Source organism: Mirounga angustirostris, unplaced genomic scaffold (assembly GCF_029215605.1).
Source record: "Mirounga angustirostris isolate CCGP_5_RB_7025 unplaced genomic scaffold, mMirAng1.0.hap1 SCAF_12, whole genome shotgun sequence".
Classification (NCBI taxonomy): Eukaryota; Metazoa; Chordata; class Mammalia; order Carnivora; family Phocidae; genus Mirounga; species Mirounga angustirostris.
Window position 1 is genome coordinate 26330368 of NW_026991720.1, and position 144179 is coordinate 26474546.

Consider the following 144179-nt stretch of genomic DNA (forward strand, 5'->3'; position numbering starts at 1 on the left):
CAGACGCTTAACGACTGAGCCACCCAGGCGCCCCTCCTTTCTCTATTTTCAAAGCCAGCAAACTAGCATCTTGGAATCTCTCTCTGACTCTGACCTCTGTTCTTTTGTTTTGTTTTGTTTTGTTTTAATCATATCTCCTCCTTTCAATCTGATATTCCTAATTCCCACTGTGTTTACACTGGGTCCACCAAATAATCTCTACTCATTGCAAAGTCCCCTCTGCCATGTAGAGTAACATATTCACAGGATTCTGGGATTATAATATGGATATCTCTGGGGGGAATTCTACCACAGATGGGTTCTCCAGAAGCAGATGCTGATACAGAGTTTTAGATGGAAGATGTTTTTCAGGATTTAATGTGAAAGGGAAGGGAAAAACAGGTTTGGGTGGAGGAAGAAATCAAACTTTGTCAGGTCTGAAAAATCTCAGCCAACCTAAGGAGGAGCTCTAGCGCAAGTCTTACCTTTCAGAGTGGTTTATGTCAGGTCCAGATTGTTGAATCCTACCCCAACCTGCATCAAGTGCTGGGAGTGGGCTGCCCAGGAAGAGAGTGAGGTCAGGCAACGCAGCTCCCTGAAGGTGAGGCTGATCCAGAAGGAACTGACAGCCAGAAGCTGTCTGCCAACCACAGCCCTGTGGCTGAACAAGAAATCTATCCTTGAAGGGGGAGGGGGGTTCTGCGGGGCATGTCCCCATGTCCCCTACATAATGTATTTAAGACATTATCTATGGATTACTCTTTTATAACTTAGTTTTTCATTTAATGTATTTTGAACATTTCCCAATGACCTGCATATTTCTTAATGTCTAACACTCATGATATCTACAACAGATATTTCATAGTTGAACATTTGGGTTATGCTCACTGTTTTCATTCTTATGAATAATTATGCCATGAACCATGAACATTAGAAATATTTAGTAATATTCACCTTAGACTTGCTCTTTCCTACCTGCCCAAACTACTAATCACACTTTTTTTTCCATTTCCCCTAACAATGAGAGCATATTGGAATGGGACATGGTAAATCATTCAAAGCCAAAACTCTGCAATTATCTTTCAAAAGTTATATTTTAGGACAGGATGCTGTACTTTTTGTGATATTAAGATCTAAAGTGTTCCTTATGAATGTACTTTCACCCTAATGAATACTAAGATATAGGAAATCTTGTCAAAATTTATAAAAGTTAAACATTAATTCTAAAAATACAAATCTATAGCAAATCTGAAATTCCTCCTTTATGGTCAACCTGCCTCTTTATCTTAGATGCCCTAGTCCTCCTCATCTCCCATTGACGCTGTCCTGCCAATCCCATTGTCCTGGAGTTTACCTTTATTCCCAGGGAGACACAAAGGACTGCTCTCCCAGTCCTTGAAATTTAAGCCTAGACCAGAGATAACTTGAAATCATGCAGACTAGGGAGATTTACACATTCCCCTTACATTAAGCCAATCCTGAGTGCATGTTTATGTCTACCAAGGAGAGCCAAGAATCGTCCACACAGAGAAAAAGTGGTTGGGAGATGAACAAACCTCATTCCTCTCTGGAGCAAAAAGTTAGTCATCTTAGGAGTCATGTCTGCTTATCTTCTTGGCAAATGTCTTTGTCCAGATGCACTGAGAGAATTAGGACACATTTGGGAACAAATTTGTACCAAATAGGGAAAAATTTGATAATGTTTTCAAATATGAATCTCTTTTCACATAGACAAATACATAAATAATTCTGCCAGCACTCGGAAGTGAAAAATAACTTCTTGCATCCTTAAAAACATCCTACTCATAATTGCTCAGTATAGAATGTTTATTTTGTGCCTGTTTCTTTCACTTCTAAAAGAAGACCAACTTTCAAAACTTAATTGGCTACTAAACTGTCATGTCACAGATAATACAGCCACATGTAATTTTTAAGTATCTTACAAAGAAATAGGGCAAATATTTATAACACTAAATGCTTAGTGAACATGTATTAAAAATAATTTTAGGTTTGTATTTAAAAAATGTCATGTGCTGGGCGCCTGGGTGGCTCAGTTGGTTAAGCGACTGCCTTCGGCTCAGGTCATGATCCTGGAGTCCTGGGATCGAGTCCCAGGATCGAGTCCCGCAAGCGGGGAGTTCTGCTTCTCCCTCTGACTCTCCCCCCCTCTCATGCTCTATCACTATCTCTCTCAATAAATAAATAAAAATCTTTAAAAAAAAATCAGCATCTTTAAAAAAAAAAAGTCATGTGCCTATACTGTCCTCCCTTCACTTAGAAAATTAAAATGAAATATCCCTGAAGACACATACAAAGTTATATAACAAAAACTCCTTGTTTATAAAATAGCTCATTAGCAAAGTGTGTGCATTTTTTTCTTGCTAGAATTTATCAGCAAACTCGTATTTATATGTCCATGTATGTGCACAGAATTTTTTATCTTCCAAGATAAGGGATATTACACCTGAATATAGAGCAGTCACTGTGACAAATTATTGATGAAAACAAACAATACGCTATTGTTCACTTTTATGGAAAAGCTTTGGGTGGAAATGAAATTAACTGAAGTAAATATGATCTGACAGTTGGATGATAGTGCTGAACTAATTAGTGTAACACTAAATGAAAAGAAGGAATATTTGGGTGCCAAACCAAGATATCTCATTTTAAACAGACTCTTCTGCTTTCTTTTAAGTATGTGAAGGAAATGACAATCTCCGAATGAATTTCTCACCTACCTTATAAGTTAAGGCATTAGCAATGAAAATAGTAAAAAAAGGATCACAAGCATCAGTGAGACTGTGGATCATTTAGCGTTTCTATTTAAGTTGCTATGTTTTTTTCTGATTGTAAGGCCATTTTAAAAAACTGTTAAGACAGTAATACCTTGAAACATAATAATTGTGTAGTTATTGTTATAACCTGCTACAGTCTTCCATCAAAGCAACTGTTATCACTGGAATTTGCTCAACATAGGGCCAAAGTAGACACAAGCAGAGTAGAGGTAAAAGATGATCATTTTCTTCAGATCTCGGTTCTAAAGTAGACATTAATGGCAGGAGGAATATAAGTCCCCATATACTGTGTACTCTAACTCCCCATTTTTTAGTTGTTGGAACAGATCATAAATGTCTTCAGGGACAGAGGGCTGATTAGCAAGGAAGCACAGACCTACAGTGAGAGAACATTTCTAGTGGTAAACGTTGCTTTGGCTCATCAGTCCTACAGTTCATTAGATAGCCAGGAATTGGTCCCCAAGTTCGTAACAGTATCAGTTGGTGCCAAAAGGTTGGCAGGTTTCTAAAAACTCTGGACTTTCATCTGAGTCTGACTCACTCCCATGTTTGTATCTAATAAGGTAGAATTTTAGTTCTTTCAACCCTGTTGATGGCAAAATATCCGGACCTTCTCTTCTTGCTCTTTTCTTCTTTCTACATTACTCCACTCCTCTGAGGTCTATTCTTAATTTTATTTGGCTCTTCCTGCTCCTACATGTATTGCCCTGGAAGTTACAGAAGATAATGGCTTTCTGGCTTGGTATTCATCTCCTGTTCTCCAACTCCCTTTACTTCTGGCCATGCCAGGGAAAGAATAGGAATCAGAATCATGGAAAGTTTGCAAGCAAGAAAAGGGTGTTAAATGACAGTCTGGCAAGACAATAAAGAGAGAAAAAAGATGTGAAGTCAAGAGTGAAAGATTAAAGACAAATTAGAATGTGGTAGATGTAACGTTAGGATTTATTTTTTAAGACAGTTACCAAGAAAAAGCAAGGATGTTGGTGACCACTTATGTGAAATGCCAACTTCATGTTGTAGAAAGGAGCCAGACAGCTTAAAAGGACCTGTCCCTTGAAATGCCCTTGTTTACCCCCATCCCATCTGCCCATCCCTCAGCTTCCTCCAGTGGCCTCTCCCATATCACCTGCTTATTCCTTTGATAACATTTGCTGCCATCCAAAATTAATGTATTTTATTTATTTGTGAAGATGTTTATTGTCTCTCCTTCCTAATAGAGTGTATGCTATGTGATGTTAGGAGCCTCTCTATCTTGTTTACAAATATAGCCAGAACTCATTAAGGAGGGCACGTGTTGTGATGAGCACTGGGTGTTATATGTAAGTGACAAAACCCTAAATTTGGGGTGCCGGAGTGGCTTAGTCTGTTAAGCACCTGCCTTCGGTTCAGGTCATGATCTCAGGGTCCTGGGATCGAGTCCTACATTGGGCTCCCTGCTCAGCAGGGAGTCTGCTTCTCCCTCTCACTCTCCCTCTATGCTCTCCCTCTCTCAAATAAATAAATAAAATCTTAAAAAAAAAATCACTAAATTCTACTCCTGAAACCAATACTACACTATATGTTAACTAACTTGAATTTAAATAAAATCTTGGAAGAAAAACAAACCAACAAACAATGATAGCCAGCACTAAGCACAGTGCCTGGCACAGAACTGATGCTTAATAATTTTGATAAATGCATGCACAAATGGATGAATGAATGAATTCAAGATCCAGTTCAAGCATCATATCCTTTGTGAATTTTTTGCTACACACCTTAGTAATTTCTTTCTTGTTATAATGATGGCACCTCCTATATACAGTTTTATTCTACTTTAATAAACTCATTTGTTTACTTTTGATATCTAATAAAATATGAGTCCCCTAAAGATTAGGGGGAACTTCCAGTTCCTATTCCTATTAGAACTCCTGACCTATTGGAACTCCCTACCAGTTAGTATATAGTTTTGTAAACGGATGAACATTTTTGAGAAAATATTATTAGGTTTCCAGAGCCATAATGACCACATGAGAAAATTTAAATTCGTAAGTTATCAGATGTGGAAAATATGGTTTTTTTAATAATTCAGATAGTAGAGAGGTTTATATTATTTGCTTATGGAAATGTATCATAATCTAACTATACTTTTTCTCCTTGCCTGTAAATTCTGGTCAATTTTATCCACTTCCTTGGCAAAAAAAAAAAAAAAAAACTATTCAATATAGGTGAATGCAAGGCTAAGAAACATTTCTGATGCATTCTTTTTAAGAATAGGTTACTAGCCTTATACTTCCTTCACCGTCTTCAACTTATTAGATGCTATGGCGCTTGAAAATAATTGTGAGTTTCTCGAGCATACTTAATAAAAATTCCAGGAATACCAGAGACTTCTTGACGACAGATGTTAGTTTAAAGGAAAAGCCATTTCCACTGCTTTGCAAACTTTGCACTTAATAAGATGCCCTACATTTAATCAAATTAAAGAGACAGGCTACAAAAATGTGGACTTTTTTTTAACAACAGAAATAGAGGACTCAGATTAAGGAAAACTGTTAATATTTTTCTCCATTATGGATATTAACTTTTGGTCTTTTTGCCTGAACATTTAGATGAATTTTCAATAAAAGATATAAGATGTATGTGCTTTGGCTTTCTTAAAAGACAAGTGATATTACTGAGCAAACAAGTATCCCAGGTGCCCAAAGAATTTCCTGGGATACAGGACTTTCAGGGCTAAAATCAGGCAAACCAGGATGGTTGTTCACTCTAGACTGATACAACACTTTTTTTCTTTTTTTAACTTAAATAATATACTTGAGTTTCTAGAATTTTACAAGAATGCATCTCTAAGGTATAGTTAAAGAGAGAAAGGTAACTCTTTTGTTTGAAAGGTTGACACTTTTATGTTTCATTTTTATCCCAAGATGATGATGATTATTTATTTATAATAGTTGTAAGGGTACATGGCACTTACAAACACATAAAAGACAAAGCTCCTATGAGGTTTCCCACCTAACTCGATATACAAAATGCCATGTAAGAGCAAAAGGGGAGACAGAAAAAGGTTGGAAAAAAATCAGTACTAGAAGGCTTAGTGAAAAAAATGTGTTCTAAGCTTTCAAGGAGAGATGTCAAGGAATAAAAGGAAGTTTGTTCAAGTAGGACTAATCTAGTTTTAAACCTTTTGAGAATTATACATGCATAAGTAATAGGAAAATGGATTTTTCTTTTTTTCTTATTACATCGTCTTAGTGAAGTTTTTTTAAAGTTATCATTTTACAGTGACCCTCTTTAACTTTACTACTGTTTTCTGCCTTAAACTGTTTTCCCTGGGAGTTGTACAGCTACACCTGCTTCTTATGGTTAATATTTGTCGGGTATATAATTTTTATTCCTCTTACTTTTAAATTTACCATGTTACTATGTTTGAGATGTACCTTTTAAAATAGCATATAGCTGGGGTGCCTGGGTGGCTCAGTTGGTTAAGTGTCCGAATCTTGGTTTCAGTTCAGGGTTGTGAGATCAAGCCCCATGTCAGGTTCAATGCTAGGTGTGGAGCCTGCTTGAGTCTCTCTTCCTCTGCCTTTGCCCACCCCCCCAAAAATAGCATATAGCTGGAAATTTGGAATCCAGTCATCAAATTTTCACCTTTTAATTGTCAAGTTTATTACATTTTCCTTTATTGTGTTTCTTAGTATTTTATTTCTGCCAACTTACTTTGTATTTTGATGTTCTTTTTTCTTTATTATCTCCAGTTGCACTGACCAACTGTCTTTATTCCATCTTTTCCCCTCTAAACTATTGGAAGTTATACATTATTTTTCTGTTATTTTAGTGGTTCCCCTTAAGTTTCTAATATGTGTAACCTAACCTGACAAAGTCTAACATTAATCAATATCCTTATACTCCCCACCCATGATATAAGTAACTTCTAATTCCTTCCCTGTAATTTATGTCTAATATTTTCATTGTCTTCTTTTTTTTTAAGATTTTATTTATTTATTCAACAGAGAGAGCGAAAGAGTACAAGCAGGGGGAACACTAGAGGGAGAGGGAGAAGCAGGCTTCCTGCTGAGCAGAGAGACTGATGTGGGGCTTGATCCCAGGACCCTGAGATCATGACCTGAGCCGAAGCAGATGCTTAACCATCTGAGCCACCCAGGCACCCCTTGTCTGATTTTTAAACCACACATGATTAGTCATTATTTTTACAATAATTTTCATTTAGGTTTACCTCATATTTATCAATATCCATTCTTATCATCCATTTATGAATCCTGCTCCTACCTTCTGGGTTCAATTTTCTTCCCACAGTAAATTATTAAGTGGTACTTTAAGTGATGGAAGGTCTCTAGTGACTAAAAACAAAAATCCAGCAAATGAAAAGTCCTCTATCTGAAAATATCTCCACCCTCCACCAACTCTTGAAGAACTATTTAGTGGGGTATAGAACTCTAAACTGGTAGTTATTTCCTCTAAGCACTGTGAGACTATTATCTATTCTTTATTTTCTAAGCTTTCTTATTGTTTTTGAGGTATCTGCTGCGGTCCAAATGTTATTTCTGTGTAGTTAATCTCTTCCTCTTCCTCACATTTTCTTTCCTGGTAATCTTCTTTCTCCTGATTGTTTTTATTTTTTTGTTGCCTCTGGTGTCCAGCAGTTTCAACTGGATATTACTGGTATAACTTTATTTGTATTTATCCTGGTTAGAAATCATTTTGCTTCTGGATTGTAAGGAATCTTATTTTTCCTCAACTTGGAAAAACTTTTAACCATTATCATTTCAAATATTGCCCCTCTTTTATTCTACTTCTTTAACTTATATTGACATATATGTTGGATTTTCTATTCTGTCTTCTACGTGTCTTAGTCTCTCTTTCATTTGCTTAATCTTTTATCTCTCTGGGCTACATCCTGAGAAATTTTACCAGCCAATCATTCAACATTTTCTCTTCACCTTTATTTCATCTACTGTTTGACCTGCTCATTGTTCATCTTTATTTCAAGAATACTTAAAATTGTTTAATTTTTAGAAGGTTTAAGCGATGATTTTTCAAATCAGTCTGCCTTTTTTTCCTAGTGTCTAATTCTTTTCGTATGGTTTCCACTCATATATGGCTTTATATTAAATAAAATTTTATTTTCTATCTCAAACTGTTTTATTATTCTTTTATATATTTCAAATCTATTTCTTATATTTGCTGGTTCTCAGGTAAATCATTTCCTTGTGATTTTTAAAATATTTGATTGTGATCTTATCTTGCAAATCAACTATTTACTCCATAGGCATTTTGTGCAGCATAGATTATAAAAAATATCTCTTCAAAGTAGTTTTACATTTACTTTTTCCAAGTGTGTCAGGAGAAATGCTTACCCAGGAATCATTTTTTAAGCATCTTTATTGAGATATAGTTCACATACCATAAAATTCATGAGTTTAAAGCACACAATTCAATGGCTTCAGTATATTCACAGAATTCTGCAACCATCATCACAATCTAAGTTTAGAAAAAGTTATCACCCCCAAAAGAAAGAATGTACCCATTAGAAGTTGCTCATCTCTTCCCCTTCCCCAAGCAACTGCTAATATACTGTCTGTCCTAAGGATTTGCCTATTCTGGAATTTTTTTATATAAATAGAATCATGTAACATGTGGTGTTTTGACCTCCTTCATTGAGCATAATATTTTCAAAGTACATCTATGTTGTATCATGTACCAATACTTTTTTCCTTTTTACTGACAAATAGTATCCCATAGTATAGCTATACTGCATGTTGCTTATTCTTTCATTAGTTGATGGACATCTGGGTGGTTTTCACTTTTTGATTATTATAAATAATGCTTTTATGAATATTCATGTATAAGTTTTAGCACGGATGTATATTTTCATTTTTCTTTGAGTATAAACCCAGGAGTGGAATTACTACACCATATGGTAACTCTATGTTTAGCATGTTAAGGAATTGCCAAACTGTTTTCTGTCATGTTTATAGCATTATACGTGCCCACCAGCAGTGTTTGAGGGTTCTGATTTCTCCACATCCTCATAAACATTTGTTATGATCTATTGTTTTTATTATAAGCCATCTAGTGAGTATGAAGTGGTATCTCATTATAATTTTGAGTTGCATTTCCCTAATGGGCTAATGATGTTGAACATCTTTTTATGTGCCTATTGGAATTTTGTATATATTTTCTGGAGATGTGTCTATTCAGATTATTTTTCCCATTTTTTTGAATGTGTTCTCTTTTTATTATTGAGTTATAAGTGTTTGTATATTCTGGATACTAGTCCCTTATCAGATAAATGATTTGCAAATGTTTTCTCCCATTCAGTAGGTTGTCCTTTCACTTTCTTGATGGTTTTACTTTCAGCAAAATCAATTGAATTGTGATGTAGTCCAATGTAGTCTAATTTTTTTCCTTTTTGTCCATATTGCTTTTGGTGTCAAATCTAATAAACTATTGCTTAATCCAAGTTCATGAAGATTTACGTCTTTACTCTGATGTTTTCATCTAGGAATTTTAGAGTTTTAACTCTTACTTTTAAGTCTATGGTCCACTTTGAGTTTATTTTTGTGTATGGCTTAAGGAAGGGGTCCAATTTCATTCTTTTGCCTGTGGATATTTGGGGTTTTTTACACTATTTGGTGAAAAGACAATCTTTGCTCTAGACTTGTCTTGGCACCTATAACGGCAAATTTTACATGTCCACTTGGCTAGACCACAGTAGAAAGATATTTGGTCAAACATTTTGAATTTTTCTGTGAAGGAGTTTTTTAAAAATGAGATTAACATTTAAACTGGTAGACTTTGAGTAAAGCAGATTACTCTCCACAATGTAGTTTAACCTCACCCAATCAGTTGAAGGCCTTAATAGAACCAAGATGTCCCCCTAGCAAGAAGGGGACTCTAGCAGGCTGCCTTTGGACTCAAACTGCAACTTTTCCCTGGGTCTACAGTCTGCAAGCCTACCTTAAAGATTTTGGACTTGCCAAGCCTCCACAACTGTGAAGGTGAATTCCTTAAAATCTATCCTATCCATCTGTGTATCTATCTATACACACACACACACACACACACACACACAGACCTATCTTATTTGGCCTGTTTCTCTGGAGAACCCCGACAACCCTGATTAATACAGCACCATTGTCAAAAATCAACTGGCTTCAATCGTAAGGGTTTATTTCTGGACTTTCAATTTTCTTCCTTCTATTCCATTTATCTATAGATCTATCCTTATAACCTGAACTACCAATCTTAATACTTATGTTTCTATTTCAGGATTTACACATATAGGATTCAGGCATATAAACAGTAGTTTAGGATCAGAGTTCAAACCCATGCATAGCAAACACTTGGTTTTGAATTCTTGTGAGATATTTCTGTTTACTACCCAGAGAACTGAACATACACATGATAACTTGATTCATATTAGGTCACTGGAAACATTTTGTTACCCCTTTATTACCACAGATTAAAAAAAAAATCAGAGAACCTCAGATTTGTGCAAGTCCCTTCATTCCAACTTCATGTCTTAATTGCCCCCCAAAGTCTCACCTTTTGTTTCTGCATGGCCATTAAAGTCAAGACTTTGGGCATTGTAACTCATCTCTGAATTTGATAATCACCTCCTAGATGTACAGCAACTTCTGTTCTTAATTGAGCTTTATTTTTAACACTTCAAGATTTGCATTCATTCATTGCAAACATACATATAGATATATGTTTATATATTTATATCTGTATCTATCACTTTGAGTTACAATTTATTATGTCTTCTAAGTATTCATGGGAGCAGAGATATTTTGGTCAAAATCTTTGCTGGAAGCAGAATTCAAATATATTGATTATTTTTGTTTGACAACTTCAAAGGTCCACATTGAAAATTCAAATACCATTGAAAAAGCTCAAATATGGATTATATTCTCCTATGGAAACAAAAAATAAGTATTCTAAAGTCTATTAACATGAATACTCTAAAACCATTTGTATATTGAATACACAAAGCTATTATCAGGATTAAATGAGATAATTTGAGCCAAGCCAACATACTAATAATTAGAGTAAGTCAGTTGCCACTCAATAAATGGAATTATTACATTAATTTTGTTATTATTCTTTAGTTATACATTGAGTTACATGTATGCCTGATTTACCTTGGGAGTTAATTAATATTATAATATTTTTTCTTCTAGGAAAACATGCATTCTGAGTTTCAAATAACTAATTTACAAATGGATTTTTTTAAAAAAAGATTTTATTTATTTATTTGACAGAGAGAGAGACAGTGAGAGAGGGAACACAAGTAGGGGGAGTGGGAGAAGGAGAAGCAGGCTTCCCACTGAGCCCGGAGCCTGATGTGGGGCTCGATCCCAGGACCTGAGCCGAAGGCAGACGCTTAACGACTGAGCCACCCAGGTGCCCCTACATATGGATTTTGAAATAAAAAGAAATTGGTGTCTGTCATTCTATATATAATACAGAATGTACTTACTTGAAGTGGAAACCATTTAGTCAAATATAAAGGCAGGTGGTATTGTAATGAAGCACAGAATTTCTAAATGTTGTTTTTCCCTCACTGCAATGAAACATTCATGAAGATACATGATTTGAATAATTGATTTTTAAGGTCTCAGAACAAAGGTTCCAGAGAAAATTTTAACTATTTTAATGAAAAAAAAAAATTAGCTATGGGACACTTTCTAACTTCAATTATTAATGCACAGAAATGATTCAACAAACCACAATAATCTTGAGAACATTTACTTGTAATTCTTGAGATGGACTATCCATCTTTCATTTCTACTAAAGGGGTAATAAAATAAATATTTATTTCTAATATTTTTTCTTTAAAGCTCGGATTTTATTCGTATTGATGATGTTATTCTAAAAGTTCATCTATGAAATATATTTTAAACTAAAATTTTAAACATTTAAGTTTTTTTCTTGTCAAAATGCCTTTGTTTCTGGAAAGCTATTCCTGTGTTGTATGCCGTCAAACACATTTTGAGAAGCAATAAATCAGCATTTTACCAACACTTGTTTTTTCCTAATAAATATTTTAACAAAACATTAATTACAAATCAGAGGTTTTCTTACAAAACACAAGTGATTTCACATAGCCCCCAAAATATTTTCTAGTCATACAACTTTGACTACTTCTATCTTAGAGAGCTAACAAGTTCAATATCTGTATTAAATTTCTATTAGCTTATTCAGGAAAGACAAGCAAAAACAAAAATATAAAATGTGCTTGTTATGTATAAATTTACTGATATGGCTTACTCCATCAATTAAAACAATTGCTAAGCTATACACCTCATAACTATATGTACTACATTGTATAACCGTAATTTTTCTTAGCTTCAACACAAAGATTTTACAGGAGCAGATGGATAGGTCTACAGAATGTAAAACTGTTTGATTTTATATAACATGCTGAAATTATTTCATATATTTTTGAACTTGTGATTTGGATGAAAATCTAATTTAAGCACACTTCCAATTTATTAAAATGGGTATTTGGCTTTGCATAATTCTATACATTTGATGTAGAATGAAGCTTTAAACATGCTTTCTCAACATGATTAACAGCTGATATAGTCTGCCTTAGCTATCTGAACCTACTTCATAAAAAATTGTTTTGCTCAGTTAATTTCCCAATTGATGTCAATCTCATTTTCTCATAATTTAATCTTTTAAAATCTTTAGAAGTGCTGTTTTTATTATTATATTAATTAATTTCTAAAGAATATTTTTTCCCCTGCAGAAATAATCTACTCATTTTCACTTTCAGGTGAAAGTATAAAACTTTATTTTCAGCATATCTGTTTTTGTAGCTTATTTGCTTTTATATCATTCATTATTTAAAAGTTTCCCCTGAGGGGCACCTGTGTGGCTCAGTTGGTTAAGCAACCGCCTTTTGATCTTGGTTCAGGTCATGATCTCAGGGTTGAGATCGAGCCCCACATTGGGCTCTGCGTTCGGCACAGAGTCTGCTTGAGATTCTCTCTCTCCCTCTCCATCTGCCCCTCCCCCTGCTCATGTTCTCTCTCTCTAAAAGAAATAAGTAAAATCTTTAAAAATAAATAAACACAAGTTTCCCTTGAGTTCTATGATGTCAAATAGCAATAGTGCCATAAAATAAATATAAAGGGCTTTTTCTAAAATATATAGAAGATCTAATTGTCTCTCAATTAGTTATTGATAAATAAAAACTGCATTCTCCCCAAAATGCAAGGAAGAAAAGTCTCACTATATTTATCTCAGAACTTTTCCTGTTAAGATGAAGGGAAAAGGTATGACTGCCTGCATTACTCATATTTAATAGATAAAAATTCACAATAAAAAGTGAAATTTCTGGCCCATTCCAATACAGATTTTGAAAATGATGACTTCATTTCCTAGACATTAAAAATTAAAAATTAGTCCTAAAATAATTCTTAAATATTTCAAACAAATTAAAGCTGCAAGAATAATGTCAGGTACAAATATAATGTATAAGTTTTTGTCATTTGTTATATATACATTTTCTATATTCTCTTTGGTGTTATAGTTCATTTAGCAGTTTTCCTGATATATGTGTTCAGAGAAAGATTTTGAAGATCAGTATAAGATAATGGCTAACCATAAGAATTAAGAGTAAATATGACTCTGTTTTCATTTTAAAATATCTTTATTTTTCAGATTATTTACTTTAAGTTTGACATGAGCTCTGTATATGAAAAACAGATTGTGAGGGCTTACTCTTCTCACTATAGATTTTGCTGTGTTTTCACAATCTAAGATTCCAGTTACCAAATAATAAAACAGCTAGCCTCTCTGACTGCAGAGATAGGCTTCACGCTATAAATCAATGCACTAGCTTCTTGTAAACTGCTATGAAGCCAGACAGCCTGGAACAATTTAACACCAAGAGGTGTGAATTTCCTCTATTTATCTTAAAAAGTGTTAACTTCAGAGTATTTCAGTGCTTTAAGTTATATTTCAAGATAAAAATGCTCAGATCCAGTTATGGAAACCTAATTAAATAACTTCATTTCATAGTGTCTTTCTTAGCTTCTGCTACTTAACTACTACTATTTCAAAAAGGGTTCTTAGAACTAATGAAAATAATTGGTAAAATAAATTTCTGAGCATAAACACAAAAAGCATTTTACAATACTGCCAAAGATTTTATCAATAATAAAAATAACACTGAATTCATCTATCATGTGATAAAACTGTAATGTTACTACAAAGTAATACATTGGCATAGAACAGGAATTGAGCGTGGTTTTAAAACAATGAGTCTGGGGTGAGATTTTCTGGTTTAAGATATTGGCTCTACTATTTACTATATAAGGCTTTTTTGGGTAAGTTATATAACCACTCTGTACCTCAGTTTAGTCATCTGTAAATGGAATGATAATGGTACTACCTCATGGAGCTGTGATAAAGGTTAACTGGGTTCATATTTCTATTTGGAACAGTACCTGGCATATATAAACATTATAGATGAGTTCAAGACATACTCAATCTAATAATGTATTATTATATCATGTGTTGAATGACATACATTTTCAATTCTGTGCTTTCTATTATCTCTCTGGATATTAGATTGCTCCAGAGAATAACTAATGCTAGTCAATTTCTCACCTAGAGGAAAAATAAAAGATACACTTACCAAATCTGTTACTAACCCAGAACTGAAATCATAGCTAACACTTTGGAGAACACTTTGACATTCAAAAAGCCCTGCTAGAAAAAAATATATATGAGCTGATTATAGCCAGATAAAACTGAATAAAAAAGGGGCACCTGCGTGGCTCAGTTGGTTAAGCGTCTGCCTTCGGCTCAGGTCTTAATCCCAGGGTGCTGGGATTGAGCCCCACACCAGGCTCCCTGCTCCGGGGGAAGCCTGCTTCTCCCTCTCCCATTCCCCCTGCTTGTGTTCCCTCTCTCACTCTCTCTCTCTCTGTCAAATAAATAAATAAAATCTTAAAAAAAAAACTGAATAAAAAAATATATATAGTTCTATGTTTAGATTTTTTTAATTAAATGCCAAATCTAGAACAGAGGAATTTAGTTTACCAAGAAAGAGAACTTGACAGAGCTATTTGCCACCACACATAGTTCATTCTAAATTTACCTGGTAATTGACGTGACCATCTGTGTTAGTTAATTGGCTTTATCCAAAGGAAAGACGAACTTCTCACATCTTTATGATAGGAGGCAGTTTTGTAACTTGGAGAAAGGCAGCCACTTAAATGAAGCTACAGAAATGGGGAGAGATCAGGATGCTATCTCTCTTGATAATTATATTTCAAAGAGATGCTTATAGGTCCTTGAAAGAGATATGCTTGGATCATAAGCTAGTAAGAGGTCTATTTTTCTTCTAAAAAGATTTACATACATTTCAAGGAGACAGAGGAAGAACTTACAAATTTTCTAAAGTTCTCTAAGAAAATGGGTGAGGCGGAGTCTCTTATTTTCAACATGGAGAATTAAGTCTCTTATTTTTAATTTATATTTGCCCTTGCAGAAGAGGGAAATTGGAAATGAAGAGAAAAAGCAAAGAGAGAATTTCTGCCATATATCAACAATTTAAGATGCAGAAAATACAAGTGGCTAAAGAGAGAAATCAAGGATATCTGTTTTTTAACTACTTATAAAAAAAATGAGTGATATCCCAGGCAGATGGTTTTCATTAAGAAAGGAAATATATATCATAGTGTAATTTAAAATTATTCAAAACATTTACCATTTATATCTAATATAAGTTCAGCCCAATAAAATTATGCTTATAAATGTGGGGGGGGGGGAAGAAAACTTTCCTCATTTGTGTCCATGCACCATTACTTATTTTCCCAGAAAGATAACTGACAAGCTAAAAAGAATTGCGTTGGAAAGACTTGTACAACATTACCACAAACCCACTTATGGGAATGTGCTCTGAGAAAAGAATGCATAGAGTAAGAACAAAGTAGGAGAAACATTTCTTTTACCTTCCTGTGTTAGAAGTTCACAAGACATATTTCCTTATTAAAGTTTCTATGAAGCTTTTAAGAAGTCCTTTTTAAATCTGGTAGAAATTACATAGGTTACCCAAATGAAAGCAAATGGCCTATATTTTCAGAGCTGGCTATACCAAGGGAGTCAGCCGCTATCACTTGTCTGTTGCCGTTATAGATAAACCAAAATTTTTACAAAATATTTGAGTCACACTTCCTCTACTTGAGGATTTCCTAGAATTGCTTTACCTTGTTCTCACATTGAAAAATGCTGTAGAGAAGGTTCAAACCAATCTTAAGTGAGTTTTTTTTTAATTTTACTTAGTTTTGGTGGTTTATGTGCCATAGAAATCTTTCTTTAATTTTAAGTCCAGGAAATTTATGTGAAAATGTCACAGTGTTAATAAGTCTGAGTCCATTTTAATTAGAATACGATGTCCACCTTCAATTTGTTGAGTCAAGTTTTCTTAATTACAGGATTTTTTTTCTTGATTTATATTTTTAAGTCTACTTTCTGTTTTAATTGTTCTTTTCTTTTTTATGTGTACCCTGGGTACGTGTATAATAGATTTATTTTTGGCAAGTTTTCACATATCTTTCTTCTTAATTATTTAAATGCTTTTTTTTCTATTACATAATTCAATATATTGAAATTTGTCCTTCATTTAATTAGATTTGTTTTCAATGGTGTGGACGCTTCAACTGTTGCATCACACATATGGTTTTATCTTTGTTCCCACTTATTTTGTTGTGTTATTATTTCTTCTCTGAGTTCCTGTATTTCTGTCTTAACATCTTCATGCATGGAGAATTTTTTCTTTAATCAAGCTACTTGATTCCATACAAAAATACTTCACCAAAGTTTTTATCTTCTCCATGTTAAAATATTTTTTGGCTTTGTTTTTAGCTTTTAATTTTTTTATGACTTTTTGCCTTTTATGTTCCTTCTATAATGCTGCATTGTGAATGTGAGAAGTCCTTTCTGGCCTCAGTTATTTACAGAATTTGATGTGGGAAGAGACCGGATGAGTACTTTGGGCTAACATGAAGAGTGTGGTAAACTGCTTTGTTGCAAAAATGGAATATATGTAGGTTTTTTTTCCTTCAACTCTCCCTTGCCACTCCATGAGGACAAAGGATTAGGAAGGCTTTTTCAGCCCACGCACTTGAGCCTGATGTCTAACACAAGAGTTAATTTTCCACTGGATGGCACCAACCACTTTGGAAATGTGCTGCTCTGACAGATTTGCTCATCATCTAAAATGGTCAGTGATCTCTTAGCCTTCTCTCTCAGAATGGTCCCCTATTCAATACACATGGTATACTTTATTAAAATATTTTAAAGTTTGGGATTATCTGTGCTAATATCATTTAATATAAAATTTCTACTTCCATTTGTCATTTTCTTTGTTAGAAGTGGACAGAGATTTTGTTTCTTCTCCAGCTTAAAAGTGAAATGTCTTAATCATGTATTTTTTAAGAGTGGATCTTTTAACATTTTATCTATAATTGCTCATTAATTCAGTTTCTATCACTCTAGAGCGAATCTGGGTAATTTATATTCCCCAAATTTTATCCATTTCATTTAGCCTTTAAATTTTATTGGTGTAGATTTTTACAATTAATGTTATTTATTTGAACTTTTTTTTCTCTGTACAAGCATTTATAGCATAAATTTCACTCTAATATCTGTTTTTGCTGCATCCCATAAGTTTTGGAATATTGTGTTTTCTTTTTCTTTTGTTTTGAGACATACTTTTTTTTGAGACATATTTTGATTTGCCATTTGATTTCTTATTTGTCCCATTGCTTGTGCAGTAATGTGTTGTTCAATATTTACATATTACATATTTCATACTTACAAAAAAACTGTTACACCAATTATTTTAATTCATTTAATATCCTACATCTATAATAGGTCCCTTTATTATTTCTGATATTTTTTTAATATCTTGACTCACTTTGAATAAGTTAATTACATTCCTTTTAAAGTCTACTGTCTGCTTTCTACAATCTTTAGATTAATTTCTTGTCAAATTGGGTTTGGTAACTTATGTTAGTAAAGCACATTTTCCTCAAAATTTTGGTGATATTTTTGTTTGATAATTTGTTTTTGCCTAGCTGTGGATGTACATTCTGACATAAGAGCTGGCCTTAGGAGACTGTGGGAGCAAAATGCTGGTAGACTATGCCAGAAATTTCTGTCTGATTATGTCTGGCTTCAATGATGCCTGCACTCACCCTTGCCACTTTGCTCCAAGGGCAAATGTAGCTGATGCCCAGGGGAGGAGAGGACTCTGTCCAGCTATTCCACATGCATTCACCCAAATAATCCCTTCTCTGGGGGCCTCCCCAACTGTTTGAATGTGTTACTCTGAGCTTGAAGCATCCTTTGGTACCATTTCACATCTGTGCTCAATCCTCTTCTGTAAGCCTCTTTTCTCTTTTTTCTGTATTTAATGGGTTCCTCAAATGACATGACTAATTGATAAAAGATATTCTAGTTTTCCATAACCACTTTAGATTTATTATTTTGTAATATATATGGCTATTTAAAGGTGATTTGGGTTGGAGAGAGTTTTTATATTTTGTCAGCTGTCTCATCCAATGTCCTTGTTCAACACTTCTGTGATTACTGATTTGAAACCTGTTTTTTTCTGTGGCCTGGGTTAAACATTTCTAAGAAGATAATGTAGTATCTTGTAGACTTATCTTTTCTAGAAATTTGGAGGTTTGTTTTAGTGGTATTTTTTGTGAGGGAATTTGTCACTTGCAGAATGTTTTTTCCATGTGTTATGTAGAAGATGAGATGGCTTATAAAAGCCATAATGGTAGAAGAGTGGCCTGATTATACCTTATGCATAAGTCAGATTTGAAGAATATATAGTAGATATTATCTAATATCTAATCGTCCTAATTGAAAGGGGCCTTTTTAAACTTTTGATTTAGGTTATTGGGGGCTTTTACATATTTGGTAATGCCCATGTTTTTCCTCTCTGTGGTAGTCATCACCACAGAATGAAAATATCAAGGTGCAGACATAGTACAGATGGTTCTATGAAAAATGTGGATATTTGCACTCTAACTTAAATGGCTATTATTGTTATGTTTGTGTTGAGGAGGAAAAATTTTCCTCTACCATTCAAGATTCTTTTGGCTGGACTAAGAATTAAATTGACAAGAGACAGATTAATGGGAGAAAATTAAATTTAATTATGTATGTATGGGGAATGCACATAAACATGAGAGATTCCAAAGACAGTAAGGCTAAGTGAGGTATATAGGTCTTTCTAAACTAAGAACAAGGGCATAGAGGTTTGGGACTTCAAAGGGAAGGAAAACAATTCACAGGAAGATGAAAAAGAGTCACTGTTTAGTAATCAAATGTTTGCTGGGCCATTCTGAAAACAATGGAACACACAGAGGAATTTTAACAGATTTTGCTAAATTCCTCTCTATCACACCTAGTTCATATTATACTGTGGTTATTTATGGTAATAGTTCACTTCTTGGAACAGGTCCTCTATCTGAATTCTTTTAGGCAGTTAGGGAGAAGGTGAAAGGTTTTTCCTGAGCCTTCTGTTTCTTAAAAATAATCAGCCTATAATAATCCACATGCCAAACAGATACATTTGGAAGGGGGGCAAATATAGCTCCCCTATATTTTCTTGCCTTAAAAAATGGGGGATATGCCAAAGATAACTTGGAAAATCATATTAAAACTTGGAGCTATCTGAATATAATCAAACTATGCAGTTATAAGTAGAAAATGCTTAAACCATCAATCTACAAATGTGACTCTAGCTGTAATATGTATTTTACTATTTGATTCTGGGGAAAGCTAGAAAATTATGAAGTTTATATAGGTTTATAGAAATTATCCCATGTAAAATTTCAGGGAAGAGTCTGATAATTTTAATATTTCATCCTTACGTTAATATTTTATGACTTATTTTAGCAGGCCTTCCAGGATTTACAATAGTACTAAACTACAGTAATAGATAACTGTATTTACCAAAGGGTCCTATGAAACTGGAATTAAATTAACAATTTATCACAAATCCCAGTCATGTCCTGAAAAATGTCTTTGTTCCTGTCTCCTTCCAGATTGCTTATATATCCTCAAAAACAAATAGTTTGAGTTAGGTTTGCTTTGCCTTGAGGCACTCACTGTCTGGACTTGTTCTTTTTTATTCAATAATTCCTATGGGGTAAGTGATTTACCTCCTAATCCATATCCTGAAAATAGATAGTTGTAAATTAGTCTTCAAAAAGTGGAATAAAAATTCTTAGAAGGACATGCCATATAGCCTCTCTTTGCCTTCCAGACCTTCTTGTCATTCTTCTTTGACCTGCTCTCTGCTTGAGAAGGCTGACATGTACAGACATCGTTACTATCTCATACCCTCTGGCTTCAGCCAATGGTAGCCCTGATAGTAGACCTTAGGGAGTATGGATCTGTGGAGTGGCCCAAAGCCAGCTACCCTACAAGGCAGTCTCTGGTTAGCAGAGAGATTAGGGAGGATATTTGAATACAGAGGTGAACGTGGTGGAAGGCAGATTATTTTTTTCTGGGTGTGATTTAAAAAAAAATTAAAAAGGGGGCATCTGGGTGGCTCAGTCAGTGAAGCACCTAACTTTGGCTCAAGTCTGATCTCAGAGTCCTGGGATGGAGCTCCATGGGTTCCATGCTCAGCGGGGAGTCTGCTTGTCCCTTTCCCTTTCCCTCTGTCCTTCCCTCCTCTTGTGTGCTCTCTCTCTTAAATAAATAAAATCTTAAAAAAAATATTGCATAGAGGAGTGTCATTTTCCAATTATATTTTAAAAGAATCACTCTGGATCCTATGAAGAGAATCAGATATAAGAAAATAAGAATGGGAGTTTGGAAACCATTTTAGGAGTCTGTGCTTTGAAATAGTGAGAGATAATTAGCTTGATGGAGTTGGTAAGAAGTACTGGATCCAGGATGGGATATGTTCTGAAGATAGAGACAACAGGACTTGCTTCCAGATTGGTTATGGGCTTTTATAAGAAGAATTAAGGGTATCTTCAAGGTGGTTTAGCTTGAGTGATTAATTACATGAAGGTGGTGGTGTTCACTGAGTTAGGGGAAATACTAAAGTATTAAAGAGGAGCAATTTGAGGGTTTATAAAATCAAGAGTTCTCTTTTAGGCTTGATATGGTTTGAAAGTTGGAGATATCGTCTAGACATCTGAGTGGAGATATCTAGTATGCAGCTGAAAATATAAGTCTGGAATTCATAGGAAATATAAATTTTGGAAATATGTCTAGAGCTAAAGACATAAATGGGAAATCATGAACATATAACTGCTTTGAGAGTGGGAAAGGAGTGATTCACCAATAGAATGTCAAGGTGTTGTAGGAAAATGGATGGACAAGAAGTTAAAATCTGAATTCTTGGGGCACCTGGGTGGCTCAGTCGGTTAAGCGGCTGCCTTCTCCCGCTTCTCCCTCTCCCTCTGCTGCTCTCCCTGCTTCTGCTCTCTCACTCATGTTCTCTCTCTCAAATTAATAAATAAAGCCTTTAAAAAATAAATTAATTAATTAAATAAAATCTGAATTCTTAGATTTGTCACCATAGACTGGCTTCATCTTAAATTTGGTTCCTTTTTGGTCATGGAATGGATGCCCAGAGTCATCCATGGACTGGATGCCAGGTCTACAGATTTCCTCACTTGGTACCAGTAAAAGGGGAGGTTATGTGTCATGTTATCTCTACAGAGAGACAGAAAAAAAATCTCCCCCGGTAGTCTCCAGCAAATATCTCTTCATCTCTCCTTGGACTGCATTGGGTTACATGCTCCTTCCTGAATTTGTAACTGTGGCAAAGAGGATAGGAGTTTTTTGACGCGGGAATAGACGACTTGATATAAAGAAAATCAGGCATAAATGGAAAAAAAAGAGGTATTTCTGAGATAAGGAAAAATTAGGGATGAGATTGATCGATATTATTAGCATTTGGAAGTCTAATATGGATAGAATTAGCAGATTACTTGGCGTATACAAAAAATCTTAATGGTCAGGTAAAAACACAAAACAAAATAGAATGTATTTCTTTTTTATCTTTTTAAAAAAATTCTAATACACTTACAAGACTGTTAAACATGCCTCTAGACCTTGGACCCATTTACACCATCTTAATATGAAAATAAGTAGGAATGGCAGAGTATTTGTTTTTCTCCATCTGTTCTATTCCTTTGGATGTGCCAGACTCTGACACTGCACTCTGGGTTGAATATGCCCTAATTAAACTGAAGTTTTTCAAATGTGATTATATGGTAATCATTCTATTCTGCTCTAATCATAGGAAAGAGGTCTTGGACTAATTTTTTACTATTGAGAACTAGATAAAAGTAGGGCCAACACAAATGATATTTTATCCTCTAATTAATACAGTAGGCTACAACCCTATCATTCTAACAATGCATAATCTTTGATGGGCAAGTTGTGGGAAGAAAAGATACACTGTCATTTAGCCACAGAAAGTCTCACTGTTATTGTATACAGGTGAAAAACGAATAAAATACCTTCAGTGTTCATCAAGGGAACTCTGTGATGTTGACTTTTCCATTCCTGAAAAAAATGTATGAATGTAATGAATAAATGCAGATTCTATTTAATAGAAGATCTTACAACGTTAGGAAATGTCTTTTTGTGTCAAAAATGCATTTTGAACCTAAAGCAAATGGTTCTCAATTATTCCAAATAACCATCATGAATTTAAAAAACATGCAACCTCCTAATCAATTTTCCATTACTTAAAATCTTTCATTATAAAGGTTTTAAAAGTGTACCTATTTTGGGTCACTCAAAAAAGAAGGGAAAAAAAGAGAAAAATATCAGGCTAATAAATAGCTACCTGCTATTTACAAAACAAGCCATCAGTGCATTTTTTTATTCTAAGGTTACACAGAAATAAGGTTTTATATGTGAGTGTTACTGCAGGATTTTCCAGGACATATCCTCATGGTATAAAATATATGGCACGTATAAAAGAGGCACTCTAAACTCTAGACCTAAACCCCTATTTTTATAGTGTTAAGAAGTTGAAAGATCTTCTAATTTATCCTTCATGTCTGTTAATTTCCGGCAGGTCTTTTCCTCTTATTTTTCGGCATCTCTCTTCTGTGTGCAGCCTCAATTATACTGGTATCAATCTGAACATATACCAAGGTCCTTGCTTCCTTACTGTGAGCTCAGTAACTTTACTTTAGCAAAGTTTTTTTTTTGTTTGTTTGTTTGTTTTTTTTTAAATATGTGAATGGAAGATAGCACAAGCATCAGAGAGTACACATCTTCTAGCTTTTTGGTGGTTCCTCTTTAATTTCTCTCTTCCCCACCTCTACAGAGAAACCTGAAGAACCAACCATATTCTTAGGAAACATGGTTCTTCCCATACATAGGCACCTCCAAGTCTCGGTTTTATTCTGTAAGCCAACTTGTCAGAGAATCTTTTTCTCTCACTAGGTGCCAGACGGCATGGTTCAAACAGGAGAATGACCCTTTCCTCTTCATATGAAAATCTTGGCCCTTCTTGCTTAGCCCATGCCTTGCTTTGCACATTTGGATTCCCTGTTATGCTATCTTCCTAATATGCACTACTGATTACAGATCTCATCATTTAAATTTATAATTCAACATAAACTTGCTATAAATTTGTGTTTGAGTTATCTTGTTTCAAATATATAACAATATAAAAAATTGATGCTTCGTTGAAATAGGAGTTTATAAATTGATCTAGATGTCCAACAGGATTGGACAAAAATGCCCTTAGATTACAGGGAAATGAACTCTAACCAATGTAGCCTAGCTAAGAAATCAGCTAGGAAATCTCAGAAAACAGTAGAAGATGATATTGTCAAACTATAGGGATGCAATATGCCAACAACAACTTGCAGGAAAATTGTATATCACAATAGAAATGGGTTAATGATGCAGCAATTATTGCCAAGAAAATAAATTTGAAGTGCTGGGTGACTAGGAAATTCAATTCAAAGTTTCAGATTAAAAAGTAGATAGTAAAGAGCAATGTGAAAATGCTAACGAGAAGTGTATCAGGGAAAAACTTAGCATGTCTGACTCCATATTGCTTCTGTTTATTTTGCTGCTGTGACCTATAGCTTAGAAATTTCTGCTTAGTCCTGCACATAGGCATGTTACAGTTAAGATCTGTAAAAATTGATTTTTACCCCAAATCTACCTCTCCAAGGAGATAAGGAAATACATATAGAACTGACTACGCTATGTTTAAGAAATGGCATGACCAGATTTCTGTATGTAAAGATCAACTGACCATGGACAAAGAAGTTATGCAAGCCTCCTGGGATGTCTGCAGAGGTCAGTCACCTTTTGACTCCAACCTCCCCTTCTACTTCCCCCTTTTGCTAACATAAAAGAAGCCTGAATTTTATACCAGGGGAGATGGTTGGGACAAGAGTCCACCATCTCCTCAGTTTGTTGGCTTTCCAAATAAAGTTACTTTCCTTACCCCAACATCTTGCCTCTCAACTTATTGGCCTACTGTGCGGTGAACAGGAGCTTGGTCTCCATTACAGAATTACCAGAAATATGCAGATTAATTCCTTTTATCTTTGCTCAAGTACTTATAAACAGCACCATATCTTTATATTTATGCTTTTATTAATAAAAATACTCATCCACTTTTAGTACTCATTATTTATTAGTGAGAATCTCATTTTAACTTTTTTAAATTTTTTTTTTTAAAGATTTTATTTATTTATTTGAGAGAGAAAGAGAATGAAAGACAGAGAGCATGAGAGGGAGGAGGGTCAGAGGGAGAAGCAGACTCCCTGCCGAGCAGGGAGCCCGATGCGGGACTCGATCCCGGGACTCCAGGATCATGACCTGAGCCAAAGGCAGTCGCTTAACCAACTGAGCCACCCAGGCGCCCCTCATTTTAACTTTTTAAAAATTGAGCATTTCACGTTGTAGTACGAAAAACTGTCATGACTACAGTTATTTTGAAATAGAGCCAGAGGGGCCACTGCAGAGAAAGCGCTTTACCTGTCTTTCTTTGAACTGGGCCATAAACTTTGGACTAGGAAAAATGGCAACTGTTCTTAACAATTGCAAAATGGCAACTATTCTTAACAATTGTTCTTAACAATTGCAACTGTTCTTAACAATCCCAATGGTCTGAAATTTCTGAAGATAGAATTAGTAGCCAATCAATGTATAACCTAAAATAACTTAACTCGTTAACACCCACAGGAAACTTTTTTCCCCCCTCTTCAACTCATGTAATTGGCTCTCTTTCTTTTCCTCATAAAAACCCTTGCTTTTACCCTACAAGCTGGACACTATTTGAGTTTCTATGATTCTGTGCTCCCTGAATTGAAATTCTTTAATCCCAAATGAAATACCTGCTTGCCTCTCATTGTGGTTCTTATTTTCAAGTTAACGGTAGTTTTTTATCAAAAATTTCTTCATTGCACTTCAAAAATTGTACTTGTAATAGATAATACATTAATTGTTAGTCTTGGATTTTTTTTTTTTTTAGTCTTGGAATTTTTTTATGCTGCTTCAATAGACGTAGAAAAACAGTAATGGATTGTTTTAACATATGTCTTCACAGCCTTATCTAGTCGATCCATTCTTTTTTCTCTCATTGTACTTCACTTGTACTGGATATTCATATTCAATTTTCTTCGTTTATAGAATGAATTTACACAAACTAATTGCTAATGTGAGGGAAAGCAGTATAGGCTCTGGAGTCATATGTATCCCCAGCTCTGCCACTAATTGGGAGATAGTGAACAAGAAACAAGATTGGAAGTTACTTGCATGTACATGAAGTATTTAGGTCCTAGAGAAACTGAGAACAATCACAACCAAAAAAGCAGTTATAGATATCTTCATCAGAATAGAATATGGACATTCATAGGCTAACTAGAGAAAGAGAAAAACTTTAAAAAATTCAGTTGCGGGGCGCCTGGGTGGCTCAGTCGTTAAGCGTCTGCCTTCAGCTCAGGTCATGATCCCAGGGTCCTGGGATCGAGCCCCGCATCGGGCTCCCTGCTCGGCGGGAAGCCTGCTTCTCCCTCTCCCCCTCCCTCTGCTGGTGTTCCCTCTCTCGCTGTGTCTCTCTTCAAATAAATAAATAAAATCTTAAAAAAAAAAAAATTCAGTTGCTATAGAAAAAGAGCTAAACTAAACATGTGGTAACAAAATGAAAATGCTCTTTAGAAAGATGAGTAGGAAAGACTAAAGAGTATAAAGAGTGCTCTTTTGCTTAGCAACAAAGTAGTCTTCAGTGATCTTGGCAAAGGCAATTTCAGTGTAATGAGGGTGGGGGTGGAGCCAAGATGGAGTGGTGGAAGCCAGAGGTGAGGAAAGAGAAACATTTTTTCCTGAGCATTTGTTCACTCAACAAATATTTAGCCCCTACAATGTGCCAGACACTGTGCAGGCTCTAAGCATATAATAGTAAACAGTTCTCCCTGTCCTTAATAAGCTTAGGCTGTGGAAGAATATGTTTAAATGCCAAGGGGTAAAACTAATGATGTAATGTATGGGGATTAACAAAAGAATAAAAAAAAAAAAGAAAAAAGAAATAAAAATAAAAAAAAAATAAAAAACATTAGCAAAAAAAAAAAAATGCCAATGGGGAAGAATAAGGAGAAGTTGAAAATATGTTGAGAGAAGATATAACTAATGATAGGAGGTGAAATGAAAGTGGCCAGAATCCGGAGCCAAGGTGGAGGACTTCACTTAGGGACAAAGTACAGTATTTCTGAGTTGGGTGAGGCTAGGGTAAGAACAAGACGGGGATCTAAGCCTTACTAAGCATTGTTTCTTTAAATGGACAGTTCAGCTCCTGAGCTCAGCCTCTTGTCACCGCTGGTTTACGCATGGTATGTGAATACAGCGGTGTGAGGGAAAAGAGAAGGTAGGCTATCAGAATGCTTCCTGCTAAAAAAAAAATAGTTATTTTAAACATAGTTATTTCCACCTGCAAATATGTATCTACAGCGGATATTTTAGTCCAAATTAGCCTTGGAAATATTTAGGTAATTATTTATTATACCCTGTCTTTGCATTGAGGTGGGTTTCACTTTCATCAAATGATCGGAAATATAAATCAGAAATTAGCAAGATTCACATTTAATAATACGTCTTAATTATATCCCCAAGCTATAGCCCCACAGACCAATGAAGAAGTTAATCCAACCTATCTAAAAACAGCATTACTCATTGATGAAATTATTTCTTTGTAAAATATGCATTTGGGTGATTGCTTCTGAGGTAGAAAACTGGGGGTTATAGGAAGTGCCGGGCCCACAGGAGCTTCTAATCTCAAATCCCGCTCGGGGTTTGGAAAAGACTTTTTATTGGTTACAGGATTTATGAATCGCCCAGCGAACCGCCCCTGCATCCGCCTCCCGCGCCTTCAGGCTGGACCGCGGGAGACTGAGCGGAGGCAGGGCTGAGGGGAGCCGCGAAAATTCCTGGTGGATACTGTACCACGGCCTCATCCTCCCCCTGGCCCGCACCATCTACCTATAATGCGAAACTTCCAGGATACCTTACGCCTACGAACCATCATGCATGCAGTTCGTCCTCCGCGGGTCTGGGAGCAGTAAGTTTAGCCCTAGAGACCGTGTACGCATGCGTGAGAACGGGGCCGCCGCGTGCGTGTGACGTCACGTGCGCGCCCTTCTAAACTTCCTTGTTTTTCTCTAGAGTGTGGGTGAGTGAATTTATAAGTCGGTGTGGGAGTTCGTTGCGTGGGTGTGAAGTGGTTTGGCTTGTGAACGGGTATGACAAAGAGACTGATTTAGTTTAGATCAAAATTCGGTGTAGTTATTGCAGAAAGACTCTTCATATTTGTCTTTAGCGTGAGCCTGCTGTGTTCAGTAGCTTGCTTGGCGTTTTGTGAGCCTCTGCCTGGAGTTAGTTCAAGTCCCCGCCCTCACGGAGCTCAGCTGGCTTGGGGAAGGTTGATGCTCACACATTAAAATTTAAGTTTTGACACTAGTGCATGTCCCACTCGAGACGTTTGAGAAATGAGATTGAGACTACAAAGCACAAGTTAGTATCAGTTCAGTAGTCCTCGAGATTGTATAGGGGCTGGAGGAAGGAGACAGCAGATATATTTTGGAGTAATAACCTTTTGGTGCCCAATTTGAGTACACACTGTTAACAACTGCTAAGGGATTAAAAAAGAAAACCAAATTTTTCAGTCACCCTCCCCTTCCCCAGTAGCTTGTACATTTTAAAGCACAGTTTTGATAAAGGACATTGTCAGTGTAGTTTTCACAGATCCTAAAACTGGCTTTTAGAGGTACTCCTTTAAGTAGAAAACTAAATAGAAAAGGCTTGAGTTTCAATGTCTTAGGGGAATGCATGTATTGATCCTTGTTATAAAATTACAGAATAATCCACTCTACCCCTAAGAGTGATTACTAACCAACTTAAAGGAAAGAAAAAGCAAAAGTCAGTCAAAGAAGCTTAAAATTACGGACTACACTTTGGGTAAAACACTGGTCTTTGTGTTTTCAGCAGCAAGCTGTCAACTGCTCTAGTGGAATTTGCTTTGGACAACATTTTGAAGCAGATCTGATATGCCACTTGAATTAGTAAAAGAAGTCAGTGGAGTGCCTGAAGTTGAGCTGCTAAGTGAATTAAACAAAGTAGATTTCAGTTCTCTACAGCCAGGTTGTGATTATAGCAAGAAGTACATCCAGGTAAGAATCTTCATAACTCAGAATGTTTTTTTCTTCTAAAAGGAATGCTCATTTTTATGTTGAGCTTATTTGTAAGGGTTGTTTTAGGAATAGTTTTACATGTGTCATAATGTTTTTGACTATTTGAGGCTATTATTCTTAATTATTTAGCGTTCATTTAGCAAACATTTATTGAATTCTTTTGTGATACACTGGAGTAAGTTTTGAGGGTACAAAGATGAGTGAATATGATCCTTGAACTAAAGGGGACTGAATTCTTTTGGGTTTGGACAGTTTACCTAATCTCTAATTATAATTAATAAGTTGGTATTAGAATTGTGGTATGTGAACATTTAGGAGAGAACCTTTGGTTCTGACAAGTTAGGTCAGGAAAATGGAGCTGGAACTTAAAGGATGACTGAGATTATACCTTTCATTTTGGATATAAGCAGTCCTCATGTGCATGTTGAAGAATTTACCCTAAGAACTGTGGGAGACCCATAATAGATTTTAAGCAGGACAAAGACATTATTCACTTTGAGTTCAAATTACTCTGCCTCTTGGGTGAAGAATATATCAGAAAGGGCAAGATTAGAAGAAGGATAATTAATTAGTTAAGACATAGTTACAGTAATCTAGTTTAGAGTTGATGTTGGTCTGAACCAGGGGCAGAAGAGATGATGGGAAGGAGACAGACAAAATAGTAATAAAATAATAATGATAACAAAAGTTAACATTGAGCTCTTTCTAGGAACTAGGTAGTATTTTAAGTGCTTTACATATATCAACTCATTTAATCATCACAAAACTCTATGGATTGGGTCCTATTATTCTTTGGCTGTAAATGAGGAGACTGCATTTCCAAAAGGTTAAGTGATTGGCGTGAGATGCAGTTGATAAGTGTAGAGCTGGTGTTAGAATCTAGACATTCTGCTTTGGAACTGACAAGATAAAGAAGCACAATCAACAGGTCTTGGAGAACGGTTAGATGAGAGAGGTAAAGAGGAGTTCAGGAAATTTCCCTGGTGTTAAGTCCTGTCAACCCTGGGAGGATAATAGGCATGCATTTAAGAAGAAAGATAATGAGTTCAGTTTTGGATATCTTTCAGAGGTTATTAGAGGTATCCAGGTAGTAATGCCCTATAGGCAGGTAGATTTGGGGTTCTGGAGCTCAAAGGATTCCTACTCAGGGAGATTTGGGCCAAAGAATAGAATGAGATGTGTTGAAGGATGTCAGTTGTTAGGAAGATAGCATGAATAAGAGATAATCCACAGGCGTGGGAGAAAAACCAGGAGAGAGTGATGTCTTGTATGTTTAGTAAGGTAAGTTTCAAGGAGTAGTATCAGTAACTCTTAACATAAATTGCTCTCTGGTACGCACTCTCCTAAGTGGTTTACGTATGTTCTCTCTTTTAATTCTTGAAAGAACCCTGTGAATAGATGTTATTATTCCCATTTTATAGTTGGGAAAACAGATACAGGTTAAGTAATTCATCCAAGGTTAGATCCAGGATTAGCTAATAAGTGGCTGAACAGTGATTTGAATTTTCATTGTCTTTCTGTGTTGCTGCTAAATGCTCAGGCTAAGGTCTGAAAAGATTCTGTTTGATTTAATGATCAAGAAAATATTGGTCACTTGGGAAGACTAATGTTGCTGGGTCGGCTTTTTAGTGGTTTGAGGATTGAATGTTGGGTGAGAAAGTGAAAGCAGGAAATGTCTTTCAAGGAGTATGTTGTGTGGGGTGCCTGGGTGGCTCAGTCAACTGGTTAAGCGGCTGCCTTTGGCTCAGATCATGATCCCAGAGTCCTGGGATCCAGCCCAACATCGGGCTTCCCCTCCCACCGCTCGGCAGGGAGTCTGCTTCTCCCTCTCCCTCTGCCTGCTGCTCTGCCTACTTGTGCTCTTTCTCTGTCAAATAAGTACATAAAATCTTTTTTAAAAAAGAAAAGGAGTATGTTGTGGTATTTTGATATTTTGATTATGGAAGTCAAAGTCCTGAAATAGGAGTGGAAAGTTTTTTAATTTTAGCTGAGTCAGTTTTGCATTTGGTTAACAGTGATTGGCTTTTATACTACCTACAATCAACTTCACAACCGCTGCACTAACGTGAAATAAAACAAATTCAATTTTTAAAAATTTATCTGCATTTCCTTTCCTCTTCTATTCTGCCTTCACCCTGTCCCCTTTCCTCCGAAGTACACTCATACTCAAACTCATAGGCCATATTCACAAACTAATTCCTAGAGCAGTTTAACATCCTGAAAAGGAGTGGAAGCCCTGGAGACAGGCTGGCTGGATTCAAGCACAGATCCACCATTTACTAGCTATGTAATTGGGAAAGTAATTTTATCTGCCTGTGCCTTATCTTTTCCATTTGTAAGCTAGGAATTATAATAGAACCTACTTCATAGAAATGCAATGAGGATTAAATGTAAAGTGCTTACTTAATGAATTCTAAGCATTCGGTAAGTGCTGGTTACTGTGGTCAAGATAATGATATCATTAACATGCCTTTGGACAAGGAATTTACCTAATCTCATAGTTCTTCAGTGAACATAATATACCATAATCTCATTGAGCAGAGACAGAATTATTTTGCAGTTAGTGAAGCTCAGGCTTCAAAGACTTTACTTGAACAAGCCCAAGACCATGTTAGGGGTCTTAGAAATGAATTTACATTTTCATATTTGTAAAATTTACACAAGGGGGATGTTCTAACCTAAAATGGTTAAGATTGCTGTCTCTTGCCATTTTGACTTCTCCTTCCATCACATTTCCTGTCTTATCCAGTGGCATTAGAATGGCTGAGAACATTTTTGGAATATGTAGCTAAGGGGAAGTTGACTTGTGGAATAGGTTTAATGAGATGTATTTGTGTGCTTTGCAGTTACTTGCATTTATAGCCAGGATATGCCAGCTCTCCTGGTGTAGAAATGTTTTCCAGGAACATTCCCACACACTGGTTAGTATAGAAGAAAAGTATGGAGTCAGAAGTTGTACCAGGACAATGGAATATTATGCAGCCATCAAAAGGAATGAAATCTTGCCATTTGCAATGACGTGGATGGAACTGGAGGGTGTTATGCTGAGCGAAATAAGTCAATCAGAGAAAGACATGTATCATATGACCTCACTGATAAGAGGAATTCTTAGTCTCAGGAAACAAACTGAGGGTTGCTGGAGTGATGGGGGGTGGGAGGGCTGGGGTGGCTGGGTGATAGACATTGGGGAGGGTATGTGCTATGGTGAGTGCTGTGAATTGTGTAAGACTGTTGAATCACAGACCTGTACCTCTGAAACAAATAATACATTATATGTTAAAAAAAAAAAGAAGATAGCAGAAGGGAAAAATAATGAAGGGGGGGAAATCGGAGGGGGAGATGAACCATGAGAGACTGTGGACTCTGAGAAACAAACTGAGGGTTCTAGAGGGGAGGGGGGTGGGAAGATGGGTTAGCCTGGTGATGGGTATTAAAGAGGGCACATACTGAATGGAGCACTGGGTGTTATATGCAAACAATGAATCATGGAACATTACATCAAAAACTAATGATGTAATATATGGTGATTAACATAACATAAAAAAAAAAAAGTCGTACCAGGGTATGAATATATACTGTCACACCTAGCATGTGGTGTATATAGTTAGTGAATGAAAATAGGTACTGAAACTATGGAATCTGAAGCTACTTCAAGGACAATTGTTAGAAATCTCACAACTTATATAGGAGAGAAACTTAATAGAAATTTTTTCAAACTTGTCAACAGTCCTAAAAATTTACACAACATTACTAATAACGAGTGATGAAGTAAATACAATTGTTGTAAACTATCAATAACAAAAATAATTGTGATTTCTAATTTTAAATATTCCATTTCATATTAAAGAATACGTTTTGTTGTGAAGGAATGAAGAGGAAGGGATGCATTTAAAAAGGATGTTTAAGATTAAAGAGTTAATAACATGGGGGACATTTAATAACACAGATCCACCATTTACTAGCTATGTAATTGGGAAAGTAATTTTATCTACCTATGCCTTATCTTTTCCATTTGTAAGCTAGGAATTGTAATAGCTAAATATGTTATTGTTACTGATCTGTAATTTCTGCAGGATTTCTGTTTTTTTGAAGTTTATTAAGACTTAATTAGGTCACCATGTGGTTTGCCTTCCTGAACATTCCATGCGTAGTTGACAAGAATGTGTTTTCAGCACATTCTGGCCTGGTGATCTATGAATGTTAATGGTATAAACTTGTGTGAGTGTGTTTTCAGGTCTGTATTTGTACTGATTTATTTCTCCTTGTTCTATCAGTTACTAAGAGAGAGGTGTTAATACCAGGTATGATTGTAGGTTTGCCTATTTCTTCCTTTAGTTATGTCAGTATTCATCTATTTTGAAGCTTTTTTATTAAGTGCATATATATTTAGGATTGTTATTTCTTTTTTTTTTTTTTAAAGATTTTATTTATTTATTAGAGAGAGAATGAGAGACAGAGAGCATGAGAGGGAGGAGGGTCAGAGGGAGAAGCAGACCCCCTGCCGAGCAGGGAGCCCGATGTGGGACTCGATCCCGGGACTCCAGGATCATGACCTGAGCCGAAGGCAGTCGCCCAACCAACTGAGCCACGATTGTTATTTCTTTTTGATGAATGGATCTTTTTGTCATTATCAGATGTCTCTCTATCTCTGGTAACTCTTTGAGCATCTGTTTTATGTGGTAATATAGTTCTGCCAACATTCTTAGATGAACTGTTTGGATGGTGTATCTTTTATTTTTAATTTATTTATGTTTTTATATTTTAAGTATCCCTTAGATGGCATGTCATTGGGTCATGCTTTTTAATCCAGTCTGTCAATCTCACCATTTAATTGGAGTGCTTAATTTATATGTAATTTTATAATGGTGTTTAAGTAATACCATCTTGCTTTTTCATTTCCATTTGTCCTTTCTCTGATCCTCTTTCCTTCTTTCCTGAATTCTGTGGGCTCATTAAATATTTTTTCCCCATTCTGTTCTATTTTCTCTGTTGGTTTGAACAACACCTGCCTTATTATTGTCTTTAATGGTTACTTTAGTACTAACAATATACGTTCTTATTAAAATCTGCTTAGAGTTAATATTGTACCACTTTTCATGTGACACATCTTATTTCTCATGTCCTGCTTCATTCTTCTCACTTGACAAATAGAAGAATTTTACAGCAGTAAAATTCCATTTCCTACTCCCCTGTTCCTTGAGCTGTTATATCTGTTTGTATGTGTATTATAAACTTCACCTTACAATGTTAGCTCTTGCTTTTAAATGGGGAGTTGTCTTTTAAGGAAATTAAGAGAAGGCAAAAACATAGTCTTTTATACCAACTGACATATTTACTATTTCTGATGTGCTTTATTTTTACCAGTAGACCCAAGTTTCCCTTCATCTTGAAAAACATCCATTAGCATTTCTTGTAGTACAGCTGGAGATGAATTTGCTTAGTATTCATTCATGTGAGAATGCCTTTATTTCATCTTTGGTTTTTTTTTCAGGTTTTTATTTAAATTCTAGTTAGTTACCATACAGTATAATATTAGTTTCAGGAGTAGAATTTAGTGATTCATCATTTACATACAATACCAAGTGCTCATCACAAGTGCCCTCCTTAATACCCATCACCCATTTGTTTTTGAAGATAATTTTTACTGGATATATAATTGGAGGTTGACATTTTTTTTTCCTTTTCAGTACTTTTTAACATATTATGTTGCTTTCTGGCTTCCATTGTTTCTTACATAATGTGCCCTGTTTTACTTTTGGCTCTTTTCTTATTTATCTTTTGTTTTTAGCAGTTGGACTCTCATGTGCCTGGGTGTGGCTTTTCTTGGAATTTCTCCTGCTTACGTATAACTGAGCTTCTTGGATCCATAAGTCAATGTTTTTCATCAAATTAAGAAAATGATTGGCTATGTTTCTTGGAATTTTTATTTTCTACCACCTGATTACTTTTTTCTCCTTTCAGGATATCAGTTACATGTATGTTAAGCTGTTTGATATTGTCCCATAGGTCTCTGAGGTATTGTTCCATTTTCTTCAGTATTGTTTTGGTTTTTGCCTGAGTGAAATTTTCAAATTAATTTCTATTGATCCGTCTTCAAGTTCATTGAATGTTTTTTTCTGCCATATCCAATATTCTGTTATGCATAGTTAGTGAATTTTTCATTTTAGTTCTTGTGCCTGAGTTAGGGACTAGGGAAAGAATGTAACAGGAATGAGGTAGGGGCTTTATTAGTAAAATGGGTCTGATAGTGAAAGAAAGAGAATAATGCTACATTTCAGTTTTGCTTTTCTAATCAATATTCTCTGTATAGACATTTGTTTCTTATGTATTTTATTCTTATGTTTATTTTCCATTTCCCTGGTATTTTCTTTTGTATGAAATACAGTTTTATGGATTACAGTTGGTTTTCTACTTCATTGCATTTAAAGTCTTATCAAATACTTAGTATTGTCAAACTTTTTTGCGTTTGGCTGACTAATGTGGTGTTTCTTATGTATTTTATTAATAAAGTGCTGTGATTCAATTTTCTTTCTAACAAATTATCAATACAAGTTACTACTGAGTTGTATCTAGTTGTAGCATTTTTATTTTGTGTGCTTGATATAGAGGCATTTAAATGATACGGTTGTTTGCTAAGTTCTTTTCTTCTGATTATGCAGTCTACTAACTACCTATATTTTTAAATATTTGTTCCTACTTGTTGTATTAGTGAAATATTTTTCAGTTTTAGCTCTTTTATTATAATAATTCCTTTTAGCTGTAAGTGAACATGTTAGTATTCAGTGGGGTTAAAACTAGGAAATACCTTTTACTTATTTCTCATGATTATCACATTTTCATGAACAATGCTCATTTATTTTAAAAAGTTAGGTCAAAGTATATTTCTGTTCTTTCATATATCTGAATGAGTCTCTTATTTTTCAACTGTCAGTTTGAATATTTACCCTTTTTTTTTTAACTTGCAGATACCTCATATATGTTTCTTGAATTTTGTTAAATGCATTTTACTGCTTAAATTCATTGTTTTTAGTGTACAGTTCTGCAAATTTTGACAGATATATAAGAACATATAATCACAAACATAATTAAGCTGTATAAGGATCTATCACTCCCCCAAATTTCACAGTCAGCTGCTACTCCAATTCTAACCCCTGGCAACCAATTTTTACCAATTTTCTGACAGTATACGTTTTGCCTTTTAAGAATGCCATGTAAGTGGAGTCCTGTACTATGTAGCCTTTTTAGTTTGGCTTCTTTCACGTAGCATGGTGCATTTGAGATTCTTCCAGGTTGTTATGTTGGTCAGTACTGTTCCTTTTTTATTGGTGACTAGAATTCCATCACAGTCCATTTCTTCATTCCTCAGTGTAGCAGTATTTGGATTCTTTCCAGTTTTTTATAATGATGAATAAAGCAGCTATAAACATTCATGTACAAATTTTTATGTAAGCATAGATATTTATTTTATTTGGGTAAATGTCAAGTGGTCAAGTAGCTCTCAAGCAACAGTGTATAATCCACATTCTATGTTGGTGTGCTACATACAGTTCAGTAGATTTGGTTGATCGGGAGGAGCCAAATAGATTAGGTTCATACTGTGCACAAAAGCATTTGTATCCCATCTGAGAGGCACTGACCTTAGGAACTCCACTCTTATATTGGGGGTGATACATTTTTAATATCTAATATTAATTCACTTTTATCCTGAAAGCTAACATGAGATTTCTGGAGTATAGGCCAACTATAATTTTTACTCTCAGCAATGACTGCGTCAGTTTTCTATCCCCCATCTTCCTCATGCAAGGCAATATGGTGAGGATCACAAGTCTTTCTGTGTGTGTAAAGGGGATTTCTTGCACTGTAGAAAAGGAACCTTGAAATTATGAATCTGGGAGTTTATATAGGACAGCTCTCCAGCTTTACCCTTCCCTCCTGACAGAAAAACCTCATCTCCTGAATGTAAATACATCCTTTAGAATGTAAAGAACTGTCTCTAGGGTTCATCCCTTATTGAAATGTAAACACAGAACTCTGGGGACATAAATCCCCTTGGAAGTCTCTCACTATTCAGTCATCCTTGAACTTCCAAAGCTTATTGTTTAGTTCAACTTCCATTTTTTCTTTGCTCACTTCAGCTAAAGAGAGGAACAAATTATAGACTATCTTTCTAATGGGATAACTCTTATTGTGAGTAAAACTGCCTACTTAATTTATAACTGAGGGCCACATAATAACTGAAAGTGTTTCCTTAAAAACTCGAATATTTCTTACAACCATCCCTAGGAGCAAATCACACTGGTTTTTTTGTTTTTTGTTTTTGGTTGATTTCTGCTTTTCACACAGGAAGCACAAATACTGAGGGCATACATGCTACCCTTGGAAACAAAGAGTTTACAGTTGTTGGGGACCCTCCAGAAAGGATGGAGGTCACTCAGGCGGCACAGGTTGCCTGGCTCCCCTGTGTGCTCTGCCAGCTGGGAAGCCTCACGGCCCCTAGTTCACGGTACTTCAGTTTAGTCCTTGTTTGCAGAGAGACCACTTGAGAGCAGTCAGTTAAATCTGGCCTACCTGTCCAGTTCATTTGCCGTATAAGAGTTGTAGAAAAGTTTGAAAGTATCTTACATGGAAGGTACAGGAGCTGGGCCATGCCCTACTGGCTCATGGTTGGGGCCATCAGGTGAGGGATGCAGTTAATTAACTTTCAGAGTTCCCTGTAGTTTGTGAGAGCAGCTCCAGGGTGCCTTTTCCTTTGGGGTAAGGGAAAGGCTTCTGGAATAGTTACGAAAGACAAAGATTAAAAAGATTAACCTGGGTCTTGTGGGTGAGGTCTTCTAGTGATTCTGCCCTGTCCCTAGCTGTAGGTCTGGCCCTCACACCTGTATACCTCTTTCTCCTTATCCCTAGAAGGGTAGAGAGTGTTTTTTTCTGCAATGCATTTTCATCAAAGCTCTAATGAGATTCATAGGTTTGTTGTCTTTCTCCCAGCAGTTTAAGGACTTTGTTTTGAAAGCAAGATGGGGAAGACTCAGGCAGGCTCTCCTACAGTAACTGCTAGCACCCTTGCCCTGACTCCTGGTCTGACTTTGTCATCAGGTTTTTGGAGACGAGCTTGTAAGTGGGTGTGAATTCCCCTTGTGTTTGCAGCTCCCACAAGCTCCATGTCTTCTCACTAGCCCACACTTGGCCTTCAGCAACTCATTAAAAATGTTAGATGAATTTTCTGACAAATGTCAGGCAGCATTTGCCATTTACTTCAGGTAAGCAAGTGCTTACCACCCATCTCTCCTTGGGGATCTTCTCTTTCTTAAGATTTCTGATTAGTTGGTTGCTTTGTGACCTCAACTCACCGTTGCCCCTCTCTTATTGGAAGTACTTCTCTTTTCTTAGATTTCTGGTTAGTCAGTTGTCTTCTGACTTCTGTTCTCTGGTGGGTCAAAAAAGCGCTGAAATTTCTACATTGTCCAACTTTTTGTTGTTCTTTACAGCTTTCTACCTTCTAAATGGAACTATTTTACTTTTGACCGAATCATGCATAGCTGATAGCCTTACTTTAATTTTTTTTTGATTCCTGTCTTATAAGTAAAATTGGTGTATGAACATAGGTTTTGTTGTTGGCTATATCAAAGTCTGGAATATTAGTGTGGGAGATAATGTATTAGAGATCCATTTTTAAATTTTATTAAATACATTTTATTTCTGTGTGGAAATTTTCAAAGAGACCTATAATGTATTTATTCATAGGATCATTAAATTTTAGAGCCAGAAGAAAGCATAGAAACTACCTAGATTAAATACTTCATTTTATCTGAGAGATGCTGATTAAATAGCTTTTTTAAGGTGACAGAGCTGGTTAGTTACAGAAGAATGAGGACTAAACTTTGTGTGTGCTTTAGTTCATTGCTTTGTCCACACTGCCCTTATTTATGAGATTACCAGTTTGCATTTTTTAATTTATTGTTTATTTCTTTCTAGGAGCAAACTCTTCATTTTTCTTCAGTAGAAACAACCTTATAGGGGTTAACATGAAACTGAAGTTGAGCCAGCTCATCTTTATCTGTAAAATGAGGAATTGGATAATATTTAATAATAAGATTGTTTAAAAAATTAAGTTATGACCCTAAATAATTAGGCCTTCTGAAATTTCTTTAGTAAAATCACTTTCATTTCTTTTTTATTTTTTTTATTTATTTTTTTTATTTTTAAAGATTTTATTTATTTATTTGAGACAGAGAGAATGAGAGAGAGCGAGTACATGAGAGGGGGGAGGGTCAGAGGGAGAAGCAGACTCCCTGCCGAGCAGGGAGCCCGATGCGGGACTCGATCCCGGGACTCCAGGATCACGACCTGAGCCGAAGGCAGTCGCTTAACCGACTGAGCCACCCAGGCGCCCCACTTTCATTTCTTAAATGTGGTGACTTGAACATAGTACTTTGAATTTTTTTGAAAAAATAAAAGCTTATTGCTTTTAAAATAGATTTTCTAATTTTGACTTATCTCTTGGTGTTATAATAAGCTCTTTTGGGTTTTCTGTATAACTATTTTTCTCTCATTTTAGGGAAAACTGTCACTTATTTCTTCTTTAACTTATGGTGGAAACAGAACAGCTGTTTTGAAGATTGCCCTACAAGGTATACAATTTAATAAGACCGTTTCTGCTTAACCTTTTCTTATAATCTACAAATGGATAACTTAATATATATATGTACACACATAAGCACAAAAATGATTTCTAATGGGTAATACATACACAGTAGTGTAAAGAACTATAGAATGAAATTTTTTTTCACTAAATTTTTCTGTACCATCTATCCTCTCTCCTCTCACCCATTTCTTCTATTTTACTTCAGATTCCTTTAATCTCATATCTAAACTGTTACAATAGCTAACTGGTCCCCCTACTTCTGGTTTCACTAGTGTGACCTAAACAGCTTAGCAAACTTAACTTATAAAACACTCCTTTCAGCATGTTATTTTTTACCTAGGTGTAGTTATATGAGATTATGCCTTCTTCCTAGTAACCCTGAAATAATCCTGGTAGGCTAGGAAGAGCTATGGAGTATTTGAGGACCAAAATAGATCTCATCTGAAGCCTAAAATTGGATTGAAGAATGGCCTGCAGCAGTGAATGGGAAACAGACTTTGAACTACAACATTCTGTAACTACTGAAAACCAGTTACATATTAGACACTGTTCTAGGTATGGGAGATATAGCAGTGACCAAAATAAAGCCCTTGCCTCCATGAAGTTTACATTTTAGGGGGGTAAATAAATTCAATAAATAATTACATAAGTAATATTAGGTAGAAATGTGGTCTGAAGAAAAAAATAGCATGATAAGGTAGTGGGCCTGATGAATCATCCTTTTGATACGTTGTTAGGTTTAATTTACAGATATTTGATTAAGGATTTTTACATCTAAGTTTATGAAGGATATTGTTCCATGTCTTTCTTTTCTTGTAATGATTTTGAGTGATTTTGGTATCAGTGTAATGCTGTTCTCCTGAAAAGAGCTGTTAAGTGCTTCCTTCTCTTCTATATTCTGGAAGAGTTTATCTATAATTGCTTTTATTTCTTCCTTAAATGTTTGTAGAATTCATCAGTGAAGCCAACTGTACGTGAAAATTTCTTTATGGGGAAGTTCCAAACCCTAAGTTCAGTGTAATTTATTTGTTAATAGGGCTTTTCTTTTTTATCTTTTTTTCCTTGAGTAAGCTTCAGTAGTTTGTGTTTCTAAAGGAATTTATCTGTTTCATCTTAGTTGTCAAGTATATTGGCATAAAGTTATTCATAATATATATTTGATATACTTTTAATGTTGGCAGGGTTTATAGTGATGTCCTGTTTCATTCATTGATAATTTGTGACTACTCTTTCATTTTTTTTCCCCGATCATTCTGGCTAGATATTTATTTTATTGATCTTTAAAATCAGCTTTTCTTTTCATTGATTCTTCTCTGTTTTTAGGTTTTCTGTAACATTTTACTTTCAGTTAATCTGTTAATTCCATTCAGTGTACTGTTAACTTCTAATACTATATTTTTCAATTCTGAAAGTTCATTTTGAGACTTTTTTTTTATATCTTCCATTTCTCCTCATCATGTTCATGGCTGGTAATTTTTTTACTGGATACCAAACATTTAGAATTTTATATTAGCAAATGTTGGATTTATTTGTTATCCATCTTTTAACTATTATGTGTCTTTATTTTGAGATACATCTAATTTTCTTGGAATCAGTTTGATTAGCTTTGTTGGGGTGGGTATAGAACAGCCTTTATTTTCAGCCTAATTTGGCCATATCACTAAGGAAATACCCTTCTGACAATTCTACTCTATGCCTTGTGTGTGTGGATTCCATTCTGTCTGGTTGAAACGAGAAAATTCCTAGCCCCGTGTGAGTCTCAGAATTGTTCTGCCTATTCCTTTCAAGTGGTTCTTCCTCTTCATGAGGTACTTGCCTTCCATATACTTGGAGATAAATATTCATCCAAAGACCCGAAGGCACCCATCTTCAGATCGCCAGAGCACTCTGTTTGTGCTGCTGTCCTGCCTTCAGCACTCTGCCCTGCACATTCTAGCCACCTTGGTATCCTCATATCTGAACTCTTCCGAATTCAGGGAAGGCTGCTGAGCTTTGTTTGGATTTTAGCTCCATTTTCTGCTGCCTGGAAACTCTCCAGGAAATAAGATAGGGATATTGCCTTATTTTCCTTCTCAGATCACTTTCCTGCACTCCCTGTTGTCTGATACCTGAAAACTGTTGTTTCATATATTTTTTCTTAGTTTTCTAGTCATTTTAAGACTGGAGAATAAACCCAGTCTCTATTAGTCCATCATGGCCAGACACAGACATCTGATAGGTTATTTAAGATATTAACAGTGTGTTATGTTATGGTTAGAAACCACTGTGCTTTTGTATTTGAGAAACATTAGTGTTTCAGTTTATGTATACACTTGGTTTGAGGAGTTGAAGAGGTCAGTGTCAGCTATGTGGTAGTTGTTTTACTATGAGCGCCACCAGACCTGACAGAGTAGCAGATTCAAGAGTTCTAGGTTACACAAAAAAGACTATCATTTTGGGAAAGATCTTTCATATACTCTATAGATGCATAAAAATCTGATATGATGGCAGTTTCTTGGAGTAGTTGAATATTTGAAAGCTGATATGAATGAGTCTTTCCTCAGATGGTATAATTCAGTCTTAGCATTTGGCCCTGCTGCATTGCTCATAGAAGGTGATCTCTGGAGAATGAACATTGTGGAAATTCTTTTTTTTCCCCCAATTAAATTTCATTTTTAAAATTATAGTTTGGTCTTTACCCACACTCTGCTCTTTTACTCTTTCATTTGTGCATGCTGGAGGAGAAAATACACTTACCTATATTAAAACTTAACGTGCTGAGGGGCGCCTGGGTGCCTCAGTCCATTAAGCATATGCCTTCAGTTCCAGTCATGATCCCTGGAGTCTTGGGATCAAGCCCCAGGTCGGGTTCCTTGCTCACCGGAGAGCCTGTTTCTCCCTCTCTCTCTGCCTGCCACTCCCCCTGCTTGCGCTCTCTCTCTCTCTGTCAAATAAATAAATTAAAACAAAACAAAATAAAAACCTTAATGTGCTGACACTGTAGATTACTAGAAGCTCAGAAAAAGTAAACTACTTTGGGAGTGATACGTTATATAGTATAAAAATTGAATAATTACCATATTCAGTTTCTTTTTATTATAAACATGGAAGATAAATAGAATGCAGTTATTTTATGTTGTTAATGTGATATTTATAGAAATTTATAAAATGTATTCTAGTTGAAGCTTGTTACAATTTTGGTTTTAGTACCTAATAGTATTCTGTGCATGATCTTTGCAATACTTCAGGTATTAAACTAAAAGTGAATTATAAAAATTTTAATTATCCTTCATAATTATATTTTGAAATAACTATAGTTTTTAGAATGTAGTTGTCATCAATTTTCTTGTGTGTGTAAAACTGTTGTATCTAATTAGTATTTTTCTGTATGTGTGTTTTTCTCTATAGAAGAAGAAAATTCAAATTCAGAGATCAACACCATCAATGTATTATTTTTTGGAAAATTAGCAAAGGACTGTGCAAAAGTTTTCTATGAAGGGGTAAATTATTTTCTTGTTACTTTTTGTTTTAGGAGTAGATTTTAAATTATTGATGTTACATTCATCCTGTAGATCTTTTTTTTTTTTTACATTATATATTTGCAGGTATGTAAAAAGGATACTTAAGCAACAGCTTTAAAATTGCAACATTCCAAAGAGGTTGTAAAACTTATCACTGACATAAAAAGGGATAATATTTCCTTTCACTTCATTTTAATATTTAGTATTTAACAGAATATCTTAAAGATATGTACATTTTCCCCTCAAAAAATAATTCTTAACAACTAAAAAATAATATAAGCTATAACTGTATTTTTGTATTTTCTGATCATTGTTTCAAAATACATGCCTGTTAAATCCAAAATGCTACCAAACTGAACCAACAGCATATTAAAAGGAGTGGACACTGTGACCAAGTGGGATTTATCCCAGGAGTACAGTTTGGTTCAGCTTAAAAAAATTAGTCCTTGTAACATATCACATTAATAGAAAAAGGGAAAAAACAGATGGTCATCTTAACTGATACACAAAAGGCATTTGATAAAATCCTATACTCTTTTGTAATCAAAACACTCGGGAAACTAGGAATAGAAGGGAACTTCCTCAGCATACTGTAGGGCAATTATGAGAAACTCACAGGTAACATCAAACTGAGTGGTGAAAGACTCAAAGTTCCTCACTAAGATTAGGAACAAGACAAGGATGCTCCCTTTACCACTGCTCTTCAACATTCCACTGAAAGTTCTAGCCAGAGCTAGTTAAATAAGAAAATGAAATAAGACACCTAACTGTAAAGGAAGAAGTAAGACTGTCTGTCTGCTCAGATGACAGGATTCTGTATTTGAAAATCCCAAAGAATCCAAAAGAAGGCTGCTGGGCTTGATAAATGAATTCAGCAACATTGCAGGGTACAAAATGGACACATAAAAATCTGTTGTTACTAGACACCCACAATAAGTGATCTGGAAAGGAAACTATGAAAACAATTCTATATGTGTTAGCATCTGAAGGACTAATATACCGATTAATAGATATAACCAATGAGGTGAAAGATTTCTACACTGAAAGTTAAAAAACATTGCTAAAAGAAATTAAATAAGAGCTAAATAAATGGAAAGACATCCATGTTCTTGGGTAGGACAATATTGTTAAGCTATCAATACCAACAAAAGTGATGTGTAGATTTAGTGCAATCCCTAGCAAAATTCTAACTATCTTTAGAAATGGAAAGGTTGACTCTCAAATTCATAGACCATTTCAAGGGGCCCTGAACAATCTAGGAGAAGAGTAACAGAGTCAGAGGACTCACACTTGATGATTTCAAAATTTACCACAAAGATACTGTAATCAACAGTGTGGAACTGTTATAAGGATAGACATGTATACCAACAAAACAGAATTAAGGGTCAAGAAATAAACCCATTTATCTATGGGCAGTTGATTTTTGACAAAGGTCCTACATCCACTCAGTGTAAAATGATAACAGCCACTGTGGAAAACAGTTGGGCATTTCTTCATAGAATCATGGTATGACCCAGCAACCCCACTACTAGGTATACAGACAAAATAATTGAAAAGAACTCGAACAGATATTTGTATAGCAATGTTCAGTGCAGCATTACAGTAGTTCCCCCCCTTTATCTGTGGGGACAGGTTCCAGGACCCCCACTGGAAGCCTGAAACCATGGATAGTACTGAACCCTATATGCACTGTTTTTCCTATATATACACACCTATACGAAGTTTAATTTATAAGTTAGGCACAGTAGGAGATTAAGAACAATCCCTAATAAAACAGAATATTTATAGCAATATGCTGTAATAAAATTAATGTGAATGTGCTTTCTCTCTCAAAATATCTTATTGTACAGTGCTCACTCTTCTTGTGATGATGTGAGATGATAAAATGTGTACATGATGAGATGCAGTGAGGTGAATGGCGTAGGCATTATGATGTAGCCTTAGGCTACTACTGACCTTCTGACAGTATGTCAGAAGGAGGGTCATCTGCTTCTAGACCACGGTTGACAGTAGGCATCTGAAACCATGGAAAGCAAACTCGTGAATGAGGGGGACTACCTCATTAATAATAGCCAAAAGGTGGCAATAACCCAAGTGTCCATTAGATGAATGGATAAAGAATGTGATATAGTCATATAATGGAATATTATTCAGCCATAAGAAGGAATGAAGTTCTGATACATGCTGTATCATGGATGAACCTTGGAAAGGTTATGCTAAGTGAAAGAAGCCAAACACAAAAGGACAACTATTGTATGATTCCACCTATATGAATATGCGGAATAGGCAAACTCACAGAGACAGAAAGTAGATGAGAGGTTACCAAGAGCCGGGGTTGGTGGGGGGAATGGGGAGTTTTTGCTTAATGGTTAAAGAATTTCCACTTGGGATGAAGAAAATGTTTTGACAGTAGGTAGTGGTGATGGTTGCACACATTGCGATTGTAATTAATGCCACTGAGTTATACGATTAAAAATGGTTAAAATGGCAAGTTTTATATTTTGCCTCAGTTAAAAAAAATACATGTCTGCAGTGCAATATTTAGGCAATACGGATCTATAATAGAAAATTAGAGTCCTTCAAGGTTCTTATACAGCATACTTTCTGTTAGAGAAAGGTAGACAGTGAACAGATAAACATGATTTTTCAAGTGGCAGACAGTGCTGTGGAGAAAATAAAGCAGTGGGAGAGAGAGATGTGAGGATATATTTTAATTTGATGAAGACTCTGATAAGGTGACATTTGAGCAGAAACTTGAAAGAAGTGAAGTGGTCCTTAGATATTTGGAGTAAGAGTATTCTTGACCAGGAATTTACAAGTACAAAGGCTCAGAAGTATGAGTGCATGTTCCAGACACAGCAGGGGGTCAGTGTCTAAATCCCAGCAGATGTGACTGGGGCAAAATGCTTAACTCTATTCAGCCTTTTTTTATTTTAATCTTGAAAGATTAAAAAATTCTTTAGGGGCGCCTGGGTGGCTCAGTCATTAAGCGTCTGCCTTCGGCTCAGGTGATGAACCCAGGGTTCTGGGATCGAGCCCCACATCGGGCTCCCTGCTTGGCGGGAAGCCTGCTTCTCCCTCTCCCACTCCCCCTGCTGTGTTCCCTCTCTCGCTGTCTCTCTCTCTCTGTCAAATAAATAAATAAAATATAAAAAAAAAATTCTTTAAAAATTTTTTTGTTTAAAAAATTAATCTTTAGATTAAAATCAATAAAAATTTTAAAATCTTTTAAGAATCAAGATAGGAGTAATAATACCTCTCTTTCTGGATTGTTGTTAGGATTAGAGATAAATGTACCTACTGCTGGAACTACATGGGAACTCAGTGTGTGGCCACTGTTGTTATTATTGTTATGACTTTTTATCTTAGTGTAATTGGATGCAGCCCCAATGAGGAAAAGCAGGCTAGAGAAAGGGCAGCTGGGTCTGAGCCCAAGAGTGTGGCTTCCAGTTAATTACTGGGTTTTGAGTAACCATTGATAATCTCCAGATGTAAATTTAATCAAATATAAAGTAAGAATGTTGGATTAGCTGAGAATTCTGAATAATTCTGGCATACTATGGTTTCATAAACTGATCTTTTATAAATAATTCAGTGGACTTCAGAAATGATGCTATTTTTGTAAAACCTGTCTTTGGAGTCTAGAATAAAGATTTATTTCACAGAAACTGTCAGAACATCTACCTTTTTTTTTTTCTTCTAACAAGTATTTTGGGAATAGATTGCCAAACTCAAGTTTTGTGTTTTTTGCCAAAGCTTCTGTAAAGAGGTGGTAAATCAGTTAATGTTTTCCTAATTTATAATTTGAATAAAGGAAAGGAGAATCAGTGGAATGATTTTTCCCTTCTGTGAAAAGTTTGTTATTAAATTCCTGGTGTATCTTAAAATCTTACTTTAGAATTTAAGGAAATAAGGTATTTTCTATGTGATTCACGTCCTAAAACTCCTATGACATTTCATCAGACTTTCTCTTAGAATGATAAGTAGAGTAATTTTAGGTACAATTTTAAAAATTGGAGATACATAGTTCTAATCTAGTTGGTATGGCACAGCAAAGTTCCAGAAGCAAATATACTGAAAAAGAGGTGTGACCTGACAGTCTGCTTCAGGCCACTCAGGTAGGGTAGGAATCAGTAGCTCTATATAGCTATTTTGATGGGGCACTTTTGTGGGTGCCTCCAGTAAAGGGATGTTGTCATTACTATTATTCCCATTATTCTTATTCTTGCCCTTGAAGGCATGACTTTATTTCGGCTTAGGTAAAATAATTAATATTCATGATGACAGTTCTGAATTACTAAGAATTCAGTGCTCAAGAAGATCTGAAGTCATGCCATTTTTTAAGGGCCATATTCTTCAGAAATGAGGTGGAGAGGGAGGAAAAGGGAGAGAATATGGATGAAAGCGAGAACATTAGGTGTTTAATGGGAAGATTCACTCATTTAGAAAAACAACGTATCATTTTTCCTTTGAACTAGAAAGTGGTATGTTACAATACTTTGTTGAGATAGGGGAAAATGAAAAATACATCAGTTCAGTGACTAATTTGCGTGTGATACTAAGCTATAACAGATATTTTCTCTGACTCCCCATCCTTCCAAAAAAAAAAAAGTAAACAAAACCAAACAAAATGCTGTTAACAGCTTCCTTATTCTTCAGGCTGTTAGGTATGCACAGGCAAGTTTTGCCCTAATACATTGAATTAATAATACTTAGTTTTCATGAATTACAGAATATATGAAATAAATATGAAATGTAGTTTTATGTTCTTATCTCAGATGAACTCTTTCCATTCTGTAAAGAGGTCCACTTTTTTTTTTTTTTTTTAAGATTTTATTTATTTATTTGACAGAGACACAGCGAGAGAGGGAACACAAGCAGGGAGAGTGGGAGAAGGAGAAGCAGGCTTCCCGCCGAGCAGGGAGCCCGATCCGGGACTCGATTCCAGGACCCAGGGATCATGACCTGAGCCCAAGGCAGACGCTTAACCTCCTGAGCCACCCAGGTGCCCCAAGAGGTCCACTTTTAACAGTTTTAAAGATTTTGCAGACCAGGGCCAGGAAATTATAGTTCGCTATATTATATTATATTATAGCTCTAGCATCTTTTTTTTAAGAGTCAACTAGCTGTAAAAATTAAACCCACTTAATTTTTGTGAAAGGACCATCAGTTTGTAGATGAAGATGAGTATTCTAGGGTGCAGGGATCTTCAGTGAACCCCCAGTAGTGTACAGATCATCAGAAGAGATCATCAGAAGAGATTTTTTTTTAAGATTTTATTTATTTATTTATTTATTTATTTATTTATTTATTTATTTATTTATTTTTTAAAGATTTTATTTATTTGAGAGAGAGAAACAGCATAAGAGGGGAGAGGGAGAAGCAGGCTCCCTGCTGAGCCAGAAGCCCGATGTGGGACTCGATCCCAGGATTCTGGTTTCATGACCTGAGCTGAAGGCAGTCGCTTAACCATCTGAGTCACCCAGGCACCCCAAATTTTATTTATTTGAGAGAGAGAGAGAGAGGGAGAGTACAGAGGGGAGTGAAAGAGAAAAGCAGACTCCTTTGCTGAGCTTAGCCGAGTGAACCACCCAGGTGCCCCAGAAGAGGTTCTTGAACCAATTCAATGTGTATGTAAACGTATGTATGTTTTTTTTTTCCTCTCTGAGAAGGCCATTTTTAACTCTTCTCTCATTCTCAGAAAGATCCATGAACCCACAATCATTAAGAACTGCTTTTTAAGGACAGAATTTCATATGATTCTATTATGGTGTATAGTTGAGTTAGTATTGAAGTTCCAAGAGTAATTAGTTATGTGCCCACATTATACAGAAATAATAATGATTTGATATTAGAAATTAGTGTCTTATAAAAATCCTGTATTATTTTTAGTGAGAAGTCCTATAACAAACCTTAGCTTTACAGTGTCTATCTTCATAAAACTACAAATGACCATCACTGCGGAGGTTTACTAAAGGCTCAAATGATAAACATGTATAGAAGCACTTTGTAATCTATAAGATTCCATACAAATGTAATATCCTAAGTATTGTTATAGAACTTGTAGTAAGTGGAGATACTACTCTAACTCCACAACTGTTTTCTTTTCCTGCTTCAGGAAGATAGTGTGGACTTGGATTAGATCTTGTAAATAATTTGGTTTAGAAGATTTTGTTCTTTTTGCTTGGTCTTTTTGGCTGGTCTTGAATGTTTTAAAAAACATTCAAGCTGTGTGGAAGGGTATAACCAGAAAAGCAGAAGCTGCCCCTTTTCCTCTGAAGCCACTCACATTGCCAACTGTGATAAAATTAGATAAAATCACTGCTTCTTTATCTTGCACCTTTCCAGCTTTTATGTGTGTGTGTGTATATCTGTATATTTATGCATGTATGTATATATCTATATATGCATGTAGATAAGCTTATATATGCACATTTTTCATCAAATGACAGTACTTATTCATGTTTTGTAAATTGCTTTATTTTACAGCATATCTTGGACATCTTTAGAGAAGGGTTTTAAAAATAAATACATGGTATTGAACATTAGGGATCTGTTTATATTTTAAATACATTTTTATCTTTTTCCTTTAAGATTCTTATATTAAATTATTATTTGGAAACAAAATAAAAGGGTTATAATACAGTGAATTAGAAAAACACATGCAATGCATGTACAAAACATGTACAATGTATGAGATAGTTGTATTTTACCTAACTGACATATGAAAGGTGTTTCTGCAATTGAAATATATTTTATTTTATTTTATTTATTTATTTATTTATTTTTAAAGATTTTATTTATTTATTTGACAGCTAGAGAGGGAACACAAGCAGGGGGAGTGAGAGAGGGAGAAGCAGGCCTCCCGCCAAGCAGGGAGCCCGATGCGGGGCTCGATCCCAGGACCCTGAGATCATGACCTGAGCCAAAGGCTCACCCAACCAACTGAGCCACCCAGGCGCCCCTGAAATATATTTTAAATAAGTATTCATTAAAACAGAATAGAACTACACTAGCTAATTAGTACTTGTCAGATAACAGAGAATGTTAATAATGGTAAGTCAAAGTTTTTCCTTTTTAAAATATGATGTTAGAAGACTGAGGTCACAATTAAAAATCTTTCTGGGTTTAAAATCCATGAATGCTGATCATTGGGGAGGTCTAAATAGGCTATTTATTTTAGAGTTTATAGTAGTAAGGTTAAAAATTACTGAAAGTCAGAGGTAAAACTTTTTATATAGAAGAATGGATTTTCTAATTCAATTCTTAAACCTTTCTCTGTCACTGGCTTATTCCGTTAAGGTTAGCTCCACATTTGATTACCAAAAAAAAAAAAAAAAAAATCCTAAACATTAAAATGAATTTTAACAAAATTTTAATCCTTGCTTTGCTAGACTAATGATACATTTTACAGGAATATATATCCTGTAATTGAACCTTTTTCCGTATGAGACACTTTTTTCAGTTTTAGCTTTCCTTTAAAGTAAGATTTAACATTTAATAAATGGACATAAAATATGGGGAAAGACTCTTTCAAAGTATTTTGAAAGTTTAAAAAATATTTGATCACAAAACCATCAGAATTACAGACATTTGTCAATACATTGTTTTCCTTCCTTGTGAGATTAGTTCTGAAAGATGTTGTAGAGTAGTGCCTGTCTTAGAAATTAGGAGATCTTGATTCTTGTCTTGATCTACAACTAATTAGCTGAATGTGACCTTAGACTGTTCATTTACCCTCTCTCGCCCTTATTTTCTTATCTGAAAAATGAAGGTGTTTGATTATGTGATCTCTAAAGTCCTGTTTTCAGTTCTGAAATGCTAAGATTCTTTGAAATAAGTTTTGTAGTACTTGTATAGTTTAGTTAAGATTTAATGAAGGTATTTTATATATTATATATATGTATATATAATATTCACATATTCATTTAATTGTCCAGATACTTGTTGAATGTTTTGGTTTTCTGTGCTGGATGTCCTGAATAAGAGGGTAATGGACCTTGCCATCATGGGACAGTGCTCAGTGGAGCAGAGGGAATTAAACAACTATTACATAATTAATTACTCTAGCCAGATGTGATATGACTGAGATTGAGTAGTAGAATCAGAAAAGTAGCAGAAAGAATGAAGATGGGTACTGGGAGAGTGGATTGATTAGTAAAAGAGAACAACATATACAAAGGCCCTGATTGAGGAGCCTGGAATGCTAAAAATTACAAAAGGCACTATTCCAGGGTGTGTCACATAGCAGGTAGCTGGTGAGGTGGTGGGCATCAGATCATATAGTGACTTGTATACCATTTAAAGATTTTGGATTTTATGCTAATATTATTTATATTACTTCCAATTAAATTCCATGACCAAATTGATGTTAACACTCATAAAATACATTCTTTATATTAGAGAAACATTTTCTCTCAGTCACTTTGTTACCAGTGACATCAGATTCCTGGCTTCTCCCTGCAGTCTTTCACTCTTAATTGGTGTTTTAAAATATGATAACAGGATTTGCAAGGTCAGTATAGTAAAAATTACTTAATGCCTGTTAAAGTCAGATAAATGTTTTTCTTTTTGGATTATCAGTTTTTTCATATTTTCTGTGTCCTTTTCCTGCTTACTAAAAGTGCAACAACTTGAGAATTTTGGTTACAATATCAATTAAAAATTAGCAAGTTAATATGCTAGTCTTGTAGTTTACATTTTTTTAGTCACATATTGATTTGTTTCCTGTTCCACCACTGATTATGTTCTACATTATAAGATATTAGTATGTAAAAATGACATTTGTTAATATGCAAATAAGTTGTCTGCTTTTTTTTTTCCTTTTTGTTATTGATTTTTAAGAACACTTCTTTATGTTAAAAAGACCTGTGCTGTTTTCGTTGATTTTTCTCTGAAACTGGTTTGTGGTAGAAATATTCCTGTTGGCTAAACCAAAAAGGAAATTGTTTAATGACAATGTCTCACTCCTTTTAAGACACTGTGACAGAAAAATGACACAAAAGGAGAATGACCCACTTGCTGATATCTGGTATCCTGAGTTAGTTCAAAGATTTCAGGTATACCAAATGTGTTTTTATTTTTAGAACATTCCTGCACAGATATTGATAAAGCCTTATCACTTTTAGTAATATGGTATTCTCTCAGGCCGGTTTCCTAATACTTCTTTTCAGCAGATTGAAATAAATACCTACTCTGTATATCAGAATGCATTCTTAGCACTCAACTGTGTAATTCCTATTCTTGTTTGAATGGCTTCAGTATGCTCTTTTCAGAAGCTTAGAACTTAGAACAATGCATATTAAATTTCATTTTCAACTCAGTCTAATGAGTGTTTATATAAACTAATACTGCCTATTATATGTTTATCTTTCTTATCCTCTGTGCATTTGAATTAATTTAAAAGCTATTACAATTTGTAAATTCATGGTAATTGGATTCTAAGAGCCATTTTTTTCTCTCTTCTGTTTAGGTTTGTACTTTAATTTTACCAGTATTAATTTATTCAACGTATACTTGTAACTATGAACAGAAGCCCCTTACTGTCTCTTTTATGGGATATAAAGGTAGATAAGACATTCTTAGTCCCAGGAATCTTATAGACTTCTAAGAGCATTAAAAACATTAAGAAGCACTTGTAAATAACACACAAATGAAAAATATTAAAATACTGCATAGGAGAGTTCAGAGGAAGGAAGAATTATTTTTCTCAGAGAGAGACAATCTAAGATAGACCTCATAAGAAAAGCAGTTACAGTCCAGGTTTTAAAAGATAGATAGGATCAGATAATATGCAAAAGAGAAAAATGCTCTTACTAGTGGGGGCTCAGAATAAGCAAAGAATATATGTGGAAAAGCACTACGAATATAAGAGGATCTGATTTTTATAGTATTGAATAGACGTATATGGAAATAAAACAGGCCAGGTTGATTGGGATGGGATCACTGAGGGCCTTTCATGCAATTTATATAGGTATATTCAAATGTAAGTTCATATTTAGAAATATAATAAATTAAACATTCGTTTTTGTAAATATTTTTGGTTGTTATTTCTATGTTGTCAAATTTGTGCTAGAGGAAAAGTTTTATTATAACGTTTTACTGAATTGTATTGCTAATATTAAAATAGAATTAGACTTTTGAAAAAATTTTTCTTATGAATGCTGATGTCCTCCTTTTAGTGATTTTTTTCTATTTAAAATGTTTTCTCCATCATAAAATAAATACTTAAGTTTAGATTATAAAGAAAAATAGAAAAATGTTCATCTGCACAACACTTGCATTTTGTGTATTCTTTCCATATAATATTTAAGACATTTTTAAGTAAAATAGAAAATGAGATAGGTTATTTTTTTTGTGCTTTTAAGAGAATATAGAACTGATAAACTTCCCTACTTCTGTTTATCTTCCCCTGTTAGTTTGATTAAACAACTTTAAATCTTTGACTAAAATCTCGTTTTCATTTAAATCAGAATTTTTGGTCAGTTGAAAGCATTATTTTTCAGTTTTAAGAGTAATTTATTCCAGAAGCAGTCTTACTATTTATTTTATTCCCCTTTAAAACTGCCTAGGGATGCCTGGGTGGCTCAGTTGGTTAAGTGTCTCCCTTCAGCTCAGGTCATGATTCCAAGGTCCTGGGGTCGAGTCCCATGTTGGGCTCCTTGCTCAGTGGGGAGTCTGCTTCTCCCTCTGTCTGCCGCTCCCCAGCTTGTGTGCGCACACGCTCTTTCTCTGTCAAATAAATAAATAAAATCTTAAAAAAAAAAAAAAAAAAGACATGAGACGTGACCCCTGCCTACAAGGTATTCACAGCCTTGTTTAATGGATCTAAATGTGGATTGACACCAGACCCTTTCTCGCATGTGCAAAGCAAAAGTCAGTAACGCGGGAGGCTTCTGTTTCGTAGAAGTTAGGATTATTGAAGGAAGCTGCCTAAAGCCCAGGAATTTTTATGTATCTTAAGATTTTGGTATTAAAATTAGAAGAGTAGGGGGATGCCTGGGTGGCTCAGTCAGTAAAGTGTCTACCTTTGGCTCAGGTCATGATCCCAGGGTCCTGGGATCGAGTCCAACATTGGGCTCCTTGCTCAGCAAGGAGCCTGCTTCTCTGCCTGCCTCTGTCTCTCTCTCTCTGATAAATAAAATCTTAAAAAATAAAAATAAAAAAAATTAGAAGAGTAGGATAATTTTATATATATAGTATATATTATTACATATTATATATGTATAGTGCAGCAAGACAAAATTTGCTGAATGTGTATGTTCCGGTACTTGGAAATTAAGAAAAGGAGATTCAACTAAAGAATGAGAGAAGCAAGAATAAATGGGGACTGGCTTCTTATCACTATTATAAACCTAAGTAGATAGAAAATATTTTTTTCTTATTAGTATGTCAATGGAAATTTCTTATTTATGTCTCATACCCTGGATTTATATGGACAAGTATTAGCTTTGTGACAATATGGAATTTTATACTAATGGCATGTCTTTCTCAATGTAGTTTCTCAACTCTGACATTTAGTTTCATTTAAATATCTTTTTTTTTTTAAAGATTTTATTTATTTATTTGAGAGAGAGAGAATGAGAGACAGAGAGCATGAGAGGGAGGAGGGTCAGAGGGAGAAGCAGACTCCCTGCCGAGCAGGGAGCCTGATGCAGGACTTGATCCAGGGACTCCAGGATCATGACCTGAGCCGAAGGCAGTCGCTTAACCAACTGAGCCACCCAGGCGCCCTTAAATTTCATTCTTAATACTCTTGGGTTATCTGGTATCTCATTGTTTATTTCTGCAAACTTATTCATATAAATTGAGATAAACATTGATTTTTGAGCTCCCACTAAATAAATAAAAATTTTTGAGTGATTTAGTTAGTGATTTCCTGGTCAGTGAAGTGAGACATTATACTTGTCTAGGGCTACATTGTTGATGTCCTTTTCGTGGAAGTAGTAGTCTCAATCTTATATTCAGGAAGCATTAAATAAATTTAGGCTAACCAGTTTTCCATTTTATGGAAATTACTCCTGTTTTTAAATAATAATATAAGAATTTATATGACATTCAGAATTACAGATATTTTGATGATTTAATACCATTTTTTCCTATGTAGGATACCATTGCAGTAGCTGGATTTACTGTCTTGTCAGCATCTTCATCTACAAGCAGAGATGGTAAACATTGCTTATTTTTGAAAGCATTTGAGGACTTCAGATCAACTGTTTATGTAAGTGTGTAACTTTTAGTCCAATCATTTGTGGTTTTAATGAGCTCTAAGGTAGGGATGGAAAAGGGGCAGTATATCTATAAATCTGCAGATAAACTATTTAGTCTGACTGGATTATTTTAATTAAATATTTTAAGTTTAAAGCAAAAATTCTTTTCTTGGCTTTATGTTTAGAATGACTCCAGGTAGAAAAGAAAGATCCCTTAAAAATAATTATTAATAGAATTTTTAAAACTTTATAGGTACTCTAGACCTGATCTCATTCTTTGCTCTTACACCATCAGCCCCTTTTGATGGTCTGCTTGATTTCACTTTAAATTGATCAAGTGCCCTTTTTTAGGTAAAACTGATTTCATTCTCTTTTATTTTTTACAGAGATGATCATTCTCTGCCTCCCACTTTACCCCTCCTCCCACAGCCCTGTGTGTGTGTGCGTGTGCACACATGTGCACACATGGAGACCACCAGTTTGGTCAAGGCTGTCAGAGAAGTAGAGTTGGGCCAAGTGCTGTGGTTGCAGGCCACTGTCTGCCTGTTTTTCTGTAGTATCCACAAGGGCCTTATATGGGCTAGGGGTAGTCCTGTGATATTGTGAAACTAATGGATTATGCTGAAACTTAAACAGTTTTGCACCTGTTAGTCTTAATATGTAAGCCATAATTTTGTGCCATTCTAGTGAATTTGAATATTACACAGTTAAGTGTGTAGCTTTGGTGCAGTTAAAGGTCTGTAATCACATTGGAGGTTGTTTGTATACAAGTAAATCCTCTTTTTTTGTTTTCAGGTTTATGTTAAATCTGTAAGGGATTTTTCTGCAGAATCAATGTCTTTGGTAAGATGATATTCAATTTAACTTAAAATACTCACCCCCCACACACACATAAAGATACACACATATATGTACATACATATATATGTATGCATCCCATATATATATATATGAGATCCACTTATAGTCTAATTTTAAAATAGTAATACAATGAGAAAACAAAATCTCTACCTTTAATAATGTTAAATTTATTATAAATGTATTAAATGTAAATATATATTTACCAAGTAATTAATACCTGGTTGTTCTTTTATTTGGAATATCCGCACATATATACTGGTCTATTTACATGGAAAGTCAAATTATAATCAAGAAGTTAGTTGTTTGTTGTTCATGAATTAACAAGTACATTACATGGATGACCGTAATGGTTAGTGTCATTGAGTTGTGCTGGCCTGCCGCATTCATCTGTACATTAGGGAGATAACTTTAGTCTTGGATCTAGTTATTTGTCAGCTGAGCATATATCTTTCTTTTCTGTCCCATATGCTGACCATTATTTTTCTTTCATCATTTATGAGCTACAACTTTTTTTATATCGAGGTTTGATAAGATTTCTAAGCACTGCCTTTCTTATATTTGAACTAAAGTATCAGCTTCCTTGAAAAAGCCAATTAACTCATTTTGATTTGATTTTTAAAGTTTTAACTCGTAGTGTGGTAGGTAGTAACCTTATTTCCAGTTGTGGGTGGGATGGATGGATGGGCCAGATGTGTGAACCCTTTTAAGGATTGTTTTTTTTTTTTTAAAGATTTTATTTATTTATTTGAGAGAGAGAGAATGAGAGAGAGCACATGAGAGGGGGGAGGGGCAGAGGGAGAAGCAGGGAGACTGATGCGGGACTCGATCCTGGGACTCCAGGATCATGACCTGAGCCGAAGGCAGTCGCTTAACCAACTGAGCCACCCAGGCGCCCAAGGATTGTTTGACTAATATGCAGACATGTCTGTGTAAATCACTTTCCCCTTTATTTCCAAACTTATGTACAATTATTTCAGATAATTTTTCTTTTCTATTTTTACCATTTTTAATGTATATACCATTTACAATCAAAACCTGGCTTTTTAGGCCTAGGTAAAATCTTTATAGTAATATAGGGAGAAAAAAAAAGAAATATATACCACAAATTTTGAAGGGATATTACTTAAAGTTAAAATCCAGAACCAAAATCTCTTAAATTGCATTTCTTAGAATTGTGTACAAATTACATAATTTATCATCAGAATTCTTTCTAAGAAAACCTGGTTGGTTTGTATAGTATTCTTTATAAGCTCTGCATTTCCTTTTTTTTTCAGGCTATATCCTCTTTTTAGAAACTTAAAAGGAAAAAAATGCAATTAGATTGGTTGTTAATTTAAAAATTTAATCATGAAATTATTCTAAAATGTAAATACTTAGTATTGATGTATTCACTGTCTTCTTTTTCTTAGGTTCCAGCAACACATTATATATATACACCCCTGAATCAACTTAAGGGTGGTACAATTGTCAATGTGTATGGTGTTGTGAAGTTCTTTAAGCCTCCATATCTAAGCAAAGGAACTGGTAGGTATTAAAATTGGTGAAGATTTTAATGGGCTGAAACTGCTTTATTGGTTTCAGAAACATAGCTCCTTCAATACTATTAAGTCTTAGAAGCTCAGTTCTGATTTATTTATTTTTAAAAAGATTTATTTATTAGAGAGAGAGAGAGAGAGCGCGCGCATGCACGTGCATGGTTGCATGTGAGTTGGGGGAGGGGTTGTAGAGAGAGAGGGAGAGAGAGAAAATCCTCAAGCAGATTCCCCGCTGAGCACAGAGCCCAATGTGGGGCTCTTTCCCAGGACCCTGGGATCATGATCTGAGCCGAAATTTGGAGTCAGCCGTGCAAGTGACGAGCCACACAGGTGCCCCTCAGTTCTGATTTATAATTGCCAAACAACATGGATGCATATTTTTTGGCCATTTTCATCTATAAAATAAGTGTCATCTTTAGATTCCAAAGCCTAAATTAAGAAAAGGATGCTAAACTGCAACATGACAGCATATGAAAATATGAAATAGGCTAGAAAAGGTAAATATATAGACAAATATAGAATATTTTAATACTATAATGGTGGTATATAAATCACTTTTAATTCTGGTATAGAACTTAAAAAAGATGAAAGTATAAAAAATAACTACCTGTGAACATGTTAATGAATACACAGTATAAAAAGATACAAATTATAACATTAATAGCAAAGTGTATGTGAGGAGGAGTAGAAGTATAGTTTTTATATATAATATTTATCAGCTTAAAATAGGTTATTATAACTTTAAGATGTTTTATGTAAACTCCATGGTAACCACAAAGAAAATACCTACAGAAGATACACAAAAGGAAATGAGAAAGAAATCAGAGTATGTCACTACATAAAAAAAAATCAGGGAAGGACGAAGGAGGACAAAAATGCTAAAAGAAAGAAAACAATTAGCACAATGGCAGTAGTAAGTCCTTTCCTATCAATAATTACTTCAAATGTGAAAAAATTAAGCACCCCAGTCAAAAGGCATAGTACTTTGGTTGTTTTTAAAGATAAATTAAGATATAACCTACTAATTCTGTATAATAATAAAAGCTTTTAGATACTGACATAGAAAAGAATCAAAAAAATGAATTTCAGTTTTCAGAGAGTTAATATAGTAAACAGACCATATACCTTTACCTTGGTTTAATTCAGTTCAACTAAATTTAAGTTGTTAATCTATTTAATCTAACCTGAAACAGCATTTGTAAAAGCACCATTATGTATGTATCATCAAGAAAAGCTCTGCCAATTAAGTTATGATTCACTGTCAATTTTAAGATGTAGCCATATTTTTTTTTTTTAAGAGTTTTTTTTGACAGAGACAGCGAGAGAGGGAACACAAGCAGGGGGAGTGGGAGAGGGAGAAGCAGGTTTCCCGCAGAGCAGGGAGCCCGATGCGGGGCTCGATCCCAGGACTCTGGGATCATGACCTGAGCTGAAGGCAGGCGCTTAACGACTGAGCCACCCAGGCACTCTAGATGTAGCCATATTTTAGAGATGTTAAAAACGCCAAACAGTGTTGTTGATGAAATTCTGTCTTTATCTACTGCATGCCTACTGCATGTAGTTTACCTACTACAACAAAGATGTCCTCATTGAGTTTATATTTTAAAAAATACTTTTATTAAATTATATATATATAAATTTTATTATTGTGGAGTGAACTCGAAGTATACTCTTTAGTGGGAGGTGAGGGGAACATCTTATTTTCATGTAGTCAGAGGATTTTGTTAATGCAGAATGTGAAGACTTACTCTATGAAAGTGACTGTGGGAAGACTGAAATCCAGAGAAATTTGAAATAGGTGGTAACTAAATCTGAAGGCTGCAGAGGGATGTTTTATTGAAAACTCTGGTGATTTCTGTTTTAGCAGAAAGGGAATGTTAAACAGTAAGGTTGAAGCAGAGAAGTTATTAAGTGTTTATTTCTCAAATATTTTCATTTGACTTTGTCCTACAGTCTACATTCTCCACGCTATCATACTGTTCAACATACATTTGCATACTTTCATCTTGGTGGTTTGTTTGCATCATCAGGTTTATTGTCTCCTGAATCTTAATATTCTGTAAATTTGCTATAAAGGTGTGATCACTATGATCCTCTTCCAGTTGTGAGTGTTATCTGGTGGCTCTCATTGGCCTGCTGAATTTAGGAATAAGCTACATTACTGCCAATTATGTCTATCTGACTTGGTAGAAGATAGAATTTAAAAACTTTCTGCACTTGATATGTCACTAATTCTTGTCACCGAAAGTTTTTACTAATCAGCAAGTGTATTCAAAAATAACAAATGATAGTAGTATAGAATAAAATGATAGCTGTTTTTAAAACATTGATGACTCAGTTTTAATTTTAAGTTGTCTTAGCATAATCATGTTTTCTTCTGACAATGTTATTAAATCATGTGTCTATAATGAAAGCCTTGGAGAACTATAATTTTTATTACATATTCAGATGTATTTTATATCTCTATCAGATATGTGTAGTTGGATCCAGTCCCTTAATAAAACAAATCATGAGTAGTAATAAACCATCTGTTATTACAACGATAATATGTTTCTCTATTTCTTCTGAGATACTAAATTAAAATGAAGGTCATCAATTTTATCACAAATTCATTGAAACTCTAAAGTATATTTTAAAATATAGTGAGATGTCTTTACTGCTAGCAAGACGGTAAAGTTTTAAAATTATCTATTACATAACTTGAGTTACACTTTTTATTTCTACTTATAGAACTCATCCTTCAACATGCTGTAGGAGAATCAGACAAATAGCTCTTTTCGTGTTGAGGAAGGGATCAACTTCATTAGTATTACTACTGAGATGTACCAGAATAAATGTACAGGAACAATCCACAGCTATGCCTTTTTTGTATTACATAAAGCAGTATTATTTTGCAAATATGGGACCAAATCTTAATTATATCCAGCTGTACATAAGTAGTTATATGGAGGAAAATTACCTTTATGCAGCTCAAATTTAGGTAAATGGAAAGAAGTCTATTCTGCTCTATATCATTAGCTAGAATTTTTTCACTGAAATATATTTTATAAATTTTTAATTCAGTACCACTGAGGCTATTTGGTACACTCTAGCATTTGTACTTCTTGACTAAAATTTTTCTTGAAGACTTTCCTCTTCATACTAGTAGTGATTACATATGACCTGTAGCATGCTGCTGTCTTATTTCTGGTAGCAAATGCTTGTTTCCCAGGTTTTATATTCAGTCTTGGGAGAGTTGTAGCTTTTTATTGTAGAAGTCTATCAGTCCTGTTGTTAAAAGGACAATATAGATAGTTACATTCTTATTCAATTGTGATAAGATTCATCATGAAAACCGAGAATTTCTCAAAGATTATGGAAACAATATTTAGTAAAAGATCATTGTATCGGGGCGCCTGGGTGGCTCAGTTGGTTAAGCGACTGCCTTTGGCTCAGGTCATGATCCTGGAGTCCCGGGATCGAGTCCCGCATCGGGCTCCCTGCTTGGCAGGGAGTCTGCTTCTCCCTCTCCCGCTCTCCCCTCTTGTGCTCTCTCTCTCTCAAATAAATAAATAAAATCTTAAAAAAAATTTAAAAAAAAATTAAAAAAAAAAGATCATTGTATCATCAAAATTGATTTTGATAATGATTCATCAGGGGTACATAATATGTCCTCTTTTATGTAGGAAGACAAGGTCATTGCTGCCTTAGGATTTTGAGATTTTATAGCAATTATCTTTGAAAGCCTCACATTTACTTTTGCTTCAGAGAGCTGGCTAGACAGAGTTAGGTACATAAGTTTTTTGCCTTACACAGGTAACATTGATATTTTTTTAGTTAATGCCTATTAAGTTAAATTTTAGCTTTGTCTCAGATTTTAAGAAATAAGCCTACCATTTCTTTAAGCTTGAGACACATTTACTCTGTTCTTATTGTCTGTTCTTGCTAAGTAAGATAAATGTAAGCAGGCCATAAAACACTTCCAGACTTAATAGTATGTGGCTCGTGCTTGCTTGTTATTAGTATCATAATGCCTGCTTCCTCTATGAGCAAATGGGAGGAGTAGAGGGAACCCTGTTTGTGCTTACTTTTCTAATATTTGAGTCCAGAGGAAGGGGGAGGATAGCCAAAATATTTTTGTCATTTTTTGATTGTCCATCTCTATCTCTCCCCCTCCACTTTCTTTTTCTTTCCTCAAACTCTGGGACCCTACAGGTCTCAAGTCTTTTTGTGCCACATAATGTGGCATATCGCCTGTGGCTTCCTAGCTAACCTCAGGAATTGTTATGTTCCAAAATTACTTGGTTTTCATACCTGCCTTCCATTAAAATTCTCCATTTTTGGAAAGCAGTTTGATTAAATTTGAACAATTTTGGATGTTACAATGTTTCGAGAAGCAGATCTATCTCTTGCTGTTCATTATCTTATAAAAGGATACCTGTTTTAGCCACAAACTGAGCATTATAATCAAATTTCTTAGAGCAGTATCCAAAACATTGGACTTTTGAGAGACCCTATGTATTTTGTTTTCTTTTAGTTCTTGGGATAGGGCCCTAGGAGTTTTTCTTTTCCTTGTCTGTAGAACATTCCAGCTAACTCTAGAATGCTATTTTTGGTTGTGTAAAAATATTTTCACTTAGGAGAATGATTTGATATATATACATTAATGTCATGTAGCATTATTGTTTGATTATTTTGTTTTGTATGAGTAATATTGGTTGTATATTAAATGATTATATAGTGTCTTTTAATTTTTTAAAGTGTAACAAACTCCATATTCCACATTAAAAAGAATTTATTAATTACTGAATAATTCATAACTCATTGGTGTTCTGTAAGATCCAGGACACTTCTGAATCATCGAAGAGATATTAAAGCATCTAGTATGATATAAAACTACATGTATATTGAATTGTATTTTTTATATTTTAAAATTGATAATGCATCTTTGGAAGTCTTTTGGTTTGGGGTTTTTTTAGATTTTATTTAAATTCAAGTTAGTTAACATATAGTATGTATTATTAGTTTCAGGGGTAGAATTTAGTGATTCATCAGTTGCATAGAACATCCAGTACTTATTACATCAAGTATCTTCCTTAATGCCCATCATCCAATTACCCCATCTTCTCACACTCCTCCTTCCAGCAACCCTCAGTTTGTTCTCTATAGTTAAGAGTCTTTTGTGGTTTGCCTGCTTCTCTATTTTTTTTTTTCCCCTTCCTTCCTCTATGTTCACCTGTTTTGTTTCTTAAATTCCACATATGATTGAACTCTTATGGTATTTGTCTTTCTCTGATTGACTTACTTTGCTTAGCATAATGTACTCTAGCTCCATCCACATTGTTGCAAATGGCAAGATTCATTCTTTTTGATGGCTGAGCAGTATTCTAGTGTGTGTGTGTGTGTGTGTGTGTGTGTACATATACATACTGCTGCTTTCTTCATCAGTTGATGGACATTTGGGCTCTTTCCATAATTTAGTTATTGCTGATGCTGCTATAAACATCAGAGTGCATGTATCCCTTCAAATCACTATTTTTGTATCCTTTGGTTAAATATCTAGTAGTGCAGTTGCTAGGTTGTAGGGTAGCTCTATTTTCAGCTTTTTGAGGAACTTCCATACTGTTTTCCAGAGTGGCTGCACCAGTTTGCATTCCCACCAACAGTGTAAACGTGTTCCCCTTTCTCCGCATCCCCGCCAACATCTGTCGTTTCCTGACTTGTTAATTTTAGTCACCCTGACTGGTGGGAGGTGGTATCTCATTGAGGTTTTGATTTGGATTTCCCTGATGATGAGTGATATTAGGCATTTTTTCATGTGTCTGTTAGCCATCTGTATGTCTTCTTTGGAGAAATGTCTGTTCAGGTCTTCTGTCCATTTCTTGACTGGATTTTTTGTTTTTTTGGTTTGGAGTTTGATAAGTTCTTTATAGATTTTGGATACTAGCCCTTTATCAGATAGGTCATTTGCAAATATCTTCTCCCATTCCATAGGTTGCCTTTTAGTTTTATTGATTGTTTCCTTTGCTGTACAGAAGGTTTTATCTTGATGAAGTGTCCCAGTAGTTCAGTTTTGTTTTTGTTTTTGTTTGCTTTAAAATAAATAAATAAATATAGTTTTGTTTTTTCATTCACTTATTTGCTCATTTATTCAACAAACATTTATTAAGTACTTTTTATATGCCAGATATTATACTAGAGTGGGAAATGCAAAGATATCTAAGTCACTGTTTCTACCCTCAAGGAATGTTTAAGACAGATAATAATTACAATACAATGATTATAATAGTTCATGATTTAATTTAGTCTTTCCTCAATTTTTTAGTCTTTCCTCAATTTATAAGACTCCACTTTTATTTCTCCACTTATTGTTGGCTATGTAAGATAGACTCTTCATTGTAAAACATACCATCCTTTTGAGTTTATTAAAGTTGAACAATGGATTTACCTATTCTAAAAGATGGAGGTTGTGGATTGGGCAGGCATGGAGTTTTCCATTTCCCAAGAGCTAAAAAATTAAGTCTTGTTGAGTGAGGTAAGACTCTTCGCAAGTGCTTGGCTATCTTTCAGGAATGGGAAGGCATCTAGGGGGCATGGTTAGTTATTACTTATCTCTTTAAGGCCTTGGAGAGGTGAGCTAAGCCTCTCTTCATTACTATTTCCTGCCGTTTTGTCCATGCCAGTAAGAAGTTGGTTTCCACTTGGAAAATGAAGGTGGAGAAAGATCTTTCTTCCCCTATCACTGAACTTTTGTATTACTTGCTTGCTTATATTCAGGAATGACTGTGATGAAGCTTGAGGTCTCCAGCTGGCTTTCAGTTCATATCCTAGGACTGACTCTGTCCTTTATGACCTTTTCCTCTAAGAAATTATTAGCCTGCTAATTTAGAAAATCACCCTTATGTTTCATTAGTTTATAATTTGAATTGCTTTAATGGATCATAAAAATCAGTACCGTTTCCTCATTCTTTCTTAAAACTTAGGTTACATGCTTTTATTCATTCAATTAAATGATTTGTTTGCCAGCCTTGTATAGCATTGTACTGGACTTAGTTGTTGTCCATAGTGTTAAAGTGATAGACTCTCAGAGAGTTTATCATGAGGGAGATGAGGGAGACCTAAATTTAATCAACTGGCTAAGGCACTGTTGTATGCTATAGCTTAAGAAATAAGCAGAGTGTTTGGGAGTGAGAATGGAGAGATTAATGCCAACAGGGGAAAGTCTTCTAAGAGAAACTGCATTTAAGCTGAACTTTTGAGGATAAATTGGGTGTTGATAGATGAGGAAGAAGAGGCCAACATTCCAGACTTTGGAATTGCAGCAACAGTTGTCAGACTTTTATAATGAAAATGTGAACTTTTCAATTTGAAAAGCTAACTGCTGAAGAAGTTGACTTAAATATAATTTTAAGTAATGGAATGTCTGCAGGATATTGATGCATAACTTTATGCTCTTGTAGCAGTCTTTTTCAAGGATCAGTATTAAAGACTTATGATACTTTGTGGTGTACACTTTGTTTATATTCTAGACCATAATTTAAAATGGATTTTTTGTATTTATGGTTTCTATATATGGTAAAACTGATTTTTTTAACATATATGTAATCAGTAACCTTATTTATATGATAGAACTATAATATAGTTGGCAGTTGGTCTTTGAAAGATGTACTCAGAATTATTACAGGTAAAATGTTTTAAGCAGCTATCAATGGAATGCTTTGCTACATTACTTCTCAGGTCAAAGGGATTCTAGTAATATTTAGGTTCACAAAAATTACTTTCAAATTACAAATTGTGTTGATTTCCATCTGCATTTTTAAGTTCTTCTATTTCAGTTCACTACTTTTCCTCCACTTTACACATCATGATTGAGAAAATCAAAATATATTCTCTTTTTCAGTTTGGTTGTCTTTTTCAGCAATTTCTGGAAGCTTCTCATGTATTAATGATATTAATCTCTTTTTTGTCATAACTGTTAAGATGCTTTTCCCAGCACTTTAGTTTTAGTGCCGATGGTCTTTGAAATACAAATGTTTAACCTACAATTTGGAGTCATAATTTTGTTTAGAAAGGCTTTTACCATTCAATACAAGATCTGAAAAGTAGTGGTCTATATTTTCTTAAAATTCTTTTATACTTTTAAAAACAGATATTGCATATATTCCCTGGAATTTTGTTTTGTATGTAGTGCAAAATGATCTTTTTGTTGGTAGCTCACTTGTTTCAAAATAATTTATTAAATAATGTGATGTATAAGTCACATATAATATATATACCTGTATATAAAGATCTATGGAGCAACACTTAACAGAGAGCCTGAGATGAATTTTCTTCTCCCAATATGTGACCCTGTGATAGTTCTCCTTAATTAAGAGGAGGACTGTTCAGATGTCCAATTTTTAATCATTAGAGTACTTGCTACAATCTCCACATGAACTTTTTAGGGATATAATAATGCAGTCCTATTGTTAAGCTCAGTTTTTTAGTTCTTCATTTATCATTTCAGTATTTTTTAAGACTTACAGGAATATGTTGCATGCATCTGCAATATTCATACTAATTTGCTTTCTGTCTCTATCCCCTTCTGGATACTTCATATAGAGACTCATACAGCATGTGGCCTTTACTTCTGGCTTCTTTCACTTAACATAATGATTTTGAGGTTCATTCATGTTGTAGCATGTATTCATTTTTATTGCTGAATATCAATATACTTTTATAGTTATTTAACAAATTATTCTAATTGTTTGTCTTTCTTATTTTTAATACAAACTCTTTGAAGATAGAGATCATTGCTAAGTATTACTATAAATCCTTATACCTAGGAATACCATTTACTGTGGTTGCTCAGTACGTGGAGTAAAATGTAAAACTCCAGAATAACATTTATGAACTCAGAGAATATCAGCCTACATGCCTATCTATTCTGTGGGTTTTTTTTTTTTTTTTAAAGATCTATTTATTTATTTGAGAGAGAGAGAGAATGTGAGCGCAAGTGCGGGGAGGGGCAGAGGGAGAGATCTTTAAGCAGACTCCCCTCTGAGCGTGGAGCTGGATGTGGGGCTCGATCTCAGAACCCATGAGATCATGACCAGAGCCAAAATCACGAGTCAGACATTTAAGACTCAGCCATGCAGGCACCCCTCTATCTGTGCTTAATCTGTATGTGTATATGTATATATATATATGTATGTGTGTGTGTTAATATGTATATCTCTAGCATAATTATGCTTTCTTCTCTTTTCCTTCCTTTCATTACCTTTTTAAATATAATTAAAACATGAAGGGAAATCTATATAATTTCACACCAGCATAATAAAGCGAGTGCTACTATATGTAGCAAAGTTTCCTTGTAAAATTAGTAAGATTATAGTATATAATATTGCCTTGATTCAGTGATTTGCTTTCATAACTTTTACTTGGGTGTTTCAGTAATAAACTTTTATACAAATGGAAACTTACTGAAATACTGATTGGTTTATAAATAGTGCTATAGTAGATAACAAGGAGGTGAAACAACTTTCATGGAGGAATTTTTTTATGGATTGTATAATTTATACATGCATGCTTCTTTGATTAGATGAATTACCAGCTTTCCCTTATAAAACTCCAAGGCAATTTACACTTAATCATGCTGATGAAATTAGGTGAATTACTCAAGATTGCAGAATATAGGACTTAATTTATCATTTGTTATTTTTTCCAGATTTATATCAGGTTACATGAAGTTAAGAGTTAAAGTAAATACTATGTCAGCAGTTTACATATGAAGTCTTACTCTAAAGTATAAAGTCAAGACTTTACAAGCTTAAATATCTATTTTAATATCTTAAAATATATTTTAAGTAATTTGTATTTATTTTTATATTACATTAGCACCTAAATGTACTATTTTGGTAGATAAGGTGAGAATACTGATTTATGAAAGCTCTTTCTACTCTTCATGCCTTTCCTGCTGGTGTTAGCTATCAAGAAAATGGACTATTATCTTTTAGTTTTGTAACTTCATTATTAAAATATGAAGTTATAAGTTGTAATTTCACAAGTTGTTTTTCCTCCATTTGGGAATGAGTTAAAATGAGGCATTGGGAAAGAAAGTATCTTTATTATTTTATGTAGCCATTTTTGATGGATTATTTATTTGCTAAGACACTTCACTTCCTTGAAGCAGTAAAATAAAACATTTAGCAGTTTGCCTCGTTAGTACTTGTTAAAATAGGTAGCTTGGTTTCTGGTCATGAATCATGCTAATTGAAAGAACCTGAAAGCTATTTAATATTTCATTTAGATTGTTATTTGTTTTTGTTATTGAGAGCAAATTATTGGACAGATTTTTTTTTTTAATATTTTATTTATTTATTTGAGAGAGAGGGAGCCTGCATCTGTGAGCGGGAGGGGAGGCGGTGCAGAGGGAGAGTATCCCACGCATACTTCCTGCTGAGCACAGATCCTGACCTAGGGCTTAATCTCAAGACCCCAAGATCACGATCTGAGCCAAAATCAAGAGTTGGACGCAACCAGGTGCCCCTGGACAAGTTTTTTTTTTTTTTTTTCTCTTAAATGCCCTTGTTTTCTTGAATCTGAATTTTTGTTTTCTTCTTTCTTTGTTAATAAAATCTTATTATATTAAAGGATTTGAACTCATGGTGAGTCTCTTTGGCTTAAACTTGCTAAAAGTCGTGGATGATACTTTCAAAAGAGAAAATATAAGCCAAGAGAAAAAGAGTAAGGAACAGGGACTTAGCATATGATAGCTCAGATAAATGGTGTACAAATATGCTCCATGTAAGGAGATGGCATTTGCATCCACATAGAGTCACTTACATGAAAACATGCAAGTGTGGCGATTTCAGGCTTGTCAGTCAAGTCCTGATGCAGCTGGGGAATGCTCTCTTCTACACAAATCTGGACAGCACATGGAGCCGTCATATTTACCCACTCAGAATTCCAAGCAGGCACTTACTTGGCACACACATACCTCTTATGATGCTCTTTGGGCATCCCCTGAGGTTGCTTTTGTCTCTCGGCAGTCCATTCCCACTCCATCTCTGAACCTGACACAGACTTTAACCACCCTAACTCTGAATGTGACATAGATACTCCTGGAATGGGGAAGGGGAAGGGCCTGGAGAAGGGAAGGAATGTGTGCCTTGCAAGTGGCGTATGTGTCCCTCTTTCTGCTGGTTTTTAAGAAAAGGCCAGAACGAAGAAGATACATGTGTTTGTGCAGCCAAGACTGCTACTCTCTCGGGCTCAGTAAACTTCCCCTGGAAAGCTCTTCAGGTTGTGCAGTATTTCTTTTTGAAAAAGGAGAGGCTTTTTCTAATTTGCAGGAAAGCACGGCAAAAGCTAGCAGTGGCCCTATAAAGACCCTGTAGATAGTGAACCTATTCTCAGTGTCCCCTGGTGTCCTTTGCAGTCCACCAAGTCATTTTTTGGAAACAAAAACAAGATACAGGAATATAGATGATTAAGATCCCATAATGCATCGTAGACTTATATAGAACGGTACAATAGAGCCATATGATAATTGCAAAAAAAAAAAAATGTGTCATTCTGTTAAAAATAAGTAAAATTGATCTTTGATAGTTTGTAAGACTGCGAAGAGAAAAAAAAAAATGTCGTACTCCTCCCAAATAGAGTACTCCTCCCAAATAGAGCTACTGAAAAAGGAAACTCAAAATAAATTTGGTTCCAGTGGATCCTGCTGATGTATTAAGAAATGAGAATGTAATATTATTTACTCTTTGAAGATGCTTACCAAGGTTTTGATTTTAAGTTTTTTTAATGTTCTCTAAATTATTTCCCCTTCCTCACAGAATCAGATTTCTTTTCCTCCCTCCTTCCTTCACCCCCCCTTCCTCCCTTTCCCCTCCCATTCCTTTTTCCCTATCCTTCCACTCCTGCTCTCTTCTGCTCCACCTCTTTCTCTCCCATCCACTTTCCATTTTCCTCCTTCCTTCCTTCCAGTTTTGCTCTATATCTGGTGATTGTTTACTGTCTTTATATTTAAAAATGTAGGTGTGGTTTATTTTAGGTTATAGACTCTCATCTTGTTTGCTTGTATATAAGTACTTTGTTTTTCCATACTTTTCGGATTATTACAGCTTTGTAGTACATCTTGAAGTCTGAGATTGTGATACCTCCAGCTTTGTGCTTTTTCAAGATTGTTTTTCCTATTTGATCTCCTTGAATGGGAAATCTGAGAGACAAATAGAATTTTCATAGGGCACGTTGATTGACAGTGTCACTGTATGGTGGGTGAAAAGAGACCAGCCCATCTGGCTGTAGGCCCCCTATTGTGATAATGCAGAGGGATTTATTCTGGGTGGTAACCCCACACTGGAAGCCTTAGCACTTCCTGGTTAATCAGTGAAATGTCCTTGGAAATAGCATGTGGTCCTGGAAGTGGTTGGTTTAAATACTCTCCCTCCCAACCTGAAATCATTTTCCTGGGCAGTAGAGGTCAGGATGGATGGTTATTGAAACAGTTGTTTTATGTGTAAACTTTTAATTAAGCTTGATTTTGACTCTACTTTTCACTGCCACCCTTAATCCCAGTGACTCCCATCTTCATTGTAGCTACTTTATACTACCTTCTGGATTGTCTCCCCTGTTCATTTTATCCCTAACCCTTTGTTTTCCCATCTTTCCGAAACATATTGCTGTCTTCTCCCCTGCTCCTTCACTCCCCTCTCCTCTCTTCCTTCACTGTTCGGGTTTATGCTTTTCTATCTTGATGTTGTAATTACTAGGGTACTGGGTAGGACTGGAAGTCAACACATTTTCTCAGTGTGCAACTTTCTGAAACATGCATATCAAAAGGCAGTATCTGTTACAGTTTTTACTACCACCAGTATTTGAAATTTTCATTTTTATAGCATCCCAACTATTACATTTTTTTTGCCAGCTAAAGTGTATATGTTTCTGGTTCTAATGTGTAATCGTCTGTAAGAAACTAGCAAATCCTCATTTTTTCTTTTGAGTTTGTTGTTAATATAATTTTCTAGGAATTGTTTGTTCCTTTGAATTTCATTGGCACTGTGAAGTCCTGGGTTTTATAAGCAGTTTTCATAGAATCTTTATGTGGTATATTGACTCTTCATCACATTTGCTTCAACCATCTTCTAGTCTTTTTCACCCTAATTTTAATTATGTTCATTTTATAAATTATATTTTATTTGAATATGTTTATCTGTTTTGTGATTTCTAAACTTTGAAGTAATAAAAAAGTTACCACCCCTCCAGACAATTTATATTAATTAGGAATTTTATTTTTGTTTTACTAAACTTTATAAAATTAATTTTTGTGGAACACTCTTGCAGAATAATTTGACAGTGCATTTTGAGAGCCAAGAAACTGTCTCTGTGTTTTGATCCTGTTCTCAGAAGGCTTAATTAAAAGAAGGATAAGAGTTTGGTGTTTTGAATTCAACCATATTCTTATTTTGTCAAATGCTTTGAAACACTAAAAGGTAAAATATGTTTGTGTTTTCCAGATTATTGCTCAGTTGTAACAATTGTGGACCAGACAAATGTAAAGTTAACCTGCCTGCTCTTCAGTGGAAATTATGAAGCCCTTCCAATAATTTATAAAAATGGAGATATTGTTCGCTTTCATAGGCTGAAGGTATAATTCCGATTGTCCAGAACTCATATTTGTTCGAAGAGAACTCTGTATTTTCACTAATACTCATTAGCCCTAATTATGTGGTTGCTGTGGCAGAACATGGCATCGAGCATTTCAAGAAACAAGAAGAAATGTAAACAATACCAGACTTCAAATAATTAATATTAGGAAACCTCTTTATTTGGACAAACTGCCTGTGCTCCTTCCACAAGAAGTGTATTAGATACCATGATTAAGACGAGTTGCTGGTTGCATTCTGTCTTCTCATTTCTGAATGTAGATTGATGCTTTAAAGGTTTCCATGTAGAGCTGGGTTTAAAAAAAAAAAAAAGCCCTAGGCCAACAGGGCTTTTTCTTTTTTTTTTTTTTTTTACTTTTTGATAAAGTAATTCTATAATGATTGGGAGGTTATATTATTTTCCCCTGTTTGTTGTGTTAATTCAAGTACAGTGAAAGCATTGAGATATTAAATATAAAATCAAAGTAAGTTAATTTCATTTATGAAAAATGTATTAAAACATGAACAGATATTTTGGTACTTTTCAAATTATGCTATCAAACAGTTAAATGTTAGGAAACCTTTAATATGAAGGTAAAGCTATTAAATAGTATGTAATTTAAAAAAATAAGTACTCTAATATTTTCAATCCCTTAGGTTTTAAGCATTTCAATTGACCCTTCATCTTTTCCTCTTGTTAGATGGGTTTCCATGAAGCTCTTTCATTATCTTCTTCTTCTAATGCTTCAGTTTATCTGTGTCCCTCATGGTCAGTGCGATGCTCATAAGTGAGCACAATATTCTGGGTATGTTCTGTTCTTAGTTTTGGTGGAAATTACCTTTCTTGATCTCTAATGCCTTTCCCTGAGAATAGAAGAGTAGTAGAGAATATTTGTGTGAAGTTAAAAAGGAAATAGAAATATTATCATCGTAGCAAGTTTATCCCAACTTCAAAAAATAACTTATTTCTCACACACTATTGTTTCAGACAGTGCACTCTTCCCTCCTAATGTTTTTAGTTGTTATTCTTGCTGTTTAACTGAAGTAGGATATATATCTCTCAGTTCTATTTGTTTTAAAGAGAATAGACTGTAGGTTTTGTTTTTTAATGTATGGCTTATGCTTGTGTGATTCAACCATATTACTGTGTATAGTTTCACTTTGTTCATTTTCATTGGTAAGTGTGTGAATGCATCAGAATTTATATATTCTGTGGGACATCCTGTTTGAGAATATTATTCTGCTATAAACAGTCTAATACATATCTTTTAGTGAATATATATATTAATATTTTTATTATTAATGAAAAATTTACTGGATAGGCTAAATAGATTAGCTATATCATTTTTACTTGAACGTAGATCAATAGAAATTATCTAATGTGAAGAACAAGGATAAGCAAAAGATTGACAGAGCCTTGGGGACCTGTGAAATAATAGCAAATTGTGAAACGTGTCATTTGAAATGCACAAGAAAACTGTGTGAATGGGAAACAAAAATACTTATAGAAATACATAGAAATGACCAGAATTTTTCCAAATTTGATGGAAAACATTGACTTACAGATTTTAGAAACTCAGTGCACTCCATTCATGGCACCACAAAGAATAGCATGCCTAAACAAATCACTGTGAAACCATTGAAAAAGATTTGAAAAAAGAACTTGAAATGAGCTGGCAGAGAAATAACACATTCCATATAGGAAACGTAATACCAGCCATCTTTGATTTCTTATCAGAAATAATGGCATTTGAGGAACAAAGCAATGATAAATTTAAAGTGGTGATAGAAAATGGATTCACCTGGAATTTTGTATCCAGAGAAAATACTTTTCAAAAATGAGAGAATCCACAGCCAGCATATCTTTGCTATAAGTAAATGCTAAAGGATGGTGTTAAGGACAAAAAAGAATGCTACCAACCAGAAACTTGATGGTTAGGAAATGACCAAAAACAACAACAAAAAAGGAAATGGTGATAAATGGTGAAAGATACTGTTTTGTATTTCTTCTCATAATTTCACTAAAAGATAAATGGCTCTTTAAAAGAAAAACAGTAACATTTAGGAAGGTGGAGTTTATAAAATATGTAGAAAAATATGAACGATAGCACAGGGATGGTTAGGATGGTTAAGTGGAATTAACCACCAAAAGGTTAGTACGTACCTTCAGAGGTTATTACACTTTCAGTAGAAAGTGTAAAATGGGATATGGGCAAGTGGGGAATATGATATAGAAAGTAGGGATTATGTAGTAGAACTATATTGATTCCTAATAGACTTTGAGATAAGGATTCTTTCATAGCTCAGAGGAGGTAAACAGAATACTAATAAGTTCAAAATATGAGAGGAAAGGAATGGTAGAAAAACAATTTTTAAAAAACAAAAAAGGGGGGATACAGAAGGAAAACAAATAAGATAGTAGACTTAAATATAACCATATCAATAATTTTACGTAAATGTACTAAACACTCCTTTTGTAAGGAAAAATAGACTGAATAAAAAAGCAAGAACAAATATCACTCCCTACAAGAAATGAAGACACAAATAAGTTGTAAGTAAAACTGTAGAAAAGATATACCAAGCAAACAAGAAGCATAAGGAAAATGAAAACACTATATTAATATCAGATGGTGTATTACAAGGGATTGAAAGGGGGGCATTTCATAAGTACAAAAAGATTGCTTAATGAAGAAGATGTAACCATGGTAATGCACATGCATATACTAGCCGAACCTCAGGAATTTGAAAGCCAGAGTCTTTGTGGCTTATCTTTCAGACTGATGAAATCTTAGCCAGCCTCACTGCATTTTATTCACTTTGAAGTCTTGTACTTTAAGTGTTCTAGTTTTCCTTGTAATGGTCATAAGTAATTGTCACTATGTTTTTCCTTTTGTAAATTATACATAGTAAGAAAAGTAATAAATGTAAAAGTGCAAGCCTTATAGGATCAGGGAGTCGACCACCTAGACCTTTAAAAAATAGAAATAAATACTACATAGTGTTTTACAGTTTACATGGTGCTTGTGGATCTTGGTACAGCCCAGTTGATTTTATAATTTTGTATGCTAATTAAGTAAAATATATTAAATAATTATATCCTCTGAACTATGCTGGTAAGACTTTCTTATCTTTCAAGTTTCTTGAGTTTTGGGGTTCTGTGTCAGCTGTTTTGTTTTCTGCTTTGCCCAACTTTCTTAGATCCAAGTATATAAAAAGGAGACTCAGGGTATCACCAGCTCTGGCTTTTCATCTTTGACATTTGAGGGAACTTTGGGAGCTCCTATCATACCTCGTACCTCAAGCAAGTATTTTAACTTCACTGCCGAGGACCACAAAATGGTAGAAGCTCTTCGTGTTTGGGCATCTACTCATATTTCACCTTCTTCGACATTAGTAAAATTGTGTGATGTTCAACCACTGCAGTATTTTGACCTGACTTGTCAGCTCTTGGGCAAAGCAGAAGTGGATGGAGCATCATTTCTTCTAAAGGTAGGTATTTTAAATACTTGAAATTGTAAATTAGCACCACCTACGTATCTAAAAAGAACTTATATTTCATTCTGGTGGAATAAATATACATACTGTGTATTATAATAAGAACTTTAAATCTAACTTACCATGTTTGATAAACTTAGATATTCATGCAACTCTACTCTTGAACTTCTTTATACTTCCAGAGAAAAATAGTATTATCAATAGTTTAGATATAGTTTATGCTTTATTTCTTATTTTAGTATTAATAAAATAAAAAGTTGTTTTCTATGTTATATTTTAGTTACATTTCTACATATGCATATTTCTGCTTCCTTGTCAGGGTAGCCTTCCTTCTCATTTACTTTCTTGGCTCATTCATGTTGGGTTTTCTTCCCATGTCATTTCACTGCCTGTTTCATTGGGTAGATCACAGATGGTTTTGAAATGTTCATTTTTGTTCTGTTTTCTTTCTAAATCAGCATGATTTTTTAAAAGTAAGACCCATCTAATCTTTGTTTATACTTACCCCAATTTACTCATGAATAGCTAGAGAAAAAGACAGTTGTCTGATACTAATCCTCATCTGCCCATCCTACGCACAATACATTTAAACAAACACTGCTTCAGCTCTGCTCCTATGGTTATTTCTTTATCTTCTGACTCTTTGAAACAATAGGATAAGAAACAGAGTACGAGGCACAAGTATTGGGTGTAGCTTTATTATCATTTATACCTTGCCCTTATTAAGGAATGAGGAAGATAGAAATCCCTGAATAAAAGATGAAGTGTTTAAAGTTGAAAGTAGCACATTTACATACACATGACATACTCCAAAAAAGTAATTGCATGCTGTAAAAAAATTTAAATCAAGTATGACAGCTAAAGTTAAAGCAAAGTAAAATCATCCAAAATTAGAAGGAATCCTAGGTCAACTGGTCATACTTTTTGCCCAAAGTGACATCCTTAACAGATGAGCATTTGTTAATCACCAAATACTTCCAATGACAAGTAATCGTTGCAGAGTATGAGTGTAGATCTTTTGACTGCTGTGTTAGAAAATTCTTAAATTCTGAGATAAAATCTGCCACCTTTTAGCTGACGTGGCTGAATCTACATTCACTCTAAAGCAACAAAACATACGCATGCATTCCATTTTTACAGATAGCTTTTTCAGATAAGTGAAAGCTTTGATTCAGATGTTATTTTAAAATACAGCATTCAGAAGTGAATTTATTTTTGTAAATTTCCTAAATTTATTTTATAAATGCGGAAAAATGCATTTAAAAGAATATTTTATTTCTTACAGTAACAAAAATTGGAAGCACTCATTACTAACAGAATTGTGTGAAGTATTGATATATTATAGAATACTCTGTTACAATAAAATGACATTGTAGACATGGTTACTAAGATAGATATTCATAATCTATTTGGCAATTAATGCAGTTTTATTTATATACTAAAATATATGCATAGTAAAAGTACATTAAAAAGAATATATAGCAATATTTTACTTACTCTGGGAAGTCAAATTTTGAGTGATTTTTTTTTTAAAGGATGTTCATTTTTTATTTTTTTTTAAGATTTTATTTATTTTTATTTGAGAGAGAGAGAGAATGAGAGACAGAGAGCACGAGAGGGAAGAGGGCAGAGGGAGAAGCAGACCCCTTGCTGAGCAGGGAGCCCAATGTGGGACTTTGAGTGATTTTTTTTCTGAAATTGATTTTCCTATCACATACCAGAAATAACTTTTTAAATTATGTTTTAAACACAAAAGGAGCCAGACATTACTCCAAGTGAGGTCTGAAAAGCATGAATGTAGCATAATTATTTTCTTTCTCAGCTTGGATTTGATACTAGTGTTGTTCCCTATATTAGTAACTATGATACTAATTTATTTTAATTATTCTTGTAGACATGCTACACCAAAAACATATTAAAACAATAATATACTGTAATCCACAGTTTATTTTTAGAAATCAGAAATGGTTTAATTTTAAGGAAAATTATAATCCTCTTTGTGAATGTTAAATATATCTGTGAAAATGTTTAGCAAAATAGAATTAGAAGTATGTCTCCTTAACTTGATAAACAATTTCTCCTATAAATTAATCAAAATAATTAGTGGTAAAATTCTGAAGTCAATAATGCCAGGAACAAGACAAAAATACCCACTATTTTCTCTGTTACATTGTTCAGGAAATCTCAAGAATTCACTAAGATAAGAAAGAAAGTGAGAGATATAACTCTTTTAAAAGAAAGAGAAAAGGAAGGTCAGTACTCAAGTTATAAAAACCCAAACAATGGACTGAAAAGCTACTTGGATTAATAAAATTATTTAGTGAGATAGCTGGTTTAAACATTAGTGAAATATAGCTTTGCTACATATTAGTAATAAATAGAACACATAATTGAACAAAAGTTCTTCCAACGTCACAAAGACTGTAAAACCAGACAGTTCGGGCAAGAAATCCCTGACCTTCTGTGAGGAAACCTAGAAAGCGGGAGCATAAAAGAAAAGTAGGACTATTAAAAGGTTTTTGATTCTTTTTTTTAAAGTGTTTTAAAATAAAATGCCATTTTAATTAAAACCATATTTTCTAAATTGACTATGATTCTGAAATTTATAAGAAACAGTAAATGATCAAGAATAAGACAAGAAGAACTTGACAAGAAAACTCAGACCTCCGTATCAGATATCAAAGCATATTATGAAATTATAGTAATTAAGATTATAGTAAGACTGATCAATGGAAAAGATTAGGAACCTCAGAATCAGTCTTACACTGTACATATAATATATTCATGATAAAAATAACATTGTCATTTCAAATTGATGAAGACGGATTGTTAAATGGTGATTGTTATCTATTTGGAAAAAGGAATCAGATCTATATATAATATACAAATTCCTAGCAGATTAAGTATTGATACAAAATTATAAAAGTTCCAGAATTTATTAAAAAAAAAACAAACCTGAGTTGTAAGTGATTAAAACTGAAGCATAAAAATAATGTAGCAACACTCTACTCTCTCAGCTCCTCCCCCAAAAGACTGGTAGATTCGTGTATAAAGCTATTTTAAAGTCAAAAAACAGTATACATGAAATGAAGGAACAAATTCCAAGTGGAGAAAAACCTTTGGGACATATAACTATTCCCAAAGTGTTTGTTCTGGTTCTTTGAATAATCTAGGCAACAGTGAGTGACCCAAACTCAGTGATTGGTGGCATGGTCACCAACATTATTAAATACTTCCTCTGTAAACTGACCCTGGCAGACAGCCTCTCTGTAGAAATGCAGTGTTTTCTGTTCATTGAGCCTGTTTCTCTTGTCCAGCCAAATTTCTCACATACAGAGGCATTCTTACCTCATGCCAGATGTCTTTTGTCATGCCATCTCTTAAAAGCCTAGCACAGCACAGGCTAGCTCACATGTTGAGGATGGTATGGTGCATACTTCCTCGTACTATGCCCGCTTATCTCAAGGTAGCTTACATAGCAATCCAGTATATCTTTTCCTTTTCCAGCACCCATGATTTTCATTCATTTGTATTCACAGCCTCTAACATAAACAGAATGTTCCTATCTGTACTTTTAAAGGCCTTTTCCAAATTAGAACAAAGTGAACAAATGAGCAAAGTTTAGAATAACATTCCTAAAAGTTAGGGATTTATACTTAAGAAAATTAGCAAATATAGTCATAAGGGTTTATATATAAGATGGTAAAAAAGATAAAGTAAATTCAACAATATGTTAGTACTTTCTTCTAGGTAGTGTGAATTTTTTTCTTCTTTACATTTTCTACATGTCCTATATCTATGTAGTCCTTTTATAATCAGAATATACGCCATGTTTAAAGCTTAGCAGATATTTGGGGGAATACGTTTAATTACTTTTAAGTTATATTACCAGCAGATAGAACTCTTTTAAAAGTCTCTACAGTTACACAGAAAGATCATTAAACTTCACTCTACCCTATTATGGCAGGTATGGGATGGCACCAGGACCCCATTCCCATCTTGGAGAGTATTAATACAAGACCTTGTACTTGAAGGAGATTTAAGTCATATCCATCGGATGCAGAATCTGACAGTAGACATTTTAGTCTATGATAATCATGTTCAAGTGGCAAAATCTCTGAAGGTGATGTTGAGTAGCAAATGTTGTTCTTTTTTTTGTTTTTATAAATGTGGGGTAAATCATATTTATAGATGATATTTGAGGTCGAGAAATTAACTCCAAATTTATTTTTTCTTTAATCTTTAATTTGTAAAATATATTGAAAATAAGTTATTAGAAAAAAACTCAATTATTAGAAGATGCGTTAAGTTATAGTGGTTTGAACAACTTTTTAAATAAAATTAAAGAACATTTCCTGAATATTTTAAAGCTGTACACAATTTTATTATAAAAACAATAAGGAAAAATTTTATTGTATGAAGTCGTATAAAATATCTGTAAGCTTAAATGTTAAGCTTTATTAATTAATTTTTCAAAATCTAGCCTACAACTTTGTACTCATTAATTTAAGAAATTGTTAATCCACTTCTTAATATATATCATAAATTGTGTGTGTTTGTACTATACAGTTTATCAGAATTTGCTCACTGCTTTTGAGTTTTTAGGTACAAGTCCAGATATGACACTTTTTGATTATTAATATTGGGAATATTTATTCTTTTAATTCTTTTATTTGCAGGTATCTTTTGTAGCAACAAGTGGCATCATTAATAATAGCAATAATAAGAGTAACATTTGTTAAGCACATCATATGTATTTAGTACTATCCTGTGCAGTTAGTATTGTTGCCATTCCTATTTTACAAATGAGAAAACTGAGCAGTCACAGGTTAAGCCCAAGATTTCATGGCTACTTGGGTGAAGCCAGTATTTGAATCTAGTGTTTGTTTCCACAACCAGTCCTTTTAAGCAGTATAAAGAAATGATTTTCTTTATTGCAAATAGCTTCCATCCTACCTTTAGGGAGTTATACAGCCTACTTACAGAAAGTTATATGGCCTACTTATAGGAAGAAAATAGTAAAAGTGAATTGCAGTTGTTTTAGATCTGAATTTTATGTCCAGTTTCCCTTTGTAAAATAAATGTTCTTGGAGAAGGGAATAGTTCCTCACACACACAAATAAGCCTACCCAACTCAAATTGATAAATTAGATTAAAGTCAGGGTCCAGGAAGGTGATAACTGAACTTTCTTGTCCTTTATGTGTGTGTGTACATGGTTTCATACCTAACATACCAAAAGAAAATTGACTGTTGAAAATACATTTTTGATGCTTTTCCCTGATTTTCTCTACATTGATTACTTTATTTCGAAAATAAATGTAATGATAAAGCCAATTCAGAGTCTTTTTTAAATACAGATAGATTTTTGGGGCACCTGGGTGGCTCAGTGGGTTAAGCATCTGCCTTCAGCTCAGGTCATGACCTCAGCGGGGTCCCTGCCTCTCCCTTTCCCTTTGCCTTCCCCCTTCTTGACTGCTTTCTTTCTCTCTCTGTCTCAAGTAAAATAAATAAAATCGTAAAAAAAATACAGATAGAGTTCTTATGAATGAAAAAGATTTATGTTTTATTTTAGATTCTACTTTAACAATTTAATTCCCTTCCCTTTATGCTGCTTTTATAGGTCTTTCTGTTCCCCCTTGCTTGTCCTGATTCCCTTGTCCAAGTCCTGAACAACACCTAGCACAGTACTTTCCTTTTACTAAGGATGAAGTAAATAATATCTACTAGTGAATGAGTGAATCGATGAGGGCTGTGAATTTGATTTTTTTCAGCTCCCTTTTTGTCTGCTTTATCTCACCCACTAGAGGGTGCTCTGAGCACACATGACTAAGAAAATATAGGGCACTTAATGTTTTTCTGAAGATATCATAACATTGTATTATTTATCTGCAATAGAAAATATTGCAGAAATGCAGAAAAAAATGCCGCAAATGCAGAAATGTCTATCTGCCCCAAATGCAGAAAAGATATTTCTCATAATAGAAAAATGAAAAGGATTTTCTCTGTATAAGTAATGTAACTGTAGGCTTTTATTTAATGTATATTGGCATCCCATTTTATTTGTTCTAAGACAACCTCTATACCATTTGATATTAAGAAATCCCCAGAGTCCAATGACATTAATACAAATGAATTCTTATCAGCACTTGAAGACAGCTGTTTGAAATTGCATTTTTATACTGAAATACATGGAACAGATTTTTATTGTATAGGAACAGGAAAAAATATTTTTTTAATAAAGAGAATAATTAAGGCAATCTTAAAGTATAATTGGCTTTTATATACATTTTACAATTGAAATCATTCTTAACATTTTTCCTCAATTTTGCTTTTTAAGTGTTACACAAGCACTCATGCATAAACCCACATATACATGGGTACACACAGACATTTCGAACTTTTTGTCTAGAAATTAAAGCAGTGTATTTCCAATCATCAGTCTTATCCTGACACAAGTTAAAAATAATTAAAAGTATATATAGTCATAATTATGTTTTGGCCTTCAGTGACCCAAGAGCTGTAGTTTGACTGGTTATTTTCAGACATACACAGGTAATTAAAAACATTAAAGGGAATTTCTTGATAGCTTGTAAGGAAGATTAAAATTATTTCTAAAGGGATAATAATTTCTTAATAGCCATATTTGCTTTGCTTTATTTTTGATGTTTACTGAAATGGGTTTTTATCACAGTTTTTGAAAGTATATTTTTTATAATTTTGGCTTTGACTCCCTCACTTGTATGTTTAGAATCTTATCCCATTACTGACAAGACTAAGCAATATGTGTCTATTATAGTAGAACATCTGGCACATTTCATAGTATATTTAGGAAGCTTAAAAAAAAAAACACAATGCTGCCTCCAGAAGGAATTTGTGGAAATAACATTTTGTCATCTTGATAAACTATATAAATAAATTCTTTCTTGGTCTTTATTGTTTTGTTATAAAAGACAGTAGTAGAAAAGTTAGTATAATAAATACCCATGTGCCTATCATCTAAATTTAACATTTTTAAATGTTTTACCACATTAATTTCAGGTACTTTTAATTTTTAGGACATAAATCTCTACATACTGAATCTTCTTTGTACCTCTGCTCATTCTTATTTTTTGCTCCCTAATATCTTCTTTCTATTTATCCTAGTATGTAGGTATGTACACCCATCTTTATTATGCTTTTATTTTATGTACTTATCTCTGAAAATTGTATGTGGTATATATATTATTCTGTAATTTGCTTTCTTTCTTTGAAATTATATTTTTAAGATATATCCATGTTCATATATGTATATGCATTAACATCACAGGGTCTTAATTATTATAGCTTTATTTTTATTTTTTATAGCTTTATTTTTAAATGATATTCTGTAGATCAAGCAAGTCCTCCCCCCCTCCCCTCCCAGTTTAGTCTTCAAACTTGACTTGCTATTCACGTTCATATACGTTTTCAGGTCAGCTTTTCAAATTCCATAAAAGACACTAGGGATTTTGTTTGAAATTACACTGAATTTAAAGATTAATTTGGGGGGATTACTATCTTTATAATGTTGAAGTTTTTCATTTATGAATATGATATCTTTCTCCATGTGTTTAGGCCTTTAAAAAATTTTTTTTGTATCTGTACAAGAGATACAGATCTCTTTATATCTAGAAGGAGGTGGTTTTTAAATTTTGTGTTTTTTTTAAGTAAACTCTTCCCTCAAAGTGGGGCTGGAACTCATGACCCAGAGATAAGAGTCAGATGCTGTACTGGCTAAGCCAGCCACGCACCCCCATGTGTTTAGGTCTTCTTTAAGGGCTTTGTATATACATGAACTGTGCTAGTGTATTCCCTATATTTAAAAAGAATCACAGAATGATGAACATTCAGAAGGAGTGAGATAACAGTGAATAGAAATAGAGTCGGTTTTTTCTTCCAATATCTTACTTTGGAGACCATGAGGAAAATCAGTTTTGTCTTCTTTTCTTTTTTAGAAATTTCTGTGTTTTCCTTCTCTGACTCTTTTTACCCTGCACCCCTGCCGTGTTATAGATGTCAGTGGAAGAAGTCAGAGGAAAAAATACCTAAATTCCTCCCTCCTCACAAAAACGTTATTGGGAGGAAAAAGGTTATATAGCTTCTTCTTTTGAGTAGGTGTCAATTTCTTTGATAAACATTCTACATCTATCATTTTAAGTCTTCTACGTTAAAAGGATATCAAATACTCTATAATTAAAGCCGTTTTTAAGATTAAACAAGACATCTAAATTATAGAACATTTAGTTCAGAATTATAATTGGTTTAATCTTGTATTTGAACTCATAAAATGTGTTTCACATTATAGTGTACAGGCACAGTGCTTATTACAAAAGTTTTCTTTCCATAAAACTTATGGAATAGGAGAATATTTTAATATTACACTAAAAAAATTTCTAGTATTCTCATAATGAGAGTATTTTAGCAATCATTTAATTAAATCTTTTTTTAAAAGATTTTATTTATTTATTTGAGAGAGAGAGAGACAAAGATAGCGACAGAGAGCATGAGTGAGACGAGTGAGCACGAGCGAGACGAGTAAGCATTAATGGGGAGGAGAGGGAGAAGCAGGCTCCCCACCAAGTAGGGAGCCCAATGAGGGCCTCGATCCCAGGACCCTGGGATCATGACCTGAGCCGAAGGCAGATGCTTAACCTACTGAACCACCCAGGCACCCCAAATCTTACCTTAAAGTACCTAAAACAAGTTATCTTCAGAAACCTCAGACAGTTTTCCAAATCAAATAGAGGGCTTAAGTTTGAGTTTGATTTAGGTAATGGGTTTCTTAACTACTTCCATTTTATCAATGCTAAGACTCAATCTTACTTTACGCTTTAATATCTGACATGGAAATATGTCTTCCATTTGAAAAAAAATATATAGATGGATACATATATATGTGCATATATACATGCACTTACATATTATATGTAGATGTATGTACATGGATATATGTAAACATACATGTATACATGCATACACACACATCCATGTACATTTATATGTATACACATGTGTGCACACACAAAAACACATGTTTTGGTTTTGATATAGTGTTCTTTGGGGCTGATGCCCAGTACACACCAGTTAAACATACCAGGATCCTTTCTGATTAGTCAGCACCCCTAATTGTTGGTCTTATGCCGTATATTGCCTAAGTATTTTATGTATCAGAAATTGTTTGATTTTTTTTCATTTTCTAAATAATAAATAATATATTTTTAGGTTGGAAGTTTTCTTAGAATTTATAGCCTCCATACCAAACTTCAGTCAGTGAATTCGGAGAACCAAGCAACATTGTTAGCTCTAGAGTTTCATCTCCATGGGGGTACCAGTTACGGCCGGGGAATCAGAGTCTTGCCAGAAAGTAACTCTGATGTGGACCAACTGAAAAAGTAAGCAAATTATATGCCTATTTAGAAATTGTAAATAAGGTATTAATTAAGCTGATTTCCAAGATACTATTGTTCTGGACTGGTGTGGATGGATCCGGTAAGCTCTTTGTAATTGATCCTCATAACCTGTGCCAACTATCCATTTGTTTAAATAGATGAAGCAAATGAAACAAATCAAGCGACTGTAGGTTCAAATAGCTAAATAGTAGCAGAGCTGGGGATGTGGTCTAAGGTTTCCAGTAGTTGTGCACTTATGTCTACTCTGTGCTTGTGCTCTCCTTCCACCATTTGGCACATTTCCCAAGTACACCAACAAACAGTTGAACCTGGAGTTTAGCTAGTTTGGAAAACTTGATACATATCTAGAATTCCAAACATACTTAATCCTGAAAAAATATCTCTTTAAAGTGCCTATGACTGATAAAATAGGTAACAGAAGTGTTTTGGAGTATCATATTTTAAAAACTTTTAGATGTGCCCAGAGAGTGAATAGTAAGTCCTGCTACATAGGCAGTTCTCTTTTTTGTGAAGTATCTCCAGGGCTCACTGTGTACAGAAACTTTCTCGCCAGTAATCTAAAGAAAAATAAATCTTCTGCGTGTCTTCAAAGAGCTCTAGAAAATAAACCCATTCAGTAAGTTGAAATGAAATAATATTTTTATGTTTTAATATATTGAAATCAGCATGACTTTTAAAACCAATTAAATAAGCTATTTTAATAATCTTGTATCAGTTTTCTTTATTCCTCATATTGCCTTATATAGAGCATAGTATTTCACTTTTGGACTGGAATGAGATTGTTCTGACAGAATGCCATCATTAAATTCCCAGTTTCTTTTTGTTTGCAGCATTTCACTGTCCTACTGTTTTACTCATATCTTTCTAGAATCTGTTTTTTTTTTAATTTGGGGTACCTTAGAACCCCCAGACCACCTGAGGAGAGCCATTACACACACACATAATTTTTACACAATTTCAGTGATTTCTTGGTTTCTAAGGATAGAACTAAACTGATCATACTGACTTTGTTTTGTGCAATTAGATTTGAAATTATATTCTTTCAATTATAGGGTTTTAGAATCTGCCGATTTGACAGCCAATCAGTGTTTTGATGGTATATGTCATTCAGAGCACGAGGACAGCTTTCGGACTCTTTCAAGTAAGGACAGTTTTTAATGTTAACAGTTTAGTCTTTGCTAACTGAAATGGCTTTATCAGTATTAGTTCTCTTTTTTAATATCTTCCCATCTCTGCCTCTCCTTTTTTATTAAATCCATATTCATTGTAAAGGAACAGGTTAAATCTATATCTGTGTCCTATGTAAAGGTAAACATTATTTCTCCCTGAATTGTATAATTGCATTTTCAAATTGGAATGGTAGGGATTACTTGATTTGTGATATATGTAGTATTTATGTATGTATGTTTACATTGTATGTATATATGTATATGTGTGTATGTGTGTATATTCATTAAAATTCTGTATTTCCTAGGCAACCACTTTGCTTGTCAGTTTCTAAAATGAACAATGGTTGTTTTTGTTGCTTTATTTCAAAGAGCTAGATTATTTTTTGATCATACATATTTTAGAAATACACCTGGTTCCCAGTCTTTATCAAGTTCATCAAGTTCCTAGTTACAAGATCTTAAACACTTAGTTCTGTATTTATATTATTGCCTGCCTGAATAGGTGACTATTCAAATCTAAATTTAAATCTTACAGATTTTCTCCTTTACCATTTTGCTTTAATATCTAATGGTACTTTCTGGGGCCTAGAATCTATGTTATGTTTTTATCCCATATTTATTTTTTCAGTGTAACTCCTTCCCTTATGATATAAGCTATTTTAAGAGTATTTTCTCTTTCTATACCAGTAATGATAAGCATTAAAATTAACATGTATTGCTTGGTTTAGGTACTAAGTGCCTAATCCTAACAGCACTCCTTTGAGGTTGAAATTATTTTGTCCCTTTTACAGAAAGGAAACTGAGGCTTTGAGTGATAGGGGTCATGTAATTCGCCCAGGGTTACTTAGCTATTAACTAATAGCAAAGTCAGTCAGATTCAAGTACAGCTTATTTGATTTTTTTTTTTTTTTTTTTTTTTTACATATTTTAAGTTTATTTCTTTATTCTCTCTGCCTTAAAACTCTCCACATTTCCTAGCACCTTGGTGATGGCATTTTAGCCTGATCTGTGATTACTTAAACTACCATTAGCAGGTCAATTTACTTCAATTTTTGACAGCATAATTTGTAATTATACTTTTTGAAATCTCTTTTCTCCTTTTACAAAGATTTTTAAATTGTTTTTAAATTATAAAGTTAATACATGTCATAATATCAAGTTACACAGCTTCCCTATGCCCTTGTGCCCACTCCTGAGGTAATGTTAAGTTTAGTGTGGTTTCTTCAACACTTTCATGTTTATACAAATATATATACCTGTACATAGACAGACCTGACTTTCCCCTCTGTTTAAAATATTTATCAAAATGGAGCACTTGTGTGCCTCAGTTGGTTGAGTGTCCAACTCTTGATTTCAGCTCAGGCCTTGATCTCAGGGTTGTGAGTTCAAGCCCTGCGTTGGGCTCCATGCTGGGCATGGAGCCTACTTAAATTTAAAAAATGGGACCATACTATACGGTTGCTTTCTTTATCAGTGGATCATAGACCTTTTAATGGGCTAATCCATGTTACTCAAACTCATTCTTCTAATAGTGCACAGTATTTTATAATGTGACTCTAACATTATAAATCCAGCTATTTTCCATTTGATAGACATTCAGGTTGTTTCCAGTTGTTTGCTCTTAACAGATAATGCTTTAAAAACCATCCTTGAACAATTGTACATTCCTGCTTTTCTTTCTGTAAAATAAACTCCTAAAAGAGGGGTTGATAAATCAAAGCGTAAGCAGATCTTTTATTTTAATAGATGCTATCAGATTATATGACAGAATGTCATAGGATTCATATGTAAATAGCAGTGTAGGAAAATGTCCTTTCCTCACACTCTCAGTGGTATTGGAGGTTACCACTATATGTAAATTTTGACAGTTTGGCAGATATAAGGTGGTATCTTATTTAGTTTCCTTGAGTACTTGGAAACCTGAAAATACTATATATTTATCAACCCTTTTTACTTCCTCTTTTTTGAATTGTCTGTTCTTACCCTTTACCTGATTTTCTGCTGGATTTTTTAACCTTTCTTTTTTTTTTTATCAGTTTGTGGGAGACCATGTATATATTTTACACTGATTTTCTTTTTATTTGACTGCTTTTATTGCCATTGTTTTCATTTAATGCAGAATGGCTGATATTAAGTAATCGGATTCATTGAAATTATACTTTGCCAGCTTAAGTTGTCCATTCAGGTTCTCTTGTCATGGATTCTTATGCCATTTATTAGTGATGTTGAGGAAGAAGGACAGTTTCATATGTTTGTATATGATGCCACATAAAATAAATTATAAAAACATACTGTACTACTATATGTAATAGAATGTAAGCTAAAGTAATTGCAAAATATGGATACTTTTTTAATCTCAAATTCTTCATTTTAGAAAGCACCATTAAAACTTATTACTATATTCACTACTTCTGCTTTCTTGTTAAAGTAAAATCCTATGTTAAGTGTTCATCAAGTCATCCTATTCAGTTTAGTAAGTTTATTATCTTATCTACTTCTCCCTTTGTTTCTTTCACAATGTGTTTTTTCCAAAATAATAAAAATTTTCAAACATACAGAAAAATTGAAACAGTTGTATAGTGAACACTCATATACCTACTACCTGGATTCTCTTTGCTCTGTCATATACTCTCTCTGCCTTTTACTCCATCAGTCCATCTTATATTTTGATATATTTCAAAGTAAGTTGCAGACGTAAATACACCTCCTAAACACTTCAAAATGAATATCATTAACTAGAATTCAATATTTGTTGAGGATTTTTAAAATTTTTAGTGTAAAGTTATATGCAGTGAAATGGACAAGTTAAGTGTACCATTCCATGTGCTTTGGCTACTATATAAACCCGTGTAACTTAGATACCTTTAAAAACCTAAAACATCATGCTTGTTGAAGGAGGTTCCCTCATGCGCCTTCCCAGCCAGTCCTGACCTCCACTCCAGCCCCATAAATTCTGATTTTTTTTGCACCATAGATAATTGTGCCTCTTCCAGAACTTCAAATAAATGGAATAATATATTATGTACTCTTTTACGTACTATATGTTTGTGAAATTCATCCATATTGCATGTATTAGTAGTTCCTTTTCAATTCCTAGTAGTATGGTATGAGCTAGACATTTTTTTCAATATGAATTTCTAGTCATTGAAGCACCATTAGTTTCCTTTCTGTAAGATGACTTGGGTGTCTGTCAAAAACCAAGTGGGTATAAATGTGGATTTATTTCTGGGCTTTCCGGCCAGAAATACTTAGTAGTATGGTGTGAAGTAAGCATTTTGTTTCCTCATACTAATTTCCAGTTGTTGCAGTACCAGAGTTTTGCTCTCCCTTTGGATTGCTTTGCCGCCTTTATCAAAAATGAAATGCAGGTTTATTTCTAGGCTTTTTTTGTAATTCTGTTGATAGGTTTGTCAGTCTTTATGCCAGTATCATATTGCCTTGATTATTATAGCTTTATAGTAAGTCTTGAAGTCAGGTAGTATAAATCCTCCAGTTTTGTTCCTTTTTCAGGATCATATTTTATATTCTAGGTTCTTCACGTATTCACTTAAGTGATAGAATCTCTTGTCTTTTTCTGCAATAAAGCCTCCTCAATTTTGATTAGGATTGTATTGAATTTACAGATCAATTTGGGGAGAATTGATGTCTTAACAGTTTTGAGCCTTCCAGTCCGTGAGCATAGTAAATTTTACTCTTATTTGGATTTTCTTCAGTTCCAGTCAGCAATGTTTTATAGTTTTCAATGACACATGGGATTTTTAATGGATTTTAAAACTGTATAATTCTTCTTCCCTTCTTCCTGTAGGCTCTGGATCAGTATCACTATATGAGGTAGAAAGATGTCAGCAACTATCAGCTACAAGTAAGACCATGTTTCATTTTTGAAATGTGGGTATAATAGTGTGCATAATAAAGTCTATTGTTACCAACTGATTTGTTCCTATCTAATTTTGAGAGCAGATATCCATGAGAGCAAAAATATATCCCTATTTATATTTTATTTCCCTCCCTCATCCTAAGTGGCTTATATAAAATGGAACCCAGAAAGATACATGTTTTTACATTGACTATATAATTAAGTCACATATATGTAAGATTTATAAAACATATTCTATTTAACAGTGCAATGGGGCTTATTTTGAGAACATAAAATATCTTATACGACATAATTTTTATCTGTTCATGCTCTGCCCTTAGCTGTGTGCCCATAAAGGCGCTCCTTACAATATACTCCAAAACTTTAATGTTAGCAGTGATAGTAAATCTGTCAGATGCCCTCTTTCTGTTACTTCAGCTCAGATAAAAAAATTTAAGAACAAATATTTTTAAGCACAAGTCTATTAAATGAAATTCTGTAATATACTCTTAAAAAATATGAGTTTCTCATTATTTGAGAAATAACATATAATTATGAAATGGGAGAAAGCTCAAAGAAAGAAGCTTGTGGTGGTGTTATTGGAATAGGAAGTGTCAGTGTATACTCATGGTTTTATACACAGATACAGAAGTTGATGCAAATAGGTCTTTGTATATATGTATTCATTCAAATACATATTCATATAGGTGCATGTGTGTGAGTATAGGTATGAACACGTGTGCATATATACCCTATCTCTGTCCAGTTAAAGGGCTTTGAAATAATGGCACGGCCCAGTAGCAATGAAGGCACCTGGTGCACAAATCTTGGCTTATAAATAATACTCCCCCTTAAAAGGAGTCAGGGCTGCTTATAGAAATAGCAGACTCCAGGATTGGAACAGGAGAATTATAAGATGAGTCTGGAACATCTTGTGCCAGAAGGTAAAGAAGTTCTCAGTTAATAATGGAGCATGTCAAATTTGATACAATATGAGCATTAAAATAAAAAATACTAGCGATGGAATAAAACTGAATAAAATAGTAATCCATTGGTCCATGTGGGTAGTAAATAAAAGAACAAATGAATGAATAAATAAATGAGATTAAATGGAAAGCTCTTAGTTACAATAGAAAGATGACTAGTAAATGTAAAAGGAATGATGAAGTTAGGGAAGAAAATCATTTTGCAACCATGATAGTAATAATTGATTTAGTTGTAAATCATCAGTAGGTCCTAAACTATCAGGATCCTAAATGTTTACTGAGGAGTGGGATATTTATATTTCTCCAAGTACTTTCTTATTATAAAGGGGAAAATAATAAGTTTATAGTGGAGAGATCTGCTGAGTACCACCATAACCAACTGAGCAAAGTTACCATTCCCAGGAGTGAAAACACTGATAAAATATATACCTCTTAATACGATACAGAGAAGGACAATTGTATCACTTATTGTATAGCATACTGCCAAAAATGCATGATCTGTATCTGATCATGAGCAGAACCAGACACACCCAAATAAATGGCCTCTACTTCTCAAATATTATCAATGTCATGAAAGATAAAGAAAAGCTGAGGGACCGTTCTACATTAAAGGAGTCCAAAGAGACAGGAAAAATAATTGCAATACATGGTTCAGGATTGGATTCTGGACCTGAAAATAAAATTCTGAATAAGAACATTATAAGGGGGGGACAGATGGAGAAATTTGAATAATGTCTGTTGATTCAATGATAATTTTACATCAGTATTATAGGTTCTGAAGTTGGAAATTGCACTGTAATAGGACAATGAAATTTCTTGCAAAATACACACTGAGATATTTAGGGATAAAGGAGCATGATATCTGGAAATTATTCTCAAATGATTCATATATATGAATCTGTAAGGAGATACATATGGAGAGAGAGCTAAAGACATGATGATGATAAATGTGGCAAAATATTAACAAAGCTGACAATATAACTTTAAATAATTCAATTCTGTATCTGGTTTGGGGAGTTTATATTATGAATATTCTTATTCTTGTAGATTATTCTAATTAAAAATTCTTTTTAGTACTTACAGATCATCAATATTTAGAGAAAACCCCAATATGTGCTATTTTGAAACAAAACGCTCCTCAACAGTATCGTATTCGAGCAAAATTAAGGTCATATAAGCCGAGAATACTCTTTCAGTCTGTTAAACTTCATTGTCCTAAATGTCATGCACTGTAAGTATTTTCCATAATAAAATGGAAGTTTCTATTTCATAATGTTTATGAATATACATTTTCATATATATCAGTTTAAGTCCTGGCAGTGAGTAAATTATGACTTTGTGTATTGTATTTTGAAACAGTGGTAACTTTTTTTTGTTTTTTTTTGTTTTATTATGTTAATCACCATACATTACATCATTAATTTTTGATGTAGTGTTCCATGATTGTTTGCGTATAACACCCAGTGCTCCAGTGGTAACGTTTTTAAGAGAAAATACTAAAATCTTAGTAAATCGTTCTGATATTTCTTAGTAATGATAAGTAGGTGCTTTTTTGCAACCTGAAATTCAATTTAGTAGCTCTGATACATGGGAACAAATAATAAACTATAAAAATATTTGAGGAGGGACGCCTGGGTGGCTCAGTCTGTTAAGTGTCTGCCTTCGGCTCAGGTCATGATCTCAGGGTCTTGGGATCGAGTCCTGTGTTGGGCTCTCTGCTCAGCGGGGGTGTCTGCTTCTCCCTCTCTCTCTCTCTGTGCGCTCTCTCTCTCTCTCAAGTAAATAAGTAAAATCTTAAAATATATATATATATATTTGGGGAGACTTTCTCCTCACAAAAAAACTTAAAAATAAACCTTTAATAACTAAAATTTTTAAATAGAGAATTCTGCTTAGATGAAATTTTTTTTTTAAAGATTTTATTTATTCATTTGAGAGAGAGAGAGAGAGGCAGAGAGAGCACACACAGGGGGAGAGGGAGAAGCAGACTCGCCGCTGAGCTGGGAGCCCGATGTGGGGCTCGATCCCAGGACCTGGAGATCACGACCTGAGCCAATTGCAGATGCCTAACCATCTGAACCACCCAGGTGCCCCTGGATGAAATTTCTAAGTAAGTGTTAGAGAAAGCCTTGTTGGCAATACTTCTGTCTTATAATATGTTAAATATAATTTAAATTTTTATTAATCATTGAGAATTCTCAGTGCATCAGACTTTATTCCAAACATCAATTATTATATATATAAATAAATTTATAAGACATTAGAATGAATATGTACTTATTAGCTCAAGACATTCCGAAATTATTTTTAATCTCTTTTCCTTTTTTTATACAATTTGTCTTTCCTCTAAATATATAATGTGTAAATAAAGTACATTTCCATTTTAAAGTACTTACTTGTGTGTGCACATCTGTGTGCACACTAATACTAATGTATGTATATTTTCCCCTCCAAAATCTAAGTATGGTACTGTTTGTAGAGATTTTTGATCATCAAACCTTAAATAAAATGGGGGACCATCTGCTACCCATTTGAGCTAAAATGGTAGTTGGAATTAAAATATAAAAACAGACATCAGGTACTTGCTGAAGTATTATTAAATTACAGTTTGTCAAATTCTCTAAAGTCATATAGCTTTGCCAAACAAAGCCATCCTCTCTGAGCATTTTTTTAAACAAATAAAATCATCTCAGAAGGGTTAAGAGGTGTTACCTAAAGTTACACCAGCTGGTTGGGGACAGAACCAGGATAAGGACATAGACTTTTTGATTCCAGATCATGCCATTTCTATTGCATACATACTTTACCAGGTGACTTTTTAAAATTATTATTCTAAGTTAAAAGTAATCAAAGAGAATGTTGATTAGTAAAGTAGGTCCCCTATGAAAGGGGAATTACTTAGGTGGTAAGTGGATATTGAATGGGCAGCTGTCTTTTTTTCCCCACAGAGAAGTTTAACATTCTATACAAGAGGAGAATTAATTGGTGCTAGAAATAGTTATAAGATCCTTGGTATCACAAAACCAGATAAGGAAATTCTTGGCAGTTAATGTAATTATGGTATGGATCTACTTAGTCATGAAGTATCATCAAATACCTTTTTTGTTGAATAAGAGTCATTTAATCTGCAAAGTGAACTATCTCCATATTTTAAAATAAGTAGCTGGCTCATCAGCATATAAACAATTTTTTTAAATTGGATAATTTGTTAAATTTGATTTTCTAAGCTTATACCAATTGTTTTGTATTTCATTGTCAATGATTTTAGGCAAGAAGTTCCACATGAGGGTGATTTGGATACAATTTTACAAGAGGGTGCAAGTAAAACCCCAGATATCAAACTACAAAATACATCATTATATGATTCGAAAATGTGGACCACTACAGATCAAGAACGAAAAGTTGCTGTTCATTTTGTAAAAAATAACGGTATTCTTCCACTTTCAAATGACTGTCTGATTTTGATAGAAGGTAAAGTATTTTAGTTACTGTTTTACTAGAATATAGCTTTTGCTTATGTCTTTCTCTGATTAATGATTGTTAAATATATTTTAGGGGCAACCTAGGACATATAAAGTCAAAATGTTATTTTAACTTCCGTAAAATGGAATATATTATATATAACGGGTAGATTTAAATATATACATATACACAGACATAAATTAATCTGAATGACATTTTGAAGTTATACATTGAACTCAAGTGTTTGCATTTGTCCACCTTTTTGGATATAATCTTAATGAGATTCAAGCTCATTGTGGAGCTGAGTATTAATCAAGAGGATGCTTGTTAGGTACAGTTGCTGCTGTTTTGGCCTCTGGATGTCACTGTTGTTCCATAAAAGTAGAATGAAAGTCATCTATTGATATGTAAGTCAAGGAAGGGACCCTTGAAACAAGTGAAGATAACTCGACATATGTCTTAAAAGAGTGAAACTGAGTCATATTTATTTTTGCATTTCCTTTCCACTTTTGTCTAATTTTAATCTGATGTTTATCACATATATATACCACATATTTTTTCCCATGCCAAATTTAGTTTCATTATTTTCCTTGAGACTTTTCTTCCTTGAGAACATTCCATAATAAAAGTAGAACATCATCTTTAATTTGCAGAGAAATCTTTAGTTTTATTTTATAAATGAACTGATCTTTATTACAGTGGATTATGATCATTTTTATTACTCACATTTTTCTGTTTATAAAAGTAATATGTAATTGTTTTAGTGTATGTGTGTATATATATATACACATATATATATATGAATACACATGAATATTACCATTGGTATTATTTTCATGAACATCTTTTATTTTAACATATTTATGGTTTACCAGAAATGATTTTCATTTCTATGTATTTAATTACAATAATCCTATTCAGCTAGTACTATTATAAGCTGTTTTTTATACATGAGAAAACTGAATCATAGAGAAGTTGTAGGTCTTTCCCAGTACAGGTAGAAGTAGAACTGAATTGTTCCCTGTTTTTTTTGACATAGTAACTCTACAGTGAACTTTATCTTCCCTCTGGATGAAGTGTAGTTAGGGGGGCACAAGGAATTAAGTAAATGTTGCCCAATTACTTTCCAATAAAGCTGTCATAGTATTCATATGCTTTAGTAGCATATGAGATTATCTGTCCCCCCAACCTCATCATCATATACTAGCACTTAAGAAAATTTGTCCACCTTGGTGAGTGAAATGTGGTATCTTATTCCATTAGCAATATTTTAATCTCTACCAGGAAATAGATATAAAAACAAAACACACAGACACATGCACACACAAAAAATGGAGTAAGACTGTGTGCTCTAAAAACAAAATAAAGCCCTGGACCTATCAGGTTCTGTAAGAACTGTCCTTGTAGGGCCAGCTAAGAGGATATCAAGTATAACATAGGGTTCTTCTGTGTTACACAGCCTCCCACAATTCTGTGATGAAGTCAATCAAGTTAAACTTAAGGGTTCAAAAGAAGCTTGAAGAAGTACCTTTAGCTCCTGATCCTATCTTTAATTACCACTCATACCACAAACTTTCAATCTCATCTACAATTTCTCAATTCTCATTCCACCCTCCAGCCATATCAAACTGGTGGCAGAAATATCTACCCTAAACCCAGGATATTTCTCTGTGCCTCTTTGCCATTCCATTGCTGTTCTGAGAATTTTTGCTCTAGTACATGTTGAGAAGAAACTCAGTAATTCCTGTTACTCAGCGATTCATGTGAAATACTTAATGAGCATCTACACATACAAAGCAGTCTTCTGATTCACCAGGCAGATTTGAGTGGTTCTTATTGCATAGCGTATGACCTTTCAGTAGATCACTTTTCTTCTTGTATTATATTTGCATCATATCTGTCTTTTATAGATTTGTTTGCTTATTAGAATGTAACTGCCCTAAAGCGCAGGATACATGTTTATTTTAATCTATATATCTTCAGCACCTAGGGTAGGACAACAGGCATGCAGCTGGTTCTCAGTAAATATATATTAAGTAAATAAGTATATCCAGAGTAATAACACTTTTTAATGAAAGTCAATGAAAATATATCTGAAAGCACTTTAAAATTTAAAAGTGTTCCATCAAAATGCAAGCTATTTTTATTTTATCGTATTTCTGAGTATTATAACCTTAATCAGAGCTAGGATCTAACTGCAGTATGACATGGCAGAACTGTGGTTTCCACAAAGTTGTGCAAAGAGGAATGGGACCCGGGCAAGTTGCTGTCCTTACCAAGATTTATCTCCTTTTTCTGAATAAATGCTCCTTGGATTGTTTCAAGACTTTGGTTAATTTCTAGAGTTCCGAAAACAAATTTGACAGTTTTGGCCAATGTTCTTTTTCCTTGTATGGAGCAGTGTATTTTTGGAAGTCCTTACTCTGCTGTGCTGGAAGTGCTCCCCCTCACAATTGAGTTTAACATTACAAATTTTAGGAAGTACATGAAAGTATTTTTATAAGTCGTATTCTCTTTCCTGGGAGAGGAAGAATTATCAATCTAGGTGAAAAATACACCAGAAAAGGTACCAGTAGGTTTGAGTGATTAGAGTACTGCCTTCTGGTAGTAGTGCACCACTGGGCATCCTCTTTCTTCTCAGCCCACATGACGGCTTTTAATGGCCACTTTGTCATAGAATTGGAAGTATTGAGGATTTTTCAGGAAAAACGAACAAACACTATACATGAATTATTATTATCTGAACTTTTTGCATCTGTACTTATTTATTTCACAGAGAGAGATAGCGAGGGCAGGAACACAAGCAGGGGGAGTGGGAGAGGGAGAAGCAGGCTTCCCACCGAGCAGGGAGCCCGATGCGGGGCTCGATCCCATGACCCTGGGATCATGACCTGAACTGAAGGCAGACGCTTAATGACTGAGCCACCCAGGCGCCCCCTTGCATCTGTATTTAAATATAAAGTTGACCTGAAAGTTTAAAAGATTTATTTCAAACTCAAGACTACATTTACCTAGACATTATTAGTGTGTATAGCAAATTTAATAATGAGAATCCTGTTATACTTTGGCTCTCAATTTTATTTTCTTTTGAATACTTAACCAAAGTGTTCTGGCATAAAAGAGCAATTTGTATAAAAATTTAGGAAAATGGTTAAAATTTCACAAGCCTTGTATTTTGCTCAAGTCTCAGCATTTTTGTGCAGTGGTTTCTTAAATCAGCGCAGGATACTAAGTTTACAAATTATTATATTTTACAATAAATGTATTAATCATCTAAATTCATGCCTTCATTGTCTTTTTCTTTCAGTCCCCTTAGTCTTTTACTATACGTCATGTGTTACTTAATAGACACTCGATCTTGCCTTCATTATATTTGTACTACTTGAAGGATTTATTTATTCTTTGTTAATAGGAGGTACACTTGGTGAAATCTACAAACTCGCAAACAAGTTTCATAGTGTAATTCCTGTGAGATCTGGCCATGAAGACTTGGAAGTCCTTGATCTTTCAGCACCATTCCTTATACAAGGAAAAATACATCACTATGGGTATGCTTTCAAATCTGGGAATTTTGGGAATTAAAAACTGCATAGCAATAATTTTTATTATTTTATCCTAGTAGTAGCTATATAGTCAATGGATACCAATTTATATGTACTAGATTTTTGTGGTATATATTTATTCTTTTGGTAGCATATGTATTGACTACCTACAATGTGCTAAGTATAAGGCTAACCCAGGGGCTAATATTCGTTTGTTTTCTTTCATAAAGATTTAGATAATAGTACAGAGAAAGGTTCAGAGCTGTATCCTCATAAAAGTTAAGTGATTGAATTCCAAAGTTTCTGTGCCAGGAAGTTACAGAGTAGTTGGCACTGAGGAATTGGAAGATAATCAGAATATATTAGGAGCTAGAAACAGGCATGCATTTCAAGAAATTTGTAGTCTCTCTTGTACTTTTTTAACTTTATGGTTTCTTTTATTTTACAAATTTTTAAAATAGTAATATGATTATATTTATCAAAATGCTTGTGAAATCTTAAAGATTTTGCTTACTTAGGTTTTAGTTACTTTATTCAGATTTCTGGACCTGATTCTTTTTAAACAGAATTTAAACTAATGCTTCAGTTTCTTTAACAGTTATACATCTCTTACGGTTTTTTATTTCTTGAATCTATTTTATTAATGGATTTTTTTTAGAAAAGTTTTCATCTCTAATGTAAATTTAAATTTATTGACATAAAAGTGTTTATAGTACTTTTGATGATTTTTAAATCTCCACTTTGTTCATGAATCCACTTAATATTATTTGCACCTTTTTTTTTTACCTTTTTTGCCAAAGCAACTAGATTTGTTCTGATACTCGCTATTGTTACATTATTGTTCATATCTTTATTTTTTGCATTTATTTTTTTTAGGTTTCCTTGGCTTTTCTTTTTTTATCTTTATTTTCTGCATTTACTTTTTTTAGATTTTTTTGGTTTTTCTTTTTCAAACCTTTTTAATTGAATGCTTATCTCACTTATTAATTTTTCATATATTTTTTAATATTTACATTTAAGCCCATAATATTTCCCCTGAGAAAATGGCCATAGCTTTAACGCAGGATTTGATAGGTAGTGGTGTTTGTTCTTTTTTTTTTTTTAATCTCTTCTAAATGTTTCCTAATTCTCATTATGATTTCTTCTTAGGCCCATGAATTATTTAACTGTGTTTTGAAGTTTTCACAGACGCATTTTAGGTTCTATATATTTTTTTGTATTGTATTGTATTTTATTTTATTTTTTTAAAGATTTTATTTATTTATTTGACAGAGAGAGACACAGCGAGAGAGGGAATACAAGCAGGGGGAATAGGAGAGGGAGAAGCAGGTTTCCCGCGGAGCAGGGAGCCCGATGCGGCGCTCGATCCCAGGACCCTGGGATCATGACCTGAGCCGAAGGCAGACGCTTAACGACTGAGCCACCCAGGCGCCCCTTTTTTGTATTTTAATTAGATTACTTTTTAACCAAATAACTTGATATATATCATAATGATTCTTTGAGATTCATTTAGCTTTGCTTTATCCCAAAATGTTTGTTCAGATTTTGTATATATTGCCTATATTTTAAAAAGAACATGTATTCTTTAATAGCTGTGTCTAATGTTTAATAGTGTTTAGTTATGTCCGTTAGACAAGCTTGTTAATCATATTCAAAACTTCTTTTTCCTTTGTAACTTTGTCTGTTTAATCACTTAGAGAGTGTGCTTAATGTCCTCTTTGGTGGTATGTTTGTGATCTTTTATTCTGTCAGTATTTGCTTTGTATATTTTGAGGCTCTTGATGGTTTGCTTTCATGTTTCTTTGTTGTTACATTTTAGGAAGTCTCATAAATAAATAATTAGGACTAGATTTTAGTTTTTTAATAGATGAGTTTAAAATGTTAATTACTGATATATTTAGGTTTTATTTCTATGTTTTATGTTGTTCTGTACTCACACGTCTACTCTTTCCCCTTTTTTTGTTATTATTTAGCTTATTTTTTTCCTCTAGTCTTCTATTGGATTCATTTATAAAAATGTTCTTAATTTTTCCCTTTTCCCACTTTTACTGATTTGGAAGTAATGAATTCTGTACTTAATTTTTACTTGTTACCCTTATATTTTAATTTGTATACTTAATTTTTAGCTTGCATACTTGCTTTATCAATGTCTAGAGTTAATATCACAGCCTGTTTTTAAGGAAATAATGTCTTCATTCTATTGCCTTTTTCTATTAAAGAAGAAGTATCTATGTATTTGAAGGGTGGAAGAGGAGAATATTTAATATAGGGACCCTCTGTTTTTCGCCAGATTAGAAATGAAAAGGAGTCTGCATGAACCTTTTGGACATTGATTTTTATATTTTTATTCAAGTATATTTTCTTATCAACATCTAATCTTATGATGATATAAAAAATAATTACTTGTACTTAAAGTATGTTTGTATATAAATCAAAATACCTATACTAAATAACGTGCATTTTTAGTATATTTTATAGTTTCAGATTGACTTATATTACAAAAGATAAGTATAATATTAGGCATTATAAACTGTGAACCTCTAAATATGTGTTCACTGAATATATTATTCAAAGTCTTGCTAGTACCGACTTCCTTATTGAGAATAGTTTTCTCCTATTGGTTATATTTACTTAAGACCTTAGCTGTTATCACAGAGCCATCAAATGAAAGAGTCCTCAGAGATGTCTTTTTCAACTTTGTTTTGCCAACAAAATCAGCCAAATTAATTAACAATGTGAATCTGGACCCTCTCTCTTGTTCTCAACTTAGTTGTTTATTCTGAACCATACTATCTTTTTGATTGCTTCTGTTGTAAAAAGCTTATTTTTTTTTTACAATTCTGCTTGTAATATGTACATTACAATATGAAAGGTGCAACACTGTTGTTTAATAATTAACTTCAAACTGCATGTTTGAACAGTGAAGATAAGTTATAATTAAATGTTATAATAATTATTTTTAAATGCCTATGGTTTTTTTCTGTCATTAATTTCAGATGTAAACAGTGTTCTACTTTGAGACCAATAAAAACTCTAAATTCCCTGGTTGATAAAACACCATGGATTCCTTCTTCTGTGGCAGAAGGTTAGCAAATTTCTGTGTCCTGCAACTATAACTGTGTTCGTATAAGGTGACCTCACTGATTCTATTTCAGTTGTTGATATTGTAAAACCAGAGCAAAGACTGAGCTAAAGTTTAAACTTTACTTAAAACAGTTCACGGTGATTATAATAAAAGTATAAAGTGAAGTTTAAAATGTTTGAAAACTTGCTTCCAGGATCTGCCAGTATCTTTAATCATTACAATTTAATGTTCAATAATTTGTTTTAGTAGTGATTATTAATCATAAATACAGATTCTGAAAAATCCCTCCAGTTCACAGTATTTTTGTATTAAAAACAGTTTTAGAGATGGCTATTACAGCTCTTTACCCACTACGCATCTTTAGCTGGAATAATAAGAAACTTTTTATATCATATTCTTTAACTGTGATCATCCAGCATTGGCTTAAAACTCTGTCATTGACAGGGGACTGATTACATTGCAAGGCAACATACCCCTTAATTTTTAAGTAGTTCTTGGTGAAGCAAAACTACGGACCACATTCTGTCCACTAGAATTAGAATACATGCCTTCTGTAAGATTAACAGGCTTTGCACATTTGAAGGTATCTGTCAAACCTTCACTGAGTCTTTATTTTTCCAACTAGGCACCCTCACTTCATTTGGTATTTTCCCACATTCCCTACTATTTTGTTTTCCTCCTTAGCAAACATTTCATTTTACCAATGTTCTCAAAGTTTGGCATTAAAAGCTGCAAATAGGGCTGCAAATGTTGGCCAGTTCAGAATATAAAGAAAACCTTTATTTCTCTAAAATTGGACACTTTGCTTCTACTAGCCTGAAAATTTTATTGTATCAATATTTATTTGTGTACTTGGTTTTGTTTTTTTTTTTTTTTTTCTTTGCAATCTAACTGTATGATACTGCTATCTCATATTTTGTTTGTGGTCCAGTGAAATTCCAGGTTCCTTTCATTTGAGCTCCCTGCTTTCCAGCGTGGTCTCCCCATCCCATTCTTAATGCAATTCTTTGTGTGTGTGGTCCCTCAGGGTAGATTTTACATTCACCCTTCTTGGTATTAGCTCAGTTTTAACCTATGGAGACCTTTAGAATCCTACAAATCAAGTCCTCTGTATTAACAATTTTTGTCATGTCTGTATGCCCTAATTCATTTCTCTGTATTCTGATTTATTCTTCTTACTTGTCCCTTAATTAATCCTTTTAAATATGGATTCCACAAATGAAAGATAGTATTTCATTTTATAAACATATTAAATGTCTCCCATTTCCAAACACAAAGTACCATTTTAACCTATGAATTTTCGTATCATTTAATATCTCTTTAATTTCTTCTTCCTCATCTTATCAAATCATGAAATCCCATCTTCTGACATTTTTGTCCATTCAACTAGATGATATCTTAAAAAATAAGTGATCCCTATATTTATAATACAAAGGGGAGAGACGTTACAAAATCATAAATTTTTTTAGAACGTTCTGGTATTTTAATTTTGTCTTTTATGAGGCTAACATGCAATGAATTGTAGTACATGAATGAGTTTTTATGTTTTCTATCAAGTTATCAACTCATTTTAAAGATACATTATATTAATATTTCATCAGTGCTCATGAGTCATTGCCGCTATATAGGTATAGTGTAATGTTCTAAAATGAATCTGCTAAATGAGTTTAATATATATTGTTATTGGAGAACAAAAGGCATATATATAAGTTGTTTATCTTAAATTATTTTAATAAACAAAACTAACAATATCATACAACAACTTTTACTTTACTTTGATTTTATGGAATAGAAGATTCATATGGTTTGATCTTTTTTCCCTTCACTAGTACTGGGTATTGTACCCCTTCAACATGTGTTTGTAATGACATTTACTCTTGATGATGGAACAGGAGTATTGGAAGCTTATCTCATGGATTCTGTAAGTAACAGAGGTAGTGTAGATATTTCTAAGTAAAATATTTTTTTAATTTTAATGTATTTATTCATTCCTACTTTATTACTGAGAGGATTTAAGACAACTTAAAAAAATAAAATGCAAGCACATAAATTAAGGTGTCTGTATATTTATCCTGTTTTGATTTGACTCTAAATTTAATATCCATGTAATGATAAATTGAAGAATAGGAATTTGAGGAGAGACTCTTCAGTTTTGCTCCAGGAGCCAAAGGCAGAAGTGTGAGCACACCTTCTGTCTAGCAGCATTTCACTAGGTTTTTGAAGTCTCCACATTTCCATATTAAAGGGAACTAAATTACTTTGGAAGGTCGGTGGCTATATTGTGTGAAGCTAGGGAGCTATCCATAAACCTCCCTCATTTCTAACAACAGTTCCAAGCTTGGGGGTTCTCAGGACCACCCTTAAGTTTTGATAATCCACTAGAAAGACTCCCAATAACTTCCTATAAGTTATAAATGCTATTATGGTTTATTACACCTAAAGGATACAAATCAAAATCATCCAAGGGAAGAGCTGCATAGGGCAGAGTCCAGGAAGTTCCAAACATGGAGCATCCAGTTGTCCTCTTCCCATGGAGTAGCAGACAGTGTTACCAGCCTGATAATGATGTGTCACAGTACACATGTATTGTGTATTGAGAGCCAGGGAAGCCTCACTGAGCCTTAGTGTCTAGAGTTTTCACTGGGGCTCTGTCATGTAGTCATGGTTGACAGCCCATATGGCTGATCTCAGTTTTCAGCCCCTCTGAAGATCAAGCTAATATCACATTCCCCAACCTCCGCACCCTGTATCTCTAGTGTGACAAACAAGGACATTCCTAACAGGCATATTCGAAGGGTTTAAAGATTATTTCCAGAAGCCAAGGGCAGATGCCAGATTTCTGTTAGTGGTAAGGTCGAATTTTTTTACTGCACACATTGGGAAACAATCTGGGGTAAGGTTGAGAGAATTTTTCCTCCCACCTAAACAATTCATTTGTCCATTTATCAAATAAATATTTAATGAGCACCTGCTGTGTGCTAGGTACTATTGTATATGATGGGGTTATAGCAGTGAACAAAGCAAACAAAATCCCTTCTTTCAGGAAAGTATAGTATAAACTGATAGAGGAAAGAAAAACAAATATACAACATATGTTATACTCTTTTAAACTTAACACTAGATTTTTTCCTATACACAAAGAGAATGATAGACCTCACTCTTTTCTAAATACCATTATTCTTACTATCATTAAGTCAGAGCAGTTAATGGGATTTTTTATATGTATATCTCAATACTGTTTTTAGATTAAAGTAGTAAATCATATTTTAAGAGTTCAGACTAGAACTCTGAATTCTACAATCTTGATAGAATAAAATAGTCTAGATTATTTTAATTAGATAATATTGAAATACTTTTCATATTAATTATGACTTTAAAAAAAAGATCAACTTCCTGGGCACCTGGGTGGCTCAGTCAGTTGAGTATCTGCCTTCGGCTCAAGTCATGATCTCAGGGTCCTGGGATCGAGCCTGTTGTTGGGCTCCCTGCTCAGTGGGGAGTCTGCTTCACCCCTCCCTCCCCCCTCCCCCTGGTAGTGCTCTCTCTCTCTTTCTCAAATAAATAAAATCTTTAAAAAAAAAAAAAGATTAATTTCCTTTTTTCTTCTATAATTTTTTTTAAGGACAAATTCTTCCAGATCCCAGCATCAGAAATCCTAATCAATGATGGCCTTCAGCAGAGTATGGATATGATCTTGGATATGTTTTGTCCTTCAGGAATAAAAATTGGTAGGCAATAATATTTTTTAACAGTCTCATCATTCTTTTTCTTGAAACAGTATTTAACATGTATCTAATCTGTAGACTTAGAGGTATGAAAACTTTGAAGTCTGAATCTAAATAAATTATTGTCTGATCTGCCTTTTGATGAAGACAGTGGCAGGGAGAAAATAGTTAAGAATCATAGTTCCTGAAATGAAAAGATTTTTAAATTTTTTGAAATATAATAAAGGGGAGGCAGTTTTGATCACAAGGACATTTGATACTGTTTTTATGCATACAAACATTTGAAATTTTGACAAGAAACATTTTCTATAACAGGCTTCATTTAGCCAGTTTAATTCATTCATGAATTTCTGTTCATATTATTAATATCATAATATTAACTAGTTTCAGGTTTTATGCATTTTTATTTTACTAATTGTTTTTTATCAGCTGTAGTTCTCTGGATAACATTTGATTCATCAACCAGATGTTCAGGTCAAATTGTATCGATTACATCTACTGCCACTGACTTCCTTTTGTGGCCATTATTTCTGCTTACATTGAAATTTGAAGACCTCAATCATAGTAAGACAGTTTGATTCTTCTAACAATTTTTCGTCAGTAACAAATTTTGCCAGCTGCAGGTTTAGCTGCTGTCAGTTTAATTTTTTTAGGTTATTTTTAATCGGCCTTTATTTTCCCCTGGTCAGTCTTTGAATTTTGTAACAACTCCAAAAAGATAGCTTTTATACATCTGTAACAAGGTTTAACTTACATACTTTTATTTGATGGCAGCTTTGATTTTGGTTTTAATTCTTTTGGATAGATTTCTTGAAATAAACGTCTCATTAAAAAGCACGGGTTTGGTAGGCTTTTGATACATGCTGCCAGATTGCTTTTCAAGAATATTTTACCTATTTATAGTTCTACCAGCAGTGGAGGAGAGTGCCTGTCTTGCTTGACTCTTGCCAATATTGACTATATTAAGTGACTTTTAAACTTGAACTTGAAGAAGCATTAAGAAACTTTTCTAGAAATATTAAATAGATTTATTGCTGTCATGACCGAAGCTTGGAAATAGCACCTACAGCTGCCAACATTGTCTGGACTCAGTGCCTGGTACCTGATGGGAGTTTCAGCTAGTCAGGTGTATAAGAGCCTGAGCTGATGTGAACCTCAGGTTCGGTTTCTTTGCAGTCAACCAAGAAAAAAAAGAAAAACAAACAAAAAAACCTGGGGAGGTCAGCAGCAGGAAGAAAAGGAAGAAAAGTTGGGAATGAGATGGCTGCTACCTTTGTTGTCAAACATTTGGAAAACCCTACATTTAATTATTGTTTTCTGTTGGAAAAAAAATCAAATTAGGATTGTTACAAAACAGTAACAAGAAACCAGTGTGTATTTGGAAGAGTAGATAATATTAAATTTGGTAAGTGTATTTACTTTTCAAGCTAAATTAAATTTTAATTTTTCTAGCTAAGCATTATGCTTAGATACATATTTCAGAGATATTTGTTTAGTTTTAATGGTTAAGTAACATTTTTTTCTCATTTGTAGATGCATATCCGTGGTTGGAATGCTTCATCAAGTCGTATAATGTCACAAGTGGAACAGAGCAGCAAATTTGCTATCAGATTTTTGACACCACAGTTGCAGAAGATGTAATCTAATATTGTCATTCAGCTTAGCATATGTAAAATACTGTAATTTTAGAAAACATTATTTTCTGTGAGATTGTTATAAAACATGTAAAGGTTTAACTATATAGTTTACCTTTCATTTTAACCACAGTGTACATTTTTTTTCACAAATAACATTGTGTTATCTTAATGCCTTCTTGTGAATTAAGTTAAAAATGTTCCTTTTGCTCAAAATTTCCAGTATGGTGGCGGCTAGGGGCATAAAGGAGAAAGGGGAATAAAGAAGGACTGTCTTCATTCACCCCTTGCAGCCCTTTCGGAGAACCTGTTCTGTACCCTACACTAAAAATCACTTTCCTTGTTGTTTTTTCCATGTGTCAGCCACTAATTTGTCTGCCCGCCACCATCTGTGCTTGGCTTCTTTTCCTACCCTGGTTCAGCATTGTTAATGATTTTAGCATGGGTATGGGGTTAGAAAACGTCCTTACGTTAACTCACTCAGCTTTTACTGAGTGCAAAGTATGTAACGGCTAGCGGTTTGGTTTTGCACAAAGGGATCTGCTTAAACAAGTAGTCTTGTGGAGAAGTGCTCTTCTGAGTGAGCTGCAGCGTACTTAACAGGAGTGGTTTACTTTAGGTCTATGTGGCAGAGTTGCTGTCTTCCGGTGCTATAGACCAATTTAGGATAAATCCATTTTCTAAGACCTGAATTGTGTGCTTTTGATTGCTTGTTTCTCTACATGATATTAGAAGTTATTGCATTGCACCTTGATCTGATAAAGCAGTCAGGTTTATTACAATGTTACTGACTTACATTACCCTTTTTTAATAGTCTTACGTAATATATATTTCAGACTGAACATGGAATGAGATATTAACTCAAAGAGTAGTCCGCTTTTTATCTGACAGTGTTTGTGAAATTTAAAATCATGAATATTCAGTTTTATACAAATACTTGTATATATTTGTATATATGTATAGACGTATGTATATTATTTGGTAAAGACTAAGACATACACATATGCCTAGTTCAGTATTAGTGAAGAATAAATTAATGTACATATTTCACCTGTTTTCTTTATTTGCCCTTTTTTGAGTTGAGGCGTGATTGGAGGCAAAGAATCAAAGCAGGAATGCCAATATAGCAGATTCTTAAGACTGTCTATACAACAGGAACTGTGCAAAGCATTTAACATATATCTGAGTTTCGCAACAACCATTTTCCTGATAAAACTGAGGCTTGGTGAGCTGACTTCACGAAGTTCACATGGTTACTAAGTGCTAGTCAGTACGTGTATTCTGGTAATCTGTGTTCAGAGGCTGCACTGCCAACCATGCCAGGATTCTGGGGCAACAAGCTAGCATGGGGTTTTCTGGAAATGAGTTCTCCCTTAACGTATTTGAAGTAACATTGGAAACAGATTATGAGAGGAGTCAGTGTTATGTTTTCTTACACTCTCAAAAGGCTTTTAACATTTTATTGGCAAAAAAGGTTCAAATACTCAATTTCCTCTGCTCATAATAATTCCATATTCTAGTTCCTGAGTACATTAGCCCATCCCCAGACCTAACTACCCATCTCCCATCACTGAATTACCATCTTGTCGGAGATGGTAGAAAAAGAGGCTGATGCTGCTGTTTTGGGTGTAAACTCTTAGTTCAAAACATCTTCAGGGAAAAGTTTTAGGAACCTTGTGAATGAACTGATTGATTTCAGTATCAATGGTATGCTGGGGATACGAAGGCCAGGAGCCATTTTCTCTTCAGGAGGCACCGAGTCTAGAAGAGGAGGGGTCAGAAGGTACGTCAGGTCACAGTGCTGTCTCCAAGTTGATAAAATAAAACTCCTCACATGAGTCTTTACTGGGATAGGTCATTGCTCTTTTCTCTTTTTTTTTAGTAAACCCTCACATTGTCCTCATTTGTTTTTCAGCTTTTCAGCTTTGAACAAGAAGAGTTCTATTAATACCTAGTGTTTATCTAGTAATGATGTGTGCATCTTACCTTTATCAGGACCCGGGAAAGCTAGGAGAATTCTGTATCTGGAGCAACAAGTAGACAGGCATTCACTGTGCCCCGATTTGAGCCATGTCCCCTTTACTGTCCATGTAAATAATGGTAGCCTTCCTATCAGATATAAAATTACATAAATTTAAGCATGTAGTTTGTGTATAGCCTTTTGCTCAAATTCCATTCTCTGCAGCATCCATTAGATACTACTGGATTGTCTCTTTAGCCCCTGCTCTGTTCAGTATGAGGAAGAGAAGGCATAGCTTAGAAAATCTGAGGCAGTCGATTACACAATAATGAGAAGTGCACTGCTCACATGCTCTTTCTGTCCCTACACTCCATTATACTGCTTTATTTGAGGGAACTATACCGGCCGAGATGCAGTGCATAATTCCCCCTCCTCCCCCCTTTCTTTTTTTTTATACCTGGCCGTGTTGCACTTTGGGAGTTGTTTCTGAATGAATATAGAGAGGCTGGTGTGAATGGACTAGAAGAAGCTGAATACACCTCTGTCTACCTGAGAAAGCAGTCTCCACACAATGGGGCACTGGCTGCGCAGTTTCTGAGTCCATATAGTTCCTGGGCTGTAGCTACTTGCAGGTCACAGAGATGGGCCAGAATCTTTAACCAGCTGTGCTCGTCTGTTTCCAAAGTCAAAGCATGAGTTTGTCACTATTTGTGACTCTCAATCCAGCCAATTCTCTTCTACACTTTCTGGAAGCTTTCCTTGGTATCTGGGGAAATAGCTGGATTCTTCTGATTATTTTCAGTGTTTTGAATTTTGACCATGTATTTCACCAAGTTTTGTTTCTATCCAGAATTCTTTTAAATAAAAGTAATACGTATTTGTAAGAATTGAAACAGCATGAAGTATATGAAGTTGAACTAATTCTTACTCTAACTAGTACCCCAGAGGAAACCACTTTTAACAGTTTGGTGTATGATTTTCCAGACTGTTTTCCCTAAGAATGGGTAAATATGTGTATGTATACTTTTTAAAAATAACATCATGCTATAAATATATTTCTGCAACTTTTGTCACTTTATAAAGTAGACCTTGTTCTTTATAACAATACATATAGAAGGAGAAACTTGTTTGTAATTACTCAGCGTAAGTAACTTTTTAGGGAATTCTCTGATTATTTCACTTTCTATTTTTATCTTGATTTTTGGTCTATTTAAGTGTTCTATTTCTTACTGTAAACAGTTTTGGAATTTTTTATAGGAATGTATGCATGTTACCTATTTTGTTGACTTTATCGCCTTATAGTTATTCATAATATTTTATTATTATTGCTTTAGTCTGTGATTTGTCTGGTGTTATTTTCCCTTTAAATAAATCTGAAGCCCCTGGGACCTGGTTTCATTGTTTCTACTGGAGGTTCTTAGGTGATGAGAATTTTGAAGACCTGTCCAACTTTTAGTACAGATTAGGACTCTGCCATGACACAGTTGTCTTGAGATATTCTTTAATGCTTCAAAGGACTCATTGTAGAAAAAGAAGAATTTATGTTAATGTAAGAAAGGAGAATGCCTCCTGTAAGGCTTTTCATTACAAAAAAGGCTTTATGATGGCCATGATGAGTCACCCTAAAGTTCTAAAACATCATTAGAGGGGAAATAAAGATATGTCTTCCCGTGTTTGCCCTGCAGGATCTCTGGATGGCGTCAAAGCCTCCTTCCCACTCCAGGAAAAAGACCTAGTCAGCTGGTAAAATCTGGGCCTAGTAATCTTTCTTCTCTTCCCTCTGGTACTTGGAAATAGTATCAGAACTCACTAAACAGGAAGTCTGCAGTGTGCTCAGGTATGTGAGATCACATCTTCGTTTGGCAGCCAGGGAATGAATCAGTAGCACCATGTATTATTTTTCTCTGCAGTATTGTGATTTAAGAAATTTGAGATCACTTAGGGTTTCGAAGTGATGGTCATCTTACATGGAGATAAATGTCCTTCCATTCAGGACTGCATATGATGGATTGAGAAAGTGTTAGGTATCAATTACAGTGATAAGGATAATGCATTAATGTATATGGGAGCTCTCCCTCAGATGTGCCAGCTGGTGAAACATGGATAGTTCAGAGACTGTCTGTTTTTTCCCCTTGAAATCTAGGCCATAAAGGCACATTGGTATAGCATGCGCATGTGTGTGCACGTGTGCGTGCACATGCTTGCTTTTATTCTGTGCTTTGAGTTCACTTTGCAGGGTACTATATTAGAATTTACCTGACAACCTAGTCCACAACTACCAAAGAAAGACATTTTTAAGACGTTTTCAACTTGTGTGAAAAGTTTCTTTCATTTCATCTGTTGACAGTAGTCTGAAGATTTGGAGCATGTGTTCATTGAAAGCCTTCTTATCATCTATTAATATATTCCATCAAATATTGTTACAGTTTCTAAACAAGTACATTTTTTTTTTCAAGATTTTTTATTTATTTATTTGACAGAGAGAGAGACAGCGAGAGCAGGAACACAAGCAGGGGGAGTGGGAGAGGGAGAAGCAGGCTTCCCGCAGAGCAGGGAGCCCGATGCGGGGCTCTATCCCAGGACCCTGGGATCATGACCCGAGCCGAAGGCAGACGCTTAACGACTGAGCCACCCAGGCGCCCTAAACAAGTACATTTTTATATACAACCCTGAATCTCTGGTATATACCTTTTTTTTTTTTTTCCTATTCCTTCAGAATGATTTTTCCCTTCTTTGAAATATGAACTTGCAGATAAATGTCAGTTTGTTTTTACATATTACTCTATTCCTCAGCAGATCTTTGTCCTCCATTGGAGGGCAGAGTCCTTCTAGAATTTAAAATCTTGTACCAAATTAGCTACTTTTTAAATGACTTTTTGTCTCAAGCTTCCGTAACAGTAATTAGGAAAGAGAACACATTTTAAAATCAAAAGTATTAACTTGTGAGTCACATGAAAACATAGCTTGCAGTGGATAGGCATAGTTGTGGTTTTATTTGGTTAGATAGGAAATCCTGTGTGTTTATTCCCATTAGATTAGGTTTAGGAGCAATAAACTTGTACTTAAATTTTGGAATCATTGACAAATATTTCTGCACAATGATCAAAGCTTGAATGGAGCTTAAGAAAAAGAATACAGAGTACAAAATAGGTATGTATTTAGAAGTCAGCTCATACATTTACATTCATTTATTATTCATACGGTATCTGTATCCACAAAGAATTTCAGATGGTTTAAAATAAAAGACAGACATAGGACCCAATCTTTTGAAATAGGGCAAGAAGACAAGAGCCAAATAGGGGAGTTACTATTAAAACAATTCATTATTCCTAACCTAAGGGATACTATAGGCTTTGAACAAAACTTAACTATACATGAAAAATGCAACAGGTTACATTGCTCTTATTAACAAAGTTCTTATATCTTTAGTAGATACAAACCTTTTATTTATCTCGACAAAGAGTAGCAAGGTGGACTTTTATATTAGGCACACAAAACAGAATATTTTATGTAACTAATAGTACTTTTTAAAAATGCAGAAATTTGATCCAAAATGGTAGGATGTAAACTCTGAAGATGGAAGAAATAGAACAGGGGAATTTTCCATGGACTGTCCACCTTTTGGCTCTTACTTGAAGTACTTTCTTGTTTTTTTTTATTGTTAATGATGAATGTAAAATGTTTCCAATATCTCCACATACTCAAGAATTATTAGAAGCATTAATTACTACAGGAAAAGCTTGTATTTTTCTGGTATTAAAAATCAACTCCCTCCTGATATAAATATCACTGAGAAAATTAGCTCTTTTTACCTTTTCCTACTCTAGTTACTGGTAATGAAATAACTGTCTTGTTTTCAGTGTTTCAAGTCAGGAAGAATATGGGTTTTAATGAATCACAGTCATTTGGATGATATGTACTCCTGTATTTTGCCTTCAGTGCTCCATGGAAGATGTTGCTTAAGTTATAAATAAAACAAGCTTCACACTGGTACCCGGCTAGGAACTTGCTGGGAGTGTATTTTACCTATACCAAATTTACTAAGCTCTAAATGCCAAAACATTAGATCTAGTCATCCTTGATCCCTTTCTTCATTCATGGCCCATATCCAGTCCATTTGAAAAATCATCATGGTACGCTCATTAAAATATATCCAGAATTTGACTACTTCTTAACCACTGGTCATGCTACCATCTTCTTTTGCCTGAACTACGGCGATAGCTCCCCAGTTGGTCTTCCTGTTCCTATAGTTTCCCCACACAGTATATCCTCTATACAGTATCTAGGCTGATCCGTTAAAACATAAGGCAGATAATGTCATTTTCCAGTGTTTTCTAATGTCACACAGAGTTGAGATTACCTGGCCTTCAGCACTCAATGTGGTCCATTTCCTTACCACCTCTTCGACATTTTATACTACTACTTTTCTTCTCTCTCTCTTGTCCAAACACTGGTCTCCTTGTCTTTTCAACATACCATGCAAGCTCTCCCTTCACAGACTTTGTACTTTTCTGTTGTTTCTTCAGGCTGGACATTGTTGAGCTCTGTCCAGGTTCCATGGTTCGCTCTCTCACATCCTTTGTAGCAATGTGACCCTATCAGAAAGCCTATCCCTGACTGACTTTTCTCCCTTGCACTTACCCATGTGACATATATTTATTTGCTCATACTGTTTCCCTTCCCCAGCAGCATATGAACTCCTTGGGGAAGGAGTTGGATTTATTCCCTGCTGTTTACCCAATGCCTACACATTCCTTTTTTATAATAGATGCTCAGGAAATATTTCTCGAATGAATAAAATGATCATCTCCTATTTGAGAGCCCAGACTCAAAGTCTGAGAATACTAAAATGTATTAGCATGTAAAGTGATTTTAGAGCAGTGGTTACCATGGACCCAGAAATTTGCATTTAAAAATAAAATGTAGGTAGTTTTTTTTTTTTTTTTTAAGATTTTATTTATTTATTTGACAGAGAGAGACACAGGGAGAGAGGGAACACAAGCAGGGGGAGTGGGAGAGGGAGAAGCAGGTTTCCCGTTGAGCAGGGAGCCCGATGTGGGGCTTGATCCCAGGACCCTGGGATCATGACCTGAGCCGAAGGCAGACGCTTAACGACTGAGCCATCCAGGCGCCCCTAGGTAGTTTTGATGGAGACTGAACAAAGATTTTATGGGGCTGAGGTTTATTAATTTGCATTTATAACAATCTCCCCAGGTGATTCCTTGGCAGGTAAAAGATTTAGTACCATTCTAGAAGTTAGAGGATGGGGTCTGTATCTGCTTGCTTCAGATATATTAACTGCCTTATCCTGAAAGTGTTTTGAGTTGAAGCACCTCGATGTAGCATCTGGACCAGTCAGTGGGTCTTAACCGTGACTTCATATTCTAATCATCTCGGGAAGGAGCTCTGAAAGCATCAGATCCTGGGATGTCACCCTCAGCTCTTGCTCCAGACTGCACGGATTAAATCTCTGGCCGCACTCTCACTAGCTTTTTGACCTCCAGCAAGTTGGTTATCCTCTCTGGAAAACTGAGTAGTAATAGTGCCCACCTCAGAAGACCATGGAGGGCCCCATGGTAGATGAAATGAAATTATATATGAAAAACACTTAACATAGGAAACCCTCATAAAGGATTTGATATTATTCCTAAGTTTTGGTGACAAAAACGAATCCTCTTTACTGCTACTCTCTTACAAAGAAGATTTGGGATTTATTTTATTCTACTTTGCTGATTCCTTAATGTCCAAGCAAACCCAGCTACAGTGGTGACAGAGGGAAACAGCTACATACTTGGGTCATTTCAGGTCCAATCTAGTGAAGCTGCTACAGAAATGGGAACGGAATGGAGTGAATAGCATTGAACCAACTGACCAAAGAATCCTCTGCTGATATGGTCATTTTGGATAGTTTTATTACTTCAAATTCCGTTTTCTCAATATCTCAGTCTTACTGTGAGAAGGAAGAGAAAGAAAAATTCAAGATAAACATCCATCATTATGTGCCAGTAAGGCTGATACTTACTTTAAAATAGGGGATAGCTTCTCACGCGGAGGAATTTGAAATTAGCACAGTGTGCAAGCACTAAAAAAGAATGGAAATATTTTTGTTTTGATTAAAAAACACAACTCTGAAGCAATGGTAGAAAAGGAAGAAAATGTCATCTGTAAATTTCATGTCATGTGGAAATTCTTTGGCAGTATAGTCAGTTTATAAGAGTCTCTTCAGTTTCTTTGAGTCTCTTAAAACTAAAATACAAATAAAGCTATGGATTTCCTAGTGCTCTTATTACTCAAAAGATGTTATATTTAATGTTATTTTTATATTTTATATCTATACTTTTATATTTTATATTTAAGGTTATATTAAGTCACTAGCCATCACTTATTTTTCACAAAGTCCTCAGGAAAGTTTTTTTTTAATGTTTGGTAACATCTAATTTTGGAGTAGGCTTATATGACTCCATGTACCTGTCTCTTCTTATAATAGAGATTTAAACAAAGAATAATGATGTAATACACTATTAGTGTTGAGTCCCTATGGTTTTAGTTAAATCTAAATGCAAATCAAGATGCATTTCTTATGCCAGGATATTTGGTGAGATACTTTAATGCTTATTTCATGGTTCCACAGACCATAACTGACACCTGTTTGAAAGCACTGAATTTCCAATATTGAATGTGCAAAATTACTTTCTACTCTAAGATCACAAAAAGCATGTGACACATAATTTATGTCTCAGAATATAAGATTTTGTTCTTATAAAGAGGACACATGTTCAGTATTTAAAATTTACTGAAACCTGGCTTGCATGTATATTCCTCAGTCTTTATGGCACAACATTTGGTTATCGTAAGGCAGCGGTAAGACAAATCTTTCAGACAGGACTACACCCGCAGGATCATGGCAGAGGAGGTTAAACCATGTGGTATAATTCAGTTACTTCCCTTATAAGGGAATCCAACTCGGCAAACATTCATTACCTGATTTGTACCTCTTGGTCTGATTAATATAACTAGTGCTAACTAAATTCATCTAATCCTAAACAAAAGCAAGGAATCAGCGCAGATTTCTCATGGTAATTGTACAATTTTTAAAGCTTTTTGAAATGTTGAAAATAGTTTAAAAACCTCACTTTCTACCTGTTGCTTTTCTAAAGTCCTCCAATAGTTCAGAAATGCAGATTGTAAACCAGCGAACCAGATGATTTTTAAAATCATTTCTTTCCTCTTCCAAAATGAGACTATCTCTTTGGCATCTGAAAGATCTTTCTTGGAGAACTTTTAAGTTGTCCACAGTCATTTCAGTGTTTTAAGAAAGAAGAAAACCAATTACTTAGCTCCTTCTTCATCTGAATGGAGGTTTTTTTAACTATTGATTTCAGTCTTAGTAGGTCAAACACTAGTGTTCTGGCAAACCAAAATGTAACCATTAATACTGTTTACATTCCCGGCAGTTCTTTTAGGAAGTAGGTGATATTTTAAACGGAAAATTACAGACTTAAATAATAATGTACATTTGAATGACCCTTCACAATTTATAATGTACTTCTGTAGTGTCCAGATTCTCTTAGGTACCTCTTCCAACCTTGGAACAATAATTAATTTGATTTTTTCCATTTGTAGAAAGAATTCACAACTATGATTCTGTGTATGTAGTATGAATTAAATAGATAAATTAAATAGATAAATTCTATATTACAATGTTTATTTAGAATCTACCTCTCTAGAGGATCATGAGAAAGCCTTCAAAAGGCCTTTCATCCAAAGACAATAGATAAAAAATATTGTGCTCTTTTGTTCCCATCTATGTATTAGAAATTCTTTTTCTGAAGATTTAAAAAAAAAAAACACTTTAATATATTGTTAGGAGTTAAACTTTTTCTGTAAGGTTTCGTGGCACAGATTTAAAGCTTTTTAAAAACTGTCCTCTTGCTGTCAGTTTTTCCTTTTTTACAAACTATGAAAAATTGAGAATGCCCAAAAAAATGATGTTTAAAAAAAATAGAAGCAACTACAATGTCCCCGGAATACTAATTAGATAAATTACTGATCACCTAAGGGGGGGAAAAAAAGGAATATAATGCAACCTTCAAAGATCATGTTTTAGAAGAATCTTAGAACATTCTTATATTTATTGTTACATGAAAAAAGTATATTAACAGTTTGGCCCCATTTCAGTATGTAAATCAAATGCATTTATTCAGTGAGCAAATTTCACTGAGCATTTACTTTGTTAAGAGCACGTGACGAGATGAGAACTGGAAATGCTGCGGTAAACAAGGGAGTCCCTTTCCTCAAAATCACAGGCATGCTAAAAATTACAGGCAGAACCCATCAGAATGCTGACAGTTTGGGAGTTTGGTGTCTGTTTCCTTTTTTTAAACTTATCTGTATTTTTCAGGATCCTAGGAGGATCATGTTATCAGCTGATATTTGGACTAAAGCATAAACATGTTGTAACTTTATGCATAGTTGAGAAGAGACCCTAGCAGAATAAAAGTGGTTTTCTGAAGCAGCTTGAGAAAAGCAGTCTCAGTGTATCATAGTGTTTGTGGTAGTCTTCACAGCATGATGCTACTCTCTAAGATAAAGAGAGAACGAATAAAAAGAGCACTCTGGCTTTTGGTATTCCACTTTTCACCTAAGAGAGGCATTATGTTAAAATGAATCCAATGTCTCCAGGGAGGATTGATAGGAAAATGGAAGAACTCCAGTACATTACTAATGCTTAGGCTATTTAGAACTTGTGTAAAATCACTAATTTAATATCTATTCAATAAAGTAGAATACTATCTATGGTCTATCATTTTTAATTAAGCTGCAAATCCCATTTAAAGATGTTATTAAGGGGCGCCTGGGTGGCTCAGTCGTTAAGCGTCTGCCTTCAGCTCAGGTCACGATCCCAGGGTCCTGGGATGGAGCCCCGTATTGGGCTCCCTGCTCAGCAGGAAGCCTGCTTCTCCCTCTCCCGCCCCCACTGCTTGTGTTCCCTCTCTCGCTGTGTCTCTCTCTGTCAAATAAATAAATAAAATCTTTAAAAAAAAAATAAAGATGTTATTAAATAGTTGAAATATCAATTCATAATTATCATTAGAAAAATTCTTTATTCCACTGGGCTTTTAGATGTACTGCATAATTCAAGGAAACCATTGCTGATTTTAAGTTAACATTATGTAAAATAAGTCTTACACATTTTCATAAGGTTAACATTAAGCAGAATTTATTATTTCTTATGTCCTTGGTGATGAGGGTAGTTTTTGTTAGGGCTTTGTGGATGAATAGAAGTTCAAGTTAATATTAAAAGATTTGACAGGAATTTTTGCTGCCTTTTTTAGTTGTGAATTGGGCCATGATTTTAATGATTATAAATTTTGCTACACCCTTAAATAGATACCAAAATCACGCTACAGAGAAAATAACATTTACACTCGAAATAACCAAAGAAATTCAAATCTCTGCTTGCAATAGGCCATTTAAACCTTACTCATAAAATTATGATAATTGATACATGTCATTGCCTTCACTTTAGCAGTTTTGGATTTGATGGGCAGAAAATCTATCCATTAGATAGATCTTTTCTGCAATACTCAAATTTTTCTGTTTCACTGACTCTGAGCAGATATATGTGGTTTGTGTACTTTGGATTTGTTTATTCCTCCATATGAAATTTATTTGAAATTGCTTTCCACAAGGAAAAGGGGATGAATTTGGGGCTTGTGATGCCAAATGAAAACTTACTGCACATGTAACAGAGATGTGCTTTAGGCTGCAACCTTTAAAATACTTTGTATCAGATGCATAATATTCAAGCCATGAGTATGATGAAGAATGTCAGAATACTAACCAGTTTTTCTATATAGCCGCTATCCATATCTCTTTAGTGAGCAACTCCTCTTGAGCCCAAATAAATCTGAGTAAAGGTATCGTAAGTAAAGTTCTATGAGATTAGTCTTGCATTAAACCCAAACCAAATTGTCCTTGTTCTTGCCCGTTCATATCCTAATAGTCTAAAACAACAACAACAAAAGCAAGAAAACTGTTTCTATTGGAAAGCCAATATTCCTCTAAAATTTGAAAACCAGGCATGAATTTAGATGAGTTTAGGGAAGCTTTGATTCCAACTTTTAGTCTCAAAAGTTTTGTTACTCAGTGAATTTTACTGAATAGTTTACATGGTTCATTTAGGAGAGTCTTTTGTCTCTTCACTTAACATATATGCATGAATATCTGCTGTAACAATAATAATTCATAATCCACTGTGGCTATCATGAACAAATTGAACAACTCTGTGTGAGATTCTGAGTAGAATGGGAATCTCTGCTAGGCCAGGAATGTTCTTATAACTGAGAAAAGTCAACTGGACTCAAATATCTTATTGGTTCTGACATTAACTTACTGTGTTATCTACCACAGATGATTCTATTTCCTGGGTCTGCATTTTTTTCCAGGTTGAGGTATAAATATATCTGTCATCTTTTGAAGCACTATTAACTACCTGTCTTCTGCAGTGAACTTCTGTAAGAATTAAAGAAGATGCTTTTGTAAAGCTTATCAGGGTATTTATTTGTTATAAAATTAGTGCAAACCATTTTCATTAAGGTCAGCAGAAAACTTTTCTCAAGGTTTTAGCAGTCTTCATTTTCTGATCTCACATGCAAATATATTTGGCCTTTAAATTTCCCCCACAAAATAAAATAACAAAGATTATTTGCAACTTTGTCCTAAATACCAGATTTTGCTCTTCTGTAGTAGTAGAACAAAATAGCAAAATAAATATTTATGGATGTGTTCCCTCATATAAGAAAAAATGTGTTAAGGTTGATTTGTTAATATTGATTTTATTTCAAATAAGCAGAGGCAGAGAATGGTCTAATTTAGTTTGATGGTCGTCCATTCACTCTTCAGTCATCCTTTTTTAAAGTCAAGACATATAACACTGTAAATTTAAGGTGTACAATGTGTTGATTTGATACACTTATATATTACAAAATGATTACTTCCATAGCATTAGTTAACACCTTCATCACATCAAATAATTACTCTTTATGTATTTCTCCCCACACATAACAATTGATGAGACCTCTCTCCACTGTCTTAATGTATTTATTTGAAACTGTGGTTCTCTCCAGTATGTCATTCTCTTCTTTCATGACCTTTTCTTAGAAATGAGAGATTCTCTGATTAAAATGAATCAGATTGGGACTTCCAAGGAAGATGATGGACAGGAAGATCTTAATCTCACCTTGTCCCATGGATACAACTAGATAACACCCATATTAGTGTAAGGAATCCAGAAAACAACCAGAAGACTGGAAGAACAAACTGTGCACAGCTAAATGTAGAGAAGAGGCCACATCAAAATGGGTAGGAAAGGCAGAGACATGGTCAGGAGCCATATGGACCCATGGGCTGTCAATAGGAGAGAGGGATGCCACAGACATGGGGAGGGGAGGGGAGAGGATAAGATTCTCAAGCCAGACACCCCAGGCACAGGGAAGACAAATCCCCATAACATATGGCTTTGAAAAGCACAGGGGCCCAACAATCAGTGGGGCTTAACACGTGTAGTTTTAAAAATGAGCAGGCTCTGCTCTGGGAGAGCCTGGAGAATGAGAGGAAACTGAGTCCCCACCCTTAAATAGCACAACGAACAACCCCCTCAGAAATACAGCATAGAAGTTTGAGAAACATCTGGGCTATATGGGAGAGAGATTTATTTACTGATCTCAGAGCATGTGCTGGAGGGGCAGAGAACTTTAGAAGACTTGAGGAACAAAGGGGCTGGTGGGCACCATTTCCCTCCCCTACCCACCAGGCTAGACACATGGACACCCGTGGGAGGCGGCTCAGTGCCACCACTCTCCCCCTAGCTTGCTAATAGTGTGCCCTGTCCCCATGTTCTCCTGTGGAGATGCCTCCTCCAACCCAGTACCTGGTGGGAGTTTTCCTCTCACACAGCAAACCGGCAAAGACCTTGCTGGCACCATGTTCCCTGCCCCCATACTCTCCTGGAGACTCACCCCTCCAACCCTGTGGCAGGAGTTTTCTAAAGTGGCTCCAGGTCCCCTCCCACAACAGACCTGCACAAACCTTGCTAATACCATGTGCCCTGCCCCAGTGTTCTCCAACAGTCCTGCCCCCCCCTCCTCAATACACTGTTGGCTGGAGCCCATCCAAAGCAGTGTCACAAGTCTGGCAGCTGCAAGCAGCTCCACCAGGGGCCAGCACAACTCCAAAGTGACTCCTGCCTTGTGGAGAGGGAAAGATAACCACACACACCAGTCCAACTGTGGCCATAGCAGTGAGCTTGGGGCAGACATATGGTCTGACTGCAGGCCCCGCCCACCAATGAAAGTTTCTCAAGGAACAACACAGGAAAAGTGCCCTGCAGTTCAGTACTTCTGCATTTCTGGCAAGTGCCTGATCTGACACAACTCAAGACCGAGGTGGCCCCAGATTGGCCCATTAACAACACAAGGACCAAACTCAGCCCACAATAGGCAAAGAGAGCCATTGCAGATGACAGGACTGAAGGCAAATACAGCTCAGCCACAATAGCAGGGCACGTACAACATAATAGGAGACACCCCTGAACCACCAGGTTCTAATTATCAGGAGACATTGCACTGCAGGGCACTATAGGGCCTATTCTTCGTAAGGCCACTAGTTTCAGGATCAGGAGACATAGCTGACTTTCCTAACACAGAAACAAAGAGAGTTAGATAAAATGAAGAGACAGAGGAATATGTACCAAATGAAAGAATAAGAATCACAGCAAAAGAGTTAAATAAAACAGATAAACAATATGCCTGATAGAGAATTTAAAATAAGTCATGAAGATATTCACTGGACTTGACAAAAGTGTGGATGACCTCAGTGAGACCCTCAACAAAGAGAAAACAAAAAAGAACCAGAGATGAAGAACTTAATAAGTGAAATTAAAAATACACTAGATGGGATAGACTAGAGGAAGCAGACGAATGAATGAGCGACCTGGAAGAGAGAGTGATGGAGAGCAACCAGGCTGAACAGGAGAGAGGAAAAAAATGAAAATAGACTTAGGGAGCTCAATGACACCATTAAGCTTAATATTCCCATTGTACGACCCAGCAATTGCACTACTAGGTATTTACCCTAAAGATACAGACATAGTAAAAGAAGGCACATATTCACCCCAATGTTCATAGCAGCAATGTCCATAGCAGCAATGTCCATGATAGCCAAACTGTGAAAGGAGCCGAGATGCCCTTCAACAGATGAATGGATAAAGATGTGGTTCATATATACAATGGGATATTACTCAGCCATCAGAAAGGATAAATACCCACCATTTACATCGACATGGATGGAACTGGAGGGGGATTATGCTAAGTTAAATAAGTTAAGCAGAGAAAGACAATTATATGGTTTCACTCATATGTGGAACATAAGGAATAGCATGGAGGAAACCACAGGGGAAGGGAGGGTAAACTGAATGGGAAGGAGACAAACCATGAGATTCTGGACTCTGGGAACCAAACTGAGGCTTATGGAAGGGAGAGGGATGGGGTAACCAGGTGATGGGTATTAAGGAGGGAATATGTGGTGATGAGCACTGGGTGTTGTAGGCAACTAATGAATCACTGAACACTACATCAAAAACTAATGATGTACTATATGTTGGTTGATAGAACATAATAAAAAAAAATAAAAATTGAATTTAAGATAAAAAATATTCCCATTGCAGGGATCTCAGAAGAAGAGAGAAAAGGGGGCAGAAAATTTATTTAAAGACACAATAGCTGAAAACTATTCAAATACGGAGAAGGAAACAAATCCAGATCCAGGAGACACAGAGAGCACCGAACAAAATCAACACATAGAAATTAAAATGGCAAAAAGTATTGATAAAGAGAAAATTTTAAAAGCAGCAAGAGAAAAAAAAACAGTTACATAAAAGGGAAATCCCATAAGGGCATCATCTGATTTTACAGCAAACTGAAGGCCAGAAGGGAGCAACATGATATGTTCACAGTGCTGAAAGGAAAAAACCTACAACCAAGAATACTCTATCCAGCAGGGCTGTCGTTCAGAATATAAGGAGAGAGAAAGAGTTTCCCAAATAAAAAAAAGTTAAAGGAATTCATCACCACTAAACCAACCTCACAGTAAATGTTTAAAGGGGATTCTTTCCATAAGCAGGAGTAAGAAAAGTAGGAAGCACAAAAGCAGTAAAATTAAGTCTATCTATAAAAAGGAATCAAGGAAGGGGCGCCTGGGTGGCTCAGTCTGTTAAGCATCCAACTCTTGATTTCAGCTCAGGTAGTGATCCCAGGGTGGTGGGATGGAGCCCTGTGTCGGGCTCCTCACTCAGTGGTGAGTCTGCTGGAGATTTTCTCTCCCTCTCCCTCTGCCCCTCCCCCCACCCTAAAATAAATAAATCTTTAAAAAATAATGAATCAAGGAATTCACAAAACAAAAGGATGTAAAGGATGACACCATATATTTAAGATATGGAGGGGAGAGGAGTAAAGAAGGGATTCCAACAGAGACCAAAAAAAAGCTGACTCTTAATTGTAGAGAACAAACTGGTGGTTACCAGAGGGGAGGTGGATAGGGGATGGGTGAAATAGGTGAAGCGTATTAAGAGTACAGTTATCATGATGAGTACTGAGTAATGTGTAGAATTGTTGAATCACTGTATTTATACCTGAAACTAATATAATACTGTATATGTTAACTATACTGGAATTAGAATAATAAATTTTAAAAATGAATCAGATTAAAATTCAGTGTGAGAAACTGCATTGTATAATCTTTTCCAATACTTATTTAGGGTTTAGGTATGAAATTTCTCAGGTCTTTATCCTTGAAGTGGGATTTTGAAACAGGGAAACTTTAGTAAGGAAACCAGTTGAGCACATGTGCAATATTTTTGTCTTATTTTCTCATATTTATTATAAAGTAGAGAAAGATGTATGCATTTGGTACAAGGGAGAGGTCTCCACTTTTCTTATTATCTCACAAATACAAAAAAAATGTCCCTAATACTTTATAGGCAACAGAGATTAAAATCTATGAACATCTTCAAATGCCAAAATGATTTTGCAGTGTAATATATTTTTTCTTATTTTCTCTTTTATTTAGGTGTGTGTGTGTGAGGTGGGTGTGATGTTGGGGTTAGGGTTATAGAGAAGTAGAGAGAGAAGTGTAAATATCAGAGGTTTTTTTTTTTAATGATTAGTTTTTACTGTTAAAAAGCAACAAAAGCAAAAATAAACTATTGGGACCACATCAAACTAAACAGCTTCTGCACAGCAAAGGAAACCAACAACAAAATGAAAAGGCAACCTACTGAATGGGAGAAAATGTTTGCAAATCATATATCTGATAAGGGACGAATATCTAAAATATATAAAGAACTCATACAACCCAATATCAAAAAAAAAAAAAGGACGGAAGATCCACACAGACATTTTTCCAAAGAAGACATACAGATGGCCAACAGGTACATGTAAATATGCTTTACATCATTAATCATCAGGGAAATGCAAATCAAAGCCACCTCTCACCTGTTAGAATGGCTGTTATCAAAAAGACTAGAAATAACAATTGTTAGCAAGGATCTGGAGAAAAGGGAACCCATGTGCACTGTTAGTGGAAATGTAAATTGGTATAGCCATGATGGAAAACAGTTTGGAGGTTCTTCAGAAAGTTAAAAACAGAACTACCATATGATCCAGCAATTCCACTTCTAGGTATTTATCTAAAGAAAACAAAAACACTTAACTGAAAAGATACCAAGATCTCAGCACCCCCATGGTCATTGCCACATTATTTATAATAGCCAAAATATGGCAACAATGTAAGCGTCCATGGATAGATGAATGTATTATATGTAAAATGAAATATTAGATATATAGATAATGGAATATTAGATATATATAATGGAATATTAAATGAATATATATAATATTATTCAGTCATAAAAAAGAATGAAATCTTGCCATTTGCAACAACATGGATGGACTTTTAGGGCATTATGCTAAACGAAAGAAGGCAGAGAAAGGTAAAACTCTATGATCTCTCATATAATTGGAGTCTAAAATATAAAAACAACCAAGCTGATAAGTACAGAAAAGAGGTTAGTCATTGAGAGAGGTTGGAGTAGGGAGGAGGTGTGGGGGAGAAGCCACACATATATAGAGTATAAAGGTGAAAGCCACTGCTAAGTGTCTTGTTTTTTTCACTGTTTCTGTTTATGGGGAACACAACTGGTTGGTGGACCCAGTACCTATCTAATAGCCCCTTCTTTCCAGAGACATTTCAGCCAGTGATGGCCATATAATACATTTCTGAGTCAGAGATATAAGTAGCAGTTTACTGTTTTTTAGGGGTTTGCTTTCCTGATAAAAAGAGAGAAGCTGAGCTGGCATTCCACTGTAACTTTTATGCCTTTCGTTCCTCCTTTTTCCTGTATGGAATGGAGGCATTACTTTACAATCATGAAGTAGTAAGTATGAATACAGAAACCTCCACCCTGAAGATTGTGGAGTACAACATCAGAAAAGAGCCCCTGAGTCCCTGATAGCATCTTCAGGACACTGAACTAACTTCCCACCTCTGGATTTATTGTTCTGTATGAAAAATGAATTCCTGTTTGCTTAAACTTCTATTTTTGTTCTTTGTTCTTTGCAGCTGCATCCATTCCTAATCAATTTACAATTGTAGGCTTTTCAGTTATCTGCTATTAATTGAGTACCAAAGTGCCAGACATTGTGCTAAATATTTCATATATATTAATTAATTTCAGCCACATGACGGCTATGAGGAAAGTGAGGCTTCACTGCAGACAACATACTGGCGTATGAGTGGGTGGATCTCTGCATGACTGGTGATTTATCAAATGAGGAAACTGGAGCTCGAAAATGTTAAGTGACTTTGCATAGCTAGTAAGTGGCAATCCTAGAATCAAACAATGTCAGTCATATTACCAAATGTCATGGCTCTCTAATTTCCATAACTTAAAAGAAGCTCATTTTTACTTAATTTTATTTATGGCAATGCTGAAATTCTTTTCAAATTCATTTGTCTTTTTCTGAATTTTGCCCACTTTTCTACCAGGGCATTCTTTTTATTAGAAATTGGGCTGAACCTCTTCCATTCTTTCCTATTTGCCATTTGTCATTTTCAGTTTGCTTAAGGGTTTTATTTTATTTATTTTGTCATGCAAAATAATTTTATTATGAAGTTAAATTTATTAATAATCTCTTTTATACTCCCTGGTTATTATGTAGAAATTTCTTAGACTTCTAAGAAAAACATATTTATCCCATAATTTTACTTAAGTACTTTTATAGTCTAATTCTTTGCTTTTATATCCTTGATCTACCTAGACTATATTTTGGTGTAAGACGTGAGTGAGGTAAGACTACAATTTTCCCAGTTTACTAGAATGCCACCTCTATCGTGTGCAAAAACCAAACCAAAACAAAAATAAAATCCCATGTATTTTGTCTATAACCAACGTTTCTGTTCCTTTCTATTGATCTCATGGTAAAGAGTATCTCTTTCATGACTGTAGTCAACATCATAAACATCATACCTAATAGAGAGTTATAGGAAATCTTTTTGTTTTATTTAGGAAAAATAGAAGAATGTGAAATTATTCTGTAGCTTTTTAGGATTCTGGAGATTATGGCTGATGTAATAAACTGTGAAACAGATCCAGTAGCATAAACATAGAGAAAGAAAACAAAAATTTAAATATATGAAAAAATTAATTGATATTAGAAAATCCAAGCATTAATCGGAAAATTATTAGAACTAATCAAAACAACTCAGTAAATCAGCAGAACAAAATTTAATTATTCCCAAATCATTAGTTCTCTTAAATATCGTTGAGGCTGGATAATGTTTTGAGATTAAGATTTATATTTCTTCTTTATCTACCCTCCCCCTCCCAACATCCACAATTTAAGTAAATCCAAGGTCTGCATTTCATTTCTTCAGGGGAGCATTGACTGACCAGGAAGCAAAAATGGCTCGCCATATGTTCTGACATTTTTTGTCAAGACTTTTGAATAATACTTAGGAAATCTTAAAGGGTTTATGGGGAAGATAAAGGAGGTGGAGCCAGAGTGCCTTGGGATGTATATTCTCAAGATATTGGAAGACTATCCATAGAAAGTTGTAATCTGTCTCCTTTCTCCTTTTTAATGCATTCGCATTGCTGGTTAGGATGATGTCTTAAAGATAAATATGTTACACCTGCTCCTGAGGGCAGAGGGGAAACAGGCCAGCAGTTCATGGTGCGATCATGAGGCTAACGCATGCCAGGAGGGCCAGGTGCTCTGAGTTCTTTGCTTCCTTTTAAACTTAGTTCTGCCAAGTTTTCATGCACTAGTTTTGAAGACCTTAGAGAGGCTCTTAAAATAAGGCTGTGTGATTTTTCTACGTAATGAATTCTGATCTGTTCCTAAAACAGTTCTTAATATGACTACTTAAATGTACAAGTCTTGTAAGATCACCAAGAAATCCCCAAAAAATGGGAATAGATTTTTTAAAACGTGTTAGACTACCTACAATATTTACTTTACTTTAATAATTACAAATTTGGGCATCTGGGTGGCTCAGTCGGTTAAGCGTCTGCCTTTGGCTCAGGTCATGATCCCAGGGTCCTGGGATCGAGTCCCGCATCGGGCTCCCTGCTCTGTGGGGAGCCTGCTTCTCCCTCTCCTCCCCACTTGTGCTCTCTCTCTCACTATCTCTGTCTCTCTCTCTCAAATAAATAAAATCTAAAAAAAAAAAATTACAAATTTAAAAATAAAAACTTGTGCTTCTTATAGCTAATATTTCAATCAAGTGCACATGCTTGCTAAAAATATGGATAAGAAAGAATGAGGCCTTCTTGTCTTCATCTCTCATCAGTAAGCCTGAGTGGGTCTATGAGTCCATTTATTTTTTTCTTTTCCCATTTATAACCTCAAGTTTGGAATTTGGGCTAACTTGAAAGCTATTAAAAGCTCTTACATAGTTTTACTCCAATTCTGGCCTGTCTGCAGTGTTTCTATTAGCAATTTTAGGCAAACACAAGATATGTATCTGACAGGCCTTGTCAGTTCATTTATTGAATCATGTATAGTAATACATCTTTTAGCATCTACTATGTAAGCAGGCATGGTGTGATTGACTCTACAAAGGAAGGAAATGATATATAATCTCATAATCCATTTAGGCAAATAATGTAGCTTCTTTTTTTTTTTAAGATTTTATTTATTTATTTATTTGAGAGAGAGAGAAACAGCATGAGAGGGGATAGGGTCAGAGGGAGAAGCAGGCTCCCCGCTGAGCCGGGAGCCCAATGCGGGACTCGATCCCAGGACTCCGGCATCATGACCTGAGCCGAAGGCAGTCGCTTACCCACCTGAGCCACCCAGGCGCCCAATAACATAGCTTCTTAAGAAAAGATGGCCATAATAGTGGTTCCAGGCTCCTCCAAGCTGGGCCTTACCAATTGTTTAAGGTTTAGGATTCACTGATCCTTTCACTGATTCATATGGTTTACCCCTGAAGATTCTTTGTATTTAATTATCTGTAAACCAATCATCTGTTTAACATGTAAGAACTATATTCAAATTTAAGAATCAGGCAAATCTCAAGAAAACTGTCCTGTTTCTTGCAATTTTAATCTTTTATTGATTAAGATAATTCACTTGACCATAAATCTAAAATTACGTTTGAACTCTTTGAATCTATAGATCATCTTCTTGTTTTTGATTTAGATATATTCCATCTATCACATACAAAACTTGTCATCTTATAGTTTTCTTTCTTATATACGTCTTGTTACAGAATTTAGTGTGAGCAAAGTACAATGACCTTAAGCAACATTTTAGTCAGAATGCCTTAAAAATGTTATCACCTCTTTTTAGTGTGTGTCTACTTGGGTTTTTATTGATCTATTTTAAAAAGAACTCTTCTTAAGAAAAAAAAAAGAGGGGGCATCTGGGTGGCTCACTTAATTAAGCATCTGCCTTCGGCTCAGGTCAGGATCCCAGGGTCCTGGGATTGAGTCCCGCATTGGGCTCCTTGCTCAGCGGGGAGCCTGTTTCTCCTTCTCCCTCTGCCTGCCGCTCCCCCTGCTTGTGCTCTCTCTCTCTGACAAATAAATAAAATCCTTAAAAAAGAAAAAAAAAAAGACAGTGTTACCCTCCATTAGCAGCGTGCAATTGTTTAGGGACCAAACAAAAAAAGAGAAACCATTCTCAGTATTTAAAATAAGGAATTTAGGGGCGCCTGGGTGGCTCAGTCGTTAAGCGTCTGCCTTCGGCTCAGGTCATGATCCCAAGTCCTGGGATCGAGTCCCGCATTGGGCTCCCTGCTCAGCGGGAAGCCTGCTTCTCCCTCTCCCAGTCCCCCTGCTTGTGTTCCCTCTCTCGCTCTCTCTGTCAAATAAATAAATAAAAATCTTTAAAATAAATAAATAAAATAAAATAAGGAATTTAGTATAGGAAGTAGATTGCGTGCTTGATGGAAGGAGCGGAGAAGCTATCCAGAGGCAATGAGGCTATCCAAAGATTGGTAAAATCAAAGCTCACACCATTTTCAGGTTGAAAAACAAAGGAGCCAGAGGTATGATGGTAACCCATGGTTGTGGGTTACTACATGAAGGCTAAAGCTAGTAGGCTTTTCTGGCAGGAACTGGAACCTCGAAAGTGAAGGTAGTTACTGCAAAGGCAGAAAAAGGAGCTCCTTGGCTTTTCCCTTCCTCCTGCAGATGGTCCTGGAGCCTGGGAAAAGCAGACTGCAGGGGTCAGCCTCCCTGGATACAAAGCAGAACTGAGGTCAAGGTCAAACATGACCAGAGCAGGCACAAAGGTCATGCAATTCAAGTTGTTTCCAAAAGTAGGGATGGATTTTTTTTTTTTTTTAAGATTTTATTTATCTATTTGACAGAGAGAAAGACAGCGAGAGAGGGAACACAAGTGGGGGGAGTGAGAGAAGGAGAAGCAGGCCTCCTGCGGAGCAGGGAGCTCTATGTGGGGCTCGATCCCAGGGCCCTGGGATCATGACCTAAGCCGAAGGCAGACGCTTAATGACTGAGCCACCCAGGCTCCCCAGTAGGGATGGATTTGCGCCGAACAACCCATGCTGCTTCTCCCATGAGTCTCTTACCCTCACTGTTCTCATCCTGTGGGACAGCAAAAGGGAGGCAGGCAGCAATAATGTCAGAGCCCCTTGGAGCTTAAGTCAATGACAGTTGTCTCATTGATCTAATATTGCATCCTGTCAAACAGACCAAGCCACATAGAAAGTGACTTATTTTCCATAGCTTAGTTTTGGAAAAAATATACATTGCCACTTTACCTTGCATCTTAGCAATAGCCACAGGGAATATTTTTGGACTATGGTAATACAAAAGAATTCCCTAATTAAGAAATTATTTATTGATTCTCTTAGTGGTTCTTTTACTCACAGTTTTACTTATGTGTGACACGTGGAGCAATCGAGCTAAAATGAAAATACAGCATCTCCCTACTTCACTAGAATTTAAGCTCTCTAAAAATGGGGCATTTCTCTATTTTGTTCACTGTTGCATTGTCAGAGTCGGGAAGAGTGACCAGCATGTAAGATGTGCTCAGCAAATAAAAATTTGTTTAATGAATGAAGAAAAGAGAAGCTTTATTTAAAAACCAACCAGCCAACTGACCAAACAGATGTTCTGGTTCTGGTAATGCTGGAGTAGGTTGTATTTGATTGACATTCCCCCCGCCCCACCTTATGTAACAATTATAAAATCTTTTTTTCCCCAGTTTTTTTAGATATAATTGACATACAACATCATATAAGTTTAAGGTATACAACACAATGATTTGATATATGTGTATATTGTGAAATGATTATCACAATAAGTTTTACTTAATAGCTATCACCTCACATAGTTACAAATTACAAAATCTTAAAGAAAAATGATGAAGCCACTGGAGAATGACCAAAGCAGAATTTGACCCTTGCCATAAGGGGACTGCATTTGTCCTTTTCCACTGCTCTGCACAGTATAGGGGAGCAAGAGACAGCTCTCAGGCCGAGAGCTGTAGTATTCTTGGTTTGAGTGTCAAGAGACAGGATGTAGGGCTGCCTATGTGTCTGAGAATTTCCCCCCAGTAAGGAAAGAGTTACAAAGGAGGGAGCACCACATTATAAATATAAACTTTCCTAAAATCCTTGGTAACTGTGTAAGCATAAGGGAGAATCCACGGAGATCCATGAAAAACAATAGCTTGGAAGTTTAAAAGGCTCGATAGAGATGTTAGCTGCTGCCCACCACAGGGAAGACAGACATTTGGAGCGAGAATCATGTGGCAGATTAAAGGGCTTGATGAATACCGTGGGTGTTATATTCAAATACCATACTTGTAGACTAAAAACTATCACAGGATTTGCCGAATGGATTTTCCCTGAGATATAAACAACCTAAAATTAGGCCTGCTTTGACAATATGTAAAAGCTAGCATTCACAAGTTCAGGGTGAGCAACCAATAATGTAACTGCTAGGGGAAAAAGTAGCACTCAGAGACTAATATAGAACCCAGTTTCTTACCAATGTATCATCCACTATGTTTAGAATATAACAAACATCACTAAATATGCAAAATAAAATTATGATGCTAGATCAAGAGGAAAAGCAGTCAACAGAAACAGACCAACAGACCCAGATATGGATAAGATGCTGGAATTATTTTAACAATTTTAATTTATTTAAATTTAATTTAATTTTAACCAATTTTAAAGCACCTTTAAAACTGCTTTTATAAATATGTTCAAGGGCTGAAAGAAAAAGATGGTCATACTGAGTGAACATGTGGAGAATCCCAGCAGAAAAATGCTGAATATAAAATAGAATGTAATATAAATTTTAGAGCTGAAAACTAAAATATCTGAAATGAAAATGTCACATGATGGATTTGAAAGTAGATTGAAGATGGTGGAAGAGCAGTAAAAATTATCCAGTTTAAAAAACAAGAGAAAAAAGGACTAGAGGCAAGGAACAGACATTCAAAGATATGTGGAATAATATCAAGTTGTCTAATGTATGTATACATGAAATCTGTGGCTGAAAAAAAGAGAAAATGTGAAAAAATATATATTAAAAACATGTCTGAAATTTTCCAAATTTGGTGAAAAACTTATACTTCACGTTTCAAAATCTTAGAGAATTCCTAGTAGAATTAATACATTGAAAACCGTAAGTGTACACATCATAATCAAACTGCTAATAACAAAAAATAAAGAGAAAATGTGGAAAGCAGTTAGAAGTTGTGTGTGTGTGTGTGTATGTGTGTATGTGTGTGTTGGAATATTATTATGTACAGGGAAACAATGATCCAAAGATAATTGAAATCTCACCAAAAATAGTGGAGGCTAGAAGACAGTGGAACAAAATCTTTAAAGTGCTGAAAGGAAATTCCCTCAACTCAGAATTCTATCTTCAGAATAAATATCTCTCAAAAGTAAAGGCAAAGACTTTTCAAATAAATAAAAGCTGGTAACTTCCTACCAGCAGACTTGCACTACACGAAATGCTAAAGGATTTTCTTCAGTTTGAAGAAAAATAATCACTAGCAAACTCAGATCTTCAGGAAGGATTGAAGAACAGCAGGAAAGATAAAAATGTCATATATGTGAAAGAATATCTTTTTCTTCCCCCTTTAACTTTAAGACCACTGCTTTTTGATACAGATATTATAAGTTTGTATTGTGGGGTTTATAATGTGTGTGGGTTTGAAATACACATCAACAATAACAGAGAAAATGGGGATAAATAGAGTCATGCTGTTAGGCTCTACTATTTTAATTCAAGTGGAAAAATGTTAACTCTAAGTAGACTGATAACTTATTAAATATGCAGATGGTAATTACATGTAAGTTACTGAAAAAAAAATTCAACACAGAGGTGGAGCTAAAAGCCTAAAAGATTTGAAACAGAATAATGATTAACAGTTAACCCAAAGGAGGGCAAGAAAGAGATTTGTGCATTTCACTGTATGTAAAATTTTACTTTAATCAAACATTAGAAAAATACAAAATAAAATGAACAAAAATAGATCTAGTGGATCAGAATTAGGGAGTGGGATTCAGGAACTTATAGAACACCCACTTCCCCCAAATATGATGATCACTTTTGTTTGAAACTACTAATGCCGATTGACTTCCCCAACCTTCTTGTGACTATGACAAGAGGACAAGGCCTCTCTCGGGCTATTCTCTCCATTGAGACACATCTCTCAATTGTAAGACCAGCAGGAACCTCAGACTTGTCAGCTGGAAGAAGACAGCCTTGGAGAGCTTAACAGCTTGATATTTTCTCTTTTATTCTTACATACCGCTTGCTAACTTTTATCTTCCCTCAATTTGTCTGCCTTTTATAGGCATTTGATGGAGAGAGAATTATCATAATCTGACACTTCCATTTTTACAGGAAAAGGAGACTTACAAGGGAATATCAGTGTTCTCTCTCACATTTGTGGCCTGAGCAGGTTTGGCATTGAGGCATTAAGGAGACAAGATTGTGGCACTTGCTATATTTGTATAAAACCAAAGCTGTGTGAAAAGATGGAGAATCTGTCAGAAATGCTAGACAGTCCAATGGGACCTGCAGTACATCCATCATCAGGCAAGTCATGAGAGATTTGGTATAAGCCTATTTCTTGTGCTCTAGATGTCACCTTCCATCACGTTAAGGCAAAAATGTAAAAGAAATCTCTTCAGGAAATAAACTGATTTAAAGTCATGGGAGTAATTTATAGTGGTAATGTGCATGTGCTGAACATGAAGATTACACATGCAAATCTCAATATGGATTAAAAAAGAGTAGAATTCTTGGATTATAAATGTTTATTTAATGTAGTATAAAGTAACGGCAATTTTAATAATCATTTTGGAAATACTGATTTTTTTTTTCCAGTAGCCTTCCAGGATGGCAGGTAAGCTTCCATATTTCCAGGTACACAGTCTCATAGGAATCCTCTAGTTTCTTAATTTAATATCCTGATTTAGAGTTATGTCTATTTAATTTAATGTCTCTATTTATGACTCTTTGAGTTGGGATTTTTTTTTTTCATTCACTTAATCTTTATTCAATAGCTCATGTATTTCAGACTGTGCTAGAGCTTGGGGATATTATCCCTATCCTTACCTCTCTCAATCTAATGAGAGGTGCCACAGTTAGGGTTAGCAGATACTGCATGAAGTGCTGTGATAAGGAAGTACAAACACATAGGAAAGGGAATGTAATTCAGACTTGGGAGGTCAGGGAAAGCTTCCTGAGAGATGTGATCTCGAAGGTGAAATTTAAAGAATGATTAGGATTTGGGAAGCAACAGAGGAAGGAGATAAAGCACAGAAGAATGTTCCAGGAAGAGAAACCAGCACATGCAAAAGCCTAGCGTGGCAAATTCAGTAAACCCAAACAATTCAGTCCACCTGAAACATGGAGTGAGGTAGAGCAAGAAGGTAACTAATTAGGGAGAGAGGAGTGAAGAAAGTAGTTCAAGATCATGAAAAATATAGAAGTGATATTTAGGAATTTGTAGTTTGTTCCTGAAGCAACTACAAGTCATGACAGTTTTAAAGAGGGGGCTGACATGGTCAGATGTGTATTGTAGAAAGATCACTCTGGCTTCAGTGTAGAGATTGGGCTGGATGGTAAGTTTGAAAGGACTAGGGCCAGGAAGACCTATGTGGAAACTGTTAGCTAACTGTTAGTTAACCTGTGTGCAAGGTAATGGTGACTTGAAATGGGGTGGTGAAGTGGGATAGAGAGAGAAGTGCAGATTCCTGAACTATTAAGCAATAGAACTGTAGGACTTGCAATATAAAAAAAAAAGGGTCATTGGAATCTAAAGTGTCATAAAAGATGTGAATATCAAAAGGAATTCATAAAAGTGATTTCAAGAGAACTGAGGTCACTATGAAGTAAAACTTAATGTTTAATGAAAGTAACAGATTGAGAGAGCTAGGAGAGTAAGACTTTGTGCACAGAGTGGGACTTTCAAATCAAGTCAAGATTTCAGAGGTGGAGTGTCAGGTGATGATAAAGCCCAGGATGTGGCATTGGGAGCTTGTGATGGAAATTAAGTGGAGGTGAAGGTCATGGAAGGCAGAGAGCCAAGGTGGTGTAGCATACTAGAAGAGATCTCCACATTTCTTTTCAATGTTAAAATGAAAACTGAGGCTGAAATGAAAACCATGAGTCAGACACTAAAGGCTTCAGTGAATGAGAGGGAGTTACCCGGAAGTCTGTAGATGACAGAAGTAAGGTGGCGTAGAGGTTAGTATAGACTGAATGACATGATAGTAAGTGAGCCTGTCTATATAACTCAGAACAGGCAGAAAAAAATTTCCTTTGGTGACATTCTTCTCTAGCTTGCCAAGTCTCCCAGATGGAAGCTGATGACTGCAGTGTTGCTTTTTCTGCCTAGTTACATCTTTGACATCTCTACCTCATTTAGCCTCTGCTGATTCACCATTATGGGATCCTGTTGAATCCCAGTCCTCCTGGAGTCTTACTCCAATGGTTTCCCCTATTCTAACATGTATAGTTCCTTGGAAATGTGTGCAAGCATGTGTGCCGCTCTGTGTGTGTGTGTGTGTGTGTGTGTTGGGGGGAGTCCTAGACTGGAGGATAATGGTCATTCTGCCTGAACAGTTTTTGTGTTCCAATTTTGGCTCAATGATTCTTTGTGAAGATAAGAAGATGAATCCATGATGAGAGATCAGCTAAGTATCCAAATGTAGTCAGGAGTATATAGACAAGTGTTTAAGTACAATGTAGTCAGGATGGACATAGACAAGCATGAAGACTGAAAACATGAGAAGTTAGAGAATCACAAAGATCAGCATTGAGAGGAGAGATGTTTAGTCTCTACCCTGTTTTAGATAGACTGCTATCCTTGAGTTTCTGGATTCTTAGGACTGGAGCCAGAATGAAATCAGAGGTCTGCAGGAGTATATCTTTCTGTTAACAGGGGCATGGGAGAAACAAAAGTGAGATGGAGGAGCCAAATAGTTTTGATAGAAACAATTAGCATGAGGGCCTCTCATTCCAAAAGTAAATGCTATAAAATGGGAAAGGCAGGGCGTTTTACATGTCTCCAAACAATGAGATCATTGAAAGCAAAAATTGTGCCTCACTATCTTTACTTTGCTGTTAGGGGTCCCTACAACGTTATTATAAGATTTTGAGGTATGAATTTATTTATAATTTTCTGCTTGGGATTCATTGGACAATTCATCTGCTATATAATCCTTTTATTGGGTTTCTTTTTCAATTTCTTAAAGTTCTATTTTTTTTTATTAAAACCAGAAGTGCTTTATTTTTTTAAATTTTATTTTATTTTATTATGTTATGTTAGTCACCATACAATACATCATTAGTTTTTGATGTAGTGATCCACTATTCATTGTTTTTGTATAACACCCAGGGCTCCATGCAATACATGCCCTCCTTAATACCCATCACCAGGCTAACCCATCCTCCACCCCACCCCCTCTAAAACCCTCGGTTTATTTCTCGGAGTCCATAGTCTCTCATGGTTCATCTCCCCCTCCAATTCCCCCCCATTCATTTTTCCCTTCCTTCTCCTAATGTCCTCCATGCTATTCCTTATGTTCCACAAATAAGTGAAACCATATGATAATTGACTTTCTCTGCCTGACTTATTTCACTTAGCATAATCTCCTCCAGTCCCATCCATGTTGATGTAAAAGTTGGGTATTCATCCTTTCTGATGGCTGAGTAATATTCCATTGTATATATGGACCACATCTTCTTTATCCATTCATCTGTTGAAGGGCATCTCGGCTCTTTCCACAGTTTGGCTATTGCGGACATTGCTGCTATGAACATCGGGGTGCATATGGCCCTTCTTTTCACTACATCTGTGTCTTTGGGGTAAATACCCAGGAGTGCAATTGCTGGGTCATAGGGTAGCTCTATTTTTAATTTTTTGAGGCACCTCCATACTGTTTTCCAAAGTGGCTGTACCAACTTGCATTCCCACCAACAGTGGGTTCCCCTTTCTCCACAGCCTCTCCAACATTTGTTGTTTCTTGCCTTGTCAATTTTTGCCATTCCACCTGGTGTAAGGTGGTATCCCAATGTGGTTTGATTTGAATTTCCCTGATGGCTAATGATGATGAACATTTTTTCATGTTTCTGTTAGCCATCCGTTTGTCTTCTTTGGAGAAGTGTCTGTTCATGTCTTCTGCCCATTTTTTGACTTGATTATTTGTTTTTTGGGTGTTGAGTTTGAGAAGTTCTTTATAGATCTTGGATACCAGCCCTTTATCTGTAGTGTCATTTGCAAATATCTTCTCCCATTCTGTGGGTTGCCTCTTTGTTTTGTTGACTGTTTCCTTTGCTGTGCAGAAGGTTTTTATCTTGATGAAGTCCCAAACGTTCATTTTTGCTTTTGTTTCACTAGCCTTTGTAGTCTGAAGAGACTCTTCTTTCCATTGCATGTTTTTTCCTGCTTTGTCAAAGATTATTTGACCATAGAGTTGAGGGTCCATATCTGGGCTCTCTATTCTGTTCCATTGGTCTGTATGTCTGTTTTTGTGCCAGTACCATGCTGTCTTGGTGATCACTGCTTTTTAATATAGCTTGAAATCAGGCAAAACCAGAAGTTCTTTAAACAAAAATTTCCACTCAGACTTTCTTCAGACAACAAAAGTGATAATTTGGACTAGAGGCTCAGGTGAAAGCTTGCTAATGGTTATAAATCCTCAGCAAAGACATTAAGTTCTTTGTTATCGTCTTCTAAAGAGAGCGTTTAGTTCTCATTCATCTTTACTTTGAGAGTTTAGTATACGGAGGTCCATGCTGTATCCAGGCTGTAGGCTGTACTTCCCGCTTCCTTCTACCCAGTCCTGCCACAGACTTGTCAGAAACCGTTGATAAAGCTAATTTTGTCACTTACCTCCTCATGTTCTTGCTTTCACTTCAGATTTTGACCCTATTCCTCAATTTTGTGCCAGGTCAGGTAGGCGTTGAAAAAGATTTTTTGATGTTATATCTACCATTTTTGTTGTTTCAGTAGGAGGACCATTCAAGGTATAGAACTTGAAAGCGTTTGAGTTTCAGCGTGAAGCAGGAGGAAGCCAAATTCTGAGAGAGACAAGAAGTGAGGACTTCCTCAGAGTAGACAGTAAAAGTTCCCAGGAGTAATGACAGCCTGGAGTGTTAGTGAGGCTACTGGAGTCACACAGGATGAGGCAGGAATCTAGTCTGATGAGCATGGAGGTACTCAAGATCTAAGACAATAGTGGTAAAGAGAAGGTTGGCTTGTGTTAAGGAAACATATGTACCTCCCAGGAAGAGTGCAATTTATATCATAATGGAAAAAAAAATTGCTTCCCATCAGCAATTTCCTGGGAGATCTGCTCTGGGACATAGAAATTGAATGTATGTTATATGGTCAAATAAAGTATTCTTCTTTTATTAAAAATCAGGGGAAAATGCCAAACATAATTAATATGAAAGCAAATGAGGGGTGCCTGGGTGGCTCAGTTGTTAGGCATCTGCCTTCAGCTCGGGTCATGGTCCCCGGGTCCTGGGATCGAGCCCCGCATCGGGCTCCCTGCTCGGCGGGAAGCCTGCTTCTCCCTCTCCCATTCCCCCTGCTTGTGTTCCCTCTCTCGCTGTCTCTCTCTCTCTCTCTGTCAAATAAATAAATAAAATCTTTAAAAAAAAAGAAAGCAAATGATAAATCTTCCCTATGATTTCAATGTTTATTCTTTTTTATTCCTTGAAAGAAAATAGAACTATAAAAGCAAAAGGAACTAGAGTGGAAATTAAACATTTCATGGGAGGTAAGGTAAAATGATAGCACTATGTCATCTTGGGGGGAAAAGGAGAGGGATAAAATGAGTGCTTGAGGTTGGGAAGGAGAAAACAGGGAATGTGGGCAATAAGGCTTGAAGATAGAAAGGGAAAGTGGCATGATGAGCAAAAAGAAAACAAGAGGATAAATGCAGATATTATAAAAGGGAAGGAAGACTAGGAGAAACACACATGAAGGTGCTTGGAAAACTAAGAGACTATCTGAAGAAAACAAATAAAACCAAAAACAAATAGACCCCAGAAATATATAAGATGAGGAACAGAAAATTTTAAAACAAAAGTTCAGAGGAAAGAAGAGGGCTGGAAATCCCTAGAAAGGAAAGGAAATGCAATCAGTAAGTGTATGTCCATGTCTTTTGGATTAATTGTGAGAATATTTAGGCACCACTCCAAAAAACATGAACACCAGCCTTTGGGGGAATTGACAGATTATCCCTATAGATGGATAATCTTCCCGAGTAGTATAAAAGAAAATGGATAGAAGAACGGTAACCATCCTGTGGGCAGTGAAACAAACTTCATAAATAATACTTGCTTAGAACTTTTTAGGATTTGACTTCCTTTATAATTCTTTAGAATGACTTTTTAAAAATTCTTTTTTTTTTTAAGATTTTTTTTATTTATTTATTTGAGACAGAGAGAATGAGAGAGAGCACATGAGAGGGGGGAGGGTCAGAGGCAGAAGCAGGCTCCCTGCCGAGCAGGGAGCCCGATGCGGGACTCGATCCAGGGACTCCAGGATCATGACCTGAGCCGAAGGCAGTCGCTTAACCAACTGAGCCACCCAGGCGCCCTAAAAGTTCTTTAAATAACATGTAACTTGAGTAAATATCTAAAGAAAAAAAAAGTACTTTTCCTATTCTGTAAACTCCACAAACAGGTATTGAGGACCCACCATGTTTAGATTCCTATACAGGCAGGCTCCATGAGATTTTAATCAAATTTGTGACACATAATTACAAGGCAGACAAGAACATTAGATCCATTTATTTGAAGGCAAATAAAACATTAACAATCTGATTCTTGCATTAATACAATGTACTTAAAAGTACTTTGAGATATCCTCTAGGTTTGCAAATATGCCAAAAAAACAACAACAACAAACCCTTACAGGATTTCCCACATACATTTGTTAGTTTTGAAAGACTTAAATGTTATTAAAAATGTATGAAGAGAGTCTTCTCAAAAGGGCCTTAGATTTAAGACGGTAACATTACCCTGTATCTAATTCCCTCTATGCAGATTGCCATTAAAATGAACAGTAGATTATTTAACCAAATATATACATTAAACAAGAAAAGAAACCCTTCACTGGTGCAGTTAAATACAGAATAGTGAGGGCCACTCTCCAGAAACAGAGATTTTTCTCCATGTAGAACAAGGAGAAGAATGAAGGGCGAATGTACACTGCCATTTCTTTCTTTTTTTTTTTTTTTAAGATTTTATTTATTTATTTGACAGAGAGAGACACAGCGCGAGAGGGAACACAAGCAGGGGCAGTGGGAGAGGGAGAAGCAGGCTTCCCTCTGAGCAGGGAGCTCGAGGCGGGGCTCGATCCCAGGACTCTGGGATCATGGGTCGAAAGGCCCAGCCATTTTATTTTTTTTATTTTTAATTTTTTTAAAAGATTTTATTTATTTATTTGACAGAGAGAGACACAGCGAGAGAGGGAACACAAGCAGGGGGAGTGGGAGAGGGAGAAGCAGGCTTCCCGCTGAGCAGGGAACCCGACGCGGGGCTCGATCCCAGGGCCCTGGGATCATGACCTGAGCTGAAGGCAGACGCTTAGCCACTGAGCCACCCAGGCGCCCCTACACTGCCATTTCTTAGTAAAGTGTACCTGGGAGTAAGTGGAGAACATCTCAAAGAAACCCTTGATGCTCACCATCTGGGGAGGCTGTGACATTATTTGGTCTTAAAATCGCAATGGGTATGCTGCATCCTCCATAGCTAATGTGTCCTGGTTCATTGGGCACACAAAATAGTGCCTGCCAGTTGATTTCTGGTTGCCAATCAAAACAAAACAAGAAACACAGTATCTTCAAAGGAGAAGTATGCACCTCTTTATTTCCTTCAGTCTGTTGGATCTCTCAGCTAATCAAGTAAATTTCTTCCTTTCCTCTTCCTTTGCACCCAAAAGATTCAGACAGGGATCTGTACCAAGGTCTGATAGACCTCATTTCAAGTGTAGACCTTCCTTTAAAGGATGGAGTCAATGAAAACAAACCAAAAAAAAGTCATTATTAGACTTAGTAAAAATACATTCCAGTTAACAAGTACAAACATTTTCTTTGTAAAAAGAAAGCAACAGGAAATTTTAGAACATTTTTTCCCATTTCTTTCAATAAGCATATGTAATTGTTTAAATTAGAAATAATATGCAGAATTCTTCCAAGGTAGCAAGCAAACTATCCATTCAAAATCTCAAATACTTCTCCATCAACTCCCTCCCTCCTTAGGCTTAAACACGTGGCATTTTGGATCAAAGGGTGTCAGTTCAAGTCTTGACTCTAAATTCTATCAGCTGAGTGTTCTCCAAAATGTTGTTTAGTACCTTCATCTGTAAAAATGAGGAAAAATATTCTAAGTTGTTTTGTGCTTAGAGTGGTTAATATGAAAATTAAGTGGAGTGAAACATATTAAAAAATGCCTATCCCATGGAGGATTCTAAACACATTTTAGTTCCTCTTTCTTCATCTCACCTTCTCCTTTCTCTCTTCCTTCTTTCCATCACCCCTTTCGAATGAATGGTTCATGTTTCTTCTCCACTTATAATGAGATTTCTCTAATAGACGTTTTACATTTCTCATTCTGCATTTTGTTATGCCCATTCCACTCTCTACTTGGTGCCTTACTATCTATCTCACTGAAGCCCAAACATTTAAGTTAATCTCTTCCCAGATCCTTACTAGATCCACTTATCTTCTTTCTAGTTATCCTCGATTGATTTCTTGTAGTCTCTCATAGAAAAAGCTAGTATTTCGCCTTCTTGCAGTCTTGGCATTTTGGGTGCTATCCTGGATCCTCAACTCCAGTTCCACAGTGGATTCACTGACCAGTAGTGTACTCAGGAAATGGCAAAGGATTATGGAAAAAAGCATAGCTATTAGTCAATTAATTAGTCCAAAATCTACAGTGTGATGGTTAAACACATGGAGTCTGGAACCAGACCGTGGTTGAAAACAGTTCCACTACTTCCTGGCAACGTGAGCTTGGTCAAGATATTTCATTCCCTCAGCCTCGGTCTGCTTAGATTTCCTTGAATTCTTGACGTTTGAAGGGGATAATGAATATAATGCGGTTAGCACAATGCACCGTACATAATAGTAGCTAACATTTGGGGAATACTCTGTACATGTTAATTCAGATTAATTTGAGGATCTTCCAAACGAGTGATGAGAACTAAATAAAGCGCAGATGAGTGACAATACTGAAAATTACTTTAATTACTTTTGTGTTTATGTTTTAATCTCATACTTTTTCAAAACAACTCCTTCCTAACAGAAGTTGAACTTTCTTGATGAAGATTCAGAAACTAATATATTTTCAAATATTTATGAACAGAGAGAAAGAATTTGATCTCAGAATGGTTACTTAAATATACTCATTTTAATTCTGAAGACATGCCTGCAAACTCTATTTACTGGAATGAATATTATAACAACACATTGTGATGGAGGTGCCACGTGAAGTTTTGAGTATAAGAGTGTTTTCTTCTGGCATTTTGAGTATTTATATTTTATATTTCACCTATTACCAACAAGTGAAAAATTATCTGGTATTAATTAAAACTCTCTTGACTTTCAGCATGTCTTTAGTAAGATAGATTTTTCTGTGCTTTGTGTCATTTTCATTACAAGGCTAAAGCATTAAATTTTAATACTTGGCATTCATACATCTGTCAAAATTCATTTTAACTCAGGCATAAACATGTCATTTGCATGTTGATTAACTGCCACGATTTCCTCCGTAACAATCTCAGATTGGAAATGCACATAAATCACAACTGAACAGATCCCTATTAATTCCAAAACCTCATATGAAATAATTGTTGTTTTTCTGGAGAAAATCTGTAGTCAATGTGCAAATTATACATTTTGTTTATACATGCAATCTATAGTTGATGTTTTAATTATACATTTGTTTATACATGAAACTTGGATTTCCAAATGAAAGATGATAAATACGGAAAAGATTTAGCCAAACTAAGGTGCAAACTTTTTGTAATCAAATTAACTGGTTTGGCTGCAAGAGGCAGTTAATGAAACCACCCTGGCAATCTCCTGCAGTGGTATTACGTTCTAGAGTCAGGCGAGGGAGCTCTTCCCATGGTATTCTGGTCTAATGTTCAGGAGAAACAGGTGTGAGAAGTCAGCCCAGTCAGAGGAAACACCCCACAAGTTTGGGCAACATCATGGCGGTGCCGTGTTTGGAGACCTTGAGAAACATAATTAGACCTATCACAGCTGGGGGTGGGAGGACGTTTTTCGATTCTGTTGAGGTTTTCAGAGATTCTAAATTGTTTTGGAGGAATACGGAAGTAACAGTATCTACTCAGAGTTAAAAATGGAGGGCTTTCAAATCAGGAGGTTCATTCAAGTTCCCTCCCAGCCTACAGTCTGAAGTGTGCTGGAGCCAAGCTATATATGTGGGTGAGTGCCTTCTCTTATAGACAATGGACTGTGACTTTGGATCCTGGATCTCTCTCTTCACATATACTTTAAGAGTTCTGAAATACAAAGAAATTCATGGTCTTTGGAGGGTTGAAGTTTTGAATTGCCATTGCACTCTTTAAAGAATGGTTTTAGCTATATATTTTGGGAGCTTAACAGAATCCTCCTGCATTCTTTTTATTTTGCCTTAATTTGCACTATGATTGTCATGAGCCTCATTTCTTTACTTAAAACATTATGATAGCATGGAAACACTTATTAGTGTTCACAATGAGAGGGAACATTGCATACTCCCCATCCTTAAGAAGAGTGACTATACTGATAACATCTAGGCCTATTTTTAAAGCAGAGTTGATACTGCATTTGATAGGGTAAATTAAATAGTTCACATTAAATTTGTTCTCAGAAATAAATAAAAATGTAATCTGTAAACATAAGTTATTATGTTGAAATGATGACATCTTTCATTAGGTTTCTAACATTCAGAAATTAGTCAAAGGGGTTATATATGTTTTCAAGGAAAAGAAAAATGGAACCTAAATGGCATTTTATTGGCAAATTGATATCTAGCTGTTCTTCAACTACAATTTTTGGTTAGGGAAGAAATTGGGGCCATCGAGGAAAAAGCAGGAGAGTGAAGACATCTGATCCTGGGTCTACCACTAAGTAGCTGTGTCAATGCAATGTCTGTTTTCTACTCTGAGTCTCAGGCTACAGAGGTTTCAGCTGTGCAGAATGAGGCATAGCAGGTGGAAAAGTCATGTGAGGAGTTAAAATTATTCATACTTATATGGTATTAGAGGAAATATATTTGCATATATTATATATATGTGCAAATAATTTTTACATATGTATGTATATATGTATATATAATATATATTTTACATGTATATGTGTATATATATATATATAGCTATAAAGAAATAATAACTATATGGTAGATATAGATAGATAGCTATAGGTACACACAAACATGGCCAGATAAGGCAATATGGTGAAATAAGAAGTAAAGGGTACAAAAGGAAGGAGAAAAATAGTTTGTGGGTAATAATTTTCTTCTGTTTTTTTCATGGCAAAGTTGTTTCCAAGTTTCTTGAGTTAAAAGGAAAAGAAACGTAAAATATTTCTATCCTGTGGAAATAAGTTTTGTTTTGCTTCCAAATTGAGTGAATTACTTTGACTTACGTATTTAAGTCAAAAAGTTTTTCAGAAATTAATATATAAACTTTCTTAAGCAACCCCATTCTTCACTGTACCCTCAGCTCCTGGAACAAGTGGCTGGGGTTATCCTAGATGCTCAAGAAGTATTTGATGAATGAATAAATAAATAGAAAAATATTGGATATGACCCCACCTTAATAGTCTGTACACCATTAAGGCTATATATCGAAACATTTAAATTATTAAAAAGTTATGGCTGGGTGATAGACATTAGGGAGGGTATGTGCTATGGTGAGTGCTGTGAATTGTGTAAGACTGTTGAATCACAGACCTGTACCTCTGAAACAAATAATACATTATATGTTAAAAAGAAGAAGAAGGAGAAGGAGAAGAAGATAGCAGGAAGGGAAAAATGAAGGGGGGGAATCGGAGGGGGAGACAAACCATGAGGGACTATGGACTCTGAGAAACAAACTGAGGGTTCTAGAGGGGAGGGGAGTAGGGGGATGGGTTAGCCTGGTGATGGGTATTAAAGAGGGCACGTACTGCATGGAGCACTGGGTGTTATACACAAACATTGAATCATGGAACACTACATCATAAACTACTGATGTAATGTATGGTGATTAACATAATAAAAAAAAGAAAAGAAAAGTTATGTTAATACTGACAGTATTAGTTAAGTTTATCTAGAGAAACAGAGAGAGAGGTTTAGTGATGAATTGGTTCACACTAAAATTATAGAGGTTGGGAAGTTCAAATTTTGCAGGGTGGGCTAACAAACTGGAGACCCAGAGAAGAGCCGATGTTGCAGTTGAAGTCTGAAGGCAGTCGGCTAGCAGAATTCCTTCCTGCTTAGGGAAGGTCAGTCTTTTGTTCTATTTAGTCCTTTCACTGATTGGATGAGGCCCACCCACAGGATGGAGGTGCTTTACTGAAAGTCCACCAATTTCAGTGTAAATCTCATCCAAAAAACCCTCACAGAAAGAGTTAGTTCTTAGAATATATCCCCCAAATCACCAAACTACATCTTTTCAAACTAAGTAATGAAAAAATTCAGCTCAAAAGGCATTTCAGAAGTTTAAATTTTTAAGTATTTATTATGTGTCTATTACATGCATGGCTCTTTGCTTGGTCCTGCCTTGCACAGGTGAATAAAATAAACTTCCTGTATTCATAGAACTTACAGTTTGATGGTAAGATAAATGTATTAGTAATACCACGTTATGATTTTCATGTGCAATATGAAAAAAACCCCAA

General features: G+C 34.9%; 1 protein-coding gene across 9 annotated transcripts; it reads left to right on the forward strand.

Annotated features, from left to right (window-relative positions):
- The first annotated feature begins 27173 nt into the window (after positions 1-27173).
- Positions 27174-108587, forward strand: POT1 (protection of telomeres 1). Of its 9 annotated transcripts, XR_010406402.1 has the most exons (21): positions 27174-27375; positions 28299-28483; positions 39060-39132; positions 42534-42625; positions 54753-54866; positions 55651-55698; positions 57126-57240; positions 70730-70860; positions 74057-74347; positions 78321-78476; positions 83595-83764; positions 84835-84923; positions 88757-88813; positions 90868-91024; positions 93062-93264; positions 96668-96803; positions 99794-99882; positions 101712-101803; positions 103505-103610; positions 104784-105012; positions 105141-108587. XR_010406402.1 is itself a non-coding variant. In XM_045864316.3 (20 exons), the coding sequence occupies exons 2-20, from the start codon at positions 28361-28363 to the stop codon at positions 104183-104185; spliced, it is 2391 nt and encodes a 796-aa protein (XP_045720272.2). In that variant the 5' UTR covers positions 27174-27486; positions 28299-28360; the 3' UTR covers positions 104186-104304. The 9 variants fall into 9 exon arrangements, 8 of the variants coding, with proteins under 8 accessions (XP_045720272.2, XP_064431061.1, XP_064431062.1 ...); XM_045864316.3 differs by lacking the exons at positions 104784-105012; positions 105141-108587 and adding an exon at positions 104037-104304 and having other exon boundaries at positions 27174-27486; XM_064574991.1 differs by lacking the exons at positions 104784-105012; positions 105141-108587 and adding an exon at positions 104037-104304.
- The last annotated feature ends 35592 nt before the right edge of the window (positions 108588-144179 follow it).

What these genes read in the sequence shown, in the direction of transcription:
- POT1 (XM_045864316.3), top strand. Translation starts at nt 28,361, where the DNA reads ATGCCACTTGAATTAGTAAAAGAAGTCAGTGGAGTGCCTGAAGTTGAG. An exon ending in ACTTCAGATCAACTGTTTAT is followed by an intron (nt 54,867 to 55,650) that starts GTAAGTGTGTAA and finishes TTTTGTTTTCAG; the next exon opens with GTTTATGTTAAATCTGTAAG. An exon ending in CTGTCTGATTTTGATAGAAG is followed by an intron (nt 93,265 to 96,667) that starts GTAAAGTATTTT and finishes CTTTGTTAATAG; the next exon opens with GAGGTACACTTGGTGAAATC.